We start from the raw sequence: 117,611 nt of genomic DNA, 5'->3' as shown, positions 1-117,611 counted from the left end.
GAGGATCTGCAGATCTTTGGAGGAGGGGCTCCTCGCTGCAGACCCTTACACAGGAGTATAATTTTTGAAGCTGTCACATAGCTGAAAAAAGAGAACTGTAACTTAGATTAGTTCAGGTTCATGTTTTGTCTGCTAATACTACATTATCATCTACTGGTCATATACATATATAATACTGGATTAAATAATGTAGTAATAGCTGCTTTCTGTACCTCTCTCCACTGATCTCAACAGTGACCTGCTCAAAGGGTTCCAGGACTCTGCACACCTCCCATTCCTCTTGGGTCAGAGCATCAACAGGTGCATTGACAATGGCCAGGGTAGAGATGATGGTATCCTTTGACTCAATAAACATGAGAATTCCACCTTGTAGTGCAGTCTTGTTTAGGCCTCAGCCCAGGCATCCCCATCTGGCGTTGTGTAGACTTGTTTTTCAGCACCTACTGTGCTCCTGTGGTAGTATTCCACAGCTGCTTTCATGGCTTTGGTTATGTTAGCTGCATTGTCGCTAACACAACAGATCACTTTTCCATCGACTTGCCATTCTCAACAGTTCCTCTGCCAAGTTCTCTGAGGTGTGTATGTCGCTGAACTCAAAGCAGTCCAGAAGACAGCTTGACATCGAAAAAATCTTCAATGAAGTGACATGTAAAAGAAGTGGTTACCCTTGATGTACAGCATTCAGTGGTAAGGCAAACTGCAGTAACTTTTTGGACTCTTTCCCGCACTGAAGTGTGCGTGCTCTTGTACAGTTGTGGAGTAAGTGATTTTGAAAGGATTTCCTGCATGGAATTGTGTACATTGAATTTAGACTATGGCTATAATTTCTAAAACCTCTCCTCCACTCACGAAAATGGCTGGAAATCGGTGACAATCATTTTAGCCAATGCAATATAATTTTGGCCTTGTTTTGCTACAGACATAGACGTTTGGCATAAACTGGTCCATATAAGACTGCGTTGCTGTGGGTCGCGGAGTAGGCCTACGTGACTGAGTGGGTACGGAGATGCTGGCTCCACCACTATCACAAGCAGGCCCGCTAGTTTCTCGAAGCTCCGCTACAGCTAGCTTCACAGTTGGGTGCACAGTTCACATATACCGGTGTAGGTTGTGCTTAGAACCGGCTTTATATGAGATTTTGTTTAGGCAAATTCTACACTGTGCTCTAACATTGACTACATGATTAAAATGCATCCAAATGCTACTGTACTACCGACTCATTTTCCAGCTGTTGATTTCACAGCTGTCCTTCCTCTCTCTCCTCGGCTGCTAAGTGTGTGACTGTGAGTTGGCTCGGCACGCATCTTTGGTTGATTGGTTGACACTACGTGTCTGATTGACAGGAACAACAGGTGAAGCTGTTCGTCTGAGCAGACAGTCAGAACGAATGTGTGCGCTTGAGCATTTAGGCCTATATTATTTTATTACTATTTTCGTTCTTTGAAATAGTTCATTCTATTAATTTAAATATTTTGATTATACATCTCTTAATAATTTAAAAAAAATGTTTATAAATAGATTCGTCTCTTTTGATATTCGAGCTGGTTCCCAACGTTCACCTTCGCGACCGACCCATCACTAGTTGATAATAACAACACTTACAGTTGACCAGAGCAGCTCTAGCAGGGCAGAAATTTGATGAAGTTACTTGTTGGAAATGAGTTCGCATGGCTGTGTACTCGATTTTATACACCTGTCAGCAACGGGTGTGCCTGAAATAGCCGAATCCACTCATTTGAAGGGGTGTCCACATACTTTTGTATATATTATGTACATGTTCAACACAACACCAATCATCAAAATGTATCACTCCCCCCCACCTTACTTTACAACAGGCTACGTTACAGTTGTATTTAATCATTTATATGTTATTGAACTCACAGTGTTGGCTTGATTGAGCTTTTATACACTATAATAATTTGGGACTGTTGTCGATTGTGCCCGGAACCAGTAGCTAGTAGGAACTGTCTGTGCACAGCAGTGGTTCCACTCGAACAGTAAGATAATGAGTACACCACGGTCACATTGACCTGTCGATACCGAACAGAAACATACATGTAAAAAACAGACCACATGTATTCAAAGAAGTTTGAACGGTTCATCTTCGGGGTTTGTACCCGCTGTTTAACAAGCGCGGTGAATGGCACTACAACTTCAGCTCGGACTGCAGTCAGCTGGACTTCAGTACGTAAACATCACAAGCAGTTTCTTGAGCGTCGCTCTCAAAATGGTTTCGCGGTTGTGAGGTATGGTACGCTTACATTTTAGTTTGCAGATGTGGTATGAGGGTCTTGGCGATTGCACATGAACTCAGTTTCTCTAACTAACTCCATGCTGACGGGAAATTATTTCGTTCCAGGTAGTGTTTTTTGCAGCCTTGCGGAGCATCTCAGAAGGTGCTGCGTGGGTTTTCATCACTAGACTAGAAAGCAAATGGAGAGGGCCCCACGTGAATAGCAACCAGTTTTCGTTGCGAAACGTTTTGCTATTGTGTGCACTAATTATTACACCCCAGGGTTCTATTCATAATTGTACGCGTTAGCAAATCTGATGATTCCAAATGTTCCCCAGTGTTGTATGGACTGTTTAGTTGAGCTTCTGTGTGTCCACCATGCATGTGCCCCCTCATTCTAGTTTTATGGCCCTATATAAACAAATAGCAAAAAAAGTTCAAATGATTGAGTGACAAGTTTGCGCCAAATCTTTCTATGGGGGGTGATCCATGCCAGAATTAAGCCTCGAGAGGCTACTAATACCTCTCACCAAGTCCCCAAACGTCTTCCTAGTGCCATAAAATACTGCCATGAATTAACATGGACTGTCAATGGAGACAAGTTTGTTTATAAAGCGTCAAACTGCCGACGCGTTCACATCACGTGACATAGACAATTTAATTGGTCGATTTTGCTAAAATAAGGCTATTTTGAACGGTCATCCAACTCGGAATTCCAATTCAGAATTGTCTGTTACCGAATTAACAGAGACACAGTCACCGTCACCATTCAATCATTAGGCTATACATTTCTGTGAAGATGTCTTATGGTTAAAAGCAGGGTTCAAATTGAGGGGGTATATGAGGATATAGGCCTAACCCTTGTTATAGAGATGAGCAAAAAGCATATGCACGATTATTTCCGCATAGTCTACTAGCCTATAGGTCTTGCTCAGCCTCAACATCCAAGGAAAATGTTGGTTTATTAAATGCTCTGCAATTTAGAGCTATGCCTACTGCAAAATACCAAAAAGTTAGAATCGATATGGGTCTATGCATAGACCAAACAGCTTAACAGATAAAAACATTTTATTATTCAGGAGAATCCCATTGAATCAGGCTATTCATTTCAGTGCAGTTGCGTTGTTAAGCATATCCTTGAACCAAACATAACCGAAAACACCCCAGACTGTTCTGATTACAGATCATGATGACGCCTGAACATTTCAGCTGTATGTCATTTATTTAGCTCACAATCGCCTACAGATTTGATACACATGAAGACCTTTATTTAATCTGGATTTGACAAACAAAAGCCTGATTAGGATCCTTACTTTCCTCCACGTCATATTTGCTTCCAATTAGGCTAAATATATTCCTATTAATTTGCAAAGGCTAACCATTGCAATTAATGTTATTTACCATCTTGTGCTTTTTATGAATTAACAGGCATCAGGGTAAAAAAAATATAATTTCAATGTCCCCTCCCCACACATCGATGTTACTTACCTTACAGATCACAAAGTCAGACAAATGTCCGTTCCATTCATATGCAAATACATTTGATTCATACACTGGCTTATCTGACTGGCATGTTTTTATTTTAAACAGACCTCCCCTTATCTACACTGAAACAATATTCATCCTCTATGATTAAAAAAACCTCATAGCTCATTAGTACACCCATATATAGATATATAGATAGTTCAACATTGTTGTATTGTAAGACATACTAACAAATACCAGCAAGGGATATGTTTCAATTTACAATAAAGTCCAGGCGCTGCTGCCCTCTTTGTTCTGAGTGTTTGCAGAGCTAGTGTTTTTAGCTAATCTGCTAATCACATTATGTGCCCAGTATGATGGTTTTCTTGCTCTTTCTTAGCAGATAATGACAATAACAGTAGCTGGTGTAATGAAAAGTTGGAGGGTGGTTAGGTCTTAGGCAGAACCCCCTAGATCCAGGAGAACAGGAGCAGAGTAAATGGAACAGGGTAGGAGACAGACGTAAACAAGCAAACACACAGATTAAAATGATTATCAGGTATGTAAAAATAGTTATTGAATGATTTAATTTAAATGTTTGATTAGACATGCAATAATGTGAATGGCGGACCGAAAAGAAAGGATACATGTCTAATTTTTTATGTCAGTGGGGTTGATGAGGGAGGTAAGGGATGGGCCCTGGAAAAGAGAGAGAGATGAGTTGTGAGAGAAACTCCAGGGCGGTGTCATGACCAGTGGAGTCATACACTTTAACAGTACCTACCTGGATGTAGTTGAGGACTTGGTGGACTGTATATTATTTAGGGTTAGGTTTTTACTTAGCATTATTTGTTCTCTCCCAGATGCTTGTAAGGGCACAGATGACAGACCGGTAGGATTCCAGTTCAGGTTGTTTAATGACGCCGAGTCACAGAGCAGTAATGGCACAGCACAGTGTGTGGCTTGACAATTAAGTTAACTAAGAGTTTGTGTGGTTCCGAAAAGGGGTGAAATTAAATGCAATAGTTAATGGCAGATATAGGCTTAAAACAACCTCCAATTACATAACTATATGTAGCCATATTATTTATAGCTTATCTGCTGCACAGGGCAATACAACCTAACAACATGGCTGAGACTTTACTAGAATGATCAGAGGAGTGCAATTACACAGCAGTACTGAGCAGTGCCATCATCCTCACACAACTGCATGAATGTATAATCCATCCACAGGGCTCATTGCTAACAAAATACCCACAATCCGTATACAGTATACATCCATATAACCGCAGGGCATATAAGACGAGACACTGAAATGCTAACGCTAAATGTCTGAAATGAGATGGCAGAAACAACAAGGTTAGCAAGCTTACAGTTGCTAGCTCGCGGTAGACTCTGGAGGCCTGTACACTGCTGTGTTGTGTGTAAAGATAATTACCTTCAGATTGCCCTCCAACCATTCCTGGAACCTGTCAAGGGACTTGCCCATGGCAGACCCATTGGTCCGTTCATGCAAATGTCGAGTCACCATACATCTACACATTTAACATATCACTCACTGTACTATCAGTGTCAATTTCGAAAAACTCTAAATTACTGGATGCCTATGGGAAACAATACAAACGACCATTACATTATTAACCACTAACATGTAAGCTGACATTGACTAAATCCAACAAGGCTAGAGCTAACTAGCGCTTCGCCAAGCTAAGTGTGGTTTGCATCAAGCTAGCGAACTGTTAAATGCTACTTTCGTACAAATGTTAACACTAACAATTTTTGTGACATCCCATATTTATATATATTACCTAAAGTAAACTGAGCCTTTGTTCATAGAAAATAAGAGTACAGAAAGTTTGCACGCCATGTTGATCCCTTCTCGTTCATGTAAACCATTAGCAACCTAGCCTAACTCCATTACCTTACTTACAATGGGGGAAAATACCAACCAGTCTTTCACTCGGTTAAAACCTTAGCGGCAGTAATTGTATACATAATTGTATACATCTCTTCTGCCACTTGTCTGTGTTGCCGCCTAGCTCTCAAATACCGTGCCAGTCTCTCTATGTACGGTCACTGCTATCCAGATTCCTTGGGACGTCCTTACCCTGAACCCTAAACTAACACTAAATGTAACTATTTTATACATTTATACTTGATCGAGGTAGGGACATCCCAAGGATAGCAGCTATGAACTCCTCTATTCGACTGAAAGCCATGGAGACAACTCTTATTGGTTGTCTGATGTAGGCTACTGGGAACTGTTAACAACAGTCTGATTGGCTAACAACATTTAGATCTGTATACAGCGAGATAAGATGACATACCATGCCATGAGGTGTTGAAGGAAAGACAGATTACCTATAGATTGGACAATCTTTTCTAGGCCATTAGCAATAACAGGAAATACACAAGCCGTAAGCCACACTATAGATCAAGGTGTTTACGTTGGAATGTCTGCTTGCACAGAAAAAGTGTAAGTTTCTAACATTTATGATTGAGATTTAATTCATATCAATATAAACTATACACATTATGACTTTCATTAACACGCAACTCAGGCATCACGCAGACATTAGTCATGTCAGTCAGACGTTCAATGCTAGGCAACAGCCACACGGTAGTACGGTTGCATCGGCTTATATATGTCTCTTATCACCCCCCATAGGTTTCCATAAAAAGCACTTCTCATCTGTAGTAGGCTAAGTGAATAACGTGATACGCCTCCACCTGTAATTTTTGATTTGTAAGGGCGGGGTCAAGTTTACCATTGTGGACTTTGTCAGTCTGATGGAATATACTCTAGGAAAAGACAAGGAACTTGGCAGGGTGTTTTAGCACCATAAACCCACAACGCCGCACACATGTCACGCAATATTCCAAATGAAATCATAGGGCTCATGAGTGGAGTGTCCACAGCTACATCCACTGTCACAAATGTGTTCAGTCAGCACGGAAGAAGCGCTAGGACTGTTCAACTAATCCAACTGGCATTTTGAGGGGAAATATTTCGGGGGAGAATGGAATGATCGATTACTCAAGGTGTTCCACAGAGCATCACCGAGGCTGCAACTTCTGAAAAGGTAACAAACAATCTGGCTGGTTGGTTTCAATCAAAATCTTGGTTTCAATCAAAATCTTGGTTGCATAGGTTTTGGGCTGTCTTTCTGTAGCGCTTAGGGCGCTTCCCATGGTGCTGATAGAGGCGCGAAATCTCAGCTGCGCTACCTGTCACTTCTTTCAGCATTTAATTTGCATTATTTTGGTAAGACATTCACATGGGCTGTTTGTAATGAGTGAATTACTCTATGTTGTAGCCTAGATTCATGACCAAAATAGCCTTGTTTAAGTGTGTAGGGCACTGTCTATTGTGCTGCTACAGTGCAGAGGAGACTGGTGCAAAATCTGTAGTCTACCTGTCCCTTCAGAAGCACTCAAAGGTCTCTGTCTCAGCGTTCTAACTTCATGTTTCATTTAGTATAGTGTGATCTAAGCAGAATTCAATATAATTCCAATGCATGAGCCCCCCAAAATAGTGAGCCCTCACTGCCTCCTTAGTCAATGTATCCTGCTGTTGCGTCGGGTGTGTGCACTAACGAATATATGACCCAGCCATTGTGAGCTCTACGCTGTGTGACTGCAATAGAGACGACCCGGGACGTCCCCAATGTCTAATACATGTCAGTATTTGAGTACCCGATGACAATTGTTTTGCGTCTTTAGGATTCGCCACGCCTCCAAGACCACTGTGGACCCAAATGAGGTGAAGAGGTTCCAGCTTCTCGCCACCAAGTGGTGGAACGAGCAGGGAGACTTCGCAGCCCTCCACTCAATGAACGACCTCAGGGTGCCTTTCATACGGTGCGTGTGTGTATGCCTATAGTTTATTCACCCCCATTACTCATGCCATTGCATATTATTAAAGATGCCACAATCATCCAGTGACTTGGGGCTATTTCAGACGTAGAATCTATGTCGGAGCCAGTTACAAATCTTCACGGATCCACCAGTACCCGAATACTCAGGTCTGGATTCATAATTCGAAATAATGCCGGCTCTGATATTATTGTTACGGGTCTATGTTATGTGTAATTTGCACTGACTTGTCCGGAAGAGCCCATACAGATCTGAACACAACTGCGGTCTTAGCGAGCGAGCAGTTTGTTAAATTATGCTAATGCTCTTGCTTTTCACAAGAGTGGCGCGTGTAGCTTGTTGTTGGCCAATTCTAAATCATTCAAAGCTGCAATTACCTACGGTCATAGAGCCTCACTGTGTGTGTGTGTGGCAAAAGTCAGGAGATATCTAATCAATGGAAGATGTTATTTGTAACTGTAGGATTAGAAAGCCCATGCACTGCGTATGCACTGCAGCCATAGTTAGCATCATAACTTTTTTATTTTAGTTAGTATCTCGTACAACGCTGTGTACTGCTCCCTTCACAGAACAGCGCAAACTGGCTCTAACCAGAATAGAAAGATGAGTGGGAGGCCCCGGTGCACAACTGAGCCAGAGTACAAGTACATTAGAGTGTCTAGTTTGAGAAACAGATGCCTCATAAGTCCTCAGCTGGCAGCTTCATTAAATAGTACCCGCAAAACACAACGCAGCCAAGACAACGCAGGAGTGGCTTCGGGACAAGTCTCTGAATGTCCTTGAGTGGTCCACAAAAGCTTGGACTTGAACCCGATCTAACATCTCTGGAGAGACCTGAAAATAACTGTGCAGCGAAACTAACCATCCAACCTGACAGAGCTTGAGAGGATCTGCAGAGAAGAATGGGAGAAACTCCCCAAATACAGGTGTGCCAAGCTTGTAGCGTCATACCCAAGAAGTCTTGAGGCTGTAATCGCTGCCAAAGGTGCTTCAACAAACTACTGAGTAAAAGCCTCTGAATACTTATGTAAATGTGATCTGTTTTTAATTTTTAATACATTTGCAAACATTTCTGAACCTGTTTTTGCTTTGCCATTATGGGGTATTTTGCGTAGATTGATCAGTAACATTTAATCAAGTTCATAATAAAGCTGTAACAAAATGTGGAAAAAGTCAAGGGGTCTGAATACTTTCTGAATGCACTGTATGGCTCTGGGGATGGGGTGGACAGAGTGGTTGTGTGTTTTCATAGTGTGACCTCTGACCTCTATTTCAGGGATAATCTGTTGAACGCACATGGCGGGCGGCAGCCGGGGAAACCCCTGGCAGGGCTCAGAATACTGGATGTAGGCTGTGGCGGGGGGCTGCTCACTGAGGTAAAATGTGTGTGTGTGTGTGTGTGTGTGTGTGTGTAAGAACGAGATAGATATGCAGTCTGATGCTGCTGTGGACAGACTCCTATCCCTATACGCCTGCTTGGAAATTCCAATTGTTTGAATTGCAAGCTATCAAATCAGATTTAGCTTCACTTTGAATGTAGCCTGTACAGTACAATTCTGCTTGTGATGCAAGCCTTTTCCTTGCTCTACTTGCTCTACCAGTTGCTAATAATATGTTTAAATGTCAACTAAATTCACATTTCTTTTCAATTTGACTGGTCAGGGTTTGGTGGAAAGGACAGTTGGTCATTTGTTTGTGTTTGTTAGTTTTTTGATAACTTCACATCTACAAAGGATTGCATTTGTTTCCTTGCTCTTATTTGAAGTGAATACACACCAGCAGTTTGATTTGAGGAGACAACTTCAGGTCTGATATAGCTCTCTATCACAGACACATACAGACAGAGCGAGAAACACACACACACACACACACACACACACACAGTCTGTTAGACTTTAGGCTGTATGAGTCTGTCTCAGAGAATCGTGTCGTTAGGGAAATTCCCTTCAGAAGAGATCAGCTGTGGAAGGATGGCGATTGGTGAGCAGGCAGCACTACGCTGTGAACACACGTGCCAACGCCATACACACATTTAGCCAGAAGGGGGCGCTGCGTCTCAGTGACTTTCAACTCTCCTCAAATTCTCTATCGAAATTCCTCCCAATCCCCACCGGCCACCTCTACCTTTCTTCCAGCCCTTCACTCACTAAATAGACTGTCAGTGTTCTTTCAAGGGTCAGGCGTTCGTAATTCTATTGTAGAATCCATATGCATGGACTCACTTTTGCTCTCTCTGCCGTGGCATCATTCTATCACGTCGCTCTATAGACTGACAGTGTTCTTTTAAGGGCCAAGTATTCATCATTTTACTCTGGAATCCAATTAGTGCCTTCAGAAAGTATTCACATCCTTTGACTTTTTCAAAAATGTTGTTGTGTACAGCATGAATTTTAAAAATGGATTCAATTGAGATTGTGTCACTGATCTACACACAATACCCCATCATGAATTTAGTTTTCATTTTTTACAAATGTATTAAAAATGAAAATTTGAAACGTCTTTTATGGCAAGTAAATAAGTACAGGAGTAAAAAAATGTGCATAACAAGTCACACAATTCTCAGACTCTCTCTGTGCGCAATAATAGTGTTTAACATGATTTTTGACTGACTACCCCATCCTCTGTACCCCACACACACAATTATTTGTAAGGTCCCTCAGTCGAGACGTGAATTTCAAGCACAGATTCAACCACAGAGACCAGGGAGGATAACCAATAGCTCGCAAAGAAGAGCACCCATTGGTAGATGGGTGTAAATAACATTTTAAAAAGCAGACACTGAATATCCCTTTGAACATGGTGAAGTTATTAATTACACTTTGGATGGTGTATCAATACACCCAGTCACTACAAAGATACAGGCGTCCTTCCTAACTCAGTTGCCAGGGAGGAAGAAAACTGCTCAGGGATTTCACCGTGAGGCCAATGATTTTAATGGCTGTGATAGGTGAAAACTGAGGATGGATCAACAACATTGTAGTTACTCCACACTTACTAACCTCAATGACGGAGTGAAAAGAAGGAAGCCTGTACAGAATAAAAATATTGCATCCTGTTTGCAATAAGGCACTAAAATACTGTAAAAAAGAGAGTGAGGAGTAACAGAAGTGGCAAAGAAATTAACTTTTTGTCCAGAATACAAAGTATTATGTTTGGGGCAAACACATCACTGAGTTCCACTCTTCATATTTTCAAGCATGTTGGTGGCTGCATCATGTTATGGGTATGCTTGTCATTGGCGAAGACTAGGGAGTTATTAAGGATGAAAAGAAATGGAATAGACCTAAGCACAGGCAAAATCGTAGAGGAAATTCCTGGTTCAGTCTGCTTTCCACCAGACACTGTGAGACACATGTACCTTTCAGCAGGACCATAACCTAAAACACAAGACAAAATATACACTGGAGTTGCTTACCAAAATTACATTGAATTTTCCTGAGTGGCCTAGTTACAGTTTTGACTTAAATCAGCTTGAAAATCAAAGGCAAGACATGAAAATCGCTGTCTAGCAATAATCGACAACCAACTTGACAGAGCTTGAATCATTTTAAAAAGAATGGGCAAATATTTGCCCAATCCCGGTATGCAAATCTCCTAAAGACTTACACAAAACCACACACAGCTGTAATCTCTGCCAAAGGTGATTCTAACATGTATTGACTCAGGGGGTTTTAATACTTATTTAATCAAGATATATTAGTGTGTTACAATTTAAAAATGTTTATGGAAAGTATAATCTTCATTCCACTTAATGGGGCATTGTGTGACAATGAAATCAATTTTAATCCCACCTTGTAACAAAATGTGTGAAAAGTTTCTGAAGGCACTGTATGTATAAACTCACTTCCTCTACCCTCCCTCTCTCCCAACCTCCCAGCCCTTGGGTAGACTGGGGGCAGATGTGCTAGGCATTGACCCGGTGGCAGACAGTATTGGGACAGCGGAGGTACATGCCTGGCATGATCCAGACCTGCGTGGCAATGTGCGCTACCGTGCCATCACTCTGGAGGAGCTCTCTGAGAAGGGGGGGAAGGGAGCGGGTCAGTTTGATGCGGTGGTGGCCTCTGAGGTGGTGGAACATCTGGCTGACCTGGAAACCTTCACACTCTGCTGCAACCAGGTGCTCAAGGTGGGTCATGTGACTCGCGTGTGATGTGGCCGTGTGACTGTTTTTTTCAGAGAGAACAGTCACTTCATTCCGTGTTTTCTGTGGTGTGTGAGTGATTTGTACTATCGACGGTCCCCTTTACCTGATCTTTCAGTTTTTTTTTTTCTATTGAATTCTTATCTGTCAAACTTGTGTCGCTGCCACTCAATTGACAACAATGGAGCCATCCAAAGCAACACACATCTGTTGGGTCACATTCATTAGTGTACACAACAACAAAAACATTTTTGCAACAGAAAAGGAAAATGAGGGCCTCCCAGTTGGCGCAGTGGTCTAGGGCACTGCATGGTTCGCGCCCAGGCTCTGTCGCGGCCGACGCACAATTGGCCTAGCGTCGTCCGGGTTCGGGAGGGTTTGGCCGGTAGGGATATCCTTGTCTCATCGCGCACTAGCGACTCCTGTGGCAGGCCGGGCGCAGTGCGCACTAACCAAGGTCGCCAGGTGCACGGTGTTTCCTCCGACACATTGGTGCGCCTGGCTTCAGGGTTGAATGAGCGCTGTGTTAAGAAGCAGTGCGGCTCTGTTGGGTTGTGTTTCAGGGGACGCATGACTTTCGACATTCGCCTCTCCCGAGCCCATACGGGAGTTGCAGCGATGAGACAAAATATAGTAACTAATAATAATTGGATACGAAATTGGGGAGAAAAGGGGGGGTAAAAATTAAACAAAAAAAGAAAAGGAAAATTTGCATTTCTTATTGGACCAAGTACCAGTCCAGGAAGTCTCCTGGTTTGGTGCCTAATGAACACAACCCTGGGTTGTAACGGTCTCCCTACTGTGTGCAGCCAGGAGGCTCTCTCTTCATCACCACCATCAACAAGACCCAGCTGTCGTACGCCCTGGCCATCGTGGCAGCAGAGGAGATGCTACGCATCGTGCCCAGCGGAACCCATGACTGGGATAAGTTTGTCAGCCCCGTGGAGCTGGAGCGCCTGCTGGAGTCCAGTGAGTCTGCCTGCTCTTCCTTCACATGCTGCTCTTCTTCACTCTTTCTACTGTCCCTTTTGGTCTTTTACTATTGTGCTGGTGCCTCTTTTTGAAGGCAAACTGGTGTCTTTGTTTGGCTCATTCTTTCGTTCTCACTTTCCAATACGCAGTTGTGTGTGTGTGTGTGAGACCCTCTCTCTCGCTCTCTTTCTCTAATCCATTCGCTCGCTTTCTGTCTTTTCAATTGTCCCATTCTCTTATTTCTCTTCTCTTTCTCACCCATTCTTTCCCTATCCCTCTCTTTCTCTGTCTGACCAATTCCTCTCTGTCTCTACTCCGTCCCAGATGGTTTCCATGTGGAGTCTATCCGAGGGATGCTGTATAACCCTCTGTCACGGGCCTGGAGCTGGACAGAGAGCACCAGCATCAACTACGCTCTGCACGCGGTCAAACTCGAGGAGGAACCGAACCCCGACGAGGACGACCCCGAAGACCCCACCGTGATAGTTGCCCAAGCTAAGGCCAGACGCTGGTACAACTGACTTGACCATGGAAGAGAGAGTGGTCATACGTGGTCAGCTGCAGCACAGATCTTCTGATCTCTGAAAGGAAAGGCAATGGACCTAAAAAAAAACAAAGCTATTGAAAGTTATAGTTCAGTGCTTGATACAAGTACATGTTTTCTTTCAGCCAGGCCATGATTGATTGTTCTGTGAGTTCAAGCATAATGAGTCCCTCTGAATTGTGTGAACTGTTTAAGCTTTCGAGGCTTGTCATTACAATGCCATCTGTTATGGTAGAAGTGTTCATCACCATGGTTGACATCTCAGGTCTCTGATTTACTATTGAGCAAGATGTTTTCTTCAAGTCGAGTCACAATGTCTGTTCATCAAAATCCATCGTGTGGATATTGTTTGTCTTGACATGCTTATTAATAATATCCTCCATTAGGAAATGAAATAGTTTCCTTTAAGATTCTCTGATCTGATGATTATTCCTCTATTGTCATTTCAACATTGTGAAAATATAGTCCAAATCAGTGATGTGGTGTTCGTTGTAAGTTTTGTGCTGAATTTCAGGATCTCGGTAGAGGGCTTTTTATATTAGAAAATTCTTTAGATTTTCTGTCCACACATTTCCTGCCTCAGCCTCTCTCTACTCTGTAGCCATGGTGACTTTGAGATTATAATTGGCTTCTTGCTGAACTATTACACAAAACCCAAACAAGCCTCCAACTAAAATAAATATTGCTTGCAAGTTATTCTTCAAAACAGATGAAATCATTGGCCGGATGGTTCAAGAAGTACAGTCACAGTAGTGTGTTTCTGTCATATTTTTCAATTTGACCTTATATATAGACAACCCCAGGACTGTACTGGAATGCAATTTTTTTTTTCTCATGACACAAATGTTATTCTAGTCACATGCCCCACTGGCTTCTAACAAATTGCATTTAAAAGCTGTTCATTCTATGCCCAAACTATTAATTATGGGTCGATGTAGGCTATAGAACAGTCATGGGATGGCTTTCAGTCACATACTTAAGCAGCATAAGATGCCTCTGCCATAAATTGAGCAGACCAGGTTTGAACAAGATGAACATGTCGACAATTTGTCCAGTACACTCGAGTCTACCTCCAGTGACATGAGTGCTCGACCACGAAGCCGCTGGAGTGCGCGCTCTTCTTGCAGAATAGCTGTGCAGTAAGGATTTTCGGTGTATAAGCCTTCTTATTGAATATATATATATTTAAAGAAAAAGTGAAGCTGCAGGAAGCGATCATAAACTGATCAATGAATACGGTTTCAGAACTACTATCAACCGAACCTTTTTGGGAAAAGCAGAGCGCACGGATGCAGGTGGCACTGGGTTGGCACCAATTATTTATATCCACACTGACTGATATACATTATTGTATATTTTGGAAGCCATATAAATTCATTTATTAATTTCTACATTAGTTTTTGCTGCATGTATTATATTACAAACACCTCAATGCATACTTTCTATTGTATTATTTGGGCTGAACATAACAATATATATATATTTTTTTTTAATCTTCCAAGTATAATTTAAAGAAATGACTAATGTTACTGTCCCCACCACAACAAAATACTTAAATACATGTAATATTGTTCTTAACGTTTAATTTAATACTATATTATTAATATAATATTAATAATTTAATACTGTAGAATTCCATTCATTCCTATGGACTGCTCCGACTGGGGAGTGCCAATATGCCCCACCGTTGGCTTCAAAGCCTATCAATGGCCAATACATAGCATTAGCAATCCAGGGTTTATATACATCGTTGGTTGGCACTAGCTCAAGACTGAGGGATACCAATAATGTAACTAACTTTACATGACATAATCCTTACGAATGCGCGGAACCGTTTTTCAAGCTAAATTGTTTCGCAATATTAGGTATGGCCCAAACAATCACAACAGAAATCACATTGATCGGATGTATTCTCCAAGATGAATGCCTTTTTACACTTCCGAAGTTACTGCAGAGTGAGTATAACCGACTTCAGCTAAAGTAGTCAAAAGCATGCACCTGCTATGCACGCATATTGTTGTTGAACGTGCGCCAGTCGTTATAGCACTCGAAGAGTGGCTAAATGCAAAGCCTACTGTATATAGGTTGGTCCATGCAAATAATGTTGCTATGGGTTCCTATGGAGATATTGCAGGACTTGGTGAAAATGAATTGCTTAATCCATTTAATTGGCATTTAGAAATCAATGTACTTAAATAAAATGTGTAATTTGCAGATGTCTTTATCATCATGATATAAGGCCTAACCTATTGCCCTGTATTGTGTGGTGGTTTTGCTGTCGCCGAGGCTCAGATGTGAGGGGAGCGCTCACCGTCTGTCTGCCACTCGTTTCCATTGGAACAGACAAAGGCTCCTACGGCTGGCGGAGGATGCCGAGCTCAGGCCGGAAGATGTCTGTTTCTAATGTTTGGAAGGTGTCTATTTCTAATGTTTGGCAGATTAAATAGCATATCGCCATGCAGCATAGGACTGTTGTGACAGACTGATGAAGCCAATAGTAGTTTGCGGGAGGACGCAGGCGCCACGCGGCGATTGATAAGAGTATGTGGGGTTCTGGTTTCGCCTCGTCCCGACCTTGTGTGGTTGAACTCGGGCGCAATCACAGCGTGCCCTTAGGGATATGTGGTTCCGACGAGCCTCACTCTCTTTATGGCTATATCGTCGCAATCCCTTTACGGGACTACGGTGGGATCATGTCGGGATTGGGGTCGGATTCCTGGTGGAAGAAGACCATCTATATCACTGGCGGTGCCCTCCTCGCCGCTGCTGCCTATCTATTACATGAGCTGCTCGCCATCAGGTAGGCTATACAAAGGCAAAAAAAATATGCCACAAATGACAACGGTATTGGTTCACATGATCAAATGTGTGCATTTGTGTAATGCTTGGGCTGTGTTTGCGTAGGCCTAATATACAATATTCACAATAAAGATCTAAAATGATAAACCCCTTTCATACCTTCGGGGATGGGCTGGGTGTGCGCGCTTGCTGTCACCTCTGATCAGCTGCTCTTAACAGATCTCTGAATAACAGAATATTGCTGTCGTTTGTTCACATTTGTTCATGTATTCGCGGAATCATCTGTTCTTGCACTGTGGGCTAGATTGTACAGCTCTTTGATGATCTCGTTCACAAGGAGGCAAGGACAGGTGATGGAAAAAATTTGTGGAAAGTGGAAAATCACGCGTCAGGTCTTGTGCCATGTCTTGAGCGTAAAATATGAATTTCTCTAGCGCCGCAGCAGTGGTGTCAGAATGTTTAGTGGAAGCGGACGTTTTGTAGCCTACTGTTGAATGAAATGCGTCTGGTTTAATCTCTGAGAGGGAAGATTAATCCAGGCCTATTGTTAACGTAATGAATGGCGCTACTGTCCCCACGCAGTCCTCAGTCAAGCATTTAGGCCTATGGTACATTCGGTAACGGTGGCTCCATATAATCTGTCACTCACTCTAAGAGGACTAGCTTTTGCATTTCCTCATTTGGAACCATTTGTTGAATCACGTCGCATACGCCTACTACTGTCATGCTTCTACCATAGAAAACTACATGTTGACAGTACATCTGCAGCATGTGTGTTATTCTATGCCACCCCTTTTGAGTGCTTCTTCTCAAAGGGACACCCTGTAATCTAGGCCTAAATACAATAGTGTTTCTTTGACACGGTCCAGAATTTCCGCACCATTGGAAAAATGGACTGAGACGTCGCCTTTCGACCGTTTCGATGGTTTCAGCACCAATGACAGCGACATTTTGTGTTAATGTGAGTTGTTTATCCGGTCGTAGACTGTCCTGCGCAAGACTATTGTACCGAAGACATAGCCTATACATTTTATTAGCCAAAGTAGGCTATCATGTATATACATGTCCTATTTATTTCCAGAAATGAATTTTAATTTCAAGGTGTTACAACATGCCTGATGATGTAACTGACTTTAGATGGAGTCCATTCCTGCTCTCTTGGACATGATATGTGGCTATAATTCATCAAATTAATTTAGGTAAGAACGAGAGTCATTGCAAGGCAGCACGCCCCTGTAGTGTAGGCTGTTTAATTATTGAAGCCTAAAGAGATGTCAGTGTCAGTCACCCACACCCTCCGTTTATAAACTGGAGTAGAAATGTGAGGACTCTATCAGATGTTCACAAGCACGATTAACCTCCTAGGCCTTGATTTCAAGGGTAGTAGAGGATAGAAATAGAAGTTCAGGCAAATCCTAGAGTTTCTTTTCCCATTGAATACCATGGAGTCAGTAGTATGATGAGGACTTTACCCTCTCAATATCTATCTCATGATCTTAAAATGGTGTATTGTATCTGTGTGTACTTGTGTTTAGACGGGTGACTTGAATATAGTGAGGGGACAGGTTGTTCTAGGGCCATTCAACAGTAACAGAATTACATTATGACTCAGATTTGTCAACATTTATTTCACAATTTCTGCCAACCCAAAACATTTAATTTTTAAAGTGTAACAAACCATACAACTCTATATGCACAAAGACTACTTTGAACAATTTACACAGAAGATTTCACAAACTCACATTTACTGGAAGAGCTGTGCAGATGCAAAGTTTTGTAACATAAAAAATCTCCCTCAGTTTTTAATGCGACCATGTTTTCCAAAAACTGTTCATTTATCTTAATTCTGAGCAGATATTTATCTGCAGAAAGAATGGGGTGTCAACTATGACATGACAGCTATGGCTAGAATTGTTTTGTTTGTTATTGAACTACAGTAGGTGAAGTGGATTTACATCTGGTAATATAATTACAGTAACTAAATTACATAATGGGTCCATGATCTGTACTACACAAAAAAATGCTAATTATGGATATGAATATGATTATTTTTATGGTGGTGTATCCTGAAAAGGTAAACAAATGTAGAAATATGCATTATCCTTCTTTTACATATTTGGGTATTATTCTACACAGTGGATATTATTGTATTGAGCTCCCTCCCCCCCCCCCCCCCAAACAAGACCATATTTAGTTGGTCCGAATCTGAAACAATCATAGACGTCAATGTTTCACAAGTGTGGACATCGCAGTAGAGCACAATACAGTAGAGTTCATCACAGTACTGTACAGTACACCACCTGTACTGTGCTCTACTGTACTGTGCAGTCCAAACCTGTGAAACATAAACATCTTTGATTGGTTCAGATTTGGTCTGGCCAGGACGGACTGACCAGATTCCAACTACTTTTCAATGTCCAATGAGGTCCGGTGTCCGTCGGGGATCAGTGGGTGAGGATGCTGGTTACAGTAAATGCAAAAAGAGTAGGTTTCAGTAAGAGCCGGGAGACATGACATTAACCGGAGAGAGAAAAAATAGAGAGAGAGAGCAGCAGAGAGAAAGGGAGGGGTTATCCAGACTGTCATTACAGTCTTGCTTTGACCTGAGATACTGTATATAATGGCAAGATGGTCTTGTCTCCACCCTAACAATGGGAGTTGTTGTCCCAAAGGCGGGAAGGCAGGCAGTCTGCTTATCGGTCAGCTTGTCATGGACAGATTTTGACAGGAGTAAACCTTCTCGCTTCGCCTCCTCCTCTCTGATTTGACCAACAGGGGACGGAAAGGGAAAAACAGTTATGAGCTGAACATAACAGTATGCCAGTGGAAGGTAGGACAGTAGCAGGTGACCCAAGTGTGATGTGACTTGTATGATTTCCCATTTTAGCCAATTCAATTGCAGTAATTCTGTTACTGATTTTGCAGTAATTCCGGTACCGATTTGGTAACAGAATTATGAGTTTTAATTACTTAATTCATAGACCAACTTGATATCAGTAAAAACACTATAACTACTTACTACATTTACTTGTTACTTCTGTGAAATGTAATTATCCTCCCTCGTGAAACATCTTAAAGATATGTGGGTTTTTGGTAATAGAATGTATAGATGCCTTAATTTAAAAATATATAGACTCTACGCTTTTCTTTGACACACAATTTGACATACATTTACATTACATTTAAGTCATTTAGCAGACGCTCTTATCCAGAGCGACTTACAAATTGGTGAATTCACCTTCTGACATCCAGTGGAACAGCCACTTACAATAGTGCATCTAAATCATTTAAGGGGGGGGGTGAGAAGGATTACTTATCCTACCCTAGGTATTTCTTGAAGAGGTGGGGTTTCAGGTGTCTCCGGAACAGGTGATTGACTCTGCTGTCCTGGCGTCGTGAGGGAGTTTGTTCCACCATTGGGGGGCCAGAGCAGCGAACAGTTTTGACTGGGCTGAGCGGGAACTGTACTTCCTCAGTGGTAGGGAGGCGAGCAGGCCAGAGGTGGATGAACGCAGTGCCCTTGTTTGGGTGTAGGGCCTGATCAGAGCCTGGAGGTACTGCGGTGCCGTTCCCCTCACAGCTCCGTAGGCAAGCACCATGGTCTTGTAGCGGATGCGAGCTTCAACTGGAAGCCAGTGGAGAGAGCGGAGGAGCGGGGTGACGTGAGAACTTGGGAAGGTTGAACACCAGACGGGCTGCGGCGTTCTGGATGAGTTGTAGGGGTTTAATGGCACAGGCAGGGAGCCCAGCCAACAGCGAGTTGCAGTAATCCAGACGGGAGATGACAAGTGCCTGGATTAGGACCTGCGCCGCTTCCTGTGTGAGGCAGGGTCGTACTCTGCGGATGTTGTAGAGCATGAACCTACAGGAACGGGCCACCGCCATGATGTTGGTTGAGAACGACAGGGTGTTGTCCAGGATCACGCCAAGGTTCTTAGCGCTCTGGGAGGAGGACACAATGGAGTTGTCAACCGTGATGGCGAGATCATGGAACGGGCAGTCCTTCCCCGGGAGGAAGAGCAGCTCCGTCTTGCCGAGGTTCAGCTTGAGGTGGTGATCCGTCATCCACACTGATATGTCTGCCAGACATGCAGAGATGCGATTAGCCACCTGGTCATCAGAAGGGGAAAGGAGAAGATTAATTGTGTGTCGTCTGCATAGCAATGATAGGAGAGACCATGTGAGGTTATGACAGAGCCAAGTGACTTGGTGTATAGCGAGAATAGGAGAGGGCCTAGAACAGAGCCCTGGGGGACACCAGTGGTGAGAGCGCGTGGTGAGGAGACAGATTCTCGCCACGCCACCTGGTAGGAGCGACCTGTCAGGTAGGACGCAATCCAAGCGTGGGCCGCGCCGGGAGATGCCCAACTCGGAGAGGGTGGAGAGGAGGATCTGATGGTTCACAGTATCGAAGGCAGCCGATAGGTCTAGAAGGATGAGAGCAGAGGAGAGAGAGTTAGCTTTAGCAGTGCGGAGCGCCTCCGTGATACAGAAGAGCAGTCTCAGTTGAATGACTAGTCTTGAAACCTGACTGATTTGGATCAAGAAGGTCATTCTGAGAGAGATAGCGGGAGAGCTGGCCAAGGACGGCACGTTCAAGAGTTTTGGAGAGAAAAGAAAGAAGGGATACTGGTCTGTAGTTGTTGACATCGGAGGGATCGAGTGTAGGTTTTTTCAGAAGGGTGCAACTCTCGCTCTCTTGAAGACGGAAGGGACGTAGCCAGCGGTCAGGGATGAGTTGATGAGCGAGGTGAGGTAAGGAGAAGGTCTCCGGAAATGGTCTGGAGAAGAGAGAGGAGGATAGGGTCAAGCGGGCAGGTTGTTGGGCGGCCGGCCGTCACAAGAAGCGAGATTTCATCTGGAGAGAGAGGGGAGAAAGAGGTCAGAGCACAGGGTAGGGCAGTGTGAGCAGAACCAGCGGTGTCGTTTGACTTAGCAAACGAGGATCGGATGTCGTCGACCTTCTTTTCAAAATGGTTGACGAAGTCATCTGCAGAGAGGGAGGAGGGGGGGGGGGGAGGATTCAGGAGGGAGGAGAAGGTGGCAAAGAGCTTCCTAGGGTTAGAGGCAGATGCTTGGAATTTAGAGTGGTAGAAAGTGGCTTTAGCAGCAGAGACAGAGGAGGAAAATGTAGAGAGGAGGGAGTGAAAGGATGCCAGGTCCGCAGGGAGGCGGGATTTTCCTCCATTTCCGCTCGGCTGCCCGGAGCTCTGTTCTGTGAGCTCGCAATGAGTCGTCGAGCCACGGAGCGGGAGGGGAGGACCGAGCCGGCCTGGAGGATAGGGGACATAGAGAGTCAAAGGATGCAGAAAGGGAAGAGAGGAGGGTTGAGGAGGCAGAATCAGGAGATAGGTTGGAGAAGGTATGAGCAGAGGGAAGAGATGATAGGATGGAAGAGGAGAGAGTAGCGGGGAGAGAGAGCGAAGGTTGGGACGGCGCGATACCATCCGAGTAGGGGCAGTGTGGGAAGTGTTGGATGAGAGCGAGAGGGAAAAGGATACAAGGTAGTGGTCGGAGACTTGGAGGGGAGTTGCAATGAGGTTAGTGGAAGAACAGCATCTAGTAAAGATGAGGTCGAGCGTATTGCCTGCCTTGTGAGTAGGGGGAAGGTGAGAGGGTGAGGTCAAAGAGGAGAGGAGTGGAAAGAAGGAGGCAGAGAGGAATGAGTCAAAGGTAGACGTGGGGAGGTTAAAGTCGCCCAGGACTGTGAGAGGTGAGCCGTCCTCAGGAAAGGAGCTTATCAAGGCATCAAGCTCATTGATGAACTCTCCGAGGAACCTGGAGGGCGATAAATGATAAGGATGTTAAGCTTGAAAGGGCTGGTAACTGTGACAGCATGGAATTCAAAGGAGGCGATAGACAGATGGGTAAGGGGAGAAAGAGAGAATGACCACTTGGGAGAGATGAGGATCCGGTGCCACCACCCCGCTGACCAGAAGCTCTCGGGGTGTGCGAGAACACGTGGGCGGACGAAGAGAGAGCAGTAGGAGTAGCAGTGTTATCTGTGGTGATCCATGTTTCCGTCAGTGCCAAGAAGTCGAGGGACTGGAGGGAGGCATAGGCTGAGATGAACTCTGCCTTGTTGGCCGCAGATCGGCAGTTCCAGAGGCTACCGGAGACCTGGAACTCCACGTGGGTCGTGCGCGCTGGGACCACCAGATTAGGGTGGCCGCGGCCCACGCGGTGTGGAAGCGTTTGTATGGTCTGTGCAGAGAGGAGAGAACAGGGATAGATAGACACATAGTTGACAGGCTACAGAAGAGGCTACGCTAATGCAAAGGAGATTGGAATGACAAGTGGACTACACGTCTCGAATGTTCAGAAAGTTAAGCTTACGTAGCAAGAATCTTATTGACTAAAATGATTGAAATGATACAGTACTGCTGGAGTAGGCTAGCTGGCAGTGGCTGCGATGTTGACACTACACTAATCAAGTCGTTCCGTCGAGTGTAATAGTTTCTACAGTGCTGCTATTTGGGGCTAGCTAGCTAGCTAGCAGTGTTGATTGCGTTACGTTACGTTAAAAGAACGACAATAGCTGGCTAGCAAACCTAGAAAATCGCTCTAGACTACACAATTGTCTTAGATACAAAGACGGCTATGTAGCTAGCTAGCTACGATCAAACAAATCAAACCGTTGTACTGTAATAGTTTCTACAGTGCTGCTATTCGGGGGCTAGCTGGCTAGCTAGCAGTGATGATTGCGTTACGTTACGTTAAAAGAACGACAATAGCTGGCTAGCTAACCTAGAAAATCGCTCTAGACTACACAATTGTCTTAGATACAAAGACGGCTATGTAGCTAGCTAGCTACGATCAAACAAATCAAACCGTTGTACTGTAATAGTTTCTACAGTGCTGCTAGTCGGGGCTAGCTGGCTAGCTAGCAGTGTTGATTGCGTTACGTTACGTTAAAAGAACGACAATAGCTGGCTAGCTAACCTAGAAAATCGCTCTAGACTACACAATTGTCTTAGATACAAAGACGGCTATGTAGCTAGCTAGCTACGATCAAACAAATCAAACCGTTGTACTGTAATAGTTTCTACAGTGCTGCTATTCGGGGGCTAGCTGGCTAGCTAGCAGTGTTGATTGCGTTACGTTACGTTAAAAGAACGACAATAGCTGGCTAGCTAACCTAGAAAATCGCTCTAGACTACACAATTGTCTTAGACGTTAGCTAGTTGCTTAGCTAGCTGCTGGGCAGATAGCAGTGTAGACTACGTTCTATGAACTTCATGCTTCTATGAACTTCACATGTTGGTGCTCATCAGCCTTTGTATGGAAATGCCCTGTGTAACACAGTGCTCAGGGAATTGAAGAATAGTTCCTCTCGCTGCTATGTCACCATGCTATAATATGCACCAGGTGAGACCCTATCCTCCCAGTCAGATTACTAAGAGCCAGAAACAGCGCTGTAACTAGTTACTCTCTCCTCTCTGATCTCAAATTAGGGTCGAGGTATGATATTGTTCTCACAACCACAAACAGACCTGGGAATAGCTGTACTGTTGGCACAGAAACTTTGGATCACTTTTGAAGTGGCTGCCACAGAGATAACAATTGTTTTCAAGTATTTTATCTCATGGGGGCTCCCACCTGTGTAGTTTTCTGTTGCCTCAGTATAGCACACCTTTTCAGCTGGCATTTTTTCTCCCCGGGTGTTTTCCAGGAAGGAGCAGGAGTTGGACTCTAAAGATGCCATCATCCTCCATCAGTTCTCAAGGCCAAACACGGGGGTCCCCAGCCTCTCACCATTCTGCCTCAAGATGGAGACCTACCTACGCATGGTTGACCTGCCCTACCAGGTACAATAGTCTGTGTATGATAAAGTAGAACTGGAAAAGTACTGGTTTCCTGCACACAGATTAAGCCTACATTCCTGGACTTAAAAGCACTTTAACTGGGAATTCTCCTAAATGCATGTTTTTTTTATGTCCAGGGATTAATCTGAGTCTGGTAAACCAGTCCTACATATTCGGATACAACTAGAGTTTGTCAATTTCCCAGTGCTGAACCCCATTCTGTTCTCCCCCTTGCAGAACTACTTTGATGGGAAGCTCTCTCCACAGGGCAAGATGCCATGGATTGAGTATAACCGGCAGCAGGTGTCGGGGTCAGAGTTTATCATTGACTTCCTGGAAGAGAAGCTGGGCGTCAACCTCAACAAGAACCTCAGTCCCCAGGAAAGAGCCGTGTCCCGGGCTGTCACCAAGATGGTGGAGGAGCACCTCTACTGGTGACTCAGTCAATTAATATACCCACGGGTCCTCCAAAGCTACATTGGTGACTCTGTATGTCACAGCCATTCCCAAATTGCTCCCTACCCTCCCCTTGGCCATTAACCCTTGATGTTAGCATGTCTGAAGAGTTTAGATAGGTACACTAGATATACAAATGTATGTGGACACCCCTTCAAATTAGTGGATTCAGCTATTTCAGCCACACCTGTTGCTGACAGGTGTATAAAATCGAGCACACTGCCATGCAATCTCCATAGAAAAATATTGGCAACAGAATGGTCAATTGTAAGTGCTCTTATTGTGAAGTGGAAACGACTTGAAACAACGACAGCTCAGCCGTGATGCGGTAGGCTACACAAGCTCACAGAACGGGGCTGCGAAGTCCTGAAGCGCGCATAAAAAAATGTCTTTCCTGCTTTGCAACGCTCACTACCGAGTTCCAAACTGCCTCTGAAAGCAACGTCAGCACAAGAACTGTTCGTCAGACGCTTCATGAAAAGGTATTCCATGGCCGAGCAGCCGCACACAAGCCTAAGAACACAATGCGCAATGCCAAGCGTCGGTTGGTGTGGTGTAAAGCTCCCCGCCATTGGACTGGAGCAGCGGAAAGGTGTTCTCTGGAGTGATGAATCACCCTTCACCATCTGGCAGTCTGACAGACGAATCTGGGTTTGGCAGATGCCAGGAGAACGCTACCTGCCCCAATGCATAGTGCTAGCTATAAAGTTTGGTGGAGGAGGAATAATGGTCTGGGGCTGTTTTTCATAGTTTGGGCAAGGCCCCTTAGTTCCAGTGAAGCGAAATCTTAACGCTACACCATTCAATGACAATTTAGACTTTTCTGTGCTTCCATCTTTGTGGCAATAGTTTGGGGAAGCCCTTTCCTGTTTCAGCATGACAATGCCCCCGTGCACAAAGCGAGGCCCATACAAAAATGGTTTGCTGAGATCGGTGTGGAAGAGCTTGACTAGCCTGCACAAAGCCCTGACCTCAACCCCATTGAACACCTTTGGGATGAATTGGAACGCCGACTGCGACCCAGGCATAATCACCCAACATCAATGCCCGACCTCACTAATGCTCTTGTGACTGAATGGAAGCAAGTCCCCGCAGCAATGTTCCAACATCTAATGGAAAACCTTTCTAGGAGAGTGAAGGCTTTTATAGCAGCAAATGGGGGGGAACAACTCCACATTAATGCCCATGATTTTGGAATGAGATGTTACGACGAGCAGGTGTCCACATACTCTTGGTCATGAAGTGTAGACGCAGGGTAGTGGTGAAGTTTCCACCATATTGCTTCCACCGTACAGATGGGAAGAGATTGAAGGGTTAGGGCCAAGGGGAGGGTTGGGAATGAATTGGAACTGGCTAAGCTCGCTCACTCTAGTGTTCCCAAGTGGTCATCCACACAGCTACATTACCGATCTACTTACAGTATATAGAAGGGTGGGACTCCACATTATTGGTGAGTCACTGCTGGGCATCTGTACTGGTGAGGCTTCTGCTGGGAAGTCACAGATCCTGCATTCCAAATGGCACCCTATTCCTGATATAGTGCACTACTTTGTAAGGAACAGGGTGCCATTTTGGACGCAGGCTGAGCCTTTCCTGGTTGGGGCCCAGGGAAAGGTAGTCGGATGAATGACACATCTACAAGCATTTGTGTCTGGGCATGAATGTCAAAGAAAAGAGGGCATACTTGCTCATCAAGCTCTTTTCTATAATATTTACAGGGCGAGAAATCAGTCTGTAACATGTTTCTGTGCATCAGATCTTGTGAATCTCATTCAGAACCAGAGACATGAATTGGATGGGAGCGGAGGTTCCATAATATTGCTCTGCAGCTGTCGAGTAAGGGGTCATTCATATAACTCTCATTTCCACTCCCTTTCTCTTGCTCTCTGTTTTTCTCCCGTCTTCTTTTCCCCTTATCACCTCCTTCTCTACTCTCTCTCCTCTTTCCCCCTCCCTCTCGCAGGCTGTGTTTACTATTGATTACATTATTAATGGCTGTGCAGGACTATGGGGCTGCTTGTTGCTCTGTTTGGCCAGCTGAGGTTAGCAGCATGGGTTACAGCGTGCTGAGATCATATTACAGCTCTTCAGGCCTGTAAATTAGCATGATTGATTTTGCTATGACAACACGAAGAGGAAGGCTGCTCTGTGACAGAGATATGCCTCAGGGCCCAGATTCATAAAACCTCCTTAACTATAGACTTATGAAGAAAGTTAAGCAAAGTTGATATTCCTCAAAGGTTATTGAACATTTATTGCTCTATTTCTTATGTTTCTCCTTAAGCAAAAAGTTAAGAAGAAATTAGATTATTGAAAATACAATTCTGGGATTTGTTCTTAATTCCAAGATAGCTAAACCCTTAAATTCAGGGCAGTGAGAGATACTAAGCTCATGAAAGCAATTGAACATGTTTAATTCACTCACTTATTTTAAACCCAAGAACATCTTAGAACAGTAATCTCTGTAGGAAATATGTTAACATGATTGCCATTAATAGCTCGCTAAATCGGTTGCCTAGCAACAAACATCTTAAGAAGATTCGTTAGAAGATATTTGAGAAGTTTGTAAGAAAATCTTGAAACCTAAAGATATTGTTGAGGAATTTCACTTACGAATTAACTTATGCACTTCTTCTTTTTTTTCTTAAGAAGCTTTTGCGTAAGAAGTGTTTTGTGAATCTGGGCCCTGGTCTGGGAGATTGTGCTGTTAGTTCACAACATACGTGTACTGTGTATTAAGTTCAGTGTCTGGTTTAGTAAAGATTGTCATTTGTCTTCCATTCCTATTGTGTAGAGCTCGAGTTGTCATAAGTAAGAGCACTGTTTAATGATATTGAAATAATTCATAGGTATATGATTTGATCTCAGGTTGTTCTCAGGGTTGTCTGGTTTAGCCCCTGAAGCAAATTTCCCCTCAGATCCGTTTCAAGACAGCTCAATCTTTTTTTTGTCTAGAGAGCTGACTGATAATTATCACAATTACATTCATTGCTTTTGTCCTGATAATTGAAGGTGAACTGTTAACTCAAAATGTCTCTGTGATCTCATTGCCTTAGAGTGGTGGAGCAGGTGATGGAGATGGTATGGTAAAATAAAAAACACAACAAACTTTATTTGTCACATGCGCCGGATACAACAAGTGTAGACTTTAGGAAATATTTACCAAGTAGACTAAAATAAAAAGTAATAATAAAAAGTAACACAATAAGAATAACAAAAACGAGGCTATATACAGGGGCACCGGTACAGAGTCAGTGTGCAGGGGTGCAGGCTAGTTGATGTAATCTGTACATCTAGGTGGGGGTGAAGTGACTATGCAAAGATAACAAACAGCGAACATACAGCAGTGTACAAAAGGAGGGGGTGGGGTCAATGTAAATTGTCCGGTGGCGATTTTATGAATCGTTCAGCTTGGGGCGAGAAGCTGTTGAGGAGCCTTTTGGTCCTAGACTTGGTGCCCCGGTACAGCTTGCCGTGTGGTAGCAGAGAAAACTGTCTGTAACTTGGGGGACTGGAGTCTCTGACAATTTTATGGGCTTTCCTCTGACACCGCCTATTATCAAATAATCAAATGTAGTTATAAAGCCCTTCTCACATCAGCTGATATCCCAAAGTACTGTACAGAAACCCAGCCTAAAATCCCAAACAGCAAGCAATGCAGGTTTAGAAGCACGGTGGCTAGGAAAAACTCCCTAGAAAGGACAGAACCTAGGAAGAAACCTAGAGAGGAACCAGGTTATGAAGGGTGGCCAGTCCTCTTCTGGCTGTGCTGGGTGGAGATTATAACAGAACATGGCCAAGATGTTCAAAAGCACATAGATGATGAGGAGGGTCAGCAGGGTATTATATAGCTCCTGGATTGCAGGAAGCTGGGCTCCAGTGATGAACTGGGCTGTTCGCATTACCCTCTGTAGCGCCTTACGGTCAGATGTCGAGCAGTTGCCATACCAGGCGGTGATGCAACCGGTCAGGATGCTCTCGATGGTGCAGCTATAGAACCTTTTGAGCATCTGTGGACCCATGACAAATCTTTTTCTCCTGTTCACTACTGTCATGGTGTGTTTGGACCATGATAGCTTGTTGGTGATGGGGACACCAAGGAACTTGAAACTGTCGACCCGCTCCACGACAGCCATGGCCTCAGAAAAAAAATTGCAGACCTCCACAAGTCTGGTTCATCCTTGGGAGCAATTTCCAAACGCCTGAAGGTACCACGTTCATCTATACAAACAACAGTACGCAAGTATAAACACCATGGGACCACTCAGCCGTCATACCGCTCAGGAAGGAGACGCGTTCTGTCTCCTAGAGATGAACTTACTTTGGAGCTAAAAGTGCAAGTCAATCTCAGAACAGCAAAGGACCATAACGGACCCTCCACCTCCAAATCGATCCCGCTCCAGAGTACAGGCCTCTGTGTAACGCTCATTCGTTCAACGATAAACACGAATCCGACCATCACCCCTGGTGAGACAAAACCGCGACTCGTAAGTGAAGAGCACTTTTTGCCAGTCGTGTCTGGTCCAGTGACGGTGGGTTTGTGCCCATACACGACGTTGTTGCCAGTGATGTCTGGTGAGGACCTGCTTACAACAGGCCTACAAGCCCCCAGTCCAGCCTCTCTCAGCCTATTGTGGACAGTCTGAGCAGTGATGGAGGGATTGTGCGTTCCTGGCGTAACTCGGGCAGTTGTTGTTGCCATCCTGTTCCTGTCCCGCAGGTGTGATGTTCGGATGTACCGATGCTGTGCAGGTGTTGTTACATGTGGTCTGCCACTGTGAGGATGATCAGCTGTCTGTCCTGTCTCCCTGTAGCGCTGTCTTGGACGTCTCACAGTACGGACATTGCAATTTATTGCCCTGGCCACATCTGCAGTCCTCATGCCTCTTTGCAGCATGCCTAAGGCACGTTCATGCAGATGAGCAGAGAACCTGGACATATTTCTTTTGGTGTTTTTCAGAGTCAGTAGAAAGATTAACATTAACAATGTCTACACTGTGTTTCTGATCAACTTCATGTTATTTTAATGGACAAAAAATGTGCTTTTCTTTCAAAAACAAGGACATTTCTAAGTGACCGCAAACTTTTGAATGGTAGTGTGTGTGTGTGTGTGTGTGTGTGTGTGTGTGTGTGTGTGTGTGCGTGCGTGTGTGCGTGCGTGCGTGTGTGCGTGCGTGTGTATGTATGTATGTATGTATGTGTATATATACAGTCATGGCCAAAAGTTTTGAGAATGACATAAATATGAATTTTCACAAAGTCTGCTGCCTCAGTTTGTTTGATGGCAATTTGTATATACTCCAGAATGGTATGAAGAGTGATCAGATGAATTGCAATTAATTGCAAAGTCCCTCTTTGCCATGCAAATTAACTAAATCCCCAAAAACCATTTCCACTGCATTTCAGCCCTGCCAGAAAAGACCAGCTGACATCATGTCAGTGATTCTCTCGTTAACACAGGTGTGAGTGTTGACGAGGACAAGGCTGAAGATCACTCTGTCATTCTGATTGAGTTCAAATAACAGGCTGGAAGCTTCAAAAGGAGGGTGGTGCTTGGAATCATTGTTCTTCCTCTGTCATCCATGGTTACCTGCAAGGAAACACGTGCCGTCATCATTGCTTTGCACAAAAAGGGCTTCACAGGCAAGGATATTGCTACCATTAAGATTGCACCTAAATCAACCATTTATCGGATCATCAAGTACTTCAAGGAGAGCGGTTCAATTGTTGTGAAGAAAGCTTCAGGGCACCCAAGAAAGTCCAGCAAGCGCCAGGACCGTCTCCTAAAGTTGATTCAACTGTGGGTTTGGGGCACCACCAGTACAGAGCTTGCTCAGGAATGGCAGCAGGCAGGTGTGAGTGCATCTGAGGCAAAGACTTTTGGAGGATGGCCTGGTGTTAAAAAGGGCAGCAAAGAAGCCACTTCTCTCCAGGATAACCATCAGGGACAGACTAATATTCTGCAAAAGTTACAGGGATTGGACTGCTGAGGACTGGGGTAAAGTCATTTTCTCTGATGAATCCCCTTTCCGATTGTTTGGGGCATCCGGAAAAAAGCTTGTCCGGAGAAGACATGGTGAGTGCTACCATCAGTCCTGTGTTGGGGTTGCTTCTCAGCCAAGGGAGTGGGCTCACTCACAATTTTGCCTAAGAACACAGCCATGAATGAAGAATGGTACCAACACATCATCCCAGAGCATCTTCTCCCAACCATCCAGGAACAGTTTGGTGACGAACAATGCCTTTTTCAGCATGATGGAGCACCTTGCCATAAGGCGAAAGTGATAACTAAGTGGCTCGGGGAACAAAACATTGATATTTGGGTCCATGGCCAGGAAACTCCCCAGACCTTAATCCCATTGAGAACTTGTGGTCAATCCTCAAGAGCCGGGTGGACAAACACAAACCCACAAATTCTGACAAAACTCCAAGCATTGATTATGCAAGAATGGACTGCCATCAGTCAGGATGTGGCCCAGAAGTTAATTGACAGCATGCCAGGGCGGATTGCAGAGGTCTTGAGAAAGAAGGGTCAACTCTGCAAATATGGACTCTTTGCATCAACTTCATGTAATTGTCAATAAAAGCCTTTGATACTTATGAAAGGCTTGTAATTATACCTCAGTATTCCATAGTAACATCTGACAAAAATATCTAAAGACACTGAGGCAGCAGACTGTGAAAATTAATATTTGTGTCATTCTCAAAACTTTTGGCCACGACTGTATGTATGTGTATGTATATATACAGTGCCTTGCGAAAGTATTCAGCCCCCTTGAACTTTGCGACCTTTTGCCACATTTCAGGCTTCAAACATAAAGATATAAAACTGTATTTTTTTGTGAAGAATCAACAACAAGTGGGACACAATCATGAAGTGGAACGACATTTTTTGGGATATTTCAAACTTAACAAATCAAAAACGGAAAAATTGGGTGTGCAAAATTATTCAGCCCCTTTACTTTCAGTGCAGCAAACTCTCTCCAGAAGTTCAGTGAGGATCTCTGAATGATCCAATGTTGACCTAAATGACTAATGATGATAAATACAATCCACCTGTGTGTAATCAAGTCTCCGTATAAATGCACCTGCACTGTGATAGTCTCAGAGGTCCGTTAAAAGCGCAGAGAGCATCATGAAGAACAAGGAACACACCAGGCAGGTCCGAGATACTGTTGTGAAGAAGTTTAAAGCCGGATTTGGATACAAAAAGATTTCCCAAGCTTTAAACATCCCAAGGGGCACTGTGCAAGCGATAATATTGAAATGGAAGGAGTATCAGACCACTGCAAATCTACCAAGACCTGGCCGTCCCTCTAAACTTTCAGCTCATACAAGGAGAAGACTGATCAGAGATGCAGCCAAGAGGCCCATGATCACTCTGGATGAACTGCAGAGATCTACAGCTGAGGTGGGAGACTCTGTCCATAGGACAACAATCAGTCGTATATTGCACAAATCTGGCCTTTATGGAAGAGTGGCAAGAAGAAAGCCATTTCTTAAAGATATCCATAAAAAGTGTTGTTTAAAGTTTGCCACAAGCCACCTGGGAGACACACCAAACATGTGGAAGAAGGTGCTCTGGTCAGATGAAATCAAAATTGAACTTTTTGGCAACAATGCAAAACGTTATGTTTGGCGTTAAAGCAACACAGCTCATCACCCTGAACACACCATACCCACTGTCAAACATGGTGGTGGCAGCATCATGGTTTGGGCCTGCTTTTCTTCAGCAGGGACAGGGAAGATGGTTAAAATTGATGGGAAGATGGATGGAGCCAAATACAGGACCATTCTGGAAGAAAACCTGATGGAGTCTGCAAAAGACCTGAGACTGGGACGGAGATTTGTCTTCCAACAAGACAATGATCCAAAACATAAAGCAAAATCTACAATGTAAATGGTTCAAAAATAAACATATCCAGGTGTTAGAATGGCCAAGTCAAAGTCCAGACCTGAATCCAATCGAGAATCTGTGGAAAGAACTGAAAACTGCTGTTCACAAATGCTCTCCATCCAACCTCACTGAGCTCGAGCTGTTTTGCAAGGAGGAATGGGAAAAAATGTCAGTCTCTCGATGTGCAAAACTGATAGAGACATACCCCAAGTGACTTACTGCTGTAATCGCAGCAAAAGGTGGCGCTACAAAGTATTAACTTAAGGGGGCTGAATAATTTTGCACGCCCAATTTTTCCGTTTTTGATTTGTTAAAAAAGTTTGAAATATCCAATAAATGTCGTTCCACTTCATTATTGTGTCCCACTTGTTGTTGATTCTTCACAAAAAAATACAGTTTTATATCTTTATGTTTGAAGCCTGAAATGTGGCAAAAGGTCGCAAAGTTCAAGGGGGCCGAATACTTTCGCAAGGCACTGTATATATGGATTGGAAATGATGCAATTACGTTGACAATTATGTTGATGGAACCTACAATCTATCTACATATTAAAGCAGTTATTGAGACCATTATTCCGTACTTTCTCTCAGCTGCCTTTCTCCCTGCCACCCTGTTTTACTGTCTACTGGGCTGCTAGAGGCCTACAACACAGTGTATATCAGGCAGCCTGGATTCACCTGCTCAGTCTGTCATGGAAAGAGCAGGTGATCCTAATGTTTTGTACACACAGTGTATGCGTTTCCATATGATTGTACTATACTACCCCTGGGATAATAACCTGTATTATGCTTGTGTATATTTGTGTTTCTAAACAGGACAATAGCCTATTGCCAGTGGGTAGACAACCTGGAGGAGACCCAGAAGATGCTGTCAGTCACTGGTCCTCTCGGTGACATGCTAAAGTGGATCCTCAGCCACCTGAACAGCAGCATGGTGCAAAGGGAGATGTACGGCCATGGCATCGGACGCTTCTCCAAGGAGGAGGTCTACAAGCTGATGGAGAAGGACATGCGCACGCTGGCTGAACTGCTCGGTATGTATACAGGGGTACAGGGGGATGGGAGGGTAGGAGTAGACAGAGGGTTAATCCCTATAGGCACTACCCTTAGGCCTAGGCACTTGTGTAGATATGAGAGGATCGGACAGGTGTAAGCAATCTAGCGAAAATGCTACCTGGCCCATCAGAGTGCAAAATGGAGCAACAACCATATTGCTTACAGCGATCCAATCCTCTCAGATCTACACAAAAACCCAGGTGGTAGGGACTAGGGGTTGATTTGGGATTCAGGGAGAGACTAGGGGCAATTGAAGAACAACTGATGATGTAGCCAATTTTTCAACGCTCTCACAGTATTGTCAGTGTTGAGGAATTGGCTACTGATGGAGATATGAGGAACAATGGGAAAGGAAGGCTTTCTAATTATCCAGTATCAATTATAACATGGGGTCAGTTGAAGTTCACTGTAAGATTGACTTTGTTGTGGGGTATGTCCTTTATGCAGAGCTCAATTTTACCCTCTTCCACTCTCTAGTGGTGAGACACTGTATATGCACTGTGCTTCCAACTACATTATGTGTTTCAAATGTATTTTAGTCGGGAAAAGAGCAGAGAATGTCTATTGACTTTAGCATAAACTCTTTGCAAGGTGGTAAACTGTAGTGTAATATGTGCAATCTGAATTTACTTTATAATGCTTTGAATATAAGTCCCCCCCATGCACCAACAACCAACAAAATTAACAAAAGAGAGACAAAGGAAAACAACAATGCAAAAAACAAGGCCATTTTTAAACAATGGATGAGCTTTTCTTCGTAATCTACTTGAGAACTATTTAGGATTCAAGTAAAACTTTTGAATAAGTGAAGTTTTTATAGAGAGGTTTAGTGCTTTTATATTTCATAATCTCAACCCACCCAATTCATATTAATTATAGAGAGAGGCACGCTTTATCTTGTCTGGTTAATATTTCTTGCTCAAATGATTTGAAAAACGAATCATCTGGAGTTGGCAGCGCCATAAGTAAGTGAGTAAACTGAGATAAGACTAAAGAGTTAATCAGGGCAATTTTCTCATGAATAGTTGCAGGATCTGGTCTATTTTTACAAGATTTCAATTGAAATTCATTATAGAGAGCTCATTTTATATATTTTGTGAAATGAATACCAAGTATGTCTACTTCACCGTCAGCCCATTTTATAGGTAAACTGCAGAGTGATGTAAAAAAAAATCTATATATATTTTTTAAAGATCCAATACGTAATATAGTACACTCATAATTAGGTTTTAGTCCAGAGAGTCCAGAAAAGTTATCTAGATCTTCAATGAGACATTGCAAAGATCGGACCCTTTTTTAAAATGTTGCCTAAAATGACATACCCACATCTAACTGCCTGTAGCTTAGCACCTGAAGCAAGGATATGCATATTCTTGATACCATTTGAAAGGAAACAAGTAAGTTTGTGGAAATGTGAAATTCATGTAGGAGAATATGACACATTAGTTCTGGTAAAAGATAATACATTGGGGAAAAAACATGTTTTTCTTTTTAAGAGAAAGGCCAATATATGACTCTAGGCGCAATTTAGATTTTGGCCATGAGATGGCACCAGTGTATGTGCAAAGTTAGACTGACTCAATGAACCATTGCATTTCTGTTCAAAATGTTGTATCAAGACTGCTCAAATGTGCCTAATTGGTTTATCAATACATTTAAGTTCATAACTGTGCACTCTCCTCAAACAATAGCATGGTATTATTTCACTGTAATAGCTACTGTAAATTGGACAGTGCAGTTAGATTAACAAGAATTTAAGCTTTCTGCCCATATCAGATATGTCTATGTCCTGGGAAATGTTCTTGTTACTTACAAACTCATGCTAATCACATTAGCCTACGTTAGCTCAACCGTCCCGCGGGGGCAAAACCAATCCTGAGGTTACTATAAAACTTGGATGTAGAGTGAGTTTCCTGTAAACAGCAGATGTTATATTTATTTTCCTTTAGCCACAAAAAGACAGATCTTTTTTTAAATAATTTGCTAAACCATTAGAATTATAACTGACTATACTTATTTCACCCCTTACCATAACTAGATTCTATTCTCAGTCTAAATTGACCATAATTCGTGCCTGTAAAGTTACTGCGGGAAGAGGTATTATGATGGTCAAAATTTGAGATTTCAAATGTCTGATATTTAGGATTCAAGAAACAGTTTCTAGCAATAATTGTTTTATTCCCTTGCCTGTTTGCCTGTGAGCCAATGCCACAGATGTTAGAAAATGTTGTACAAATATTGTGTGTAGTAAATCTGAGTAGGTTGATGTGTATGATATTGGATGTGATTTAGTGAGAGTGTGTAGGATGTCTGGATAAGAGTACAACTATCAAGTGTGATGTCTAAATAAATAATAACCCAGCCAATTTGCATGGTTGAGTGTCTGTGTGTAACATGAAATGAGTATAGCCTTAATATTCCAGATGATAACTGTAATCCATATCGTATCACCATCATAGTTTCATCGTAATTACCTCTAACAGAATTTTCATAGAAAAACATCCCAGCATTTCCATAACACTTGACATATCACATGATCATGAAAGAGACCTTGCATTACTATAGAGACGGCTTCACTACTGTACAAATGTATCCCATACAATATGTTGTTATTATTTCCCAATGTCCCTGTTCTGATACCTTCCCCTTGCTTGTTGTAAACACAGATAAACATGTAGACAAAGACATAGAAAAGATAGATAAACAAAAACATATTAAATTATAGAAAAGTTCTCGACAATAGTGAGAGGTAGAGAGAGAGAGAGATCAAGTGTGTGTGTGTTCATATCAACTTCATAGTTCTCAGATATTTTTACAGTTCCCATACTTTTTTTCTCTTCGTAACCTGACATCCCCGTAGAATTTAGTACAGCCACGGTGTTATGGAGCTGTCTCGGAAGAGCTGTCCCATCTATAAAGTGTGTGTCCCCAATGAGAAGGTACGCTTACCCCTCTTCCGCCTCTGCTCTGTACAGTATACAGCCTCTTTGGACGTTCGTTTATCTCCCTGGGAAATTGGTCATTGAGACCGAATTTGGTCCATTTAAGCTCCCTTTCCCTGCTTTTGATCAGCTCCTTTTGTTGGGGGTGTTCAAACTTTTCGATGATAGGTCGGGGGACTCTTGGTCTTGTTGCTCCGAGTCTGTGCACTCGGTGGAAAGACACCTTGTTTACAGTCTCTAGAGAGGAAGTTTCAAGGCGGATTGCATGAACTCTGATCGCCCCCTCTGGATTATTGGATGGGTCCTCAGGAATCCCAGAAAATATTAGATTTTCACTCATGCTGCGGCTTTGTATGTCTAGTTGCGACTCCCTCACCACCTTGTTTTCCCTGAGTAGACAATCCATGTTGGAATCGATAGTTACTTTGGCTGAGAGTGCCTTGTTCTCTCCTTGAAGTGTGAGAATTTCACTCTGGCTAAACTCCAAACTCCCACACAGCCCTGCTCTCCTCACACAGTTTTTCAAGTGTTGCATGGATTCCAGCAAGAGCATTATCCTCTACATAAATAGTAAGTAAATCCTCCGTGTCTGTAGATTTATCTGTCTTTCTTTTTTTGCCGGGTTAAAATATTTTGTGAGTTAGCCGGATCTTTCCACGATGGAGTATGTTGTTCCTCCATTGCACAATGCTGTTGATACTCGTTGATTTCACTCAGGATCTCCGTAGTATCCAGGTTGGCTCTGATCTGCAACCAGTTGTTTACAAATGTTTTAAACGCTGCGTCATTCCCACGACGACAGAAGATGTAATGTGCAAAATGTGCAATCCCACTTCCCATACACAATTGTTTTCGCTGTTTTGTTTGTAATTTACAGGCTGCTCCGTGAAGAGTCTGAGGCACTCAGCAGGCTTTTCTTATCGTGTTCTCTTATAGTTGGCTGATGGCTGGTTTGATATATGTTACTGACCCCAGCTGTTCATCTGTCCTGCAGGAGATAAGAAGTACTTCATGGGACCTAAAATGTCGACAGTAGACGCTGCTGTGTTTGGTCACCTGGCCCAGGCCATGTGGACACTACCTGGCACACAACCTGAACAGCTCATCAAAGGTCAGTTCAATCTCTCAGCCTCTGTGAAATGTTTTACTCATACTCACAATACCAAAGCATCATAGTTGATTGATTTTGAAAGTGTGCCTTGTGATTGTGTTACTGTTATGTTGTTATCGAGATTGTATAACACATTCTGTACCTAATGTATTGTTCTATAGATTTAAAGGCAGGTGTAGAATAGGATGCAAAAACCTCCTTTTTCATCCAAGTGTACTTGCCTACTTCTTCCACTAGATGGCAGTGAAAGACTGTAATGTGCAGTGTTGTTGCACATTTGCTCGTCATGGTTTCAGTCTTTAGAGAATGTTTGATCAGAGATCAAAGACCAGTCTATTTTCATTTTCGAACTGTACAAAATCTGACAATCAAAGTTTGAATAGGAAATCAAAGGATACACTGACACTGATGTACATTTTCCTTGAGTACCGATGTTGGAACCTGTACTTCCTCTATTCCCTGTCCACTATGTTTTAGGCGAGCTCGTCAACTTGGCCATGTTCTGTGAGCGCATGCGCAGAAAGTTCTGGCCTGAGTGGTTTGTGGACATAGAGGACCTGTGCTATGACGGAGCAGACACTGACAGCAGCGAGGGCTCTCCTACATGCCTGATGGACTTTGGCCTGTTCTCCCAGACAGACACCATGGAGGAGAGTGAAGCCTCTGACAAACACACACACTCACACACTCACTCCCCTGATACAGACCACTCGCTGTTCGACTCAGACGTGGGCACGGGCTCTGAGAACGAGCCGCAGCTCAAGTGTGACCCTCTTAGTCCTGACCCCCCTAATTCTGCCCCTTCCAACCCCAGTCCCAAACCTCCCAACCCTTGACCCACCCTCATCCAGTGAGGTGGGGTGGTTTTGTCTGGGGCGGTCAGACGGCCGGAAAGTGAAACTAATCAGGGCGCTGCTATCTGGATTGGCATCATAGAGCTGCGGAACACAGAGGCACAGTTCTTGCTTCTGCTGCTGCCTCTCCCTCTCTTTCAGAGATCTGTGCTCACACATGGAGGCACAGTTATATTCCATGATGACTGAAAACTATATCCTAACAATGTAATATCAGTGTACTCTGGGTATTTGTATGCAGAGCGTATAAATCAAACCCCATGTTACATTATGATTTCCTCACTGCTAGTGATGGTGACATTGCCAACATGTCACAATCACAGACGTTGCCTTATTTGTGTCAGTTGTCCCAGGGTACAGGCGAGTGTGAAACATTTTGAGAGAGATTGTTGGTGGAAACAGGTGTGTCTGTCCATGGAATACAGACAACACGGCTGTTTCTTAGAAATGTAACTGGTGAAAGAGAGACCATGATGATGGTGATGGGAGCAGAAACATGAAATCACTGGATTTTAGAGAACAGGGGTCAGTCATTTGCTCAGACTTGGACACATATTGTAAAGTGATATATATATATATATATATATAAAAATATATAAAGAGTCTGCTTACTGTGGCGGCTGCTCTAGTCTGTGTCTTACTAACGGTGGGCTATTCTACTAGTAGTCCTGCTGAGCATCAGCCACAATCATTGGCCTTTCCATCAACTCTGTGTCTAACTTCACTCTAGTAAAGGAGATTGGGATGCGCAAAAGGAACTGGAGATGGAACACTCTTGTCCGAGTACACTTACCAGTACAGGCTGGTTGTAGAGCCGACTCTTGTATCTCACCACTAGAGGGTGCTCTATCTATACATTCATCCTGCTGTCTATTTAGCTCTATGTTCTCGAATCCTGCAGCTTCTGCCACTTGGAATGTTAAAGGCCCAGTGCAGTCAAAGCGTGATATTCCTGTGTTTTATACAGTTGAAGTCGGAAATTTATATACACTTGGGTAGGAGTCATTACAATTCATTTTTCAACCACTCCACAAATTTCTTGATAACAAACTATAGTTTTGGCAAGTCGGTTTGGACATCTACTTTGTGCATGACACAAGTCATTTTTCCAACAATTGTTTACAGACAGATTATTTCACTTATAATTCACTGTATCACAATGCCAGTGGGTCAGAAGTTCACATACACTAAGTTGACTGTGCCTTAAAACAGCTTGGAAAATTCCAGAAAATTATGTTATGGCTTTAGAGGCTAATTGACATTATTTGAGTCAATTGGAGGTGTACCTGTGGATGTATTTGAAGGCCTACCTTCATACTCAGTGCCTCTTTGCTTGACATCAGGAGAAAATCAAAAGAAATCTTCCAAGACCTCAGACATTTTTTTTTACACCTCCACAAGTCTGGTTCATCCTTGGGAGCAATTTCCAGATGCCTGAAGGCACCACGTTCATCTGTTCAAACAATAGGACGCAAGTATAAACACCATGGGACCACGCAGCCGTCATACCGCTCAGGGAGGAGACTCTTTCTCTTTCCTAGAGATGAATGTACTTTGGTGCGAAAAGTGCAATCAGTCAGCAATCAGACATCAGTCAGGAAGTTAAAGCTTGGTCGGAAATGGGTTTTCCAAATGGTCAATGACCTTAAACATACTTCCAAAGTTGTGGCAAAATGGCTTAAGGACAACAAAGTCAAGGTATTGGAGTGGCCATTACAAAGCCTTGACCTCAATCCCATAGAAAATTTGTGGGCAGAACTGAAAAAGCATGCGCGAGCAAGGAGGCCTACAAACCTGACTCAGTTACACCAGCTCTGTCAGGAGGAATGGGCCAAAATTCACCCAACTTATTGTGGGAAGCTTGTGGAAGGCTACCCGAAACGTTTGACCCAAGTTAAACAATTTAAAGGCAATGCTACCAAATACTAATTGAGTGAATGGAAACTTCTGACCCACTGGGAATGTGATGAAAGAAATAAAATCTGAAATAAATAATTGTCCTACAATAATTCTGACATTTCACATTCTTAAAATAAAGTGGTGATCCTAACTGACCTAAGACAGGGAATTTTTACTAGGATTAAATGTCAGGAATTGTGAAAAACTGAGTTTATATGTATTTGGCTAAGGTGTATGTAAACTTCCGTCTTCAACTTTATATATTTCCACACTGAGGTTGGAATGATATTGTGAAAATGATGATAATACCCTTGGTGGGATGGAGTCAGACCAATAAGAATAGACCATTAGGAAATGGAGTTCCAAACCTGTCTGCCAATAACAGCTAGTTTTCAGTTTTCCTCTCCCACCCAGACCACTCCCAGACAGTCCTAGCTAAATTCTTGCTTGAGAATTTTCTCTTTGCTAAGAAGCTGATTTTGTTTCTTGTTGGCCATTTGAATTGAAAACAATCACAGTGAGGTACTTAAATGTTACCCAGAAATGATTTGATATTGAGATAAAAAACAGCTGCATTTGTTTTCACTTCAGTATTAACACCAAACTAATACAGAAAGTTACTGAAACAGAATGGAAAGGCCCATTTGTAGCAAGTAGTGTTATCCTTTTATGTGTGTGTGTGTCCGTGTGTGTGTGAGAGAAAGAGACCGGAAAGATGATAGTGGGCTGTAATATGACTACATTACCAGGTATGGTATAAGCCGTAGTGCACAGAAATTATGAAGAGAGGGGTTGAATATGAATCGTGAATACAGGTTTGATTTTGCTTTCTTTACTCAGTGAATTCACACTTATTTGAAAACAGTGCCAGCACTTTTTTATTTTATTTGTGATGAACTTAAGTTTGCAATGTTTTATCGTTTGTATCTTTATTGCTACCAAGGAGAGATATATTTTTTGCAATATTTTTGTTGTCATGTTTAAAATGGGCAAATCTAACGCACCTAGGACGCTGGTGATTGTCATGAGAAGATGGTAAGGTCAAATGAATGGAATGAGACATGTGCAGTATATCAATGACACAGGTCACTGGATGTCTGTGTAGTAGCTAGGCATTTAAGTTGGAATATTGATTAGGTGTGTCATCAGGATGAGCCTGAGAGAAGATCATATTTATTCGCAAAGTAGCAATGTCAAAGTAACTAGTTGTTTGCAAAGGCACATGGGCAAAAGACCAAATAAAACAGTAAAATGTCAATCTGCTAGGATCATGCTCACCCTCCCTCCCGATGTTTGAAACATAAAATTGCAAAACAATGTGGACCAAGACATGGATCTGTCTAAACCTTTTCTCAAGTGTCTTTTAATTAGACTTTTTTGTGTCTGTAATTGAGAAAATATTTTTGAGGGAGTTTGATTGAATTGCGTTATCCTATTGTTGAAAATATGATTTTTTTAGAAGCATAGGTAGACCAGACCCGCGATGAGAGAACAGCAGAGGCGACGCTATCATATGGGGCAGAGCTGCCTCCAGAACCTGACTGATCCCAAAAAAACATCAACCTGCGTTATATTATTGGGATGTGTTTTTACCATTCTACATATGAATAACTCATGGCAGTGCGACTTCTTTGTCAATCTATATTAGAACAATATATTTCCTGCTAGTGGAAACATTACATTGCGGGGAAATGTACGTAAGTGTGATAAACTCACTGTAACATACTGCCATGGATGTCCTATTATGATGACAATGATTACTCTCAATGATTCAATTAAACAATAGCTGTGACAATTTAAAAAAATGATCTTTGTATGAGTTGTGTTACTGTATGTCTGAACGTTGGTATTTTTACCGTAAATATACTAAATTTGCGCATTCAGTATTTATAATAATTAATTTCACAATTATTTTCACCTCTAACATTATTTGCTTGTGTACATATATTAGCATTCTACATATTAGTACCCTATATTATTACTCTGTATTTATTGTGTGTGTGTTTAGCATGTGAGCCACAGTGTATTCAATCAGGCTAACGAGTGGCAGGCATCCAGGCGCGGAGGCGGGCTGATTAAGGCTCTGCCAGGTGCTGGAGGCAAGGAGGCGAGAGGTGGAGGAGAGAAAGCTGGGGCTCAGAGAGGGGGCTGTGTGGTGGTGCTGGGCTGGGGGAGAGAGGGCCACGGATCAGGAACCAGGATCCCCAGGGATGGAGCAGGTGTAGGCTGCGAGCGAGGCCTTTGGGCCCGAAGGAGCACACAGAGCTTAAAAAAATATGCACAGCTCCTTTTTTTAATTTTCCTTTTCTGAAACACTCCACCTCTCTCACTGCCTCTCTTTCTTTCTCAGTGCCCCCTCCTCTCTTTAATTTTCTCCCTCTCTCTCTCCTTGGCCCTCTCCCTCTCTCTCTCGCGCTTAACAGATCAGTGCTCCACAAAGAGGGATAAACACAGAGAGGAAAATTAAAAAGGGAACTCCCTTGGCACACCAAAACAAATTAGAGCAAACAAATTACACAGAGTCAACACACAAACACGGGAGCATCTGTGGCTCTGGACTGACTGAGGGGAGCTGGTGGCATCCTCAACCTCAGACACCACCACTACAGCCACCATACAGTACAGTACTGTACGCTCTCTCGAACCAACCCACACACTCTACACTCTCATCGAGTTACACTAACAAACTTTAACAGATTAACTCCAACTATCATATTTACAACAACAACAAACAAATATATATATATGTATATATATAGTTAGGTATGCCATGACAGTGCATTCACAACTACAGAATGAATCCAAGATTGTTAGCTCCGTATATTTAAGAGTAGGCCCATACACATGACATATAAGAGGTATGAAAATCAAATCAAATCAAATTTTATTTGTCACATACACATGGTTAGCAGATGTTAATGTGAGTGTAGCAAAATGCTTGTGCTTCTAGTTTCGACAATGCAGTAATAACCAACAAGTAATCTAACTAACAATTCCAAAACTACTGTCTTATCCACACAAGTGGAGAAGTTAGTTGTATGTTAGTATTTCAGAGAAAAAATTTGTATGTTTCAAAAAGTTGTTGTAGGAGTGAGTTGCACAATTTGTGCTTGAATCTTAAAGTGGGTGAATTCAAGTCCTAATATATGATAAACATATTACGAGATTTTATGATGATTTTTAAGTTAAAGTTCTGTCTGTACATTTCATTAACCATGGATAAATTCTCTATATATCAAAATATTTAAGCATATTGATCTGTTCCACTGTGAGTGTGAATGTTTGTGTTTTGATGGTTTTGGCTGGCCCTTCCCTTGGCTCTCTGGCAGTGGCAGTGACCAGTCCATCTGCCTTCCACTGTTTGTCTGGGGCCCTGGGGGACAAGGGCCACTGTGGCCTCCGGGCCAGCTGGTCATCCTCCAGAATCACCCCTTCTCTGCCAGGGGGTTCCCAGTGGGCGCCAATGGACCCCGGGACACGCCACAGTACCTCCACAAACAACAAAGTACACCCACAACCAGCCGCTCGCCGCATCCCCCACAGGCTCAGGTGTTCCCCACAATGCCTGGGTTCATGGGGACTTGACACCAACAGGTGGCGCTGTTTTCTTTACTAATTACAGCTTTATTTATTGGCATGTGGAGGCTTCCAGATGACTTTGACCGCCCCACTCGTTCATGGGATAGGTGTGTGTGTGATAGGTGTGTGTGCGTGCATGTGTGTGTGTGCGTGCGTGCATGTACAGTAGCAGTCATAAGTTTAGACATACCTAATCTTTCAAGGGTCTTTCTTTATTTTTACTATTTTCTACATTGTAGAATAATAGTGAAGACATCACAAATATGAAATAACACATATGGAACCATGTAGTAACCAAAAAAGTGTTACAAAAATAAATATATATTTTATATTTGAGATTCTTCAAATAGCCACCCTTTGCCTTGATGACAGCTTTGCACACTTTTGGCATTCCATCAACCAGCTTCTCCTGGAAGGCTTTTCCAACAGTCTTGAAGGAGTTACCGCATACGCTGAGCAGTTGTTGGCTGCTTTCCCTTCACTCTTCAGTCCAACTCATCCCAAACCATCTCAATTTGGTTGAGGTCGGGTGATTGTAGAGGCCAGGTCATCTGATGCAGCACTCCATCACTCTCCTTCTTGGTCAAATAGCCCTTACACAGTCTGGAGGTGTGTTGGGTCATTGACCTGTTGAATTCCAAATAAATCACAGACAGTGTCAACAGCAAACCACCACCAAATCATCACACCTCCTCCGCCATACTTCACGGTGGCAATCACACATGCAGAGATCATCCATTCACCTATTTTGAATCTCACAAAGAAATTGCGGTTGGAACCAAAAATCTCAAATTTGGACTCATCAGACCAAAGGACAGATTTCCACGGGTCTACTGACCATTGCTCATGTTTCTTGGCCCAAGCAAGTCTCTTCTTGTTATTGGTGTCCTTTAATAGTCATTACTTTGCAGCAATTCGACTACGAAGGCGTGATTCACATAGTTTCCTCTGAACAGTTTTTATTTTTTTATTTAAAAAAAATATATATATTTTACCCCTTTTTCTCCCCAATTTCGTGGTATCCAACTGTTTTAGTAGCTACTATCTTGTCTCATCGCTACAACTCCCGTACGGGCTCGGGAGAGACGAAGGTTGAAAGTCAAGCGTCCTCCGATACACAACCCAACCAAGCCGCACTGCTTCTTAACACAGAGCACATCCAACCTGGAAGCCAGCCGCACCAATGTGTCGGAGGAAACACCATGCACCTGGCAACCTTGGTTAGCGCGCACTGCGCCCGGCCTGCCACAGGAGTCGCTGGTACGCGATGAGACAAGGACATCCCTACCAGCCAAGCCCTCCCTAACCCGGACGACGCTAGGCCAATTGTGCGTCGCCCCACGGACCTCCCGGTCGCGGCCAGTTACGACAGAGCCTGGGCGCGAACCCAGAGTCCTCTGAACAGTTGATGTGTCTGTTAATTGATCTCTGTGAAGCATGTATTTGGGCTGCAATTTCTGAGGCTGGTAACTCTAATGCACTTATCCTCTGTAGCAGAGGTAACTCTGGGTCTTCATTTCATGTGGCGGTCTTCATGAGAGCCAGTTTCATCATAGCGCTGGATGGTTTTTGTGACTGCACTTGAAGAAACTGTGTCTTAAAGTAAGAATGGAATGTCATTCATCTTTGCTTATTTGAGCTATTCTTGCCATAATATGGACTTGGTCTTTTACCAAATAGGACTATCTTCTGTATACCACCCCTACCTTGTCACAATGCAACTGATCGGCTCAAACACATTAAGAAGGAAAGCTGTCATCAAGGCAAAGGGTGGCTATTTTGAAGAATCTCAAATATAAAATATATTTTGATTTGTTTAACACTTTTTTGTGGTTACTACATGATTCCATATGTGTTATTTCAAAGTTTTGATGTATTCTAATATTATTCTACAATGTAAAAAAAAAAAATTCAATGAGTAGGTGTGTCCAAACTTCTGACTGGTACTGTATGTGTGTGTGTTTATAAACAGTGCCCTCTGTAATTATTGGGACAGTGACAAATGTTTTCTTCTTTTGTTTCTGTTCTCCAAAAGTTTGGATTTGAAATCAAACAATTACTATGAATTTAAAGTTCCGACAGTCAGCTTGAATTTTAGGTTATTTTATTAGGTAAACCGTTTAGAAATTACAGCACTTTTTGTACATAGTCCCCCACTTTTAGGGGACCAAAAGTATTGGGAGAAATTCTCGTATGTGTATTAAAGTATTTGGTCCCATATTCATAGCACGCAATGACTACATCATAGCACACAATGACTACATCATAGCACACAATGACTACATCATAGCACACAATGACTACATCATAGCACACAATGACTGCACAAATGTGTTGGACGCATATTTGCTGTTTGTTTTGGTTGTATTTCAGATTACTATGTGTCTGGTTTCGCTTTTGCCATTTGTGCTCATGACTAAATGTGGCGCTTGTACATATTGTATGAGCTATATGGAGTACCATAGAGGGTCTCCATACAACATAGTGTATGTAATGTTTTGAGTAAGCCCGTAGGTTTTTATTTACAGACGGTCATGGTAAACCTTAAGAGCATTTTGCCACTCTATGAGCCTTTCACACGTGGCTCTATTTATCAGCAGATCTAGATGTTTCTCTATGTCACTTGGTCTATGGGGATGTTTCAACCACTGATATACTTTGAGGTTAGTGACTCTAATGTTAACTTCTCCTCTGGGAGAAAGAGAAAGAGGGCAGAAAAAAGTGGGAGAGCGAGAGAAAGAGGGAAGGAGAGAGAGAAAGAAAGAAAGCGAGAGACTAAGAGTTCAGGCCCCAGCGCAGAGCACAGATAGAGACACCACTATGGACCAGGCCCTATCATGGCTTCCCTTCTGTTGGCCCATAATCTCTCTCCCCACGCTGCACTCCCCTTCTCTTCTTCCCTCCATCCATCCTTCCCTTCCCCATGATGTTATCTTCTGCTGCTTATGCCCTAATACCCCAATTGTTGGGCTCTAACAACAATCATTAGCAATCCCAAACGAGACTGAGGGGCAAATTTAACAGCTTTTTTCTCGTGTTTTTTCTCTCTTTTTTTCCTGAAGAGCAGAGGGATATTGGCAAAGCCTCTTTAAACTCTCTGGCTTTGTGGGGGATTATTTTTGTGCCGAGATCCTGGCGGGTGTTTCTGTTTTTTTCCTTCCTGGTTGTGGTGGCAGACACGCTAGGTAAACAGTTTGTGTCACACTCGATTGCGTTTTAGAAATTAAAAAATGAGGGAATGACAATGGGTCGGGGATGGGGACACTGACACCATAAGACCTGGGCTCTTTGGGGACCAATGGTTCGTGTCCTGACAGAGTGGCCCTCACAGCCAGAACAATGCCGGGGCCCGTCCTTCAGAGTATGCTCCCAGTTCCCAGTCTCTAGCACTATCTACGCTAGGCCATCTGTCTCGCTCTCTCTTTCTCTCCTCCTCTCCTCCTCTTTTCTCGGCCTGGAATGGCAGTGGATTTGAATGTGTTGAATGTGGCTCAATTATTCAGCTGTTTACAAACACAGTTAGGCTGGAGGTCTGTGTGTGTGAGAGAGTGTGAGCGTGAGTGTATGTGTGTGTGTGTGCTGCTGATATTGCGGAATTCCCCGGGTGGTACAGGGCTGTGTCTGTGTCATTCAGAGCTCAGGTCTAGAGAAAACACATTCTCTTAATACTTGTCCTCTGTGCAGTTTAGACTTTGGAGGTGTCTGAGGGTTTAAATGCATAATATTGCATTTCAGTCTCCATGCTTTATACAGAGATGATTCACAGTTGTGTTGGTTTATAGTAGCCCCAGATGATTGGATGACAGTGTACAGTTTGCTTCTATCGTCAAGATGGTTCAGTAGTCAGACCCACTGCAGTTTAAATGGTATTAAAACTCCACAGAGGGGTAATGGTGTCTGTGTATGACGGGGCTCTCCAACCCTGTTCCTGGAGAGCTACCCTCCTGTAGGTTTTTCGAACTAACCTGGTTCAGCTTATCAACCAGCTAATTCTTAGACTCAGGTGTGCTAGATTAGGGTTGGAGTGTAGTAAACCTACAGGACGGTAGCTCTCCAGGAACGGGGTTGAGAGCCTTGGTCCCTGAGCTGACAAGGTAAAAATCTGTCATTCTGCCCCTGAAGAAGGCAGTTAACCCACTGTTTCTAGGCCGTCATTGTAAATAATATTTTTTCTTAACTGACCTGCATAGTTAAATAAAGGTTCAATTAAAAATGTAAAAAGAATATATGGTATATAGTACAGGTTGGTATGAAGACCTATAGAGGGCAGTGTTTCACTACAGAACAGTGACCTGTTGCTATGAGCAGAACCCCGCTGACACCACCAATGTACTGTCCTTCTTGAACTCTGATCCTGATCCTATCTGTCTGGGTAGAGTGATAAAAAGGAATGGCAAGAAAAAGTGATTCAATCTGCTGCAAGTCCTCTCAGATCATAGAGACCCTTTATATCCAACATGTTATTAGCTTGGGTAGTAACTCCAGCAGTTATCTATGGACCTTTGGTTCAGGTCAGAGCCAAAGGGGCTTTTCAGTACCCTTTTCACACTGGCACATCGTCCTGAACCGTACTGTGAGAGTGCAGTTCAGTTCGACACAATCGTCTGAAAAAAGGAACTGGCAGGACTGAGTTTACCGTTCGGTCGTCACCTCACAAATGTTGATTTATGTATCATTAACACCACCTTCAGAATTAAATCTTAAATGGCTTAACAATCAAGTTCTTGTTTACTCACATAAACAAAATTGTGGGGGAAATTATTTGCATTCCGCAATTTCGTAGGAGGATAAACGGGCTACAGGTTACACAGCCATCGTACCTGTCACATATCGCAGTTCCGTCACGAGGGACCGACCCATACCAGTCTGCCTGGAGCGTCGCGGGCCTCCCCTAATATATAATCTGTTGTTACTCTGTCACCGCAAGGAGCTCGTTGAGCCCTGGGAGACGCCACAGAAATTCATTAATCTAATTAAATATGTCGTATTGCCCAAATGAGACGCTGCACTGGCTTTGCTGCAGGATACAGTAAGTGCAAAGTAAGGCTTGGTCCCACAAGAGAAGCATACAGCCGACTAGCACTAACACTAACAAGCTTCATTAAACTCTTAATTACCTATTGTTTCTAACTAGTTTGTGGTGTTTTAATGAGAATCTACAGGAGGTTAAATGTAATCTAAATTTTCTAATCTACTGGTCCATTACCAAGGAGTCAAAATGTTATTGGTTTTGTGAGTAATAAGACTTTTAAATGGCACTGATAACACTCCCGAGGGGTAGTAGTGGGGTTTCAGCTGTGGAATTGAATTCAGCTTTTTTTCTAAATATTTTGGGGGGAGGGAAAGGGGAAGCATTTTCTTTTGCACTCAGTCACTCAGGTCGTGGAGTGTCTCTCTTCGGTTCCGTTTGGATCACACTCTCCATGCTCCGCATCCTCTCCATACGCCCGGGTCACCATGATAACCTATTCAGAAGAACGCTATCTGAAGATGCCACAGGAGCCTACAGATGAAGGCAACGTGTGTGTGTGTGTGTGTGTGTGTGTGTGTGTGTGTGTGTGTGTGTGTGTGTGTGTGTGTGTGTGTGTGTGTGTGTGTGTGTGTGTGTGTACCTCCATGTGTATGTATGTGCACACACTTGCGGGTGTGTGTGTGTTTTTGTCCTATGTACTTTCCTGTGCTGTCACTTGGATCCAGATAAGCCAAAGGATTTATCACCCAGTGAATTGCCTTTGAGTGGTGTATAAAATGGCTCCAATACATTCTCATATGAAAACGCTGCGAGGTTAACGAGTGCCAAATTCACAGAGGACTAAATCTATTAGGAGTTTCATGGATGGAATCAATCAACATGCGCCACTCCGATGCACTGATTTGTCATTTTGAAGCATTGCCTATTTGAATTCCAAAACACAATCTGCATGGAATGTTTCGCTTTGATTTTGATTGGCTCTTCATCAATGAGATGGAAGGAATTGAACTAATTCGATTTCTATCACGTTACACATTTATTAGCACCGGCTGTCTGTAGCAGTTGACTGCTGTTTCTCTCTCTGTTCCCGAAGCTGGAGTCTGTTTTCAGGCCTGTCATAGCAGCAAAATGGCACAATACTCTTCTAGCTGGGGTTATTTCACATCGCCTACAGTGGGGTTATTGGCCTATTGCTTAGTTTTAGTCTAATCAACAACTGACTTACACCTGTTATCCAATTGTTACACCCGCCACATCCACATTCTGTTTGGAAGTGCAGTTCTCTCTATTGTTGAAATTGATCTGATTTGACATTTTTTTTAAACTTGTGAGGCACTGCGAGTGGAGGGGTTGCTTGCCACAGTTCATTCTAGGTAGCAAAGGACGAGGAGGAGGTAGAGGGGGAGAAATAGAAGTTAGTAGAAGATCACTGAGATTGAGTGATGACGAAGTGTCTAGTAGCAGGCCCTAGATCACTAGAAATAGCCTGTTTTCGTATTAGCTCAGGCTGGCCTCTCTGGGATGTGTGGTTTGGAAAGTTGATAACATTTTTTCCAATCGCGTGGGTGCATTATTCACAAGTATGTGGTATTCACAACGCTTAGTACAAAACTCTGAACAGATCATCAAAAAGGCAGTTCTTTCAAAAGCCTAAGCACATTTTCAATTGTCTAAGTACAACACACAAAATCATATACTTACATTTTCACCAAATGTAATTAGCGTTTCATCTAGGAATACCCGTTTCACATTGCAATACATGCTGATGTAAAGTAATTGTTTTTCACAAATCAATGCTTACATTACTTTTGATATGATTTGTTTAAATACATTTGACTTAATCTGACTCTTCTCAATTGATAATCACTTAACTACTTTGTAAACCTATAGATATTAAACTGGTTTGTCTCCAACAGATTTTGAGAACTACATAATAAAAATGTATGTTTTACATATAAACACATAAAGTATTATATATTGTAATGTACCATCAGAAAATATTCAATTAAATCTGATATTGACAAGATCAGATATGGACTGTATTTAATGCATCCCTTAAATGCTGACCACACCGCTTGCGTCGGGTGCGCGAGCGTTGCAAAATACATTTACACCTCATTGCACCCACACTGCTTGCACGGGCTAACGAACGTCTGTGTAGCCTGGCGCTAAAATAGAACTTGGTTCTATTTGTGACGCTTGATGGGCTGCAAGTCCCGCCTCTCTCATCTCCTCATTAGTTTTTTAGGATCACAAAGCCACGTGGGTGATTAAGAGATGAACTGAGGTTCACACTCCAGTCCAGTTGGTGGTGGTAATGCACCTTAATGCACCTGGTTGCCAACCGCTATATAATGTCCAAAGAAGAAGAAGAAGAAACTTGAAGGAGGAGGAATGACTAGAAACGAACTCGGTTTACCCTTTTATCTGTGGATTTGTTTTTGGAGTAGAGGACCTTGTGCATTTTAGGTAAAGTAACAACCCAATGTTTATATCCCAGGACAAATTAGCTAGCAACAGCAAGCTAGCTAGCTAAATTGCCATAAATGTTTAATGATTTTCCACCTGTCCCCAAATTAATATAGTTGGTTCATGATTAGTTTTCATATTTCATCCTGCTTGTCCTAATCGTGTCTGGTGTTATAACGAGTGTGCGGAGAGTCAGGAAGCAAGTTCAGGGAGTGAGTGTTTTATTAAAGAAACTACAGCTAAATACAAAACAAGAAACACAAACAGCACACAGACATGAACACTGGAACAGAAACAATAACGCCTGGGGAAGGAACCAAAGGGAGTTACATACTGTATATAGGGAAGGTAATCAGGGAAGTGATTGAGTCCAGGTGAGTCTGATGACGCGTAGGTGAGCGTAATGATGGTGACAGGTGTGCGCCATAATGAGCGGCCTGGTGACCTAGAGGACGGAGAGGGCGCACACATGACAGGTGTGGGTGGACAAAATCAACATGCGCGTCCACAGTCCAGTACATCCTTTGCCACCTCCCCGCACTCGCCCTGAGGTACGTGTCATCAGCCTGGTACCACCTGTACCGGTCCCACGCATCAGGCCTCCAGTGCGCCTCCACAGTCCAAAGCTTCCGGCGACAGGTCCCAGTCCAGAGCTTCCGTTGACAGTTCTCAGTCCAGAGCTTCCGTTGACAGTTCTCAGTCCAGAGCTTCCGTTGACAGTTCTCAGTCCAGAGCTTCCGTTGACAGGTCCCAGTCCAGAGCTTCCGTTGACAGGTCCCAGTCCAGAGCTACCGTTGACAGTTCTCAGTCCAGAGCTTCCGTTGACAGGTCCCAGTCCAGAGCTTCCGTTGACAGGTCCCAGTCCAGAGCTTCCGTTGACAGTTCTCAGTCCAGAGCTTCCGTTGACAGGTCCCAGTCCAGAGCTTCCGTTGACAGGTCCCAGTCCAGAGCTTCCGTTGACAGGTCCCAGTCCAGAGCTTCCTGAGACGGTTCTCGGACCAGAGCCTCCGCGAGTGTTCAACGATTCACGGTCCGGTTCCTCTGGTGATGACCCACGGGGGGGGGGCCCTGACCATAGAGAGCTTTTATTCTCTATGTTGGTTAGGTCGGGGAGTGATGTGTGATTTAAGGGTGGGTTATCTAGGTGAATTATATTTCTATGTTGGCCTAGTATGGTTCCCAATCAGAGGCAGCTGTTTATCGTTTTCTCTGATTGGGGATCAAATTTAGGGAGCCATTTTCTCATTGTGCTTTGTGGGATCTTGACTATGTATGCCTGTGAGCATTATATTAGCGTCACGTTTCGTTTGTTCGTTTTGTTGTTTTTGTTCTTTAAAGTTTTCTATTCCAAAATAAAGGATGGAAACATACCACGCTGCATCTTGGTCCACTCCTTATAATGATCGTGACAGGGATAGAATGATAGAACTTTGATTTGATATTTTTGATAGGTCAGTTTGATGGTTAGTGCAAGTGTATTGCCTAATGTAAAAGCTGTGTAATGTACATGTCATATTCGAAGGAAACATGTATCTTGCATCTTTTTTGCTATTGAATTAACTGGTTGTTAGAACATCTATGTTGTGTTTTGGTGATTAAATCAATGTTCTCTTGGTATTTCACAGTAAACTGGATCAATGGTTTTGGTGATTAAATCAATGTTCTCATGGTATTTCACAATAAACTGGATCAGTGGTTGTGTGGTAAGATGTTTTCAAACAAAATAAAAGGTTTTGAATATAAGACTTTCTGAGTTACAATAGTTAACAGTTTATATAGTTTTGTACTAAGAGATTTGAAAATTCAACACAAAACTGTAATGTGTGTGTGTGTGTGTGTGTGTGTGTGTGCCCACTGGGCAAAGATGTCAGTTCAACATCTAGTTTTGATTTACATTTGGTTGAGTACCAGTACAGAGTCAATGTGAAGGCTATATACAGGGGGCACCAGTACAGAGTCAATGTGGAGGCTATATACAGGGTGTACCAGTACAGAGTCAATGTGGAGGCTATATACAGGGTGTACAAGTACAGAGTCAATGTGGAGGCTATATACAGGGGGTACCGGTACAGAGTCAATATGGAGGCTATATACAGGGGGTACCGGTACAGAGTCAATGTGGAGGCTATATACAGGGGGGTACTGGTACAGAGTCAATGTGGAGGCTATATACAGGGGGTACTGGTACAGAGTCAATGTGGAGGCTATATACAGGGGTACTGGTACAGAGTCAATGTGGAGGATATATATAGGGGGTACCGGTACAGAGTCAATGTGGAGGCTATATACAGGGTATTACGGTACAGAGTCAATGTGGAGGCTATATACAGGTGGTACCGGTACAGATTCAATGTGGAGGCTATATACAAGGGGTACCAGTACAGAGTCCATGTGGAGGCTATATACAGGGGGTACCGGTACAGAGTCAATGTGGAGGCTATATACAGGTGGTACCGGTACAGATTCAATGTGGAGGCTATATACAGGGGGTACCGGTACAGAGTCAATGTGGAGGCTATATACAGGGGTTACCAGTACAGAGTCAATGTGGAGGCTATACACAGGGGGTACCAGTACAGAGTCAATGTGGAAGCTACATACAGGGGTGTACCGGTACAGAGTCAATGTGGAGGCTTTATACAGGGGGTACTGGTACAGAGTCAATGTGGAGGTTATAAAGAGGGGGTACCGGAACAGAGTCAATGTGGAGGTTATATACACTGGGTACTGGTACAGAGTCAATGTGGAGGCTATATACATGGTGTACCGGTACAGAGTCAATGTGGAGGCTATATACATGGGGTACTGGTACAGAGTCAATGTGGAGGCTATATACAGGGGGTACCAGTACAGAGTCAATGTGGAAGCTATATACAGGGTATTACGGTACAGAGTCAATGTGGAGGCTATATACAGGGGATACCGGTACAGAGTCAATATGGAGGCTATATACAGGAGATACCGGTATAGAGTCAATGTGGAGGCTATATACAGGGGGTACCGATACAGAGTCAATGTGGAGGCTATATACAGGAGATACCGATACAGAGTCAATGTGGAGGCTATATACTGGGGGTACCGGTACAGAGTCCATGTGGAGGCTATATACAGGGGGTACCGGTACAGAGTCAATGTGGAGGCTACATACAGGGGGGTACCGGTACAGAGTCAATGTGGAGGCTTTATACAGGGGGTACTGGTACAGAGTCAATGTGGAGTCTGTATACAAGGGGTACCGGTACAGAGTCAATGTGGAGGCTATATACAGGGGGTACTGGTACAGAGTCAATGTGGAGGCTATATACAGGGGGTACCGGTACAGAGTCAATGTGGAGGCTATATACAGGAGATACCGGTACAGAGTCCATGTGGAGGCTATATACAGGGGGTACCGGTACAGAGTCAATGTGGAGGCTATATACAAGGGGTACCGGTACAGAGTCAATGTGGAGGCTATATACAGGGGGTACAAGTACAGAGTCAATGTGGAGGCTATACACAGGGGGTACCAGTACAGAGTCAATGTGGAGGTTATATACAGGGGTTACCAGTACAGAGTCAATGTGGAGGCTATATACAGGGGTACTGGTACAGAGTCAATGTGGAGGCTATATACAGGGGGTACCGCTACAGAGTCAATGTGGAGGCTATATACAGGGGGGTACCGGTCCTGGAGTCTTTGACAATTTTTAGGGCCTTTCTCTGACACTGCCTGGTATAGACTGGCTTGCATGCGTGTGTGGTGTCATATGTGACATAGAGCAACATTCACTTGCTAGCTGTGCAGTTTGGTAATATGCCTGGTTTAAAATGTACTGGAGTTTATGTTTCAAGCTGTGTGGAGACCAGGGTTTCAGATAGGGGAGAACGAATGTGAAGGGTCGAGAAGTCGTATTATTGGTGAAGAAATAACAAGACAGAAATGCACTTGTCTTGCACTGCTTCATGCCTCTCTCTATCTCTGTCTCTGTCTCTGTCTCTCTCTCTCTCTCTCTCTCTCTCTCTCTCTGTGTTGATGGATGACAACATTCCCGCTCAGTTGCCTTGTTTGTCTATTGTGGTGGAGCAAAGTGACCAGGGACAGACAGGAGCAGAAAAAAAACTCTCCATAAGCTAATAAGCAGCATTATTCAAATAAAGGCTGTGTTGTCAGAGCAGAACAGTCTACAGCAGTGTACTCTACATCGCTTGTTATCTGAGCTGCTTCCTTCAGTGGACACAACATCTTCCTTTTAATTTTGCAGAAATGTACTCCATATCCCACTACTTATGTAGTACAATAGTACAATAGCAACGTATTCTGCTGGAGACTACTCTGACTGGTTCAACATTTAGATTTTGCTTGTAGAATAAACTGCTTTTATGAAATGGAGTATAATGGATAACTACACAGGAATGGATAACTAAAAGAACCCGTGTTGGTGTTTATACCAGAGTTGAACCAAAGCCACACCTATCATTATCATAATTCCCAGCATGCACTATTGCAGGTTGATTTTTAGAAATGTTTGTTTCAATATCTATGTTTTTTGTTTGTGCATTGATTGATGAATTAATGTAATGCTACTCAAACACAACTGAAATTTTCTAAACTAAACCAATATGTATTGTGTTAAAAAAATTCATTTTAATATTAACATATTCGCTTAGGATCACACTTGGTGAAGTCCACAGGACTGAAAATGGATGAACACAACAACCATGTCTCCGTCACTAATAAATACTGTCATTGGTGGCAACTCTACAATTCACTCGAAAGGCAAAACACTGGGATATATGCAAATAAGGCTTTACACTAAGCAGTGTGACAATTTAATACACAGTGTTAAATGTAACACTCTCAGTGTTGACTTAACACAGGAGAATTTGCTGTGTAGTGAAGACGTGACACCTTAAGGGGGTGTGCTAAAGTATTTGGCCTGCCAGGTTACAGTACTTTTACACCCTTACATTGTTGTTATACATAGTGTCAGGATCGCAGGTGGCCACTGAGCTAAAAGCACATAAAACTATGTCAGCAACTGCAATTTCACACAGTTTGTTGACGGCAGTGGAGCGGCACATGGAGAAAACCAGGAGTAGAGCTTTGCTTTCATTGGCTGCAACAGCTGACAGGAGTAGCAGTGGAGAAGAAAGGAGGAGAGAACTGCCTTTGTAAAAGAGGGAGAAAAAATTGAGAAAAAAGAGCCCTTGGGTGGGAGTTAGAGGAAGCTCTTCAGACAAAGCCCCATCTCCGTCTGTCACAAATCATTTCTGCTCGGGAAGTGAGAAGAGGCGAAATGTCAAAATATTTGAATAAATTCCGCAGAAGCCTGTTGAGAGGGAGGAAGAGGAGGGCAGAGGAGGGAAGAGAGGTGTATTGTTGTCAGCGGTGCGGTGGACAGAGGCGGTGAGGAGAGGACGGGTGGACGGGTGGCATCTGAAATAGCCCTCACAGCTGGAGGAAGAGGAATATGGACTACATAGGAACTGGCCACCGTAGTTGTATTATGGCCTGTTTGGACAAACATGTATCTTCCTTTAGATAATCACTAACATATTTGGATATGACTGTGAATCTTCAGTATTACCTGTCACCAATGTACCGTTACATAGCGACAATGTTTTGGCTTTACATGACTTATTTACCTGGCTAATACCCTTCCTCTGACCACTGCCCTCCACTACCAGCTAGAGTGAGTCCAGAGAGATGGATTAACCTTTTGGATGAGAGAACCTCCAGGAGTGTGTGGTGTGTTAGTTCACTGTGAGTAGCTAAGCGCCTGCTGTGAGTTTTGTGGTGTAACGTGTGCCCTCTGTGTCTGAGGCTGTCATAGCGACGAGTCAACGACGCACTGCGTCAAGGCTGCTCTGCGTTACAGTATAAGAGCATCCCCGAGACCTTGAGAGGTGAGAGAGTTCTCCTGCACCAGGACTGGCGTTTACTGTAGGCCTAGCTCATAGAAATAGAATGACTAGACAAGAATGCCATTCTGTCCACTCCATAGATGAATTGGGAGGATGGGAGATGCCCTGGTACACTGAATTTCTGAACTGAAAGGAAAGTGGGAGGGGTGGCGAGACGATGTGGGGAGCTCATCATCGCTGACCGAATCAGTGATGATGTGGGCTATTTGTCAAATCTCTTTTGTTTTCACCATTGGATCATAAAATGAATCTAATGAATTCTATTGGATTTACATTACAAGCCTATTTGACTCACCTTCCTGTTCTAGGCATGACATTTGACTGTGCGTGTGTTGACCCTGCCGTCCTCTGGAACAGTGCCAAGTTGATATACAGTATATCACCAACCTAATGAGCTAATGTTTGGTCGTCTTCCTTTCCCTTTATACCCCCATTAATGTTCAGCTGTTAGGTGAAAAGTAAATGAAGAACAGGATCTGATAATAACAAAGGTCTAATGGTTGTTTGTTAAAGACTCTGAGTACATGCTCTTTATTCCGGGGTGCATTTAATAATCTCTTTGTTTAGTGGATCTCTGGGGTCTATGAGAAGTTGCAGGGTCAGAGTCTCCTCTGTGTGCCTGGGAACTCTTTAACAGTGTATTTAATTAGGCTTCTAATCAGCCACTAAACACAAAATAAAATGAAACAATCTGTGTCTGTTTACTTTCCACCCCAACCAACCTCCTATTTGCATGTACCAGGCAAAAAAACAGAATTTATCGAAAGGAAAGATCAAGGTCATGACTTTTCATCGCAACCTATTTCCTGAAACCAATTAAAGAGCTAACGGTGAAGTTCAGCTGGAGGACGCGCGCTGGAAAACAATAGCAGAAGGAGATGACAGCTCTTCCGCTATCTTGCTGTATTTCTTCCTGTGCTAATTATATTTGCAGATTCTGTCATTTAGACAAAAGCCCGATAGCTTTTGTAATCAGGGTGAAATATTTCAAATGCTCTTTAGATAGTATTGCCAACCTTTGAAACTGGAGTCAAATGCTAGATATGGGATCATTTTGATTGGGAGGTTGGAATTTAAGACTTAATTAATGGAATGTTATCTTATAAATGATTACAAATGAAGGTTGGCCCTGATGAATGGTGAAAGGTATCGCCTAATGCTAATGATTGTTTTATGCAAAGGCTATTGCCGCCCTCAAGTCAATATTTGTTTTGTTCTTGGATTTGGACAAACCATTATGAACAAAAGAAGTGTAAATTATTCTGCTAAGCATTCTCAATACACCTCGAAGTTGATCAGATTCAGAAATGCAAAGAATGCCCTTTGTCTTCTTCAGTCCTTTTTGTTTTCTTCTAGCATTGCCTCCTATAACCTCACTAAAAGCCTTGGTTTTCAATGCAAAAGGTGTGTGATTTCAAGTGAGTGTGTGTGTCTTTTGCTGTGTTTCAATGTCATTCTACTCACTTTCTTGTCATTTCCTCCATCTTCTCTTCTATTCTTCATACTTCTTACTGATACAGTATATACCTACCCCCCTCTATTATTTACTGCATTCACTGCCCCTCCCCCTCCCCCCACTTACACATCACCTCCTCTTTTTTTCAACCTCAGTCTTTCTTCACCTTTCTTTACCCTCTGTGTTTGTAGAGGAGGCCTTGTGTAGCAGCCTGTGATGTGACTTCAGTCGAGCATCATGCCGGGGTGATGTGCAGCATACATTTGTTAACACCTGTTGGGATATCAAATGCATTTAAATGTATGTGAATAATTAACATACTGGCACCTGGAAGTCATGTTTTAATAGCTGGGACATTTGATCGCTGGCTTTATTTGACGTGAGAAAAAAATGATGTACATGGAAATAATACATTCTGTATTCAACTTCGATGAGGGTTGGTGAATATAGAAATATAAGGATTAGATTGGACATTCCCATTCAAATCAAATCAATGCTTTATGATGGGTGGACCGGTGGCCATATTGAGTGCACCCTATCTATTTCTATGTTAAGGCCTGGCATTGGCCAGATTCTATGCTAATGCAGAGGGGGATGGACACTAGGCATGGCTGGATGTTCTATGCACCCCATGAGATGTTACCCCATGTGGCTTGACTAAGGCTGGTGAGCATGGCTATAGCGATGCAGAGCGGCTTCTCTCTCTACTGTCTGTCGGTTTCCAGGGATGGAAATGGAAGAAAGCCTGTGGTGCACCTTCCACTTTTGGACGTTAACAAGGCGACACTCCATCTGAACTCCTCCTCCACATTTATTGGTTTGGTTTAACAGTACAGTACAGAAGAGAAGAGAACCCCCCCCCCTTTAGGACCAGAATGTGGGGCATCCCGTTCAGGCATTTCTTATATGCCTGCTATGTTAGTGTAGCACATGTGGTTGACACTCCCTTAGGTGTCCCGCTTGTGTCACCTCATTAGCTGGCTTCTGAGGTGGCACGATCGGCTAAGATGCTTGAGGAGGGCGGTCATGTGTGCTAGCAAGGCAGAGGTCTTGAGTTCGTGCCAGTATGGGCCGAATTGGGAGGAAGTGGTACTCACTAAGCAAGCAGTGTGATGTCTTTTACAGTGGTGCCGTGACCCAGATCTACAGTTGTGCTAGGGTCGCTGGTGAGTAATTTTGAGGGGTGAATGTAGCACATGTGGATGTGTGAACCTTACTCCTCAGCTTGAAATGTCCCCACTTGTGCCAGCGAATAGCCAGCTTTTACCAGCTTGCGCCAGGTATGGGCCAAATTACATTACATTTTACATTTAAGTCATTTAGCAGACGCTCTTATCCAGAGCGACTTACAAATTGGTGAATTCACCTTCTGACATCCAGTGGAACAGCCACTTTACAATAGTGCATCTAAATCATTAAGGGGGGGGGGGGTGAGAAGGATTACTTATCCTATCCTAGGTATTCCTTGAAGAGGTGGGGTTTCAGGTGTCTCCGGAAGGTGGTGATTGACTCCGCTGTCCTGGCGTCGTGGGAGGAAGTGGTACTCGCTAAACAAACAGCGTTACTCATTTTACATTAGGTTAGTCTGACCTCCTCTTTAGCCTCTCCACAGAGACAAGAGAGGGGCAGATTCGTTATTTAACTAAGTTTCTGACAGCTGGGGCAAAGTACAGTGACAGAAATTAACTTTTGTGTGTGTGTGTGTGTGTGTGTGTGTGTGTGTGTGTGTGTGTGTGTGTGTGTGTGTGTGTGTGTGTGTGTGTGTGTGTGTGTGTGTGTGTGTGTGTGTGTGTGTCTATGTGTGTGTGGTCATTTGCATGCGTGTGTGCTCACCCATGTGTATATATGCATGTGTGGCACAGTGGGCCGGAACAAAGGCCTGACAGTAGACAGGCTCGACGGCGGTGATGCCTAGGAGAGCTGACAGCCGCCTGGACTGTCAATCACAGAACTGGCAGTCCCGGTGCCCGCTGGCTCCAAATCACCCCCCTTTTCTCTCGTTAACTCTCTAGCTGGATAGACACCAGCTTCTCCTCTGATACTCTCCTCTGTTCCAGTGTCTTGGTAATGTACCTTAGCCAGTGGCCAGTGACCGCAGCGGTCTCAAAGCCTATTTTAGGGATAAGAAATAATCAAAGGAAATATAAGGAAATTATTCAGTTTTTTTTATTATATTACATATAATACAATTGAACACATTGAATTGTTCTCCTTTATAATTTTTGTCAGACAAGAAAAATATGCTTATCGTGTCAATTAATTATGATGACAAATATTTTTGGCTATTTGGTCATTGAATTGAAATCAAAGCTTCAAGAGAAAGAAAGGATTTGTGATTATTAAATTATGTGTTTATTACTAAATAACCCAAAGGGTTATTTATTGTTAAAACTGAGAGAAAAGAGAAATGGAGCTCTGTTAGTCAAAGGTAATTAATCTGCTCTAGTCACCCACAAAGGATGCCTGCTAATGAGAGCTTGGATTTTGATTGGCTGCTGAGGGTTCCGCAGGGACCCATTGCTCTTTTGTGGTGACAATAGGGCCTCAACGCACCAGAGAGACAAAGTGACTGGACAAGTCATTCATCTATGCAAATGCCAGCCAAGACATGACCATAAGCATCCATTAATCTCTCTCTCTCTCTCTCTTTCTCTCTCTCTGATTTTGTGTGAGTGTTTGTGTGTGATGGACAGCCAACAATGCAGTCCCTCTGCCTCTGCCTTGAGAGGTCAGAGGCAGGTTGTGACAGGAGAGTGCTCTGTTAGGAGAGGATAAATGTCACACCACTACATTGTCAGTCAATTCTGACGGACAAATGTTTTATTCACACTTTTTTTATCAGCCCTGATTACAATCACACACACACACACACACACACACACACACACACACACACACACACACACACACACACACACACACACACACACACACACACACACACACACACGTAACAAGAATAAATATGTTTCCTGTACAAAATACTATAATTCCCATAATGCTCCGCTTCATCGGCGTTCATTCTCGATGTAAACAGAAGTGAGAAGAAAAGTCTATGGTTTCAGGATTTCTGCTAACAATAATCTCAGATATGGATTAAAGACAGCCTTGCCAAATGAACGCTTAATTTGATCGACTGTTAATGTAAGTACATATGTAATCCTTGTTACATGTGTTCTTACTATTGAGTCTGCCACAGTCGTTTGCTAGCGAGACACATCATGCTAGCCATCGCTAACGTTCTAGTAGCTATCTGGCTGCGATATGCTACTTCAATGGTCTTTTGGGACAAACGTCATATTATCATGTCTTCTGAATATTAGATGAAGTGAGCATGTGCATCAACTTTAGCGGAACGGATGTATTTATTTTTTACTGGTTTATTTGTGGTCCACTACATGTCAAGATGATCACAGCTAAGCTAGCCACATTCCTGGGTGATTTTGACGTTCATGTGTGTGGGTTCCGTCAAGGCGACAAGTTGGTTCACGGTTAGCTAGCTGTAGTAACGTTAAATCAACAACATCGACGTAACGAGCTACACCTGGCATTCCTGCAATGGCATGTTCTGTCGCTAGTTGACAGGTGTTTGGGGTAGGGTTAGCTTAGCTAGCTATGTCAAGAATGTGTGTAGACTGTGGAGGGATTCTAGCTACATACATTGGCTAGGATGGGGGTATAGACCCACGGGAGAGGGAGAGTAGAGGAAAGATCATTTGACACACTGCAGCATCCCACTTAAAACCTTAAGCTTGTCCCACTTTTCTCTCTCCTCTTTATTGCCATGTTATAACCAGCAGCACACAGCAACGCTGAAAATATTGTGCCTTTTATGAGAGATTTGCATTCAGAAATGTAAGCTGCCCCACTTTCGAGGGGCCGATGCGGTTTCTTCTCTCAGTAATTGTTTGTCCCGTTTTCGAGAAGACCCTCTCAGAGGGAACGGATGTGGCCACTATGCAGAGTCTCCCTGTCATGACTTTAGTAAGCCGTGGGTAGAAAGAGGCCTTGTTTTTCCACCAGCTCAGAGGATCTGCAGCTCCTCCAAATAGGATGGGACCTCCATTATGGCATCTGCTGAGGGATTCCTTCGTGCTGCATCCCCAGTTGCTCTCTCGTCAAACAGCAGACGTTTGTGGCACTACTGCTGGTGCTTCTGCTCCATCGGATCCCTCTTCTTCCTGGTGCCTGAACCAGCTGACTGCTGGGTATGTCCCACCCTGCAGCTGAGGTTATTCTTTGTAGAGCCCCATCAATTGCTCTGGCATCACTGAAGGCTAACTTCTTTAATCTGGGGTCAAGTATAGCGGTTTCTGATAGCATGTGATTATATTCCATTATGTGGAACTTTCTGTCCATTGATGAACATAGGGTGTCCATCAACTCTATCACATGTCCTGTGGTTACATTTGCTTCTCTCTGGCAGCTGTCTGTGATTCGCTGCAGACCCTTACACAGGAGTATCCTTTTTGAGGCTGTCACATAGCTGAAAAGAGGGAACAGTAACTTAATAGTTCAGGTTTATGTTCTGTCTACTGATACCACATTCTCATCTACTGGTCATATACATATATTACTGGATTAAATAATGATGTAGTAATAACTGCTTACTGTACCTCTCCACTGATCTCCACAGTGACCTGCTCAAAGGGTTCCAGGACTCTGCACACCTCCTCCACCACCTCCCGTTCCTCTTGGGTCAGAGCATCAACAGGTGCATTGACAATGGCCAGGGTAGAGATGATGGCATCCTTTGACTCAAGAATCCGCTTCAACATATAAAATGGTGAATTCCACCTTGTAGTGCAGTCTTGTTTAGGCCTCAGCTCAGGGATCCCCATCTGGAAGTATTCCACAGATGCTTTCACTTTGTCCACAGTGAGCTTCATCACCGTCACAGCATCTCTTACAACCAGGTTGATTGTGTGGGCAAGACATGGATGATGTGTCCATTTTAACATTTTCATGGCTTTGGTTATGTTAGCTGCATTGTCGCTAACACAACAGACCACTTTTCTATCTACTTGCCATTCTCAACGGTTCCTCTGCCAAGTTCTCTGTGGTGTGTCTGTCGCTGAACTCAAAGCAGTCCAGAAGACAGCTAGACATCGACAAATCTTCAATGAAGTGACATGTAACTGACATGTAAGAAGTGGTTACCTTTGATGTGCAGCAGTCAGTGGTAAGGCAAACTGCAGAAGCTTTTTGGACACTTTCCCCCACTGAACCCTGTGTAATCTCCTACAGTTGTGGAATAACTGATTTTGAAAGGGTTTTTCTGCTTGGAATTGTGTACATTGGATTTCGACATATACATATAATTTCTAAAACCTCTGTCCTCCACCATTGAAAATGTCTGGAAATCGGTGGCAATCCTTTTAGCCAATGCAATATAATTTTGGCCTTGTTTTGCTACAGACATAGACGTTTGGCATAAACTGGTCCATATAAGACTGCGTTGCTGTGGGTCGCGGAGTAGGCCTATGTGACTGAGTGGGTACGGAGATGCTGGCTCCACCACTATCACAAGCAGGCCCGCTAGTTTCTCGAAGCTCTGCTACAGCTAGCTTCACATTTGGGTGCACAGTTCACATATACCGGTGTAGGTTGTGCTTAGAACCGGCTTTGTATGAGATTTTGTTTTGGCAAATTCTACACTGTGGTCTAACGTTGTCTACATTATTAAACTGCATCCAAATGCTATAGCCTGCCTATATGCTATGGGTCATTTGATTGAGACCACACTAAATAGCCTATAGGCGCACTTCAAATTGCGCGCCTGGCGGAGAATCAGAGATGATTGGTGGCATCGATATATATATATATATATGTATGTATGTGTGTGTGGATATGAATCAGATATATATGTGTGGCATCGATATATATATATATATGTATAACTCAACAAAAAAAGAACCGTCCTCACTGTCAACCGCATTTATTTTCAGCAAACCTAACGTGTAATTATTTGTATGAACGTAACAAGATTCAACAACTGAGACATAAACTGAACAAGTTTCACAGACATGTGACTAACAGAAATGGAATAATGTGTCCCTGAACAAAGGGGGGGCCAAAATCAAATGTAACAGTCAGTATCTGGTGCGGCCACCAGCTGCATTAAGTACGCAGTGCATCTCCTCCTCATGGACTGCACCAGATTTGCCAGTTCTTGCTGTGAGATGTTACCCCTCTCTTCCACCAAGGCACCTGTAAGTTCCCGGACATTTCTGGGGGGAATGGCCCTAGCCCTCACCCTCTGATCCAACAGGTGGACAGGCTGAGCACTGATGGAGGGATTGTGCGTTCCTGCTGTAACTCGGGAAATTGTTGTTGCCATCCTGTACCTGTCCCGCAGGTGTGATGTTCGGATGTACTGATCCTGTGCAGGTGTTGTTACACGTGGTCTGCCACTGCGAGGACGATCAGCTCCCTGTAGCGCTGTCTTATGCGTCTCACAGTACGGACATTGCAGTTTATTGCCCTGGCCACATCTGCAGCCCTCATGCCTACTTGCAACATGCCTAAGGCACGTTCACGCAGATGAGTAGGGACCCTGGGCATCTTTCTTTTGGTGTTTTTCAGAGTCAGTAGAAAGGCCTCTTTAGTGTCCTATGTTTTCATAACTTTGACCTTAATTGTCTACTGTCTGTAAGCTGTTAGTGTCTTAACGACCGTTCCACAGGTGCATGTTCATTAATTGTTTGTGGTTCATTGAATGGGAAACAGTGGACGTTTCGTTTTTTGCTGAGTTTATACAGCCTAATAAGCAATTCATTCTAAAACACAGAGAAATACATTTCATAAATTACAAATGACATTACCCACCACTGGACTAAATAAAAAATAAATACAATTTTTTTTCAATCCATCCCTAAGACGGACACATTTGCTTATTTCTTAGCAATTTGTGGGGAAAAGGATTGGCCCAAAGTTTTACTACTAGCACTCTTGAAGATCATCGGGGAATATTTTTCTGTCTTGCTTTTCTAACTCTTGCCTTGTGTGTCTTTTTGTCTCCCCACTAACCAACAGGTCCTGTATGTGGCTGGGCCTGTAGCCTGCACTGTGTTGGGCACAATCCCCGCCAGGCGGGCTTCTGGGGCCGCTTCCCAAAAGCCACACCCAGCCCACTGCTCCCCTGACCCACTGTTCCTTATGCTAACCCTTCTGAGCATGTTTTACTACATCTGTCTGCGGCGCCGGTCCAGGAGCGGAACTCGGTGTGAGGCGCTGACCAGCAGGCGCGCTGTGGAGTCAGGCCAGCGGGCTACCCTGCCCATCAGCGTGGAGGTGGAACAGTATGCCAAAGGTAGGCTCATTCACCTGCTATTGTGCCCTTGAGCAAGGCACTTAGTCCAACCCCTTAAAATAGCTCCAGGTGTGCTGCACTGGAGCCGGCACTGTGTGCTCCTCCCATAATGTGTGCTGTGTGTTTGTCTGCTATTGTCTGGTGGATTGGGAGCAGATGGACTAACCTTATCCTATCCTATAGAGGTGTTGGACTTCAGCTCCCACTATGGCAGTGAGAACAGCATGTCGTACACCATGTGGAACCTGGCCGGCATGCCCAACGTCTACCCCAGCTCTGGGGACTTCACCCAGACGGCCGTGTTCAGGGCCTACGGGGCGTGGTGGGAGCAGTGTGCCAGCGCGCCGCTTCCCTTCCGCCGCACGCCCAAGGCCTTCCACAGCCAGGACTACATCGAGCTGGCCTTCGAGGAACCTGTCTACCCCACAGCTGTGGAGGTGCTGGAGACCTACCACCCGGGGGCTATCGTCCAGATCATGGCCTGCTCCCTCAACCCCTTCTCCCAGAACCCTCCCACCGACGTCCGGTAAGGACCAGTGGTGGTGTGGGACTCTGGTTGTAGAAGTTTCTTCTATCATGAAATGTTGGTTTTTCGTCCATAGCCACTTTCACACCTTCCCTGTATACCACCCTGCATCCCACTGCTGGCTTGCTTCTGAAGCTAAGCAGGGTTGGTTCTGGTCGGTCCCTGGATTGGAGACCAGATGCTGCTTGAAGTGGTGTTGGAGGGCCAGTAGGAGGCACCCTTTCCACTGGTCTAATAGCCCAATATCCCAGGGCAGTGATTGGGGACATTGCCCCGTGTAGGGTGCTGTCTTTTGGATGGGACGTTAAATGGGTGTCCTGACTCTCTGTGGTCACTAAACATCCCATGACACTTATCATGAGTAGGGGTGTTAACCCTGGTGTCCTAGCTAAATTCCCAATATGGCCCTCATACCATCACGGTCACCTAATCATCCCCAGTTTACAATTGGCTCATTTATCCCCCTCCTCTCCCTTGTAACTATTCCCCAGGTCGTTGTTGTAAATGAGAATGTGTTCTTAGTCAACTTACCTGGTAAAATAAGGGTACATTTATATATATTTGCTTCAATCTCTCAACACAACCGGCGCTTCTATTTGAGTCAGTCGTCTATTTCCTTAATGCACACAGCTGTTGCTCAATTCATTTCTGAAAAGACTACCACATTTTTTATTGTAACCATTATAATAGCAAATCTATCGAAGGTCAGACTTGCAAAGACTAGGCTGCCTATCATACACCCCAATTTCGCCCTTCAGCACCATGGAGAGCAGTACCGGTAATCACTGAAGTCACCTTTTTCTTTTTGGTGGCGTCATGGCTAGCAACGATGACAGAATATTGAACGATTGTTTTTAATGCACATGACCGTAGGAATATCAAAGCTGTGTCCATGTTAACTTCAAACCATTCATTTAGACCCAGCGTTTATTTGAAACAGGCGTTTACATTTACATTTAAGTCATTTAGCAGACGCTCTTATCCAGAGCGACTTACAAATTGGTGAATTCACGTGCTGAAATGTGTGCAGCTGCCCGACTATTAAATTGGACAGGTGTGTGTGTGAGAAAATTAAGTACTGAGTGAGTGTGTGCATAGTCGGTGCAAAAATAAAACTGTAATACAAGGTTCAATGCATATAGTCCATGTAGCCATTTTGTTATCTGTTTAGCAGTCTTATGGCTTGGAGATGGAAGCTGTTCAGGAGCCTGCCTTTGTCATACTTGTTGCTCCGGTACCAGTTGTTGTGCGGAAGCAGAGAGAACAGTCTATGGCTTGGGTGGCTGGATTCTTTAACAATTATCCTGGCCTTCCTTTCACACCGTCTGATCTAGAGGTCCTGGATGGCAGGGAGCTTGGCCCCAGTGATGTAGTTTGGCTGTCCGCACCACCCTCTGTAGTGCCATGCGATCGAGGGCAGTGCAGTAGTCACACCAAGCAATGATGCAGCCAGTCAAGGTGCTCTCAATTGTGGAATGTAGTTTTTCTATTAATATGTTAATAGACCAATAAGAAAGAGAGTTCCAAACCTCTCTGCCAATAACAGCTCATTTTCAGTTTCTCCACTCAGACCACTCTGACAGTCCTAGCAAAATTATTGCTTGAGAAACTGCTCTTTGCACGGCTGCAGTGGACCTTTTTTAAAGTCATGCTTGCACTTTTATTTGTATTTCTTTTAACATATGGGTAGTTCTGGGAATCTAACCCACTGTCCTGGCATTGCGACTGCCATGCTCTAACAACTGAGCTACAGAGGACCACAACGGAATGTGTGTTTGTACTCTATTGGCTGGTTTCCCAGACACAGATTAAGCCTGGTCTCAGAATAAGAAGCACTTTCACTTAGATTCTCCATTGAGCACGTTTATATTAGTTCAGGACTAGGCTTAGCATGGGCAAACTGCCCTTAGTGAATGTCTCAGATTAAAGAATGGTGAGTCTGTGTGTACCTCGTGACTGGTGTACCTCTCTGTCCCCAGGTGGGAGGTGTTGTGGGCTGATGAGCCCACCAAGGTGCTGACTCCCCAGGCCAGGCAGTTCTCTCCCAGCATCAAGCAGCTGAGCTTCCCCACCAACTTGATCCGCGTGGAGGTCAACAGCTCCCTGCTAAAGTACTACACGGAGCTGGACGCCGTCGTCCTGCGTGGCCAGAAAGAGAGGCCCATCCTCTCCCGTTATAAGATGCCCAGGATCGACATCTGTGACCTGAGTGACAGCGATGAGGAACTGTCTGACCCGGGAGCCTCCTTCAGACAGGCCGGGGATGGCAAGCACATTAACCTAGGGAATGGATACTTTGATAAACTGCCCTACGAGGTGGGGAGAATACGCTATTAGACACTCACATATACTACAACACTCGTATATGGCTGCTGGCTGTATTTTCTGTCCACAAAACGGCACTGAAATTTGAAAAAAAAAGGTTGGCAATAATTGCAGGACAATTGCAAGATGCTGCTCCGCCATTTCCTGTTTGCAAACATGTGACTAGTTCGCCTGATTTCAGCTTATGTGACTAAAACAAGCAAGTATAGTGTAGAGAATCATTGTTCCATCTAAACTGCTATGAAATATATTTTTCATAACATAATCAGCTGTTTGAAGCTGGTGTACAAAACTGCAAGTAAAAGACACAGAAACTAAACTTAACAATGGGAGCATAGAAATAGCACACACAGAAGAGATATAATGCTTCTTAGATGTGGTTTTAATGAGAATGACAGATCTATAACATATGATATATCATTTCTATGTGAATTTGTGTGGGGTCACCCAAAAAGTGACATATTGCAGTTTTAAGTGTAGTCTCATCTACTGAAAATGTTTGTACTTAGGGTATCTTGGGCAGTTTTTTGTACTTTGCCAGGACTTAATTTGACAAAAAATGTCTCCCATGGACCAACACATACCGTCTTGGACCCATGGAGATATTTGATATTAAGCTTACAAAACAGTCATTTTCATGTTATAAAAGACATGTCATATTTTCTAAGACGAGCTGTTCTCTTGGTTTTATGTACTGCTCTCCAAACCGCTGCCATTCACCTCACTCCTCACAACCGATGTGTGTGTCTGAAATACAATATAGCTATTATCTGCTAGCGGATACCCTGTTGAACACACAGCGTATTGTTTATTCACTGCACACATACACACCTATTCTCTCTCTCTACCTCTGTCTTACTGAGAAGCACACTTCCATATTGCACGAACAGGCAGACTCACTGCCACATTGAAGCTCACTGCCACAAGGATATTGCTTTGTGTGTGTGTGTGTGTTCCACATACACTGTTTTATATTATTCTGCTCTGCCTGACATCATCCCTTCTGTCTCTTTCTTGCTTTCCTTCTTGCTTTCCTTGTCTCTCTCTTCCTCCATTGTTATTTATCCTTCTTCCTCTACACCCTCTCCCACCATCCTCCCTTCTCTCTTATTATCTCTCTGTAATTCTCTCCCTTCTCTCCCCCTGCAGCTGATCCAGCTGATAGTTAGCCACTTGACTCTGCCCGACCTGTGTCGCCTGACCCAGACCTGCAAGCTACTCCGCCAGCACTGCTGTGACCCCCTCCAGTACATCCAGCTGAGCCTGCAGCCATACTGGGCTCGCCTCAGTGACACCTCCCTGGGCCACCTGCAGGGCCGGTGCACCCTGCTCCAGAGGCTCAACCTCTCCTGGACCGGTAACCGTGGAGCCCTCACCCTCACCGGCTTCAGCAGGTGAGGCATGGGGCTGGGGGGGACTAGAGAATCTGGACATTTTGTGGTTCATCGGTCTCTGTCTTTAGAGTGGCATGTGTGTGCCCATCACTTCGGTTGATTTCAGGCTGAGGAACCGTCTGTGTAAATATTGGACTATAAATTGTGCCTTTCTGTATTTTACTTGTGCTAAAATCTTTATTGTATTTTACTGAGCCATTTACTTTATGTTCGTATTCTCTCATTATTTCTTGTTGTTGCATTGTCGAGAAGGAACCTGCAAGTAAGCATTTTTTTTAGTTGGACAGCGTATACCATGTGTATCCCATACATACAACTAATAAAACTTGAAACTGAAACTAACATAAAATTGTCAAATCCTGAACTTCCGTGTTAATGTTGTTGCCATGCCACAACAAGGTCTGACACCCCCTCCCCCCTCCCTCTCAGCTTCATGAAGGCGTGCGGTGGGAGCCTGGTGTGTCTGGAGCTGTCGTGTTGTCACTTCCTGAGTGAACCGTGTCTGGAGGTCATCTCCCAGACGTGTCCCGGGCTGCAGGAGCTCAACCTGTCCTCGTGCGACCGCCTCCACCCCCAGGCCTTTACACACATCTCCAAGCTCACCCGCCTGCACCGGCTAGTGCTCTACCGCACAAGGATAGAGGTACAGTGCCTTCAGAAGTACCCCTTGACTTATTCTACATTTCGTTGTTACAGTCTGAATTTTCAAAATGGTTCAAAAAAACAAAAAAGCACCTACACACAATACCCCATAATGACAGTGTTTTTAGATATTTTGCAAAACACTAACTCGGGCCACTCAGGAACGTTCACTGTCTTCACTGATTTTTCCTGTGCTTGGCTCCAGTCTGTTTTATTTTTTATCCTGAAAAACTCCTCAGTCCTTAATGATTGATTACAAGCATGCCACTACTATGCTTGGACATATGGAGAGAGGTACTTAGTAATGTGTTGTATTGGATTTGTCCCAAACACAACACTTTGTATTCAGAACAAACATTTTTTGCAGTATTATAATAGTGCCTTGTTGCAAACAGGAAGGATGTTTTGGAATATATTTATTCTGTACCGGCTTCCTTCTTTTCACTCTGTCATTTGGGTTTGTATTGTGACATAACTGAGGATGGATGGATTACCAGCATTGTAGTTTTCTCCTTTCACAGCCTTTCAACTCTGTAACTGTTTTAAAGTCCCCATTGGCCTCGTGGTTTCTTTCCTCTCCAGCAACTGAGTTAGGAAGGAAGCCTGTGTCTTTGTAGTTGCTGGGTGTATTGATACGCCACCCAAAGTGTAATGAGTAACTTCACCATGATCAAAGGGATATTCACTGTCTGCTTTTTTTTTTTTTTTTTTTACCCATCTACCCATAGTGCCCTTCTTTGTGAGGTATTGGTAAACATCCCTGGTCTTTGTGGTTGAATATGTGTTTGAGATTTACTGCTCGACTGAAGGACCTTATATGTTTGGGGTACAGAGATGAGGTAGTCATTCAAAAAACATTAACATTAGAACAGCCTTTCTTTAAATTACTATAACGGCCTTGTTTTTCTAACGATAATATCTGTGTTAATATTGCAAAGTGAACTTTCTAGCAACCTTTTGTCGTATTGACGTGACTGTTGTCGTCGACCGGAAACAGGGTATGCTGTCATCTGACTTTTTTTTAAACTTAATGACTGAAAATGACATGGCTGAAGTTAAACTTACACAAATGCTTGTCCTGCTTTGGCTGTAAAGCATAATTTCAAAATCTGAGATGACAGGGTGATTAACAAAAGGCTAAGCTGTGTTTCAATATATTTAACTTGTGATTTCATGAATATGAATATTTTCTAGTAATATTTTTTGTCCGTTGCGTTATGCTAATTAGTGTCAGTTGATGACAATTCTCCCGGATCCGGGAGAGGTAGTTCCAAGAGTTAAGCCATTTTGCCACAACTTTGGAAGTATGCATTGTCCATTTGGAAGACCCATTTGCAACCATGCTTTAACTTCCTGACTAATGTCTTGAGATGTTGCTTCAATATATCCACATCATTGTGATGCCTCATGATGCCATCTATTTTGTGAAGTGCACCAGCCCCTCCTGCAGCAAAGCACCCCCACAACATGATGCTGCCACCCCCATGCTTCACGGTTGGGATAATGTCCTTCAGCTTGCAAGCCTCCCTCTTTACCCTCCAAACATAACGATGGTCATTATGGCCAGCAGTTATATTTTTGATTCATCAGACCAGAAGACATTTCTCCAAAAGTACAATATTTGTCCCCATGTGCAGTTGCAAACCATAGTCTGGCTATTTTATGGCGGTTTTGGAGCCGTGGCTTCTTCCTTGCTGAGCGGCCTTTCAGGTTATGTTGATCGTATTGGCGTGGCTGTTGTCATCGACCGGAAACAGGGTATGCTGTCATTTGACTTTTTTTTTAAACTTAATGACTGAAAATGACATGGCTGAAGCAGACATGACTATTCACTGTGAAAGAGGCTTTATCCATGTTGCTTGGTGATACGGATTCACACACGTCCTTGCACTTTTAAAAGCGATGATGTCGAGGTGAGTGAAATAAGTGAACAGCAGTTTGGTGTTGTCAATGTTTGATGCTGTGAAACTTGGGGAATAGCTCACAGATTAGCAAATCATAATTTGGTTGGTACAGGCCAGCACATCCGTGCCAGCGGTCAAGATCGAATGATTGCTCTCTGTCTCATGGAAATAGTTGCAGTGTTTAGCTGTACATAGTCAACTAACTAGTTGGTTGTTTTGTCTTGGTTCTACCAATGTAATTATATGGAAACTGCTTGCTATAGCTAGCTAGCTAATTAGTTAGCTAGTTAGTCTGTCAGGCAAGAAAGGTTGTGCATAACAGTAAATTTGGACAGCGCTCACGAAGCGTCAACCTCTGCTGTCACTATCACAACTGTCTGACTGTATCACCAGTGGCAGAACTACAGTTTTATACAGGGGTGGCCAAGGCTACTTCAGAAAATGTAGTGTGTACCCCTAACCTGGCATCTAAGGAGCATGAATGAATCCTATGATTGCTGATTAGAGGTAGAAGTGATAATTCACTTAACCCGGAGTTCTTCAATGTAGCAGACAGTGTGGTCCAAAAGGGTTACTTCACTAGAATTCTTTAACATGAATAGTCAGTGTCTCTACCTCGGCACTGCAGCTCAATTTCTCTCTCTCTCTCTCACACACACACACACACACTGTACTGTACTCACATACTGGACAGACTTGGGTCACTCTGTTTTCATGAATATGTAATCTGTGTCAAGTGTTGAACATCCAAAATATTTTCAGAGAATTAAGCTCAAGGAGATAAGAGCATTTGTATGTTACATAAATTACATTAGTTTATTTACAAAAAAAATGTAATTGACAAAAAAAACACTGCAATTTGACATACCTGGTATCAAACAGAAATGGACTTTAAAAATAATTTTGATGCCCATCAATGTTACAGACTTACACTATCATATTCATGCCGATATATATATTATGTTAACTAATAGCAAAGAAAAGTTTTGGAATTGGCCTAATCAAGACCAAATTAAATCTGTGTGACATGATACCCTTTGGATTTATCATTTTAGAATGTCAGCGTACTAGCTAGTACACAGTGCAGGTTTTAATCATGACCAGAGGGACTGCCTAAGAGCCAAATTATCCTAGACAGATTTAAAACAGCATAATTCTGTGTTTCTGGTGAGAACTGGCAAAATGTTAGACTCATCCATGTTGAGGGAGCATGCCCTCCGTGACTCAACACTGAGAATTCCGAGGTGACTTAACATGTCATCAACCATTGTCATCTTAAGGTGGGTTTAAATCAGTTTTGAAGCTGAGAAGCTTCTCTCCCAAGACGCACTGCTGACTGGTGTAACAACAGAAATCTTACAAAGTCGAAAGCCGCTTGGTTTGATGAACTTCATGTTTGAGGTCCTCTAAGTCTGACTCAAAGTTCTGAGCAAAGGAAAACAGAGGCTCCTCATTCAAGAATGTTGTACTCTTTGGGTTGAGAGACTGGATCCCTTGCATTATCTTGCAAGCCTTTGAAAAACGCCTCTGCAGCTCAGCTGTGAGATTGTCAAGCACCTGATAAAAGATAGCTCTTTGGAAGCTCTCACCATCACTTTGGTCTCTATTTTTCTGTCCTACAGTGCTCATCATCAATGAGTCGTAAAAAAGCTTGTTTTGGGTCTTTTACACACTGTTTGTACACTTATTTTGCAGTGCTCTGCAATCTCTTCAACTAGGGATGCACAATATATCAGTGAACATATCGGAATCGTCCGATATTAGCTAAAAATGCCAACATCGGTATTGCATCTGCCAAGTTTAATGCCGACGTTAAAAAACAATACCAAAGCTACCTTGCATACCTATATAACGTACAGTTGAAGTCTGAAGTTTACAAACACCTTAGCCAAATACATTTCAACTCAGTTTTTCACAATTCCTGACTTTTAATCATAGTAAAAATTCCCTTTCTTTGGTCAGTTAGGATCACCACTTTATTTTAAGAATGTGAAATGTCAGAATAATATTAGCGAGAATGATTTATTTCAGCTTTTATTTCTGTCATCACATTCCCAGTGGGTCAGAAGTTTACATTCACTCAATTAGTATTTGGTTGCATTGCCTTTAAATTGTTTAACTTGGGTCAAACGTTTCGTGTAGCCTTCCACAAGCTTCCCACAGCTAAGCTGTGTTTCAGGTGTGTTTCAATATATTTCACTTGTGATTTCATGAATATTTTCTAGTAATATTTTTGTTGTCCGTTGCATTATGCTAATTAGTGTCAGTTGATGACAATTCTCCCGGATCCGGGAGCGGTAGTTCCAAGAGTTAAGCCATTTTGCCACAACTTTGGAAGTATGCATTGTCCATTTGGAAGACCCATTTGCAACCATGCTTTAACTTCCTGACTGATGTGTTGAGATGTTGCTTCAATATATCCACATCATTGTGATGCCTCATGATGCCATCTATTTTGTGAAATGCACCAGCCCCTCCTGCATAGTCTGGCTATTTTATGGCGGTTTTGGAGCCGTGGCTTCTTCCTTGCTGAGCGGCATTTCAGGTTATGCTGATATCAGACTCGTTTTACTGAAAATATTGATACTTTTGTACCTGTTTCCTCCAGCATCTTCACAAGGGCCTTTGCTCTTGTTCTGGGATTGATTTGCACTCTTCGCACCAAAGTACGTTCATCCCTAGGAGACAGAACGTGTCTCTTTCCTGAGCGGTATGACGGTTGCATGGTCCCGTGGTGTTTACACTTGCGTACTATTGTTTGTACAGATGAACGTGGTACCTTCAGGCGTTTGGAAATTGCTCCCAAGGATGAACCAGACTTGTGGAGGTCTACAATTTGTTTTCTGAGGTTTTGGCTGATTTTTTTTTGATTTTCCCATGATGTCAAGCTAAGAGGCACTGAGTTTGAAGGTAGGCCTTGAAATACATCCACAGGTACACCTCCAATTGACTCAAATGATGTCAATTAGCTTATCAGAAGCTTCTAAAGCCATGACACAATTTTCTGGAATTTTCCAAGCTGTTTAAAGGTCAACTTAGTGTATGTACAGTCAACTTCGTGTATGTAAACTTCTGACCCACTGGAATTGTGATGCAGTGAAATAATCTGTTTGTAAACAATTGTTGGGAAAAATACTTGTGTCGTTTACAAAGTAGATGTCCTAACCGACTTGCCAAAACTATAGTTTGTTAAAAGTGTTTGCTAAGTAGCATATATTGAGACGATGTTGTAACACAAGTGATGCCATATTTTTAGGCTGATGCACATGGGTATATTGGTGGTGTGTGGGTTAAGAGGTAGTTGAGCTTTCTATCAGATACATGGCCTGTGCATGGCACCATTGCGGTTTACGTAGGACTAATTCTCTGCTGTCATCATTTGTAATGAACTCAGAGCTCGGGTCCTGTTCTTGCCCAGGCCTGCTACAAAACCTTACAGGGCATTTCTGAGTGTTGTTCTCATGTTTCAGCCTTTCCTAAGTTAAACACCATACCGTAGTCTTTCCAGTGTAGTGAGGTTGAGGTCTAAGCTTTCAGGTTGTTTACTGCAGGCAGACTGAGCAGGCTGTGTGTTTGTCTCCAGTCCTATGTGTCATCCAAGCCCTGTTGTCTGTCATTAAGCTGTCATTAAGCTGTCACTGGTATAATTAAATAGTTCTTTGGCTGCCAAAAGTCATAAAAAGAGACCACCAGACACACACTCACGAAACACATAGCATACACATTAGAGATGCTTGCTAAAGTACACGTCACGCACACCCAATTGCCATTGGGTGGCATGTTGACAGTTCCACATTGAAATCCCACCTCTATCCCTGTCTAGCAATGGTGGATAGGTGATAAGCAAATGTATATTTTTTTTACGCTTTGAAATGTTACACTACTATAATACTGTTGAGTTATGTGTTTGCCAGACCAAGTCGTCTTGGAGAGATATTGAATAACATGGGGTAGACCTGTTATTGTAAAATGTTGACGCACATTCCTCAGTCTCATTTTACTGTGTGTGTACAAAAAGGGGTGCAATCATCATATTTTGGGTCAGTCGATAGAAACTTAACTCAACTTTGACATTTTCACTCTCTCTCTCTCACTTGCTTTGTTTTATGTTGCTGCAGCAAACAACCATGTTGCGCATCCTAACCTTCTGTATTGAGCTGAGACACCTCAACCTGGGGAGCTGTGTGATGGTAAGATGCCCCCCACAAATGCACTCGCTATCATAACCTGCTCTTGCGCCAGAGAGACATTCTAGGATCAGCCTCACCCCTTAACTCTGAACCACAACTGAGAATCATGATAATTGATTCAGTCATTCTGTGCTGGCTAACAGCCCCAAGGTCACCGCCCCTATGTTCTCCCTGCAGATAGAGGACTATGATGTGGTGGCCAGCATGCTGGCTGTCCGCTGCCGCTCATTGCGCTCCCTGGACCTGTGGCGCTGCAGAAGCCTGTCGGAGCGTGGCCTGGCCGAGCTGGCTGCAGGATGCAGATTACTGGAGGAGCTGGACCTGGGCTGGTGCTCCACACTGCAGAGCAGCTCGGGCTGCTTCCAGCACCTGGCCCGCAACCTGCAGTGCCTGAGGAAGCTCTTCCTCACCGCCAACCGCACCGTGTGCGACTCGGACATTGAGGAGCTGGCTGCCAACTGCCCCGCACTGCAGCACCTCGACATACTGGGTGAGTACTACCTCCCTCTTCCTTTCTTAATCTGTCTCTCTTTCTCTCGTTCTATCACATCAGTTTATATTAAGTCATTTTAGTTAGAACCACAGATGTGTTCACACCCGATATTTGAATATAGTATTTTACTTGGGGCATTTAGAACACAGTATTCATCAAGTGGTCACAAATGTTGCTCACTTATGTGGTATGTTTGTGTTGTTGATTGACAGGCACCCGGATGGTAAGCTCCTCCTCCCTGAGGAAGCTGCTGCAGGCGTGTCCGAAGCTCCTCCTCCTGGACGTGTCCTTCTGCGCGCAGGTGGACGCCCGCATTGTCCAAGAGCTCTGCGGACTCTTCCCCAATGTGGCCATCAAGAAGAGCTTTACCCAGTGACCTCACCCAGCCACACCCTCACACAGGGACACTGTCACAGGGACACCAGGGGGGAGGCACTACTTTTGACTAGTGGGGTGGAGTATTACTGAATGCCCAGTGGGTAGAATGAATGGGGTCTGATGGCCGAGTGCACTAAGGCCTATTATAATATGGACTGAATGGTTAGGAGTGTTGTGTTGTGGTGACATGAGCATCGGCTGAACACCTCACCTACATCTCAACACAGTCTCCTCATGTTAAGCTGCTGAATGCAAGAGAGAGTCTTGAGAGGAGAAACTGGTTGAAATCAGGGTCACGGGTGCCAAAGTCGCTAGATTTCATTGTTGGTCAGCCTAGTAACTGACACATCTGGTGGCGGCTGCTTGTCATTTGTCCACCCCTCCTGTGACTCATTTGTAAAATGTCTGACCTCAGTGTTTTATCTGAATCTGAAATCTCAGGGGTTTTATCTTGTTCATATTGTTCAATTATTATGTAGATGTTTTTTTTTCAGAAACCAGCAGAAGAGCCTCCTTTTATTCTGAGAGAAACATTTGAGTCCTGTTTGATTTGTTCTGAGACAACGAGAATTCTGGGAAAAAATGTACATGTACATTTTTTTTTATGTTGAATATTGTGCAAATTGTATGATTGTAAAATGATATCAATATCCTTAATTATTTATTGATCTTGTAATATATTATTGCACATCTCCAATGCTACGTTAGCATTTCCTTTAAACTGAGACTCAGCGATACGAGCAGCAGTGTGAAACAAATATATATTTAGGAATAAACGCTATACAATAGGCTGTACATGTGAGCACCCACAGTCCCGTACAGAGCATCTTCGCATGTGCATGGGAGATCGCTTCACTCTCATGCAAATGTGATAGCTGAGGGACAACTACTTCGGAGTAGATTAGCCTCTCGCTTCACTATCTTCGTTGTTGGGGATATTGGCCTGATATCCAGCTACTGGAATTTGTATAGCTGAATCTACCTTTAAGCAAATCTTGGGAGTGTCATTTTGAGCAGTAGCTAGCTAGTATGGTATTTTTGTGCCTTATATTCATGACTGAATGTGGTGTCTGTGTCAGTGGTTGTAATGCTTTGCTTCCTGCCCTCTACCAAAGTTACCATCAAATCCCATGTCCCTCGCTATAGCTTTATTTGACCAGTGAAGAAACCCATGCAGATCTGTCATCTTGATTTGACATATGCAAAGCCATATTTATTTTAAGCAGAATCTTATCTCCATCTTTCAATTCCCTTTTTTTATTAAATGGCAGTTATGTCTGCTTTTTGGATTACATATTTTATCTGTGGGAACGTGGTCTGGTCACGCTCAAATCACTAAAGTAACCTGCACAGGGAAACTATTGAAAAACACATATTAATGTTAACATTCGTGCAACGAACACACGCAATCTGTCATCCCGCTACACAAATCTAGTTTCTCTCCTTTGTCCGGTCACTAGCTGACCAAAGTCACCACAGTTTTCGCCATATTGTAAATGCTACTTTTATTTAGAGGCATTTATTGATGTGGACCTGCTATTTTTGCACTGATGGACTTTTCCCCAGTCAGTTTTGGATGCGTGTGTGTGGTCAAACTTAGTGCCATTTGTAGAACCTTTAGTAATGTACCCTTAACTAAGTGTGAATGTCAGGTGTGGTGTCGTCAAGACTCACTGGCAGATAACCACTCTAAAGTGTTGAAAAAGGTTGCACCTGTACTATGACGAAACTGGGTGCTTTAATTTTAAATAAAATGAAGGTTGTTGACTGAGACTACGTATTTATCCCCAACTGTATGTCCATTGAAATGCCAGGGTCGACTGCCTTGTATTTCTGGCTCATAGTGTACATGGTGCTGACATTACACCGCCTTGTTTTGATCACTCTTTAATTAGAAAGGTGCCATTACAGAGTTCTCCGGCTTGTCCCTGTAGGATCATTATTTTGGGATCCAGGTAGAACCTTTTCACCCAACAAAGAACCCTAAAATGGCACGTTTCTTCAGATGGAAAAGGGTCAATGTCGAACTCTTTTTTTCTGAAGTGCCTTATCGTGAGCGGTGACTCAACAGTAATGACTATATTGAAGTGTAGGGTTAAGGTCATCTTGCCTGATGACTCAAACTTATTTTTTTCCGCTGCTCTGTCGTTTGCTACCAACTTCAGTCTGAGGTTGCCATCATTGTCACCCCGCTCCTCCGCTCTCTCCACTGGCTTCCAGTTGAAGCTCGCATCCGCTACAAGACCATGGTGCTTGCCTACGGAGCTGTGAGGGGAACGGCACCGCAGTACCTCCAGGCTCTGATCAGGCCCTACACCCAAACAAGGGCACTGCGTTCATCCACCTCTGGCCTGCTCGCCTCCCTACCACTGAGGAAGTACAGTTCCCGCTCAGCCCAGTCAAAACTGTTCGCTGCTCTGGCCCCCCAATGGTGGAACAAACTCCCTCACGACGCCAGGACAGCGGAGTCAATCACCACCTTCCGGAAACACCTGAAACCCCACCTCTTCAAGGAATACCTAGGATAGGATAAAGTAATCCTTCTCACCCCCCCCCCCTAAATGATTTAGATGCACTATTGTAAAGTGGCTGTTCCACTGATGTCAGAAGGTGAATTCACCAATTTGTAAGTCGCTCTGGATAAGAGCGTCTGCTAAATGACTTAAATGTTAAATGTAAATGTAATTGAAGTCGTTTGTGGATCATCTCTAACCAATCGGAGTAACAAAGCCAATGACACATTTTCAAACCTCCGCTTTACACGTAGGCTTTACACGCGTGTGTTCTGGCTCTTGCCCAGCCCATCTGTTTCTGGGACCAATCAGAACGGTTCATGTTTTTTTCCGTTCTAGAAATGGTCATTTAGGTACTCCGATCCAGACTCATTGTAGAGAAAAGACATCCGTGGGTGTGGCGTAGCATTTGGCGGGAGCAAGGCATTTGGGTAGCCAGGCAAAGGGCCATCTTGTGTTTCTGGAACAACTAGAGGCTATTAGTCAGGTTGACTGGGAGTTCAGCATTAGCCTTAACCCTCTGCCGTTTTACTGCCTATTAATACTACAGGGAGAAGTGACATTCGCTTGTCTCCTTAATTGCCTTTTAATGAATTGTTTATGCCCGAGTTTAATGATGTATATTGTGGCCCTGTAATGTGCCCTAATGATGGAGAACGAGGCGGCCGCAGATGAAGTATTAATTTGGTCTGCCTCCCCGATGATTACTGCACCACCGCCGCTGCCTGTCCCCCCCCCCCCCACACACAGAACGTGATTCATGGAGACTTTCCGCTCGATGCGGCGGCTTGATTTTTCACTGTCTTGCTCTACTATAATCCTGATGCATCCGTAGGGGATCCTCAGCAATTAGTTTAGCTTGTATTTGTTTTGCAAGAGCCAGGCCAGATGAATCTAGAAGAAAAAAAGTCTGGATGAAATTATTGCCTCTTAAATGTAAAAGTTCTGAAGTCAAATGTTTGTACCCTCAACAAGTGAGGAGCAAGATGTTAACTGTCCCAACAGATGATGTTGAACTATTGTGGTTACTGCTGGTCTAACAAGCAAATATCTAAGCATGGCATAATGAGAGCTTTCACACTACAGAGCCGAACCAAACCAAGCTTGGCCTGGTTATGGATCCACCATAGTTGCTGGAACTAGGCGGGAAAGGATCATGCGAAAAGAAAATAACTGTGCCAGCACAGGTCGGATCTTGTTTGCACGCTTGCGTGAAAAAGCAGTGCTTGGATCAGTGATGTCACTGTTGGAATTTTCCCTCTGTCCAAGCTGTAGTTTTTTCAGAATGGTGGTGTTCCTTTGTTAATTTTATGGTTTCCACTAGTTACCACAGCCACAAAGTCAAAATGGGCTATATCTGATTTTATGGATGATTTCTGATTTTATAATGCATGTTTCTGTAGGTTGCCTAACCTTTTGTCGTTTTTTTTCAGACACAAATTACAAACAAAAAAATATTCCACTCAAGATTACGCAGACATTATTATACAATTTTAAAACGAGACTTTGGTCCCGATTCAATCAAATCATCTTTAGCCGAAATCCCCATAGCTGATGTTTTGACAGTGTAAGAGGTGGGACTATTTTAGAGCTGTCAAATCCACAAGCGGCTCCCAGCATTATACCTTAAAGCAGACATGGCCATTGGTTGCACCGAGTCGTTTTAAGAGAAATCCCATACAGCTGAGATAACAAGTCTAGAATGTGAAATTGTGTATACACCTTGATTAAGTTGATAGAAATCCTCATGATCACATTTAATGATTTTCAATTTGAGCGTTTCTACGTGACGGGTGTGGCTTCGTGACAATGATAACAAGAGCAGCTCTTCACCGATTTGACATCTCCAACACAGTTCCACCTCTTACACCGCCAAAACATCAGCTATGCGGGTTTTGGCTATCGCTGGTTAGTGCTTGATCTGATTGAATCTAGGCCTTCATCTTTGCCGGAACTCTCAACCTCTAACACGTATAGTCCCAGAAGTTGATCATGCAGCTGAACAAATTACACAAGATTTTACTTCTGGGTTAACCGAGATTACATACATGAACATAATTATTACAAATTACAACATTGTTGACAAGCACTTCAAAGTCCAATGGTACGAACTTTGGAATTCGTAACATATCTTCTTTTTTTCCCCAGGACGTAACGTCAAACGAATTGGATGACGTTGCACACAATTGGGCAAAATCTTTGGGACCGTTTATACAAAACCTGCAACAGAAGAGGCTGCTCTGACTACTTTTGTGGCGGATGAAGAACAGAAAGTGTGGTTGGCTTTGAAGGTACGTTTAACATGCTTTCTTAACATTACTGATCGGGGACACAGCCTTATGGCAGCAGCCTCTGCGCTTTCCTCATTCACCTCTACAAAGGCCTTGTGCACCACCTCAGACAACTCCATGTTGAGAAATTGCTCCTGAGCCCTTCAAATGAGGCCATCATGCCCATGCTGACCAGAACGGCTTTCAGGTTGCAGGCCTTCTCCATCTTCAGTCTGGACAAGTGCATATGTCCCACGTGGGCCAGGTCCATGCAACAAAGTTATCATAACGTGAACTCCCTCACCAGCTCCTCCAGCCCAGTTTGTCCTCTATCTCTTCCGAGAACCATGCTCAGATTGCTCCAGAATCTGGCAGTTGACCTCAGGGATTAAGGTCAAGCAGAACATGCTCTCCTGATACACAAATGTTCTCTCACCTTGAACTGAGCTTCTCTGCTGGATCTCTTCATGAACTGCTTTCCTCACTTGCCCTTGAAATAAATGACATTCACCAACAGGTTTTGGTTGTTGACAGCTCCCTTTTGCAACCGGTCCTGGAGTTTTCCCTCTGTCTTTTTATCCACCCAGTTGTTAATGTTAACCCTAGGCGCCTCTGCATTGGACTCGAAGTCGACAGACTCTAACCTGGCACCGTAGTACTTCCTAGTTTCACAGAGAAAAGCTTTTGAAAAGGCTTTGCCAGGTTCAGTGCATGGGGGTAGTGTGTACGGGGCCCAGACAGGAGTTTTCTGAACACCTCAGCTTTGTGGAGGGGCAGGGCCTCTAACATCCGTGTGGCAGTATTGCTCCTGGCCCCACTATTGGCCCCTGACCCCTCCAAACAGGCAGTTGGCCAGGAGGCTCAAGTGTGTATGGGGTTTGTCTTTGTTCAGCTCAGACAGGAGTTTTTTTTAACCCATCGTGGATGTCACCCTCAGCTTTGTGGAGGTGCAGCGCCTCTGACATCTGTGTAGCAATATTGCCCTTGGCCTCAAGGAATACTTTAGCCAAAGCAGAGGAGAATTGTATTTATTATGGATCCCCATTGCAGCTACTCTTCCTGGGGTCCAGCAAAATTAAGGCTGTTTATACAATTTAAAAACATTACAATACATTCACAGACTGTGTGACCTCAGGCCCCTACTCCACAACTGCCACATATATACAGTACAAAATCCATGTGTACGTGTGTGTATAGTGTGTATGTCATCATGTGTATGCATGTGTCTGTGCCTATGTTTGTGTTGCTTCACAGTCCCCGCTGTTCCATAAAGTGTTTTTTTAAATCTAATTTTACTGCTTGCATGAGTTACTTGATGTGGAATAAAGTTCCATGTAGACATGGCTCTATGTACTACTGTGTGCCTTCCATAGTCTGTTCTGGACTTGGGGACTGTGAAGAGACCTCTTGTGGCTTGTTTTGTGGGGTATGCATGGGTGTCTGAGCTGTGTGCCAGTAGTTCAAACAGACAGCTCGGGGGCATTCAACATGTCAATACCTCTCATAAATACAAGCAGTGATGAAGTCAATCTTTCCTCCACTTTGAGCCAGGAGAGATTGACATGCATATGATTAATATTAGCTCTCTATGTACACCCAAGGGCCAGCAGCCTTGTTGACAGTGCTGTCAAGAAGGTAGAGCAGCACCTTACCTTCTCTCCATCTTAGCTATTGTTGTATCAATATGTTTTGACCATGACAGCTTATAAATCCAAGGTAACTCCAAAAAGTTTAGTCACCTCAATTTCCATATTTATTTATTACAAGATTTAGTTGAGGTTTAGGGTTTAGTGATCCCAAATACAATGCCATTAGTTTTAGAAATATTTAGGACTAATTTATTCCTTGCCACCCATTCTGAAACTAACTGCAACTCTTTGTTAAGTGTTGCAGTCATTTCAGTCGCTGTAGTAGCTGACATGTATAGTGTTGAGTCATCCGCATACATAGACACACTGGCCTTACTCAAAGCCAGTGCCAATTCATTAGTAAAGATTGACGGATCACCACCTCAAGCTGAACCTCGGCAAGACGGAGCTGCTCTTCCTCCCGGGGAAGGACTGCCCGTTCCATGATCTCGCCATCACGGTTGACAACTCCATTGTGTCCTCCTCCCAGAGCGCTAAGAACCTTGGCGTGATCCTGGACAACACCCTGTCGTTCTCAACTAACATCAAGGCGGTGGCCCGTTCCTGTAGGTTCATGCTCTACAACATCCGCAGAGTACGACCCTGCCTCACACAGGAAGCGGCGCAGGTCCTAATCCAGGCACTTGTCATCTCCCGTCTGGATTACTGCAACTCGTTGTTGGCTGGGCTCCCAGCCTGTGCCATTAAACCCCTACAACTCATCCAGAACGCCGCAGCCCGTCTGGTGTTCAACCTTCCCAAGTTCTCTCACGTCACCCCGCTCCTCCGCTCTCTCCACTGGCTTCCAGTTGAAGCTCGCATCCACTACAAGACCATGGTGCTTGCCTACGGAGCTGTGAGGGGAACGGCACCGCAGTACCTCCAGGCTCTGATCAGGCCCTACACCCAAACAAGGGCACTGCGTTCATCCACCTCTGGCCTGCTCGCCTCCCTACCACTGAGGAAGTACAGTTCCCGCTCAGCCCAGTCAAAACTGTTCGCTGCTCTGGCCCCCCAATGGTGGAACAAACTCCCTCACGATGCCAGGACAGCGGAGTCAATCACCACCTTCCGGAGACACCTGAAACCCCACCTCTTCAAGGAATACCTAGGATAGGATAAAGCAATCCTTCTCACCCCCCCCTTAAATGATTTAGATGCACTATTGTAAAGTGGCTGTTCCACTGGATGTCATAAGGTGAATTCACCAATTTGTAAGTCGCTCTGGATAAGAGCGTCTGCCAAATGACTTAAATGTAAATGTAAATGATTGAAAAAAGTAGTGGGCCTAAACAGCTGCCTTGGGGAATTCCTGATTCTACCTGGATTATGTTGGAGAGGCTTCCGTTAAAGAACACCCTCTGTGTTCTGTTAGACAGGTAACTAACTCTTTATCCACAATATAGCAGGGGGTGTAACACAAGTTTAGCCAACAGCAGACTATGATCTATAATGTGAAAAGACGCACTGAAGTCTAACAAAACAGCCTCCACAATCTTTTGTCATCAATTTCTCTCAGCCAATCATCAGTCATTTGTGTAAGTGCTGTGCTGTGCTTGTTGAATGTCTTTCTCTATAAGCATGCTGAACATTTGTTGTCATTTGTTTACTGTGAAATATCATTGTATCTGGTCAAATACCATTTTCCCCCAAAGTTTACGAATGGTTGGTAACAGGCTGATAGATCAAATCAAAAGTATTTGTCACATACACATGGTTAGCAGATGTTAATGCGAGTGTAGCAAGATGCTTGTGCTTCTAGTTCTGACAATGCAGTAATAACCAACGAGTAATCTAACCTAACAATTCCAAAACTACTACCTTATACACACAAGTGTAAAGGGATAAAGAATATGTACATAAAGATATATGAATGAGTGATGGTAAAGAACTGCATAGGCAAGATGCAGTAGATGGTATCGAGTACAGTTTATACATATGAGATGAGTAATGTAGGGTATGTAAACAAAGTGGCATAGTTTAACCTCTTACACCAATGGTGGCGCTATTTCATTTTTGGAAGAAAAACGTTCCCGTTTTAAACAAGATATTTTGTCACAAAAAGATGCTCGACTATGCATATAATTGCTACTGTTCGAAAGAAAACACTCTGACGTGTCCAGAAATACAAATATCTTCTCTGTGCGTGCCCTTTAACGTGAGCTTCAGGCAAAACCAAGATGACTTGGCATCCAGGAAATGACAAGGATTTTTGAGGCTCTGTCTTTCATGATCTCCTTATATGTAATCCTTCTCACCCCCCCCCTCCCCCTTAATGATTTAGATGCACTATTGTAAAGTGGCTGTTCCACTGGATGTCAGAAGGTGAATTCACCAATTTGTAAGTCGCTCTGGATAAGAGCGTCTGCTAAATGACTTAAATGTAAAATGTAAATATGGCTGTGAACGCAAGAGGAATGAGTCTGCCCTTTCTGTCGTTTCCCCAAGGTGTCTGCAGCATTGTGACGTATTTGTAGGCAGATCATTGGAAGATTGACCATAAGAGGCCACATTTACCACGTGTCCGCCCGGTGTCCTGCGCCGAAATTGGTGCGCAAAAGTCACCTGCCAGTATTTTTCCATGGGGCACAGAGAGAGAAGCAAGCTTCCACGAACTGCATGTCAATGAAGAGATATGTGAAAAAACACCTTGAGGATTGATTCCAAACAACGTTTGCCATGTTTCGGTCGATATTATGTAGTTAATCCGGAAAAAGTTTCACGTTGTAGGTGACTGCATTTTCGGTTTGTTTCGGTAGCCAGGCGCAATGTAGAAAACGGAACGATTTCTCCTACACACAGACGCTTTCAGGAAACACTGCGCATCTGGTATGTGGCTGGGAGTCTCCTCATTGAAAACATCAGAAGCTCTTCAAAGGTAAATGATTTTATTTATTTGGTTATCTGGCTTTTGTGAAAATGTTGCGTGCTACATGCTACACAAAATGCTATGCTAGCTTTGCATACTCTTACACAAATTAGTCAATTTCTATGGTTCAAAAGCATATTTTGAAAATCTGAGATGACAGTGTTGTTAAGAAAAGGCTAAGCTTGAGAGCAAACGCATTATTTTAATTTTATTTGCGATTTTCAGAAATCGTTAACGTTGCGTTATGCTAATGAGCCTGAGGCTTAGTCACAATCCCGGATCCGGGATGGGGAGTTTCAAGAGTTAAAGTGGCTAGTGATACATGTATTACATAAAGATGCAGTAGATGATATAGGGTACAGTATATACATATACATATGAGATTAGTAATGTAGGGTATATAAACATTATATTAAGTAGCATTGTTTAAAGTGGTCGGATATTTAGGCAAGTAAAGGGGGCTTTACTATCCTTAGATAGCAGAATGACTTTTGCTTCCGTCCAAGCCTGGGGGCACACACATTCTATTCTAGTGGACTTAAATAGGAAAATGTGGCAAATGGGACGCTATTAACCTCAATAATTTTCCATCCAAGTTGTCAGAAGGCGGTGGCTTGTCATTGTTGATAGACCATTGTTTTCACCTCCTCCACACTAAGTTTACGGAATTTAAAATTACAATGCTTGTCTTTCATAATACTGGTCAGATATACTTGGATGTGTAGTGTCAGCATTTGTTGCTGGCATGTCATGCCTACGTTAGCTAGTCTTGCCAATGAAAAAATCATTAAAGTAGTTGGCAATATCCGTTGGTTTTGTGATGAGTGAGCCATCTGATTCAATGAATGATGGAGCTGAGCTTGCCTTTTTCCCCAGAATTTCATTTAAGGTGCACCAAAGCTCTTTACTATCATTCTTTATTTCATATATCTTTGTTTTATAGTGTAGTTTATTTTTATTTTTGTTCAGATGATTTCTCAATTTGCAATAAGTTTGACAATCGGTTGTGCCGCCAGACTTATTTGCCATTCCTTTTGCCTCATCCCTCGCAACCATACAATTTTTCAATTCCTCATCAATCCATGGGGATTTAAGTTTTTACAGTCATTTTCTTAATGGGTGCGTGCTTATTAGCAACTGGAATAAGCAATTTCATAAATATGTCAAGTGCAGCGTCTGGTTGCTCCCACAGACCAACAAATGTTATTTACATCATCAACATATGAATCACTACAAAACGTATTGTATGACCTGTTATACACTATATTAGGCCCAGCCTTTGGAACTTTGGTATTCCAAGATATGGCTACTATATTATGATCACTACATCCTATAGATTTGGATACTGATTTCAGGCACATTTCTGCAGCATTAGTAAAGCTGTGATCAATACATGTTGATGATTTAATTCCTGTGCTGTTTGTAACTACCCTGGTAGGTTGACTGATAATCTGAACCAGGTTTCAGGCACTGGTTACAGTTTGAAGCTTTTTCTTGAGTGGGCAGCTTGATGAAAGCCAGTCAATATTTAAATCACCCATAAAATACTGCAACTCGCTGTTGGCTGGGCTCCCTGCCTGTGCCATTAAACCCCTACAACTCATCCAGAACGCCGCAGCCCGTCTGGTGTTCAACCTTCCCAAGTTCTCTCACGTCACCCCGCTCCTCCGCTCTCTCCACTGGCTTCCAGTTGAAGCTCGCATCCGCTACAAGACCATGGTGCTTGCCTACGGAGCTGTGAGGGGAACGGCACCGCAGTACCTCCAGGCTCTGATCAGGCCCTACACCCAAACAAGGGCACTGCGTTCATCCACCTCTGGCCTGCTCGCCTCCCTACCACTGAGGAAGTACAGTTCCCGCTCAGCCCAGTCAAAACTGTTCGCTGCTCTGGCCCCCCAATGGTGGAACAAACTCCCTCACGATGCCAGGACAGCGGAGTCAATCACCACCTTCCGGAGACACCTGAAACCCCACCTCTTCAAGGAATACCTAGGATAGGATAAAGCAATCCTTCTCACCCCCCCCCTTAAATGATTTAGATGCACTATTGTAAAGTGGCTGTTCCACTGATGTCAGAAGGTGAATTCACCCGTTTGTAAGTCGCTCTGGATAAGAGCGTCTGCTAAATGACTTAAATGTTAAATGTTAATGTTAAATGTTAATGTTAAATATACTTCTCTGTTGATATCACATACATTATCAAGCATTTCACAAATCTTATCCAGTTACTGACTGTTAGCACTTGGTGGTCTATAGCAGCTTCACACCAGCATGGCCTTTAGGTGAGGCAGATGAACCTGTAGCCATATTACTTCAACAGTATTTAACATGAGATCCTCTTTAATCTTTACAGGAATGTGGTTCTGAATATTAACAGAGGAGAGAAGATGTTTCCTTCGCTGTTCCTCTCGCTGATCTTCTTGAAGAGATTCAGGGAGGAGGTGTTGTTTGACAGAGAGATGCCATCGTAACTGTTGTGAGAGATGGGGAAGAACTGAAAATGAACTGATGTGAGATTTCTGGAGCAGGATGTGGTCTCAAAGGTGAGGAGGAAATGCATTCAGGTCAAAAGTACAAGTGAGCCAATCTTTTTTTTTTCCCGAAGCAAAGCCGACCACTGGTGTGCATGGCCAAAGAGCTCTATTTTCATGACATTGAACAAATGTAAACGCCTGGAGTTTGCTTAACAGCATTGGCACTTGGATTGGAACCAGTCCATCAGAGCAGACAAAGGACATATGGAGAAAATGGTCTAAGATCCCTCTTAATGTATTCTCCAATCTCATAAAGCATTTTTAGAAAAAGGTTAAGTGTTGTTATTCTAACAAGGGGATAAAATAATATCATTGTTTAAAAAAAATGTAGCATACAACACAGCTCAGTATTTGTATTATTTATTTTATGTAGTCTTATTTTGCTCATCTTTAGCGAGAGAGAGAGAGAGAGGGATTCAACCTAACCCGCCTGAGGGAGGCTTCACCATGACTGTCGTCATTATGTGGCTTTGTGTCCTCTGATTACCTGGCTTTGATTTGGAAGGAGGGCAGACTGGGTGGAACAACAATGCATGTTTACGGTGTAAAAACAGACAAATTGCTAACGTCATGTTTTTATTATTATTTTATCCATTTTAGGCGTGTGAATCAAAGGATAACATGTATAACCACCCCCTCCTTCTTTTCAGCACCATATGCTTTTATCTTGACAACTAGGATCATAAGAGACATTGAACCATTAAAAGGCTGCTAATGTTTCTGTTGAGGAGACAGCCAGTGAGCGCTTCCCAAATTGCACCCTATTCGCTATATAGTGCACTACTTTTGACCAGTGCTCGGATCAAAACTGGTGCACTATGTAGGGGATAAGGTGCTATTTGGGACAGAGCCAATGAAATGAAGGCATGTGAGATGGCCATGCTGAGGGATGAGCAGTGCTTTATACTCCGTGAACAGGGCCAGCAATTAGCCTGAATAATTACTCACTGAAGGGGAGACATGCTTCGCTCCACTGATCAGCAAAGTTCACGCAAAGTTATAATTAACAATAACTTGTTTACAAATGAACGCACACAAACATTTGTGTACTTAAGAGCGCACAGTGTAGTTAGCTCAGATGCATCTGAGTGAGGTTGAAAAACAACAATGTCAAATGGTGGAATTATGGGAGCTGGTGGAGTTATGGGGGCTGGTGAGCCTTTGTCACAGTTATCTGTCTAGAGGGAGCGAGAGAATCATCCCACTGGGCACGAACATCTCGTTTTGATTTACATTTGGTTGAGTTGTCAACTAAGGTGAATTCAACGTGAAATCAACAAAACATTTCACCATGTCATTGGATTTAGGTTAAAAGTTGGGTGAAAAAAATACTAAATTCCCCTAGGTTTATGACTTGTTTTCAAATCCAATCAGTTTCCCACGTGGATTCCCACGTCATCACAATGATGTGGAAACAACGTTGATTCAACCAGTTTTTTCCCAGTATTTCACTAAAATGTAATCATTTGAAACCTTTGCTTACATTTGTATACGATCATGTCTTTCTATTATATGTAGGAATACTTAGGAACAGATATCCAAAATTAAAATAACTTGGAGCTGAATTCTGTAAAATGTAAATTGGGGAACACTGCTGTAGGCTATGTACCTTGGACACACAATGATCTATTGTATATATGCCCAAGGTACATAGCCTGCGGCAGGGAAAGTATTTTTTCCCTTGAATTTTCCATAGCTTTATTCTAAAATTGCTGAAATAAATAAAATCCTCAGCAATGTACATACAATACCCCATAATGACAAATCGAAAATAGGTTTTTAGAAATTTTTGCAAATGTTTTAAAAATATAAAACATAAATTCAGACCCTTTGCTATGAGATTAGAAATTGAGCTCAGTTGCATCCTGTTTCCATTGATCATCCTTGAGATGATTCTACAACTTGATTGGAGTCCACCTGTGGTCAATTCAATTGATTTGACATGATTTAGAAAGGCACACACCTGTCTATATATGGTCCCACAGTTGACAGTGCATGTCAGAACAAAAACCAAGCCATGGGGTCGAAGGAATTGTCCGTAGAGCACAAAGTCAGGACTGTGTCAAGGCACAGATCTGGAGAAGGGTACCAAAACATTTCTGCAGCATTGAAGGTCCCCAAGAACACTGGCCTCCATCATTCTTCAATGGAAAAAGTTTGGAACTACCAAGACTCTTCCTAGAGCTGGCTGCCTGGCCAAACTGTGCAATCGGAGGGCCTTGGTCAGGGAGGGGCCTTGACCAAGAAGCCGATGGTCACTCTGACAGAACTCCAGAGTTCCTCTGTGGAGATGGGAGAACTTTTCAGAAGGACAACCATCTCTGCAGCACTCCACTAATCAGGCGTTTATGGTAGAGCGGCCAGATGGAAGCCACTCCTCAGTAAAAGGCACATGACAGCCCACTTGGAGTTTGCCTAAAGGCACCTAAAGACTCTGACAATGAGAAACAAGATTCTCTGGTCTGATGAAACCAAGATTGAACTCTTTGACCTGAATTGCCAAGCATCATGTCAGGATGAAACCTGGCACCATCCCTATGGTGAAGCATGTTAGTGGCAGCATCATGCTTGGGGATGTTTTTCAGCTGCAGGGACTGGGAGACTAATCAAGAAAAAGATTAGCGGAGCAATGTATCCTTGATGAAAACCTGCTCAGGACCTCAGACTGGTGCACCGTCCAACAGGACAAATACCCTAAGCACACAGCCAAGACAATGCATGAGTGGCTTCGGGACAAGTCTCTGAATGTCCTTGAGTGACCCAGTCAGAGCCCGGACATGAACCCGATAGAACATCTCTGGAGAGACCTGAAAATAGCTGTGTTGCGACACTTCACATCCAACCTGACAGAGCCTGAGAGGATCTGCAGAGAAGAATGGGAGAGACTCCCAGAATACAGGTGTGCCAAGCTTGTAGCGTCATACCCAAGAAGACTCAATGCTGTAATCGCTGCCAAAGGTTCTTCAAAAAGTCCTGAGTAAAGGGTCTGAATACTTATGTAAATGTGATATTATTATGCAAAATGTCTAAAAACCTGTTTTTGCTTTGTCATTAATGGCGTATTGTGTGTAGATTGATGAGGGGAAAACAATTGAATCAATTTTAGAATAAGGCTGTAACTTAACAAAATGTGGAAAATGGTCAAGGGGTCAAAATTCTTTCCAAAGGCACTATATACACTAACTGACTAATAGAGGGTGCTATGTTGAAGCCACCGTTCCTCCATCTTGGCACTCCCCCATCATTGTAGAAAATATTTAGGAAGATATTGAAATGCATTTATTAATGACTACATTTGTTTTTGCCACATTCTATTAGACACTTTTAAATTATATATATATATATATATATATGTGTGTGTGTGTGTATTTTTTATTTAACTAGGCAAGTCCGTTAAGAACAAATTCTTATTTACAATGACTTGTTCGGAAGTAGAACGACAGATTTTTACCTTGTAAGCACGGGAATTGGATCTGGCAACCTTTCGGTTACTGGCCCAATGCTCTAACCACGAGGCTACCTGCCAACCCGGAATATATAAACCCTGCAAAAAAGGAAACGTCCCTTTTTCAGGACCCTGTCTTTCAAAGATAATTCATAAAAATCCAAATAACTTCACAGATCTTCATTGTAAAGGGTTTAAACACTTTTTCCCATGCTTGTTCAATGACCCATAAACAATTAATGAACATGTACCTGTAGAAAGGTTGTTAAGACACTAACAGTTTACAGACAGTAGGCAATTAAGGTCACAGTTATGAAAACTTAGGACACTGAAGAAGCATTTCTACTGACTCTGAAAAACACCAAAAGAAAGATGCCCAGGGTCCCTGCTCATCTGCGTGAACGTGCCTTAAGCATGCTGCAAGGAGGCATGAGGACTGCAGATGTGGCCAGGGCAATAAATTGCAATGTCCGTACTATGTGACCCCTAAGACAGAGCTACAGGGAGACCGGATGGACAGCTGATTGTCCTCGCAGTGGCAGACCACATGTAAAAACATCTGCACAGATCGGTACATCAAAACATTCGAGTTGCGGGACAGGTACAGTATGGCAACAACAACTGCCCGAGTTACACCAGGAACGCACAATCCCTCCATCAGTGCACAGACTGTCCGCAATAGGCTGAGAGAGGCTGGCCAGAGGGCTTGTAGGCCTGTTGTAAGGCAGGTCCTCACCAGACATCACTGGCAACAACGTTGCCTATGGGCACAAACCCACCATCGCTGGACCAGACAGGACTGGCAAAAAACTGATGAGTCGCAGTTTTGTCTCACCAGGGGTGATGGTCGATTTCACGCTTATCGTCAAAGGAATGAGAGTAACACAGAGGCATGTACTGTGGAGCGGGATCAATTTGAAGGTGGAGGGTCCGTCATGGTCTGGGGTGGTGTGTCACAGCATCATTGGACTAAGCTTGTTGTCATTGCAGGCAAACTCAATGCTGTGCGTTACAGGGAAGACATCCTCCTCCCTCATGTGGTACCCTTCCTGCAGGCTCAACCTGACATGACCCTCCAGCATGACAATGCCACCAGCCATACTGCTCGTCCTGTGCGTGATTTCCTGCAAGACAGGAATGTCAGTGTTCTGCCATGGCCATCGAAGAGCCCGGAGCTCAATCCCATTGAGCACATCTGGGACCTGTTGGATCGGAGGGTGAGGGCTAAGGCCATTCCCCCCAGAAATGTCCGGGCACTTGCAGGTGCCTTGGTGGAAGAGTGGGGTAACATCTCCCTGCAAGAACTGGCAAATTTGGTGCAGTCCATGAGGAGGAGATGCACTGTAGTACTTAATGCAGCTGGTGGCCACACCAGATACTGACTGTTACTTTTGATTTTGACCCCCCCTTTGTTCAGGGACACATTATCACATTTCTGTTCGTCACATGTCTGTGGAACTTGTTCAGTTTATGTATCAGTTGTTGAATCTTGTTATGTTCATACAAATATTTACACATGTTAAGTTTGCTGAAAAAAATCACAGTTGACAGTGAGAGGATGTTTCTTTGCTGAGTTTATACAGTGGGGCAAAAAAGTATTTAGTCAACCACCAATTGTGTTCTTTCAAGGTCCTGAAGTGGCCTAGCCAGTCTCCAGATCTCAACCCCATAGAACATCTTTGGAGGGAGTTGAAAGTCCGTGTTGCCCAGCAACAGCCCCAAAACATCACTGCTCTAGAAGAGATCTGCATGGAGGTATGGGCCAAAATACCAGCAACAGTGTGTGAAAACCTTGTGAAGACTTACAGAAAACATTTGACCTCTGTCATTGCCAACAAAGGGTATATAACAAAGTATTGAGATAAACTTTTGTTATTGACCAAATACTTATTTTCCACCATAATTTGCAAATAAATTCATTAAAAATCCCACAATGTGATTTTCTGGATTTTTTTCCCTCATTTTATCTGTCATAGTTGAAGTGTACCTATGATGAAAATTACAGGCCTCTCTCATCTTTTTAAGTGGGAGAACTTGCACAATTGGTGGCTGACTAAATACTTTTTGCCCCACTGTATAAATGCTTGGTTACACAGTTTATTCAGATAAGTCCCCAGTATCAACATTTCCAAGCAAACAAAAACAGGGAGAAGGGAGAATCTGTAGACATGCTGAGATAAGAGAAAATACTCTTTGCCATAATTCAGCCCACCTTCACAAGACCGTAATATATGCAAATATGTCCCCTTTTGTGTTTGACACCTCCAGCAGAGGAATTATATATCTGAGTGCATGATGTTCAGTTTCAATGGCATATAGAATGTTCTATGGATGGCCTTCAACTGCAGTAATTTATGTCTGAGATGGTATGAACATGACTGGGCATTCAAACACATCTGTAGCCATTCTCTTTCAACACTTGTTACATTTTGGAAATCAACTTTGGAGGTTTGTCAGACTGCCTTAAAATAACATCTGGCTTGTCCAGTGTTTACTGCACAGAGAGAATAAAGTGTTGCATCTGCGGAAAAATCACCTCACCTCTGTCACAAACTGGTCTTCCCTGGCTGCCTGACACTGCTGAAACCCCTGTCACCATCTAATCCTCCTAAAAATGAGGTATGACAAAGAATTACCTTGGTGTACATTTATTTATACATAATGTTATCCAATAATATAATCAATGGTTCAATAATTAAAATTACTGTGATACCCAGTTCCCAGACTGTAGCTTTACACTTAAACTGCTGTCCTGTAGTTACTGTAGGTCTACCCATCAATTCAAGATGGAACGTTGTGTCATTCACTGTTACTGTTAATAAAGGCTTACTGCATAATTCACCTAAACTCCGTAGACTTCTCCCCTTGCAGTCTGACCCTGCTGGGAACACGATCGCCCTCTGATCCTGCTAAGACATGATGAGTATAGTGTTGTGTACTGACTGCACTAGAGGGCTGCATCCCAACGGAATACCTGCGGGACCTACGGGTCCCAACAGAGATCATTGTGGCACGGTCTGTATTTTTCATGCTGCGGGCGGGAGCGGGCTGTCTGTCAGGCGACTTTGGGATCAAAATATTTTTGTTGTCCCACAGATTATTTGGAACGGTCTTCTTTCTGCTTTGTATGCATTAGCCTACATATTGTATTAAAAGCACATTTTTAGTTGCATTATTCACACACTCAGAATTCACTGCTTCAACTTAAGTAGCCCTACCACTGCTCTCCTAGTTGGGCGTGAGAGTTCAGGAGCGCCTAGTGTGTGTGGTCTCATTGAAATAGAGTAGGCTGCCTACATGGGTGGAGAATCAAGGGGCAGATCATTTGAATGGGAAATTTACTTGAATATGATTAGACTGTAGTTTACTGTAGTGTCTGTAAATACACATTCATAATGGAAAAAAGTAGAGGGTGCTCAACCAACGTGAGTCGAAGTGCAATAAAAAAAATGTATAATTTGAAAAGGAAAAGGCACAATGCGCACATTGTTTAGGCTACTATGGTGAGAAACCTTGTGCCTTTTTCATTTTCTATAAATATTGATTACCCATTTATTTGTCTCTGCCTGCAAATCGTCCTCCTATAAGGTAGACTATATCTTATAGGCCTATGCAAAACCTAGCAAGTGTTGCTGTCATCAGTCTTGCTGTTTCCAGTTCAGTAGCCGTACCTGCGAGATCAGGTGTGCGTGTGTTAAATAGTTGGCTCTAGCCTATTCATGGGTGGGGAATAACGGAGCAGTTATCTTTCCAAGGAAATGTTATTCCAAACTAGGCCTATGACTAGGCCATAGTTTACTACATTGCCTAGAAATAGGCCTAAATATTGGTCACTCATATTCAGTGGTGATTTTAGCATGTAAAACTTCGTGGGGTCCAACAAAAAAAAGTGGGATGCATGCCAGCAAAGCCACAACACTAAACAATACATTAATTGCACTCAAACGGTGCCCACAAACTGTTAGGGCTTATATAAAGCTGTCCCAACAGCTATCTGACTGATAACTAGAGGTGCTAGTGCTGACCTGGCTGTGTTTTTGGTCCTAATGTAACGTTATAGTCTGCTATTATATTCAGGCTGTTATGTAGAGTACTAATTAATCATTCAGTAAGTGATGTGAGACAGTAATTCATTGCTCTGGTGCGCTCCAGCAGCACTACACCCTTGATTATACTCAGGTTTCCAAACTGATCACCAACCAGTTCCAAAGTGCCGTAATGAACATGATTCACATGGCCATATCTCAATAAATCATTGTTAAGCCTACATAAAGCCCAATGATGCCCTAAAATATTTGAGGGTGTCACGTTCTGACCTTAGTTCTTTTGTTATGTCTGTGGTTTAGTATGGTCAGGGCGTTAGTTGGGTGGGCAGTCTTATGTTCCTTTTTCTATGATTTGGGATTTCTGTGTTTGGCCTTCAATGGATCTCAATCAGAGGCAGCTGTCTATCGTTGTCCCTTATTGAGAACCATACTTCGGTAGCCTGGTTTCACTTTTGAGTGGTGGGTGATTGTTTCCTGTGTCTGTAACACACGGTACTGTTTCGATTTTCGTTTGTTCATTCACGTTGTTATTTTGTATTTTTTGAGTGTTCAGTTTAATAAACTTAAATGGACACTTACCACGCTGCACATTGGTCCGACCTCTCTTACTCCTCGTCAAAAGAAGAGGAGAATCGTTACAGAGGGGGTCTGAAGAACACAATAAAATGGCCCAAGTATGCCATATACTGTATATGTATCCTTTAAATATTTGGAAGAAAAGTGGTGAAGAAGTGCCCAAAAATCTACCAAAATGACACATTTTTTACGTACTTTAATCTATATTTTGGAACCATGGACATGAAGCCATTTCCAATAGAACTCTACGTAAGTGATAATGGCGTCGAAACCGGTGTTTGGAGGATATATTGGCATGGGTGTTGTTAGACCCGAGATGAAGTCGCGGGCTGGCAAACCGTGCCAATATATTCTCCAAACACCGGCTTGAGGGCATTATCACTTTTATACACTTGGTTACCAACATATTCAAATAATGATTTAAAAATGTTAATTAAAAACTTTATTTTGATTCATTTCCACAAGATATGGTCGTGACAAAAATATAGGGTTGCTACCCAAGCCGGTTGGTCATTTGTTTGGTTGCCAGGGACGCGACCCAATACAGCTAACACAATCACATCAAACTGAGGTTGGAAAGACAGCAAACTAGCTGTTTTACCTGTTTTCTATTGATAGTTCTTTGAATATATGCATAAAAACGATGTTGATTAATGATTGACTGGCTTAGAAAAGCTGCCTCTCGATCTGTCTCGTCTCAACTCCGGACACGTTCATTATTATGGGACAGCAAGATATCAAATTTTAATATTGAAACAATGTTGCAAATGTCGGAGAGACAGACAGCAAGGTTTATACAAATCTCTAAATGTTAGTATTTTTTTTACCCCTTTTGTGATATCCAATTGTGATCTTGTCTCATCGCTGCAACTCAGGAGAGGGTTCAGGAGAGGTGAAGGTCGAGTTATGCGTCCTCCGAAACATGACCCACGAAACCAAGCTCCTTAACACCCGCCCGCTTTACCTAAAAGCAAGCCGCACCAATGTGTCGGAGGAAACATCGTCAGCCTGCAGGCACCCGGCCACCAGAAGGAGTCGCTAGAGCGCAATGAGCCAAGTAAAGCCCCCCGGCCAAACCCTCCCCTAACCCGTGTGCCGCCCTATGGGACTCCCGGTCACGGCCGGTTGTGATGCAGCCTGGGATCAAACCCGGGTCTGTAGTGACGCCTGAAGCAGTGCCTTAGACCGCTGCACCACTCGGGAGAAATGTTAGTCTAAAAGAAATGTGAGATAATGTTTAGATGCTTTTTATAGTCAAGATAAAAAAATAATAATTTGCCTGGCTGGGCTGATGAGACAGTGGATTACACAGTCAGATGGAACAGAGTAAATAGCCATTTAACATCATAGATTTAGCCGGTGGTAACTTGCTGGAATGCAGTTTTAAGCAATCAGCATTCAACCCACCCTTTGTATAACTTACGGACGAGCTACTAAGCCTACATGAATTATTAAACCTACATGAATTATTAAGCAAGCACTGTTTTGGTACATGTTATATATTCTAATCCACAGATATCACACACTCTTTTGAAATCATTAAGAGCATGCTGAAATTTTATCCTCAATCGAAGACTCAAAAATATTTTTATAAATCAGTGATTTGGACCTCATTTTGGTCATATTTTTGGTCATATTTTCTAAAACGTCTTAAAAAACATACATAATCCATTTGATTGTATTTTAAGTCATTATTAGGCTTAATATGCCACATACTAATTAAATTATGGCCAATTCAAATTACAGAAAAGGTGGACAGGTGTGTGTAACGATGGGAAGCGGTGTGCTCTCTGACGCGTGGCTCCAGCCGCAGGACGACACAGGCCAGGGGAACAGCCCCGAGAGTAAGGAACGGGCCAGTTCAGTCGGCAGAGATGGAAATCTCAGACAATGTTGGGGTCCAGGATGTTGGCTCCCTGGACCCAACAGCGCTCCTCTGGGCTGTACCCCTCCCAGTCCACCAGGTACTGGAGCCAACCCCCACGACGTTGGGAGTCCAGAAGAGACCTGACGGAATAGATTATTAAGGTCTCTCCTGGACTCCCGACATTGTGGGGATCGGCTGCAGTACCTGGTCGACTGGGAGGGGTGCGGTCCAGAGGAGTGATGTTGGGTCCCGTCCGGACCGTCCCGGTCCCATCGATGTCCATGGAAGGTGGAGGGGTGTCACAAGGGACGACACCAGACAGGGGACCAGGAACCACCAGTCTGAGTAGGGAAACAAAGAGGGTGAAATCGGATAGTGGATATGTTACCTCATTGACCCTCTGGAGGACCTTGAAGGGCCCCACAAACCGGGGGTGGAGAGACAGATGTGATCACAAGGATGGAACACAGGAGCCTCACCAATATGTGTGATATCAACAGAGAAGTGTATTTTCTGGGAGATTTAAATATTGACTGGCTATCATCAAGCTGCCAAAAAAATATTCAAACTGTAACCAATGCCTGCAACATGGATCAGGTTGTCAGTCAACCTACCATGGTAGTTACAAAAAGCACAATAATTAAATCATCAACAAGTATTGATCACATTTTTACTAACGCTGCAGATATTTGCTTTAAAGCAGTATCCAAATCCATAGGATCTAATGATCACACTATAATCGCCATATCTAGGAATACCAAAGTTCCAAAGGCTAGGCCTAATATAGTGTATAAGAGGTCATACAATACATTTTTTAGTGATTCATACGTTGATGTAAAGTATATTTTCTGCTCTGTGGTGTGTAATGAGGAGCAACCAGATGCTGCACTTGACGCATTTATGAAACTACTTATTCCAGTTACTAATAAGCACGCACCCATTAAGAAAATGACTTTAAAACTTAAATCCCCTTGGATTGATGAGGAATTGAAAAATTGTATGGTTGAGAGGGATGAGGCAAAAGGTATGGCAATTAAGTCTGATTGCCCAACTGATTGGCAAACGTACTGCAAATTAAGAAATCATGTGGCTAAACTAAATTAAATATAAACTACACTATGAAACAAAGATACATTATAAAAAGAATGATAGTAAAAAGCGTTGGGGCACCTTAAATTAAACTCTGGGGGGAAAAGCCAACTTGGCTCCATCATTCATTGAATCAGATGGCTCATTCATCACAAAACCAACTGATATTGCCAACTACTTTAATGACTTTTTCATTGGCAAGATAAGCAAACTCAGGGATGACATGCCAGCAAGACTACACATACAAGTATATCTGACCAAATTATGAAAGACAAGATTTGTACTTTTGAATTCCGTAAAGTCAGTGTGGGAGAGGTGAAAAAATTGTCTATTAACATTGACAAGCCACCGGGGTCTGACAATCTGAGGATAATAGGAGACGATATTGCCGCTCCTTTTTGCCACATCTTCAATTTAAGCCTACTAGAGAGCGTGTGCCCTCAAGCCTGGAGGGAAGCTAAAGTCATTCCGTTATCCAATAATAGTAAAGTCCCCTTTGCTGGCTCAAATAGCCGACCAATCAGCCTGTTACCAACCCTTAGTAAACTTCTGGGAAAAATTGTGTTTGACCAGATTCAATGCTTTTTCACAGTATACAAATTGACAACAGAATTTCAGCATGCTTATAAGGAAGGACATTCAACAAGCACAGCGCTTACACAAATGATTGATAATTGGCTGAGAGAAATTGATGATAAAATGATTGTGGGGGCTGTCTTGTTAGACGTCAGTGCAGCTTTTGACATTGATCATAGTCTGCTGCTGGAAAAACTTGTGTTATAGTTTTACATCCCCAGCTATATTGTGGATAAAGAGTTACTTGTCTAACATAACACAGAGGGTGTTCTTCAATGGAAGCCTATCAAATATAATCCAGTCAGAATCAGGAATTCCCCAGGGTAGCTGTTTAGGCCCCCTGCTTTTTTTTTTTTTTTACTAATGACATGACACTGACTGAGTAAAGCCACAGTTTCTATGTATGTGGATGACTCAACACTCTACATGTCAGTTGCTACAGCGACTGAAATGACTGCAACACTCAACAAAGAGCTGCAGTTAGTTTCAGAGTGGGTGGCAAGGAATAAGTTGGCCCTAAATACCAGAAAAATGGACTCAGGAAAGTTGCAATTGGCTCAGAACAAGGCAGCATGGCCGGCCCTTGGATGTATACAGAACTAATAATGTCAATCGCTCCTGGCTCAAAGTGGAGGAGAGATTGACTTCATCACTGCTTGTATTTATGAGAGGCATTGACATGTTGAATGCACCGAGCTGTCTGTCTAAACTACTGGCGCACAGCTCGGACACCCATGCATACCCACAAGACATGCCACAAGAGGTCTCTTCACAGTCCCCAAGTCCAGAACAGACTATGGGAGGCACACAGTATAACATAGAGCCATGACTACATGGAACTCTATTTCACATCAAGTAAATGACACAAGCAACAAAATTTGATTTAAAAAACAGATAAAAACACCTTATGGAACAGCGGGGACTGTGAAGCAGCACAAACATTGACACACACACACATGGATTTAGTACTGTAGATATGTAGTAGGGGCCTGGGGGCCCCACAGTGTTATGTGAAATCTGTGAATGTATTGTAATGTTGAAAAAATGTGTAAACTGCCTGAATTTTCCTGGACCCCAGGAAGAGTAGCCACTGCTTTGGCAGCAGCTAATGTGTATTCATAATAAATACAAATGCTGCGATGGCGGTCCGCTTGCGCCTTCTGGTGGCAGACGGCACATTGGAACCTCACCTGGGCAGGGTTCCAAACCTCATCTGTTTGTCAGAACTACTTGTCCACCCAGGGGCTTTGGTCTGGCTCAGAGTCCATGGAACCAGGGCCGATATCCCAGGATGCACTGGAAAGGGGTGATGACGTGAGTTCTGGGTATACTCTTCCCAGGGAAGGAACCTCCCCAGCTCCTGGTTGGTCCTCTCCACCTGCCCGTGGGACTGAGACCAGATCATATCACTTACACCTTACCTGCCACCCTAGACCCACTTCAGTCTGCATACCTCCCCAACAGGGCCACAGACGATGCAATTGCTATCACACTGCACACTTCCCTATCCCATCTGGACAATAGGAATACCTATGTAAGAATACTGTTCATTGACTACAGCTCAGCCTTCAACACCATAGTACCCTCCAAGCTCATCATTAAGCTTGAGGCCCTGGGTCTTAACACCACCCTGTGCAATTGGGTGCTGGACTTTCTGACCGGCCGCCCCCCAGGTGGTGAAGGTAGGAAACACATCTCACTTCGCTGATCCTCAACACTGGGGCCCCACAAGGGTGCATGCTCAGCCCCCTCCTGTACTCCCTGTTCACCCATGACTGCGTGGTCATGCACGCCTCCAACTCAAATCATCAAGTTTGTGGACGACACAACAGTATTGGGCTTGATTATCAACAACGACGAGACAGCCTACAGGGAGGAGGTTAGGTCACTCGTAGTGTGGTGTCAGGAAAACAACCTCTCACTCAACGTCAACAAAACAAAGGAGATGATCATGGACTTCAGGAAACAGCAGAGGGAGCACATTGATGTGACAGTGGAGAAGGTGAAACGTTAAGCTCCTCGGCATACACATCACGGACAAACTGAAATGGTCAACCCCCGCAACAGCACCTCTTTAACCTCAGGAGGCTGAAGAAATGTGGCTTGTCAACCACCTGAGCCACTGCCTGTTCAACCCACTGACATCCAGAAGGCGGTGTCAGTACAGATTAATCAAAGCTGGGACTGAGAGACTAAAAAACAGCTTCTTTCTCAAGCCATCAAACTGTTAAACAGTATTCACTAACACAGAGGCTGCTGCCTACAAACAAATTTAAATCATTGGCCTCTTTAATAAATGGATCACTAGTCACTTTAAGTAATGCCACTTTAATAATGTTATCATATCTTACATTACTCATCTCATATGTATATAGTGTATTTTATACCATCTATTGCATCTTGCCTATGCCGCTCGCCCATCGCTCATCCATATATTTATATCTACATATTCCTATTCCATCCCTTTACATTTGTGTGTATAAGGTATTTGTTGTGGAACTGTTAGATTACTTATTAGATATTACTGCACTGTTGGAACTAGAAGAACAAGCATTTCGCTACACTTGCATTAACATCTGCTAACCATGTGTATGTGACCAATAAAATTTGATTTGATACCTGTATGTGAGGCTGGCCGTGGCCCCAAACTTCTTCACGAAGGCTCTCCATACCCGCAACGTGAATTGGGGGCCACGGTTGGAGACGATGTCCTCCAGAAGGTCATAGTACCCGGAAGACCTGCTGGAACAGTGCATTAATGATCTGGAGAGCGGTAGGGAGACCAGAGAGAGGAATAAAATGGCAGGATTTGGTGAAACCTTCAGATGGAGGAAGTATCGAAATCTATGGACACATGGGACCAAGGCCGCTGAGGCACGGGAAGGGGAAAGAGTTTCCCTGCTGGAGTGTGCTGGGGAGATTTGGTTTGGGCACACACGGAGAAGGAGATGACATAACGGGCGATGTCCTGCGCAAAAGTGGGCCACCAGTATTTCGCAGAGATGGATTGAATGGTGCAGGTGATAACTGGGTGTCTAGTGGCAAGGGATGTGGGCTTCCAGCTCAACGGCTGATCCCTTACCTTTGTGGGGACGCAGGTGCGCTCTGGAGGGCTGGTAGTAGGCACAGGTTCCCTCTCCAGAGCCTGGTGGATGTCCACGTCTGTGTCCCAAAGCATGGGGGCAACGTTTCGGGAGGGCGGAATGATGGGCGCACTCAGGACAGGAACCTCTCCCGAATCGTAGAGACAGGACAGCGAATCGGCTTTGATGGCCTTTGAACATAGGAGATATGACAGGGTGAAGTTGAATCTAGTGAAGAAAAGGGCCCACCTTTCTTGGCATGGGTTCAGCCGCCTTGCTGTCCGTATGTACTCCAGGTTCCGATGGTCGGTGAGGATAAGAAATGGGTCTTTGGTCACCTCCAGCTAGTGTTTCCACTCCTCTAATGCCAACTTCACTGCCTGGAGCTCCTGATCGCCGAAGTCAAAGTTCCTCTCTGCAGAAAACAGTTTCTTAGAGTGGTATGTACATGGATACAATTTCTGTGGGTTACATTGGCGTTGGGACAGGATGGCCCCCATGCCCACTTCTGAGGAATCCACCTCCACCACGAAGGGATCTCGGTGGTTCAGCAATGGGGCAGAGGTGAAACGCCCCTTTAGTAGGCGGAAGGCCTCATCAGCTGCAGGACTCCACACAAACTTACGGGGACCACCCTTGAGAGGTGATGGAGCTGAAGTTTTTAATGAAGTTGCAGTAGAAGTTGGCAAACCCCAAAAAGTTTTGTCGTCCATTATGGTGGTTGGGACTGGCCATAACCTGACTGCCTCGACTTTCCTCTCCTCCATCGCCACTCCCTGTGGGCTGATCTGGTATCCCAGGAAGGAGACGGCGATCTGATGGAACTGGCACTTCTCCGCTTTGACTTACAGGCAGGCGGTTCTCCAGGAGGCATCCCAGGACTATCCGGATGTGGACGATGCTATGCTCCAAGGTGGCCGAGTAGACCACGATGTCGTCGATATACATGACCACCTAGCGCCCGAGCATGTCCCGGAACACTTAATTCACGAATGACTGGAACACAGACGGCGCATTGGCTAATCCACAAGGCATCACCAAGTTCTTGTAGTGCCCAGATATCGTACTGAAGGCCGTTTTCTATTCATTCCTCTCCTGCATGCGGATCAGATTGATCAGTTTAGTAAAGAAAACTGGCCCCACAGAGCTCCTCTATGGCCTTGGTTTCAAACCACCGACAAATGGTAGACGCGGCTGCGTGGAAGTGCAGAGTCTGCAAGCAGGTCGATGGTACTGTCCCAGGGGTGATGAAGAAGGAGACAGGGGGCTCGGGTCTTGGAGAAAACCCCCTGGAGATCCTGGTAAGCCTCTGGGAGGTTGGGCTGGAGGGCTACCACAGGACTCTCAACTGACGTTGAACCACAGGGTAAGGGAAAGCAGGTCTTCTGACATCCTCGACCAGGAGATGGTGGGATCATGACATTGGGGCTACGGGAGTCCCAGGATGACTTTGTGTACTGGTGTGTTGATGATGAGGAAGGGAAGGCTTTCTTGGTGCTGGGGTCCCACGGTGAAGGTGAATGGTGCTGTAATGTGCATGATTGTGCCGGATCCCAACGGTCAATTATCCAAGGCTTGGACAGGAAAAGGAGAGGAGAGCGGGTGCGAGGTGGTGTTCAGGGAGGAGGCGAGGGCCTCCTGGAGCTTTAGCGACAACACATGAGAAACAGCCAGCCAGTAAAATGGAAACCAGGAAGGATTTGGTGGAAAGCAATGATGAAATACTCATGCCTACCCCAGGAGACGGATGATCACGGGACCGCCTATCTCTCCCTGTGGACCGCGGGTTGGGAGGTACCGGACACCGCTGAAGCTGGTGCCCATTCTGGCCGCAATAGGAACATAGCCCCAGCTGTCTCCTACGACGCCGCTCTGCCATGGAGAGGTGTGTGGCCCCTACCTCCATGGGTTCAGGCTCTGCCTCAGGACGACCAAAGGAGGAGGGCGAGGGGATGTCCAGACAGATGGCCATCGCGATGAGCACATCCAACGAAAGGTTGTCATCCTGACATGCCAACTCCATCTGGACCTCCTTGCTGAGTCCACTTTGGAATATGGTGCGGAGCGCCAGCTCATTCCATCCGCTGGAGGCTGCCATGGAAGGTGAGAGCATATTCCGCAGCAGTCTGGGCACCCTGCCGGAGTACAATTAGTCGCTCACCTCCCTCTCTGCCCTCCAATGGATGGTCGAAGAACGCCCTGAACAGAGCTATGAACTTCGTGGGAACCCAGCTCTTCCGCTCCTGTCTCCCAGACGGCTGTAGCCCACTCCAACGCCCACCCGGTCAGCAGGGAAATGACCGTGACAATCTTGGACATCAGTGGTAGGGGCTCCCATCTGATGGGTGAAATAGAGGGAGCACTGGAGTAGGAAGCCACGGTATTTGGATAGAGTCCCATCATACTAGCATCGCTGACCTGGACGGATTGCTGGGTAGGCTGGGATGACTCGTGGTAGGAGGCCCTCCACTAGTTGGAGGTGAATCCTCTCGGGTGGTGTCGAGGTGGTAGAGGACGAAGAGGACCTCATCAATAGCCGCACCCAGTTGCACCAGCTGATCATGGTGTTGGCGGGGTAGGTGTCCCTGTTCGTCGACCGTCTGGGAGATGTCTTTTTCTTCTGCTGCTTCCAGATGGTGTGGCAGTATTCTGTAACGTATACGTTTGGAGTCAGGAAGCAGGTGCAGAAGGTGAGTTTAATGATAAGAAAGGCAGATAAACAAACCAGGAGACCGTGACCTGTCCGTTCCAAATTAAATGTTGATTCCCCATACCTGCTTCTCATCTCCAGTGTTGGTTCTTACACTGCCTGACTGCTGAGGGCTAAATAAAGGGAAAGTAATCATGGTGATGATGAGGTTCAGGTTTGCGTAATGATGAAGCCAGGACCGGTGGTTAGTAGACCGAGCGCTGGAGAGGGTGTAGGTGTGACAGGATGGCAGCATTTTATTAAATTGACCACACTGGTTGACTGACAGGCAACCCTGTCCCTTCCCTTTGTATCATAAAATGTAACAATTATTTTACCTATCTGCTGGACTAACACAGATTCAACCACAAAGACCAGGAGGTTTTCCAATGCTGCGCTGAGGGGTGCTATTGTTAAAAGTCACCTTGTCCAAGAGAGATTTACAAGGTTATCAAAACATCACGCCAGGGTAAGCCTACACGAAGCAAAGCCCTTATGTGCGTTTCTAAAATCCCCCATGGGAAAAATGAATGGTGGAAAAATTATAGGAACCATTTCCCTGTTTGACTGCTAGGTTTTATGGATATTATCACTCGTACTGTGGTACTGTGTAGTGTGTAGGCCAGTGACACAAAATCACAGTTTACTCAATTTAAAATTTAGGCTGTAACACAACAAAATGTGGAAAAACGTCGAGGGGTGTGAATACTTTCTGAAGGCACTGCATGTCTTTTGCCACATTGTAACAAGCTGTATATATTGGAGTGCATGCAGCCTTCCCAAATGTAGGCAACTGGTAACTGTCAAAATAAAGGAAACACTTGACTAAATTAAGGATATAAATAATATGTCATGGTGTGGGATGCATTTTCCTGGCATGGTTTAGGTCCACTGGTAGTATTTATGTCAAGGATCATTGAAGCTGTTCTGGCAGCTCATGGTGGCCAAACACACTTTAAGACACTATGTTGGTGTTTTCTTTATTTTGGCAGTTACCTATATGTGCTTGTGATAAAATTGAATCCACAGTTATGTTTTAGAACCTATTGATCCTCTGTGGCTAAATTACTCTCTGGTGTATTTTGAACATTGAGAGCGGGCTCCTTGTGGTTGGCAAAAATATATACAGTGCCAATCAAATGTTTGGACACACCTACTCACTTACTTCAAGGGTTTTTCTTTATTTTCTATGTTGTAGAAAAATAGTGAAGACATCAAAACTATGAAATAACACATGGAATCATGTAAACAAAAAAAGTGTTAAACTGAGGCCACTATAAAATGTGCAGTTTTGTCACACAACACAATGTCTCAGATGTCTCAAGTTTTGAGGGAGCGTGCAATTGGCATGCTGACTGCAGGAATGTCCACCAGAGCTGATCCCAAAGAATTGAATGTTCATTTCTCCACCATAAGCTGCCTCCAACGTTGTTTTAGAGAATTTGGCAGTACGTCCAACCAGCCTCACAACTGCAGACCACGTGTAACCACGCCAGCCCAGGACCTCAACATCCGGGTTCTTCACCTGCGGGATCATCTGAGACCAGCAACCCGGACAGCTAATGACACTGAAGAGTATTTCTGTCTGTAATAAAGCTATTTTGTGGGGGAAAGACTCATTTTGATTGGCTGGACTTGGCTCCCCACTCGGTGGGCCTATGACATAGATTAGGGCCAAATTAATTTATGTAATTTGACTGATTTCCTTATATGTCAAATCAAATTGTATTTTTCACAGGCGCAGAATACAATAGGTGTAGACCTTACTGTGAAATACTTACTCACAAGCCCTTAACCAGCAATGCAGTTTAAGAAATAAAGTTAAGAAAATATTTACTAAATAAACTAAAGTAAAAAATTTAATCAAAAAGTAACACAAGAAAACTACATAACAATAACGAGGCTATATACAGGGGGTACCGGTACCAAGTCAATGTGTGGGGGTACAGGTTAGTCGAGGTAATTTGTAAAGTGACTATGCTTAGATAGACAGAGAGTAGCAGCAGCGTAAAAACAGAGGGGTGTTGGGGGGGTCATTGATTAATTGTTCAGTCGTCTTATGGCTTGGGGTTAGAAGCTGTTAAGGAGCCTTTTGGTCCTAGACTTGACACTCAGGTACCGCTTGCCGTGAGGTAGCAAAGAGAACATTCTATGACTTGGGTGACTGGAGTCTTTGACAATTTTTGGGGCCTTCCTCTGACACCACCTAGTATATAGGTCCTTGGATGGCAGGAAGCTGGGCCCCAGTGATATACTGGGCCGTAGGCACTACCCTCTGTAGCGCCTTACTGTCAGATGCTGAGCAGTTGCCATACCAGGCGGTGATGCAACCAGTCAGGTTCTTGCAGCTGTAGAACTTTTTGAGGATCTGGGGACGCATACCAAATCTTTTCAGTCTCCTGAGGGGGAAAAGGTGTTGTGACTTAAAAACTGTCTTGGTGTGTTTGGACGATGATAGTTTGTTGGTGATGTGAACCCCAAGAAACTTGAAACTCTTGACCCGCTCCACTACAGCCCTGTCGATGTTAATAGGGCCTGTTTGGCCCTCCTTTTCCTGTAGTCCACGAACAGCTCCTTTGTCTTGCTCACGTTGAGGGAGAGGTTGTTGCCATGGCACCACACTGCCAGGTCTCTGACCTCCTCCCTATAGGCTGCCTCATCGTTGTCGGTGATCAGGCCTACCTACCACTGTTGTGTCGTTAGCAAACTTAATGATGGTGTTGGAGTCCTGCTTGGCCATGCGGTCGTGGGTGAACAGGGAGTACAGGAGGGGGACTAAGCACTCACCCCTGAGGGATTAGCGTGACATATGTGTTGTTGCCTATCCTTACCACCTGAGGGCGGCTAGTCAGGAAGTCCAGGATCCAGTTGTAGAAGGAAGTGTTTAGTCCCATGGTCCTTAGCTTAGTGATGAGCTTTGTGGGCAGTACGGTGTTGAAAGCTGAGCTGTAGTCGATGAACAGCATTCTCACATACAGTTGAAGTCAGAAGTTTACATACACTTAGCTTGGAGTCATTAAAACTCATATTTCAACCACACCACAAATGTCTTGTTAACAACATATAGTTTTGGCAAGTCGGTTAGGACATCTACATTGTGCATGACACAAGTAGAGAGAAGCTCAGGTTCAGCCAGAACCTCCAGTCTCCCACACTGCTGGGCCCCCGTTGCTTTACATATGTAAGCCCAACAAGACTTCTGCTGGCATCTTCCACAGCACTCTCGCTCTCTCCTCCTTTTCTCTCTTTCTCTCTCTCTCTTTTACTCAATCATATACTTTCTCTGTATATACAATTGAAGTCGGAAGTTTACATACACTTAGGTTGGAGTCATCGAAACTCGTTTTTCAACCACACCACAAATGTCTTGTTAACAACCTATAGTTTTGGCAAGTTGGTTAGGACATCTACATTGTGCATGACACAAGTAATTTGTCCAACAATTGTTTACAGACAGATTATTTCACATATGATTCACTGTATCACAATTCCAGTGGGTCAGAAGTTTACATACACTAAGTTGTATGTTATGTGCCTTTAAACAGCTTGGAAAATTCCAGAAAATGATGTCATGGCTTTAGAAGCTTCTGATAGGCTAACTGACATAATTTCAGTCAATTGGGGGTTTACCTGTGGATGTTTTTCAAGGACTACCTTCAAACTCAGTGCCTCTTTGCTTGACATCATGGGAAAATCAAAAGAAATCAGTCAAGACCTCAGAAAAAAATGAAATAAATTGTAGACCTCCAAGTCTGCTTCATCATTTGGAGCAATTTCCAAATGCCTGACGGTACCACGTCATCTGTATAAACACCATGGGACCACGCAGCCGTCATACCGCTCAGGAAGGAGATGCGTTCTGTCTCCTAGAGATGAACGTACTTTGGTAGAGGGAGGCTTGCAAGCTGAAGACACCATCCCAACAGTGAAGCACGGGGGTGGCAGCATCATGGTGTAGGGGTGCTTTGCTGCATGAGGGACTGGTGCACTTCACAAAATAGATGGAATCATGAGGGAGGAGAACGAGGTGGGTATATTGAAGCAACATCTCAAGACATCAATCAGGAAGTTAAAGCTTGGTTGCAAATGAGGCTTCCAAATGGACAATGACCCCAAGCATATTTCCAAAGTTGAGACAAAATGGCTTAAGGACAACAAAGTCAAGGTATTGGAGAGGCCATCACAAAGCCCTGACCTCAATCCTATAGAAACTGTTGGCAGACCTGAAAAAGTGTATGTGAGCAAGGAGGCCTACAAACCTGACTCAGTTACACCAGCTCTGTCAGGAGGAATGGGCCAGAATTCACCCAACTTATTGTGGGAAGCTTGTGGAAGGCTACCCGAAACGTTTGACCCAAGTTAAATAATTTAATGGCAATGCTAGCAAATACTAATTGAGTGTATGTAAACTTCTGACCCACTGGAAATGTGATGAAAGAAATAGAAGCTGAAATAAATCATTCTCTCTACAATTATTCTAACATTTCACATTCTTAAAATAAAGTGGTTATCCTAACTGACCAAAGACAAGACATTTTTACTAGGATTAAATGTCAGGAATTGTGAAAAACTGAGTTGAAATATAGTTGGCTAAGGTGAATGTACACTTCCGACATCAACTGTAGGTGTTCCTTTTGTCAATGTGGGAAAGGGCAGGGTGGAGTGCGATTGAAATTAAGTCATCTGTGGATCTGTTGGGGTGGTATGCGAGTGGGAGTGGGTCTAGGGTTTCGGCATGATGGTGTTAATTTGAGCCATAACCATCGCTTGAAAGCACTTCATGGCTTCCGACGTGAGTGATACGGGGCGGTAATCGTTTAGGCAGATTACCTTCACTTTCTTGAGCCCAGGGACTATGGTGGTCTGTTTGAAACATGTAGGTATTACAGTATTACAAACTCGGTCAGGGAGAGGTTGAAAATGTAAGTGAAGACACTTGCCAGTAGGTCAGCGCATGCTTTGAGTACACTTCCTTGTAATCCGTCTGGCCCCACAGTTTTCTGAATGTTGACCTGTTTAAAGGTCTTGCTCACATCGGCTATGGAGAGCGTGATCACACAGTCGTCTTGAGCAGATGGTGCTCTCATGCATGCTTCAGTGTTGCTTGCCTCGAGGCGAGCATAAAAGGCATTTAGCTCGTCTGGTAGGCTCGCGTCACATTGAAGCTTGCGACTGCGTTTCCCTTTCCCTTTATATGAACTGTAACTCAGTAAATTCTTTGAAATTGTTGCTTGTTTTGTTAATATTTTTGTTTCGTATATGCATGTATGTATGCATGTACACTGCTCAAAAAAATAAAGGGAACACTAAAATAACACATCCTAGATCTGAATGAATGAAATATTCTTATTAAATACTTTTTTCTTTACATAGTTGAATGTGCTGACAACAAAATCACACAAAAATTATCAATGGAAATCAAATTTATCAACCCACGGAGGTCTGGATTTGGAGTCACACTCAAAATTAAAGTGGAAAACCACACTACAGGCTGATCCAACTTTGATGTAATGTCCTTAAAACAAGTCAAAATGGGGCTCAGTAGTGTGTGTGGCCTCCACGTGCCTGTATGACCTCCCTACAACGACTGGGCATGCTCCTGATGAGGTGGCGGATGGTCTCCTGAGGGATCTCCTCCCAGACCTGGACTAAAGCATCCGCCAACTCCTGGATAGTCTGTGGTGCAACGTGGCGTTGGTGGATGGAGCGAGACATAATGTCCCAGATGTGCTCAATTGGATTCAGGTCTGGGGAACGGGCGGGACAGTCCATAGCATCAATGCCTTCCTCTTGCAGGAACTGCTGACACACTCCAGCCACATGAGGTCAAGCATTGTCTTGCATTAGGAGGAACCCAGGGCCAACCGCACCAGCATATGGTCTCACAAGGGGTCTGAGGATCTCATCTCGGTACCTAATGCCAGTCAGGCTACCTCTGGCGAGCACATGGAGGGCTGTGCGGCCCCCCCAAAGAAATGCCACCCCACACCATGACTGACCCACTGCCAAACCGGTCATGCTGGAGGATGTTGCAGGCAGCAGAACGTTCTCCACGGCGTCTCCAGACTCTGTCACGTTTGTCACGTGCTCAGTGTGAACCTGCTTTCATCTGTGAAGAACACAGGGCGCCAGTGGCAAATTTGCCAATCTTGGTGTTCTCTGGCAAATGCCAAACGTCCTGCACGGTGTTGGGTTGTAAGCACAACCCCCACGTCCACCGATGTCAGCTAAAGCAGGTATGATTAAATAGAGCACTAAGATTGCTTAATTTGATTATTATTATGAGGCCTATAATACATTGTAAATCGGCCTAGGCTACATGATGAATGTTAAGTGGCCTACTGAACAGGATCCCACCACGAAAGACCAGCTATGTTAGCCTGATGAGAAGCTGCCTTAAATTGTTGAGTTTGTCAATTGACCAATGATTGGAAATTATGAAAGCATGTATTAAGAATGAAATGAGCAGTAGGCAAGCTGTAAACCCATGTCCCTATCAATTGAAGAAGTTCTAAGAAAGAATGTGTTCCATGTGTCGGCCTAGGCTATACTAAACTGCCCCTTATTTTATGCTATTATTCAGCCAAGGACTCGCTAGATGGCACCAGAGGATTGACGTTGCGCAACTTGAGCTGCGTGTAGCGGATAAGCACCAAGCAGAACCGTGTATCGCGCGAGCCTAATGGGAAATTTCAAGCAAACTAAATAAAGAGGGAGGTGTAATTAACATGTCGCAGTATTAATTGCATCTGCAAGTGAACGAATGAAGTAAATTTAGTTATATATATATATATAAATATATAATTAGGCGTTGCTTCTGTAAGGTTCGAGATAGATCTGAGGCCGGTGCATTTTATGCAAAACATTGAAATGGCATTGTGGGCTCCTGCACATTTTCCTTTGGAATATTTAGTTTTATTCAAATATAACATGTTACTGGTATATGCAAAGATGCTCAGTAAACAAACCAAGGCTATGTAAACAATGTATAACAATTCAAAAAGAATGACACTCTGCAATAACAGTAAATGTTCATAGGCCTACTAATGTGTCATGTAGGCTAGGATATGCAATTTCCACAAGTTCCCAAAAGAAAGCCCATACGGAAGAAGGAATGTTAGACCAAGCTCTGCAGTTCTCATATTGATATGTCTTCTTTCGTAGGGAGTGTTTGAGGTAGCCTGCAGCCAAGTCCATGCAAATGTATCAATCAGGTGTTAATGGTAGATTGGCACTATAAGGAGTCATCTAACCATAAAGGTATTGGGATATACAGCATCGCCGTACAGGCGAAGGAGGAAAGCAGTGCTTCTTCGCCTTAAATAAACGCTCTTTGCTGTTGAACGCATATATTTGCTTTACCATGATATTACAGTTAGTAGCCTAGGCCTACCTATCGATATCAAGACTAATGAAATTCCATTAGATCCGGTCACATTAACACTTTCAAACCATCGATAATATGCCTTCCACCCTTTCACATCAAAACGTTATTGAACTTGTGAAGCATCGAGTGTTTGTGTCGGTAGAAAGGCTGATAAGTATGATTGGCTCAGATTATCATCACATGATCGCATGTAAACAAAATGGAAAAAATAAGGGACATCCACGTGTATTCAATGTTTCTAAATTATGCAATACAATATGGCATTTTGCTTTGAATTATTGGGTTCCCGAGTAGTGGTCTAAGACACTGCATCTCAGTGCAAGAGGCGTCACTGCAGTACTTGGTTCGAATCCAGGCTGCATTTACATCCGGCCGTGATTGGGAGTCCCATTACAAAGCGCATAATTGGCCCAGCGTCGTCCGGGTTTGGCCCGGGGTAGGCCGTCATTGTAAATAAGAATTTGTTCTTAAATGACTTGCCTAGTTAAATAAAGGTTTAAAACTGTTGGGATTATATTATCCCCAAAATGTTTCATCCGGTCAAGATAAACATGATGTTGTGATATAACGTAAGTACCATCATACCAGATGCATTGTTATTTACTTTTTCCCAAACAAGCACGTAGAGTAGTTCGTCGTCAGACCATTTGTGTCGAAAGAGAAGCAACGCCCCACTGGGCATACTGGTTGAATAAACGTTGTTTCCACGTCATTTCAATGAAATGACGTGGAACCAAGGTGGAATAGACGTTGAATTGACGACTGTGCTCAGTGGGGCTGCTCTCTGATCAACTTTCAAATATTACCATAGCACTATAATTAATCTACAATAGTGACGATGGATCAGCTCCTATAGATATTACCAGCTTTGGCTGCAAATATTGAAGCGACTTACTCTAAATGCTTAGGCCTACCCTATAATAATGCACTAAATCAAGATTTGGCGCATCATTCCGCACATGTTGTTCGATATCGTGAAATATATTGAGGCAAGAAGTACAGACAATAGCCTAGAATTAGCCAAATATAATTCAATTGAATGAACATCAAATTGATTTCAATGTGATTTAAATATAGGCACACGAAGCCTATAACGTAGCCTATATTTTGCAGTCATCTCGGTTTTCATTTGAAGCACGCATCGTTTTATTATTCGTTTGTTTGTAACAATTGCAAAGACACAAGCAACATAGGCTAGCCTATTTGTAGTCGACTGCGTTCTGAACTTATCCGCAGTCCCAGACAGACCGACGAACCTCTTGATTAAGTGTTAAACGGAGATTTTCTGCGTATAAAGTGACGGCAAAAAAAGAGTCTAACGACTCCCTTAGATGTTCTAAGAGTGGTCTGAGGCCGTCAATAAATAACGAGCGTTATTTTGTGCAACTTGAGTAACGATGGTTTTGGGAAAAGCTCGGCTACTATACATCATAAGATTATTCTAAAGAGGATATTAACGCTACGAAGGCTCGGAGAGCCATGCCCTTGTCTAGGTTGTGACCACAGAGTTAAATAGAGGTCTCTCAAATCTAGATTATATTTTGTTAATTCTAGGCTACTGCCTGTACTTTTTGCCTCAATATATTTCATGCTATCTAACAACGTGCGGAATGATTTGCCAAATCTTTTTAAGTCCATTATTATAGGGTAGGCCTAAGCATTTAAAATAAGCCGCCCCTATAGGGCCTGCTCCATCATCAGTTGTGGAATAAGAGCTTGTTTTAGCATGTACAGCGCCAATGAGGACTTTCACCATTTTGAAGTAGTCAACGTGACTCTATCCTGGTCATCAGGAGGAAAGCCAATGAATTATAGTAATGAGCTAACATTGGCAGTAAATCACCAACATTGGCTTCATACATGTTCAAACAAGACACTACAGATGGCAGTATGCCCCCTTCCAGTTTGTTTGCCAGGTCATAAAAGTAGTAGAAGAAGAAAATGGACTACTTCAAAATGGAGGAGTCCTCAATGGGCTGCCAATAACGCTGCCCATGCGCTCACGGACGCCATAATAAGGACCGATACAATGATGCCATGTCTATCTAAGTCTATGGTTGTGATCGATAGAGGGCAGTTGCTGGCCCTATTCCTTTGAACCCATGCTCGAATGGATTCATTGACACTAATCGACACGTCCACAGGGCTCAATGGTGTTGTGGTCCATTTGACCTGTGGAATGTAGGCCTACATTTAGCCTACAAAAGACCGCACGCTGTTGAGAAAGCAGAAACGACATAGGCCTTTTGCCTATATTTTCCCTATAGCCGAGGCTCACCACCCATTTGCTCATATTAAATATTTTTGTCTAGTCAGTAAATATGAACGAATGCACAGAAGTGGGATAGCTGTCGTGAAACGGTAACTTGCATTAATCTGGTTTTAGCATTTGGTTGGCATAATACAATGCGCCATGGCCATGAACTGATTAACATTTCAATATTGTTATTGTTCTAAATTTCAAAATGGTATTAACCAATTCGATGCCTCTCTTCTTGCAAAACTCACAATGAACCAAATTCGTCATCATGACGTGATTACCTCGAAAAGACCTTTGATGAGAATACAATAAAAAAAGATGGTGGGAAATAGCCAGAAAGACCATGTTCCATGCAGCTTTAAATAAAAATACATTAGATCTCGACATTGAAAAAAGCTTTTTAATATCAACCCCATTATTTAAAAATGTGCAAGTCTTTGTTCATGTGATATGAAGTGATGAAATATTACCTACACATCACCATCTGCGTGTTTAACCCACGGGTTTATCCAGATCAATTAAAAGTGAATGTGACAAACGCGGGGAGAAAAAAAAATAAACAAAACCAAAACATCGAATTTGTACATCCCACAGTTTGATTATCAAAGAATTGTATGATTTGGTCGATTAATTCAAGCTACAGAAGAAATACGATCAATACCATTAACTTTTTTCTTAAAAAAAAACAAAAGTAAATGAGAAGAACACAAGTCCCTGGATATAATTTGCATAAAATGAAACAAAGCTACGGAGAACAAGCCATATGGTTATCATAAAACATGTATATACACGTAGCATTGACGGTATAGGCTATGGCAATCCCCCTGAAATAAAAAATACTATCTCTCCCCCTTTCTGACTAGCCTATATTCCATAAGCCTTTTCGATGCCATTTATATATCTATTGTACTTTGTCATCTATAAAAGTCATTATAGAATAAATTACAATCTCAATAACAAAATTATAAAATTAACGTATTTGATCATTATTCCCATATCGCAATGATACCAAAACAAAAGAAAGGTGGCAAGGATAAAATAAAATCCTCACCCTATGATAAATAATAAAATAATAATAATATATTATTCTTATTATTGTTTTCATGATATGTGATGTCAGGTGACTTGTTTTTGACAAAGGGTCCACGTTGTTTTTAAAAGTTGATATAAAATGTAGAACA

The 117,611-nt window shown here is 43.5% G+C and overlaps 4 protein-coding genes and 1 pseudogene across 8 annotated transcripts in view; 3 read left to right on the top strand and 2 right to left on the bottom strand.

The window, feature by feature from the left end:
• The first annotated feature begins 1,997 nt into the window (after window positions 1-1,997).
• On the top strand, window positions 1,998-13,711 carry coq3 (coenzyme Q3 methyltransferase). The gene is made up of 6 exons (XM_064945295.1): window positions 1,998-2,246; window positions 7,421-7,558; window positions 8,850-8,949; window positions 11,451-11,702; window positions 12,527-12,686; window positions 13,014-13,711. Exons 1-6 carry the CDS (start codon window positions 2,074-2,076, stop codon window positions 13,208-13,210), a joined length of 1,020 nt encoding a protein of 339 aa, XP_064801367.1. The 5' UTR covers window positions 1,998-2,073; the 3' UTR covers window positions 13,211-13,711.
• Window positions 13,712-15,550: 1,839 nt separating this feature from the next.
• LOC135519995 (failed axon connections homolog) lies at window positions 15,551-39,328 on the top strand. Its single transcript, XM_064945294.1, has 6 exons — window positions 15,551-16,033; window positions 23,705-23,840; window positions 24,075-24,271; window positions 33,006-33,223; window positions 37,182-37,298; window positions 37,776-39,328. The coding sequence occupies exons 1-6, from the start codon at window positions 15,777-15,779 to the stop codon at window positions 38,132-38,134; spliced, it is 1,284 nt and encodes a 427-aa protein (XP_064801366.1). The 5' UTR covers window positions 15,551-15,776; the 3' UTR covers window positions 38,135-39,328.
• Window positions 37,272-79,371, top strand: LOC135519993 (F-box/LRR-repeat protein 4-like). Of its 5 annotated transcripts, none has more exons than XM_064945293.1 (9): window positions 37,272-37,298; window positions 65,470-65,746; window positions 65,930-66,272; window positions 68,252-68,588; window positions 69,747-69,991; window positions 70,421-70,634; window positions 76,656-76,727; window positions 76,905-77,217; window positions 77,433-79,371. In XM_064945293.1, the coding sequence occupies exons 2-9, from the start codon at window positions 65,593-65,595 to the stop codon at window positions 77,594-77,596; spliced, it is 1,842 nt and encodes a 613-aa protein (XP_064801365.1). In that variant the 5' UTR covers window positions 37,272-37,298; window positions 65,470-65,592; the 3' UTR covers window positions 77,597-79,371. The 5 variants fall into 5 exon arrangements, with proteins under 5 accessions (XP_064801365.1, XP_064801361.1, XP_064801364.1 ...); XM_064945289.1 differs by lacking the exon at window positions 37,272-37,298 and adding an exon at window positions 61,442-61,578; XM_064945292.1 differs by lacking the exon at window positions 37,272-37,298 and adding an exon at window positions 63,105-63,148.
• A 2,704-nt stretch (window positions 79,372-82,075) lies between these two features.
• LOC135519645 (leukocyte elastase inhibitor-like) lies at window positions 82,076-83,346 on the bottom strand (annotated as a pseudogene).
• A 33,489-nt stretch (window positions 83,347-116,835) lies between these two features.
• The window catches only part of LOC135521216 (POU domain, class 3, transcription factor 2-like), a 3,586-nt gene continuing 2,810 nt past the window's right edge, over window positions 116,836-117,611 (bottom strand). Inside the window, exon 1 of the mRNA XM_064947147.1 lies at window positions 116,836-117,611. This exon is cut by the window's right edge and continues 2,810 nt beyond it. The gene's annotated coding sequence lies outside the window, so the exon portion shown is untranslated.

This window comes from Oncorhynchus masou, chromosome 29 (genome assembly GCF_036934945.1).
Source record: "Oncorhynchus masou masou isolate Uvic2021 chromosome 29, UVic_Omas_1.1, whole genome shotgun sequence".
NCBI classification, from domain to species: Eukaryota; Metazoa; Chordata; class Actinopteri; order Salmoniformes; family Salmonidae; genus Oncorhynchus; species Oncorhynchus masou.
This window is presented reverse-complemented; position numbering and strand designations above follow the sequence as displayed.

Bases quoted from the DNA above. Each gene is read 5' to 3' on its own strand.
- coq3 (XM_064945295.1), top strand. From the start codon at position 2,074: ATGTATTCAAAGAAGTTTGAACGGTTCATCTTCGGGGTTTGTACCCGC. The intron at 2,247-7,420 runs GTATGGTACGCT...TTGCGTCTTTAG, and splicing joins AATGGTTTCGCGGTTGTGAG to GATTCGCCACGCCTCCAAGA. The intron at 11,703-12,526 runs GTGGGTCATGTG...TACTGTGTGCAG, and splicing joins GCTGCAACCAGGTGCTCAAG to CCAGGAGGCTCTCTCTTCAT.
- LOC135519995 (XM_064945294.1), top strand. From the start codon at position 15,777: ATGTGGGGTTCTGGTTTCGCCTCGTCCCGACCTTGTGTGGTTGAACTC. The intron at 23,841-24,074 runs GTACAATAGTCT...TCCCCCTTGCAG, and splicing joins TGGTTGACCTGCCCTACCAG to AACTACTTTGATGGGAAGCT. The intron at 37,299-37,775 runs GTCAGTTCAATC...ACTATGTTTTAG, and splicing joins ACCTGAACAGCTCATCAAAG to GCGAGCTCGTCAACTTGGCC.
- LOC135519993 (XM_064945293.1), top strand. From the start codon at position 65,593: ATGCTAACCCTTCTGAGCATGTTTTACTACATCTGTCTGCGGCGCCGG. The intron at 68,589-69,746 runs GTGGGGAGAATA...CTCCCCCTGCAG, and splicing joins TTGATAAACTGCCCTACGAG to CTGATCCAGCTGATAGTTAG. The intron at 70,635-76,655 runs GTACAGTGCCTT...ATGTTGCTGCAG, and splicing joins TCTACCGCACAAGGATAGAG to CAAACAACCATGTTGCGCAT.